Source organism: Erinaceus europaeus, chromosome 11 (genome assembly GCF_950295315.1).
Source record: "Erinaceus europaeus chromosome 11, mEriEur2.1, whole genome shotgun sequence".
Lineage (NCBI taxonomy): Eukaryota > Metazoa > Chordata > Mammalia > Eulipotyphla > Erinaceidae > Erinaceus > Erinaceus europaeus.
Genome location: NC_080172.1, coordinates 61,136,530 through 61,280,708, shown reverse-complemented (window position 1 = coordinate 61,280,708; position 144,179 = coordinate 61,136,530). Strand labels below are relative to the sequence as shown.

The 144,179-nt window shown below is 40.1% G+C and overlaps 2 protein-coding genes across 3 annotated transcripts; one reads left to right on the top strand and one right to left on the bottom strand.

The window, feature by feature from the left end:
- Positions 1-19,629: 19,629 nt before the first annotated feature.
- On the top strand, positions 19,630-24,338 carry TSHB (thyroid stimulating hormone subunit beta). Its single transcript, XM_007535579.2, has 3 exons — positions 19,630-19,663; positions 23,022-23,184; positions 24,003-24,338. Exons 2-3 carry the CDS (start codon positions 23,023-23,025, stop codon positions 24,255-24,257), a joined length of 417 nt encoding a protein of 138 aa, XP_007535641.1. The 5' UTR covers positions 19,630-19,663; position 23,022; the 3' UTR covers positions 24,258-24,338.
- A 9,863-nt stretch (positions 24,339-34,201) lies between these two features.
- TSPAN2 (tetraspanin 2) lies at positions 34,202-99,239 on the bottom strand. 2 transcript variants are annotated; one of them, XM_007535577.3, is made up of 8 exons: positions 99,097-99,239; positions 82,385-82,487; positions 53,226-53,323; positions 51,244-51,318; positions 47,726-47,824; positions 45,363-45,434; positions 44,650-44,733; positions 34,202-34,837 (listed from the first exon to the last, which is right to left on the bottom strand). In XM_007535577.3, exons 1-8 carry the CDS (start codon positions 99,163-99,165, stop codon positions 34,772-34,774), a joined length of 666 nt encoding a protein of 221 aa, XP_007535639.1. In that variant the 5' UTR covers positions 99,166-99,239; the 3' UTR covers positions 34,202-34,771. The 2 variants fall into 2 exon arrangements, with proteins under 2 accessions (XP_007535639.1, XP_060057815.1); XM_060201832.1 differs by lacking the exon at positions 99,097-99,239 and adding an exon at positions 83,213-83,373.
- Positions 99,240-144,179: the final 44,940 nt, after the last annotated feature.

The following is a 144,179-nucleotide window of genomic DNA, read 5'->3' as shown; positions in this document are numbered from 1 at the left end:
ACAAGACAGGGATAAGGGCACAGACTTTTAGTGGCAGGAAAGGTGTGAAATTTTAGCCCTATCACTATTTAGTCCTATCATTATTAATATGATATGTGGGGGAGATAGACTTAATATCTCAAGTTCCCTTACTGCCTAGACCATAGCCCTAAGTACAAATATTTGCTTTTGTCTAAACATTTAATATTTTAATTCTGCAAGATGATCAAATTCTGATAATAGGATTAAATTGTTCAAGGAGCTCTAAAAATGTATCTGCAAATATATCTCTGTAAACATCTAAATGAACTACAGCTTTAGGTCTGAGAGATCAAAACCACTTGGCCCTGAAAATATCTAAAATACGAAGGAGGTTCAGATACCACTAAAAGTGTTCAAAGCATAGTGAAGTCAAGTATCTTAATATAGATACTAACCATTGGATTATCATAGAAAACAACCTCCCCAACTAACCTGGTTATAATAATAATTAATTATTGATAGTCTAAGTTCTTTCTAAGACTATAAGAAACACCTTTCATTCTCTTTAACATCCTCATTTCTCCTACTCCTAGTACCTCTAGGACTATGCCCATACATCTTGATATTTCTTCTCTGTTATTCCTTACTGCCATACCACCTTTTCCACCTTCAACTAAATCACTGCTGGTGCTGCCACCCCACATTATGCTTCTGTTGAATTCCTACTGTGCACTGTAACCAGAAATACTGAGCATGAGAAGTCAACCTCGCAACTCTTCAAATTTGGTGAGACCTTTCCTAACACGTGGGACTATCAACATCCACGTAAAATGGCACTTCAATTAACTAAGTAAAGACACCAGATTAGGCTAGGGTTTAGGGAACTGGGTACAGGTGTACACATATCCATAAGCAAGGGGAAATTATATAACTCAAAGTCAAAGTGCTCAATAGTGGTTGAAGTGCCTAAAGAAGGCATCATAAATTCTGTAATTGATTGAATTTAGACCACATTAGCTGGGCATCCTAGCAGAAATGCCCAAAGAAGACTGATCTCAAAAACTTAATTCTGGCTGGGTTCAACAAATGATACTCAAATGTCTAAACAACTGAATGAAAATTTAATATCATCAGATAAAGAGAGGACTACAAGAGACTGGCCCACTTAGTAATGGCCTATTTGGTCAATATCACCCCACCTCATAATCTGGAGCCTTAGTTAGGGAACACTTGGATTCCCACACAGATATGTTTGGTCTAGACCTCTAAGAGATCCCTCTCTTCACTGCCCCTGGTCATTTCCATAAGGAACAGCATCATGTAGGCTCTCCCAGGGCCTTGTCTTCACAATAAAACAGCAAAAGTAGGGATAGCCCCAGTCTCTGAAGGGAGGCTGGGGTATCCTGCCATGCCACTTGAGAAAGGCTGGTCCTGAAGTAAGTGCAACCTGCAATGTTCCCATCTGTGACCATGACTGCAAGCTCAGACTAATAGGGACTTAGAGGTTACACAGGCTCTGTTGCAAAATATGAATATGAATATGAATATAAATAGGTCCTGGGTCAGGTGGATGGAGTTAAATAGTTAATTTTAGCCACAGAATTTTTTCCCCCAAGAATGGGAGCTACTCCCTGCCCTTATCCAACTTTCTATCCCTTTTCTCTACACTGACACCATTCTCTCAGATAATATTTTTATCCAACTTCTGCCACGGACCACCACAGCGGATGAGCAGCAGGAGAATCAGGGGTCTCGGAAGGTGACCTCCCTGGTGGGTCAGGAGTTGGCGCGAGGGAGGACAGATAGACACCACACTCTATTGGAGGGTGAATCTGGACTCATTTTAATAGTGAAACTGCATTAGCTTTATATACTTTTTATATACTTTTTATATATACTTTTTATACTTTTTCAGGTTACATTCAGGTTACATAAACATCTAGCTCATAAGGAAGTAGCAATAAGCATCATAGTCTTGTGACTTTGGCTGGGTACATGTCACTCCCCCTTTTTACTGTAAAGAATGGTACAATACTTAGTATCGCCCTGTTCTCAGGGGAGGTCATACATAGAATTGTTTTTGACTTTTGCTGAGGGCTCTTTCTATCATTAATCTTCTATGGGGGGCATACGAATCTTTGCCTAGTCGTGGGCCACTGCTCATCTACATATGTTAAAGTTTAACTATTAATCTTTCTTTGTTTTGATACGTCAACTTGCACCTGGGAGGCCTCAATCTCTGCATTCTTTCTTTGAGGGGCAGGTCATAAATTGACTTCTTTTGTCCATCTATGCTGACCCACCTTCCCCACTTTCATAATGTAACTGTCAAATATGCCCCTGTGTAAGGGAGAGGGGGTGCTTCTGACTCTCCATTCCCACCAGGCACTGCCAAAGCACTATTACTTAATTGTGACAGTATAATTATTTGTAACAATAATGGGGGGAGAATGCGTCGTCCCATTTCTCGTCCTTCCTGCCCAGCTTTCTTGAAGTCTGAATGCAGTTCCAGAGGAGATGACCCTGTCATCTCCTGGCGTTCTTGATGGGGCACTGCAAACTTCAAGTTAGATATCAAACTCAAGCAAAACTATTACAGTTGTGTTCCCCCAGGAACATGCCTAAAATGGATTTTTTAGCTTTCTTCTACCCTAAAGCCCCTAGTCTTACCTGCTCTAATTCTATTTTTTGGTTCCTGTTCATTAATCATTTTGTCTTAGTTTATGTCCTGTCACCTTCCAAACACACATGCTACCATGACTCTATCCTGAATTCTCTGGGTAGACGACCTCACCAATGTGTCTTGGACCCTCACACCTCCAGAGCTCTGGTACACTAGGAAAGGATAGAAACAGGGTGGGGGTACGGATTGATCTGTCAATGCCCATGTTCAGAGGAGAATCAATTATAGAAGCCAGAACTCCTACCTTCTGCTCCCTATAAACAACCTTGATCCATACTCCCAATGGGGGAGAGGTGATAGGATGAAGATAAGAGGGCTTTGAACTCTAGTTCCATCAGCACTAAGAGAGAGAAGGAAAAGGAGAGGGACATATTGAGGTAGCTATGTTGTCATGAGTGGCTTGGAGGGGAAGAAAGGATTGAATCAGAAAAAAAGGAGTAATTATGAGTAAATGTGGACAGATAGTTGTAGAGATGATGGCTGGCCCATGTCTACAACCTTAGGGAAATTGTGATGCATTGCAGTGTGGAGACTGAAGATTCGGAACTCTGGTGGTGAGAATGATGTAGATTTAAACCCTTGTTGACAAGTAATTTTGTAAAATAAAGATAACAAAAAATCTAGTTGGTCTAACATAAGTGTAGCTGTCTCTGGCCTGTTTTAGTTTCTTTCTGCACAGATATCTCATTCTATCTCTTCACTTTTGCCTGTTAATGTCACTGAGCCTTGCATGAGTCTTTTTTTTTTCCTTTTCAAAGTCATTTAGCTTTTAGTTGGAAGATTTAAGCCATTTACAGTTATTGGTATTTACATTTACAATTATTAGTATGTGAAGACTTACTATAACCATTTTCTCATCAGACTTTCTGGCTTATTTGTAGTTTCTTCTTCATGTCTGATTTTGTTTCTGTGAATTGATAATTTTTTGTGGTGATATTCTTTAGTTCTGTTTTCTATCAGTATTGTATCTACTATAGGTTTTTCTTGTGACTGCTATCAACTTTATATAAAACATCTTATAGATACCTATTTTAAGCTACTAGTAACTTCATTTTTAAAAAAAATTTATTTATAAAAAGGAAACATTGACTAAACCATAGGATAAGAGGGGTACAACTTCACATAATTCCCACCACCAGAACTCTGCATCCCATGCCCTCCTCTGATATTTTCTTTTTTTTTTTATTAAAGAAAGGAAACATTAACAAAACCATAGGATAAGAGGGGTACAGTTCCACACAATTCCCACCACCCAATCTCCATATCCCATCCCCTCCCCTGATAGCTTTCCCATTCTCTATCCCTCTGGGAGTATGGACCCAGGGTCATTGTGGGTTGCAGAAGGTGGAAGGTCTGGCTTCTGTAATTGCTTCCCCGCTGAACGTGGGCATTGACTGGCCCATCCATACTCCCAGTCTGCCTCTCTCTTTCCCTAGTAGGGTGGGTCTCTGGGGAAGTGGAGCTCCAGTACACATTGGTGGGGTCGTCTGTCCAGGGATGTCTGGTTGGTATCGTGCTGGCATCTGGAACCTGGTGGCTGAAAAGAGAGTTAACATAGAAAGCCAAACAAATTGTTGAACGACCATGGACCTAAAGACTGGAATAGTGCAGATGACGTTTTGGGAGGTATTCCCTGCAGGCTCTTGTGTACTTCAGCTTTCAGGTATATATATTTTCCCTAGCTTATGGGCATGTGTGAACATATACTCTATCTCAGGGGACCTGGACTATATCTAAGTTTGGGGACTTTATTGGGGAGTGGAACACCTGGAATGGAATTAGAGAATAGTATAAAAGGAAAGGTCTCACCTGAGTTATGAAGCTGAAAGGTTGTCATTCCACACCTGAAGTCTCTGGTCACAGTCTGAAGTGAAGCATGCTGGGGTGGCACTCATTGCATTGATTGGGTTGCGATCTTCAGATGCAATATTATTTTATTTGGATTGAGAGAAGTGTGCAGGAAAGTGGGCCCCACCCTAAGGTTCCAGGACTGGGGTAAATATAGGCTCTATAGTGAAAATGTGAGGTTTCTGCTGTCTTAGGGTTCAAGAAGACAATGGATAGTTATTGTTATCATCACATTATTTGGTGATTGGGTTAACTTTGAAAAGTCCCTTTGTTAGGGTTTTGGGTATAATACCCAGAATCTTGTATATAGCTGTGCTACCAGTTGCTTCTGTTCTCCCTGGTCTAGGTTTTTGAGAGAGTCAACATATCAAAGACAGCCTATGTATTAAAAAGAGTCTGTGTTTTAAGAAGTTCTAGACATATGATCAGTTTTCCCCCTCCCTTATTAAATAGTGGTTTATATGTATACAATTTAATAGGAGTGTACATAAACACCATTCCCACCACCAAAAGACTGTGTCCCATCCAAACCACCCACCACTGCCCCCTCACCCCCCACCACGCTGGGAAGCCCTATGGCCACCCTCCCCTTCACCATAGGGTTTTTACTTTGGTGCCCTGCTCTAGATTTAATCAGATCCTGCTTTTAGTTTCCCTTTCTGTTCTTCTTTCTCAACTTCTGTTGATGAGTGGTGACATCCCATACTCATCTTTATCTTTCTGGCTTAGCTGACTTAACATAATTCCTTCTAGCTCTGTCCAAGATGGGTCAGAGAAGGTGGGCTCATTGTTCTTAATAGCTGCATAGTATTCCATTGTGTATATGTACCACAGCTTTCTCAGCCACTCATCTGTTGTTGGACACCTGGGTTCCTTCCAGGTTTTAGCTATTATGAATTGTGCTGCTATGAACATAGATGTACACATATCTTTTTGGTGGGGCATTATGAAATCCTTGGGGTATATCCTCATGAGAAGAATTATTGGGTCATATGGAAGGTCCATGTCTAGTCTTGTGAGAGTTCTCCAGACTGCTCTGCAGAGAGGCTGGACCAATTTACATTCCCACCAGCAGTGCAGAAGTGTTCCTCTGTCCCCACAGCCTCTTCAATATTTGTTGCTGCTGTCCTTTTGATGTATGCCATTCTCACAGGAGTGAGGTGATATCTCAAAGTTGTCTTTATTTGCATTTCTCTAACAATCAGCGACCTGGAGCAGTTTTTCATATGTTTGTTAGCCTTTTGGATCTCCTCTGAAGTGAATGTTTTGTTCATATCCTCTGCCCATTTTTGGATGGGGTCATTTGATTTTTTGTTGCTAAGTTTGCTGAGTTCTTTGTATATTTTGGTGATTAGTCTCTTGTCTGATGTATGACATGTGAAGATCTCCCATTCGGTGAGGGGTTTCTTTGTTTGTGTTAGTTTCTTTGGCTGTGTAGAAGCTTTTCTATTTAATGTAGTCCCATTGTTTGTTTCTGCTTTAGTCTTCCTTGCAATTGGATTTGTTTCATCAAAGATGCCCTTGAGGTTTAGGTTGGAAAGTGTTCCACCAATATTTTCCTCTAAGTATTTGATAGTTTCCTGTCTGACATCCAGGTCCTTGATCCATTTGGAGTTGATTTTTATTTCTGGTGAGATAAGTTGGTTCAATTTCATTCTTATGCATGTTACAACCCAGTTTTCCCAGCACCATTTATTGAAGAGAGCCTCCTTCTTCCATTTAATACTTTGGGCCCCCTTATCAAAGATTAGATGTCCATAGGTATAGAGGACAACTTCATTTTTATAGCACTTGCTACACATTTACTTTTCTCTTTCATTTAATGTTGTTGTTGCCCCAGTTTTCTTATGTTTATATTGTGTATCTATCACAAAGTATTGTAGTAGCATTTACTTTCAAGTTCTTCTTTTGAAAAACTCACTTTTTTCATATTCTCTAGTCTAGTACTATGTTTGGATTTAAAAATCATTTCTACTTATGTTGAATTTTTCATTTTATTTGTACATCATTTCTATGTCATAGAGTTATTTATGTTATTTTGAATCTCTAAACTTTCTTAAAATAATTACTTTGATTTTTCTCAGATAACTTTGGAATTTCCACCTCCTTAGGATCAGTAACTAAAAAATATTGTGTTCCTTTGATGGTGTTATATTTATATCTTTTAATTCTTATTATCCTTCCTTTTCTGAGTCAATTCAGTTAATTGATCTTTTTCTTTATTATGAAGTATATTCTCATGTTTCTTGGTATGTCAAGTAATTTTTTATTGAATGTGATATATTGTGGGTTATACCTGACTAGTGCAATAATTGTATTCCTGTAAATATTTCTATAATAATTCTTTGGCTCATTTACATCACTTGAGAGCAGTTGATATTTCTGAGTCTTCCTTTTAAAACTTATTAGGCCAGATCAGAGTAGAAATTTTTATAGAATTAAAATTTCCCCTACAAATGAGGCTAAAACAGTCTAAGGATATTACTTGATACCCCATAAATTAGAAGAGGTACCATAACTTCCGGGTAAGACAAGTACTATGTCTAATACTGTGTAAGTTCTAGGATTTTTAAGTATTTTAAAGTGTTTTTCCATATTCTCACCTAATTTTCTGATATGCATTAATCACCACTTTCAGTTGAATATTCAAAAATATTTTCTGCATATCTCCAGAATTTCTACATTGAGCCACATTCTCCTCTCCAATAATTTTCCCTGTGAATTCTAGATGACTTGGGCTTCATAGATTCCTGTGTCCATCTCTTTAATTTGGGGAATTTATGGTCTTTACCTTGGCATCCACTTCTTATACCATAGTCCAGAAACCTTGTTTATGCAGTAGGTTTTAATTTCTCTTTTTGTTTCCTATCTCCCTAAGATTACTTTTCTTAAGAAACAACAACAACAACAACAACAAACTAGTATAGCCATAGGCCCTTTGAAATATAACAAAAATAAGGGAATCGGGCAGTAGTGCAGTGGGTTAAGCACATGTGGCGCAAAGCGCAAGGACCCGTGTAAGGATCCCAGTTTGAGCCCCGGCCCCCCACTTGTAGGGGAATCGCTTCACAGGCGGTGAAGCAGGTCTGCAGGTGTCTATCTTTCTCTCCCCCTCTCTATCTTCCCCTCCTCTCTCCATTTCTCTCTGTCCTATCTAACAACGATGACATCGACAACAATAACTACAACAACAATGAAAAAACAACAAGGGCAACAAAAAGGGAAAATAAATAAATATTAAAAAAAAAAAAGCACAGACTATAAAAAAAAAGAAATATAACAAAAATATTTCTACTAGGTATCTACAAAATGGAGGACCCCACAACTCTTCATCTGCACTATTCCAGCCCTTAGGTCCATGACTGGTCAACAATTTGTTTGGATTTGTATGTTAACTCTCTTTTCAACCACCCGGTTCCAGATGCTAGCATGATACTGACCAAACACCCTGGACAGACAACCCCACCACGGTGTCCTGGAGCTCTACTTCCCCACTAGAGAAAGAGAGAGACAGGCTGGGAGTATGGATCGACCTTTCAATGCCCATGTTCAGTTGGGAAACAATTACAGAAGTTAGACCTTCAACTTTCTGCATCCCACAATGATCTTGGGTCAATACTTTCAGAGGTTTAAAGAAGAAGGCTATCAGGGGAGGAGATGGGATACGGAGTTCTGGTGTTGGGAATTGTGTGGAGTTGTACCCCTTTTATCCTATGGTTTTGTCAATGTTTCCTTTTTATAAATAAATAAAAAGTTACATAAAATAAAAAAAACTTTTCTTTGTTGCCTAATGTGTAATTTGCATAGAACCATTGTTTGTCCTGCTTATAGTTCTTTTAGGTAGAACAGTAAATTTGAGCTGAAAATAAAAGTTCAATCTGACTGAATTATTTTGCTTAAAGACATATTTCTTAGGAGACAGAAAAAGAGAGGAAAGAGAGAAGACCAGATATCTGTTACAATGTGGTGCCATGGATTGAACCTGTAATTCCTGGGACCATGGGGATGTAAGTTGGTGCTATAACAGGCTGAGATAGCTCCCTGACCCTTACCTGAATTTTTATAACAGCATGAAATTATGTACCTGAAACTTCCAGGGAAAAGAAAATGTTACCCAATGTATAACATTATTTCTAGTAGTAGGTCAAGTGTAAATAAGTTACTTAGTATGTATAGGTCCATTTTTAGTGTTATATACATAAATTTGCTAGAAACTAAGTTTTATAATACATTTAAGAAGAACTAATTCTATTAGAAACAGATATCAAAGATTCCAACAGTTGCTGTACTACAATATTTATATACTGGTTGGAATCACATAAAGCTGCCTATGCTTGGTATCCTCATTTCTACATTCCCTCTCTTACTGAATGGTAGCTCACATACTCAAGATGTGTGGGAGGATGGAGGATGATTGAAATGATTATTCTTCACATATATGTATATATATTGATATCACAGTTTTTTAAATCTGCTAATCCTCACTTATTTTACCATGAACATTTAGAATTAATACTCATTAAAAATATTAGATGAGAGACTTCTGGAGGCAGGGCTACAGAGCAGCAGTAGCTGTGTTTCTCACCTTTCCTGGGTCAACTAGGAATACCAAAGGAGATCGCCTGGGAATGCAACAAGATAGGACTAGAACAACCTCTAGAACCCACCAAATCACCAGCAAGTGCAAACACATATGGCTTGTGGACAGGGAGGAGCCTAAGGAGAGACTGAGCAGCTGATAACAGTATTGCAGTTTATCGGTTGATATATCACCTCCAGTCTGTTTTACCAACAAAAAGACTTCTGAATGAAGGAGAGGACTCCCCTAAGACTCATCAAATGCAACCGTGAGTCTCCATTGCTACTGCCCTCAGAGGCTGGAGTAGCAGAGGGGAGGCCCTATGCTGACATCTAGTACAGAGAACTGACCAGGAAACTTAGGACAATATCTACACCTCAGTGGCCTAGCAGTGGAGCTGTATAGTGGGAGCCTTTCCACATTGTTCTCCTGCTGAGAACCTACAGACTATAAATGTTACTTGTTTAGAAAATCACAGGGCTTAGCAGTGCTGCCCGGCTTGGCAGAGAAGCTGAATTGAGCCTGGAGCTTTGGATCCTTGGGGTGTGAGAGTCTCTTTACATGACCGCTGTACTATCTCTCCCCCATCATGCTTTATCTCTTGGTCAGGAGTGATTAAGCTAAGAAGCCTACTTATAGTTTAAAAGCCCTGAGACTCCCATAGCTTACAGGGATGAAAAAAAACAAAAGAGGCTTTTAAGCCATTGAGTTCCAGCTCAGGGATTAAAATATTATTGAAACAACCATCAATTTCCACAACTGTGAACCCTTTAATTACCTTACTTAGACACAAGTCAATCCAGGCAAGAGTGATTAGTAATTTGAAAAGTACTGAGAAAGGGACCTCATAACACACTATATAGAATGGTTAAGCCAACCAGAAGAAATATTGGAGAAATAATCCAGGACAAGAGTCCAGCTAAAAGCCCCCGAAAGGTTGAAACACAAAATAGTGAGGACAACATTCAAATGCTTGTTAAGAAAATAGTCACAGAAGTTAGTAAAGAATTTGAAAGAATTATAATCAGAAATGCAGAAACAACAAATGAGACTCTGGAAGAAAACACTGATTATTTCAGGGTTATTAGAGAGCTGAAAGCTGAAATAGCTGAGCTAAGAACACAACTAGATGAACAAGCTAAAACAGTGTCAGAACAGGGTAACAAAATATATGAACTCCAGAAAACAGTAGAGGGGAAGAGAGAATAGACTAAATGAGACTGAAGACAGAATTAACAAGATTGAGGATGAATTAGAGACAACTAAAAAAGATCTGAGATCTCAAAAAGAGATTAAGAGATACTGAAAACAACAGAGACCTATGGGATGACTTCAAAAGAAATAATATATGCATTATTGGATTACCAGAGGAAGAAAGAGAGGGAAGGGAAGAAAGCATTCTTCAGGAAATAATAGCTGAGAACTTCTCTAATATAGGCAAAAGAAAAGACATAAAGGTTCAAGAAGCCCAGAGGGTCCCAAACAGAATTAACCCAGACTTAAAGACACCAAGACACATCATATTTAGCATGGAAAGGAATAAGGATAAAGAAATGATTCTGAAGGCTGCAAGAGAAAAACAAAGAGTCTCTTATAGAGGAAAAAGCGTAAGATTTGCAGCTGATTTCTCCACACAAATACTACAGGCCAGAAGAGAATGGCAAGATATCTATCGAGTGCTCAATGAGAAAGGATTTCAACCAAGACTACGGTATCCTGCTACACTGTCATTCAGACTAGATGGGGGCATAAAAGCCTTCTCAGGGGAGTCAGGTGGTAGCTCAGTGGGTTAAGCACACATGGTGCAAAACACAAGAACCAGCATAAGGATCCCGGTTTGAACCCCCAGCTCCCCACCTCCAGGGGAGTCACTTTACAGTTGGCGAAGCAGGTCTATAGGTGTCTATCTTTCTCTCCCCTCTGTCTTCCCCTCCTCTCTCCATTTCTCTCTGTCCTATCCAACAGTGACATCAATAACAACAACAAAAACTACATCAATAAAACAACAAGGATAACAAAAGGGAAAATAAATAAATATATATAAGAAAAAATAAAAAAATCCTTCTCAGACAAGCAGCTATTGAAGGAATCAACTACCACCAAGTTTCCCTGAAAGAAGTCCTGAAAGTTCTCTTATAAACAGTCAGACCACCATAAATATGCCATATATCAGAACACTCTAAAAATCTATATTAATGCATTAAAATATCTTCAATCTATGATATCAGTAATTGTCAATAGCCTTAATTCACCTATTAAAAGGCACAGTGTAGGAAGATGGATCAGAAAACACAACCCAACAATATTCTGTCTATAGGAATCCCACTTAACTCAACAAGACAAACTCAGACTCAAAGTGAAAGGATGGTGAAATATCATATAAGCCAATGGCCCACAAGAAAGAGAAGGAACAGCTATTCTCATATCTGGCACGATAGACTTTAAAATCAATAAAATTAAAAAAGATAGGGATGGACTTTACTTAATGCTGAGATGATCAGTCAATCAAGAAGACTTAACAATTATTAACATCTATGCACTCAATGAGAAGCCATCTAAATATATCAAACATCTATTGGAAGAGCTACAGCAATATATTAACAGCAGCACAGTAACAGAATGGGACTTCAGCATTCCACTCTCTCAACTTGACAGATAATCCAGGCAGAAAATCAATAACAAAATGAAGGAGCTAAAAGAGGAGGTAGATAAACTAGAACTATTGGACATTTTCAGAGTCATTCACCTCAAGAAACTGGAATACACATTCTACTCAAGTCCACATGGGTCATTCTCAAGGATAGACCCTATGTTAGACCACAAAGACAGCATCAGAAAATTGAAGAGTATTGAAATCATCCCAAGCCTCTTCTTAGACCACAGTGGAATTAAACTAACACTTAACAATCAACAAAAGATTAGTAATAATCCCAAAATGTGGGAGCTCAGCAGTACACTACTTAACAACCTCTGGGTCAAATTAGAAATAAAGGAAGAAATCAAAATGTTTCTAGAGTTCAATGAAAATGAAGACACAAGCTATCAAAATATATGGGACACAGTTAAGGCAGTACTGAGAGGGAAGTTCATAGCCATACAAGCACACATTAGGAAATAAGAAAAAGCACAGATAAACAGCCTCATTGCACATATTAAACCTAGAAGAAGAAGAACAAGGGAACCCTAAAGCAACCAGAAGGACAGAAATCACTAAAGTTAGGGCAGAAATATATAACATTGAAAATAAGAAAACCATACAAAAGATCAACGAAAGTAAATGTTGGTTCTTTGAAAGAGTGAACAAAATCGATAAACCTTTAGCCAGACTCACAAACAAAATAGAGGGAAGACTCAAATAAATTGAATTGTAAATGAAAGAAGTGATATAACAACAGACACTTCAGAAATGGACATATCATGCGAGGTTTCTATGAACAACTGTATGCCACCAAGTTAGAGAACCTGGAAGAAATGGACAATTTCCTAGATACAAATTTCCAAAATTAAATAAAGAGAAACTAGATAATATGAACAGACCCATAACAGCTAATGAAATTGAAACAGTTATCAAAAACCTTCCCAAGAATAACAGTCCTGGACCAGATGGTTTTACAAATGAATTCTACAAAACCTTCAAAGAAGAACTAATACCTCTACTTTTAAAAGTTTTCCAGAAGATTGAAGACACAGGAATACTTCTCTCCACCTTCTATAAAGCCAACATCACTTTGATACCAAAAGCATACAGGGATACAAGCAAAAAAGAAAACTATAGACCAGTATTTCTGATGTACATAGATGGTAAAATATTGAACAAATTCTAGCCAACTGGATATAGTAGTATATTAAAAAGATTCTTCATCATGACCAAGTGGGGTTTATCCCAGGCATGCAAGGTTGGTTTAATATATGTAAATCAGTCAACATGATCCACCACATCAATAAAAGCAAGACCAAAAACCACATGGTCATATCAATAGATGCAGAGAAAGCCTTTGAAAAAATCCAACATCCCTTTATGATCAAAACACTACAAAAAATGGGAATAGACAGAAAATTCCTCAAGATAGTGGAATCTATATATAGGAAACCTACAGCCAACATCATACTCAATGGTGAAAAACTGGAAGCATTTCCTCTCAGATCAGGTTCTAGATAGGGCTGCCCACTATCACCATTACTATTCAACATAGTGTTGGAAGTTCTTGCCATAGCAATCAGGCAGAAGCAAGGAATTAAAGGGATACAGACTGGAAGAGAAGAAGTCAAACTGTCCCTATTTGCAGATGACATGATAGTATACATAGAAAAACCTAAGGAATCCAGTAAGAAGCTTTTGGAAATCATCAGGCAATACAGTAAAGTGTCAGGCTACAAAATTAACATTCAAAAGTCAGTGTCATTCCTCTATGCAAACACTAAGCTAGAAGACATTGAAATCCAGAAATCAATTCCTTTTACTATAGTAACTAAAACAATAAAATATCTAGGAGTAAACCTAACCAAAGAAGTGAAAGGCTTGTATACTGAAAATTATGAGTCACTAATCAAGGAAATTGAAAACGACACAAAGAAGTGGAAAGATATCCATGTTCATGGGTTGGTAGAATTAACATCACCAAAATGAATATACTACCCAGAGCCATCTACAAATTTAATGCTATCCCCATCAAGATCCCAAGCACATGTTTTTGGAGAATAGAACAAATGCTACAAATGTTTATCTGGAACCAGAAAAGACCTAGAATTGCCAAAACAATCTTGAGAAAAAAGAACAGAATTGGAGGCATCACACTTCCAGATATCAAACTGTATTATAGGGCCATTGTCATCAAAACTGCTTGGTACTGGAACATGAATAGACACATTGAGCAGTGGAATAGAATTCAGAGCCCAGAAGTGAGCCCCCACACCTATGGACATCTAATCTTTGACAAAGGGGCCCAGACTATTAAATGGGGAAAGCAGAGACTCTTCAACAAATGGTGTTGGAAACAATGGGTTGAAACATGCAGAAGAATGAAACTGAACCACTGTATTTCACCAAATACAAAAGTAAATTCCAAGTGGATCAAGGACTTGGATGTTAGACCACAAACTACAGATACTTAGAGGAAAATATTGGCAGAACTCTTTTCTGCATAAATTTCAAAGACATCTTCAATGAAATGAATCCAATTACAAAGAAGAATAAGACAAGCATAAACCTATGGGACTACATCAAATTTAAAAGCTTCTTCACAGCAAAAGAAATCACTACCCAAACCAAGAGACCACTCACAGAATGGGAGAAGATCTTTACATGCCATACATCAGACAAGAGTTTAATAACCTAAGTATATAAAGAGCTTGACAAAAATCAAGAACAAGAAAACAAATGACCACATCCAAAAATAGGGAGAGGACATAAACAGAATATTCACCACAGAAGAGACCCAAAAGGCCAAGAAACACATGAAAAAATGTTCCATGCCTTTGTCAGATAAATGCAAAAAAAGACAACAGTGAGATACCACTTCACTCCTGTGAGAATGTCATACATCAGAAAAGGTAACAGAAACAAAGGCTGGAGAGATTGTGGGGTCAAAGGAACCCTCCTTCACTGTTGGTGGGAATGTCAGTTGGTCCTACCTCTGTGGAGAACAGTCTGGAGATCACTTAGAAGTCTAGAAGTGGACCTATCTTATGATCCTGCAATTCCTCTCATGGGGATAATTCCTAAGGATCCTAACACACACATCCAAAAGGAGTTATGTGTACCTATGTTCTTAGCAGCACAATTTGTAATAGCCAAAACCTGGAAGCAACTCAGATGTACAACAATGGATGAGTGGCTGAGCAAGTTTTTGGTATATATACATGATGGAATACTACTCAGCAATTTTCAGCCCATATTGGATGGAGCTTGAAGAAACCATGTTAAGTGAAATAAGTCAGAAACAGAAGGATTAATATGAGATGACCTCATTCACAGGCAGAAGTTGATAAAGAAGATCAGAAGAGAAAACACAAGCAGAACCTGAACTGGAGTTGGTGTATTGCACCAAAGTAAAAGACTCTATTGTATTTACTGTCAAATGTAAAACATTAATCCCCCCCAAAATAAAAAAATTAGACAAGTAAAGGCTAATGGGGCTATATGATACATATGTCCTAGAATAATATTTATGATTTATTGAGCACTTGAATGTACCAGATATTTTCTCTATCTCTCAAAAGTACTGTTGCCTCTATCTCTCCAAAATAATAAACATTTTGTCTCTATCTCTCCAAAATAATAAACATATTGTCTCTATCTCTCAAAACTACTAAACAGCAACAAGGCTTTGGAGATTTATAGAAAGGTCTTCAGAAAGGGTATTCTCTCAGCAAAGTCATGAAAGCTGAGTGAGAAGTAGAAGAGATGAGGCATGAAATGGGGAAATAGGCAGATGTTCTAGATAGAGGGAATGGCTTCTGAAAAGACTTGAAATCAAGAGAGAAAATAATTAATTTGAATTCATTTCAGATTGACCGAAGAACTTGGAAAGTGGAGATAAGGTGAGAGAGGATGAGAGATAAATTTAGGGAAATAAAGCCAATTATGAGGGACTTTGAAAATAACACTTTAGAGCTCAAACTTAAGGCAATGGGAAATTCTCCTTAAATATTTGGCTTTTTAACTTTAGTTACAGTGAGGATAATTGTTTGGACATGGTAAACTTGATTTACAGCAAGAGTTGGAGCTGACCCCCATACCTATGTACATCTAAGTTTTGATATAGTGGCTCAAAATATTAAATGGAAGAAGGAGCCTCTATTTAATAAATGGTGCTGGGAAAACTGGGTTGAAACATGCAGAAGAATGAAACTGAACCACTTTATCTCACTAGAAACGTAAGTCAACTCCAAATGGATCAAAGACCTGGATGTTAGCCAAAAACTATCAAACACTTAAAGGAAAACAGTGGTGGAACCCTTTCCCATCTAAACCTCAGGGACATGTTTGATGATACAAATCCAATTGGAGGGAAGACTAAAACAAAAACAAAAAAAAAAACAACAAATGTGACTATATCAAATTGAAAATCTCCTGCACAGCAAAAGAAACCATCACCCAAACAAAGAGACCCCCTCACAGAATGGGAGAAGATCTTCACATGTCATATATCAGACAAGAGACTAAGAACCAAAATATATAAAGAGCTAAGCAAACTTAGCAACAAAAAAGCAAATGACCCCATCCAAAAATGGGCAGAAGATATGAACATAATATTTACTACAGAAGAGATCCAAAAGGTTAACAAACACATAAAAAATTGCTCCAAGTCATTGATTGTCAGAGAAAGGCAAATAAAGACAACACTGAGATACCAGTTCACCCATGTGAGAATGGCATTCATCAAAAAGAACAGTAGCAACAAATGCTGGAGAGGTTGTGGGGACAAAGGAACCCGTCTGCATTGTGGTGGGTTGCTGGTCCAGCCTCTGTGGAGAGCAGTATGGAGAACTCTCACAAGACTAGACATGGACCTTCCATATGACCCAGTAAGTCCTCTCCTAGGGATATACCCCAAGGATTCTATAACACCCTACCAAAAAGATTTGTGTACACCTCTGTTCATAGCATCACAATTCATAATAGCTAAAATCTGGAAGTAAACCAGGTGCCCAACAACAGGTGAATGGTTGAGAAAGCTGTGGTATATATACACAGTGGAATACTATGCAGCTATTAAGACAATGAACCCACCTTCTCTGACCCATCTTGGATGGAGCTAGAAGGAATTATGTTAAGTGAGATAAGTCAGAAAGACGAAGATGAGTATGGGATGATCCCACATATAAACAAAAGTTGAGAAAGAAGAACAGAAAGGGAAACTATAAGCAGGATCTGAATGAGTTTGGAGTAGGGCACCAAAGTAAAAATCTCTGGGTTAAGGGTGAGGGTGGATGTTCAGCCTCACTGGGTGGGGGTTGGGGGGGAAGATGGGACTGGATGGGACACAGTCTTTTGGTGGTGTGAATGGTGTTTATGCACACTTGTGCATAAATACCATTTATGCATTAACTTGTAGTCATATAAATCATTATTTAATTAATATGACAGTGGAAAAATTGATTGAATGTCTCAAACTTTTTAATGCATAGATCATAGGTTAAGTTCTTGAAATGCTGACTCTCCCAAGCTTAGACCAGGAGAACAGAAGCAACTGGTGGAGTTAATTTATAAGATACATACATATATATATATATATATACATATATATATATATACATATATATATATATATATAATCAAAGGACATAAATTATGGTTAGGTCATGTATGATACAGCAAATCCTAACAATGGGTTTTTCAAAGAAAACCCAATTGCCAAAGAATATGATTATAGCTATAACTGTCTCTTGCCTTCTTAAACCCTAAGACAGCAGGAACTTCCTGCTCTCTCTAAAAAGCCCATATTTCCCCCAGTCCTGGAACCTGTAGGGTGGGGCTCACTTTCCTGCATGCTTGTCTCAATTTATAACAACAATGCTGCATCTGCTGATCTCAACCTATTCAATCCAACGAGTACCACCTCAGCATGCTCACTTCGGAATGTGTCCAGAGGCCTCAGGTGTGGAATGTCAAACTTTCAGCATCAAAACCTTTCTTTTCTCATAGGACTCCTTAATTCTATTTCAGGTGGTTCACTTCCTAACAAAGCCTCAAGACCTAGATATAGACCAGGTCCAATGTGATAGAACATAGGCTCACATGTATCCATAAATTAGGGAAAAATATATATACCTGAAAGCAAAAGTGCACAATAGTTTGCAGTGAGCCAATAAATGAAAGAAGCAAGTAGAAAGACTTAAAAAGACACCATAAAGTACCTAATGAAATAGTTTCTACTTAGACATAAATACCCTCCTCACCTATTTCCTGTTACACTTCTCTCAGTCACTCCAAAGCTAACCTTATCAAAGTAAGGACTACAAAAGCTGAATAAGGGCAAGAGACTGGCATACTTTAATAATGACTCTTTAGTCACTATCAGGCCAATCCATCGGCTGGGGCCCTAGTTGGGAGTCCTGAGATTCCCACACATCCTAGACCTCTAATAGATCCCTCTCTCCATTGTCACTGGTCATCTCCATCAGGAACAACACATGGACCCCTTTGTGGGCCCCCATACGACCATGCACTTAATGTGGATCAACAATGGTAGAGAATATCCCATACTCTGAAGGGAGGCTGGATAACATGTTAAGTGCACATAGTGCAAAGCACAAGAACTGGTGCAAGTATCCAGGTTTGAGCCTCCAGCTCCCCACCTGCAGGGGGGGCGGTCACTTCACAAGCGGTGAAGCAGGTCTGCAGGTGTCTTTCTCTCCCGCTCTGTCTTCCCCTCTTCTCTCAATTTCTCTCTCTCTTATTCAACAACAATAACAAATGTGGAAAAAATGTCTGTCAGGAGCAGTGGATTCATACTGAAGTCGCTGAGCCCCAGCAATAACCTTGGAAGGGAAGGGAAATCGGAGCTATATATATGCCGGTTCCAAAAGTTGCCTAATTTTTGAATTAAGTCATTTATGGATTCAACAAATATGACTGACTGCTATGCTGTGACCACTTGGTAGCTAAGTATTTATTTGACAAATAAATGTTGAACTACTAGAAATTTGATATGATTTATCTAACATATTATATGCCAGACACTTGTGAATACTGTATATAAACACTAGTATCTTCAAATTGATGATGAAGTAAAGAGAACCCAAGCATGACAATGGCATGCAGCTAGTAAATGCAGATTCAGGATTTGGTTTCAGATCTGTTTGACCTGTCAGATTTAGTCACTTACATAAGTGACAAATTAAAAGAATTATTTTATTTATTCCATTAGAAACAGAGAGATAGAGGGGAGAAAGAGGTCAGAACAGCACTCTGGTATACTTGGTGTCAGAGATTTAACATGGGACCTTCCTTATGTTTTCAAGTCCAAATCTCTCCCACTGTGCCACGTCTTGGGCATTGTTTCACATATGTAAATTTTGTTAACTTTTTAAACCAAAAGGAAAAATATTTTGAATTAGTTGATTTTTTAAAATCACTAACTCATATGCCAATTGCCTTGGATTTCTAGAATAAATGATCTTTGATTTGTAGATGAGTGATACTTTTGTATATCTCTAAATGAGAATTTGGGTAATATTTGGGGCACTTGTAAACCAAGTAATTTTCATTTCTAAGATTTATCTAGATGATGTTAATGGACTGCTTTAAAATTTGTTTTCTCCCTCTGTAACATACCTGCTAATATTAATAAGTATTTATAAGGGCTATATTTAAAAGGTTAATTTTATTTTGAAATATGAGAAGGGAAAGTGTATGCTGCAATAATACCAGGGTTTCCAAAGGAAGATGTGAAATTGTTTGTCTAAACACATTTTATTTGGGGTTCAGTATGAATTTTCAATAGATTTTTTTCCAGATAAGAAATCAGTGATTCAAATATAATTATATAAACAAGAAGATCATAGAAGCATTATCTTGAAAGGTATAAAATGAACCAAAAGCATTTAGGCTGAATCATTACAGCAGCAGCTCACCAATGCAAAGTAAGGTAAGTGTCTACAATGAAGGATTCGTGAAACTTTCTTATTTAAAGTTTTTCCTTTTCTCCAGCTTAGTGTTTATTAAAATGGTAAGTGCTGAGTGTTTTGATAGACTCAAAAAAATCTTTACTTTTGGTAACTTACTGAGTATGATTTTTATGTTTTCTTATGGGTTTCAGATCATGGTTATCTGCGAGTTAGTCTACAGGATTTCAATTAATGGAGGCTTTATACAGGCAACTCAGGGATGCTGTTGGGATATAATTGATAGACTTGAGATAATTTTGTTATTTTTTCAAAAGTGAAAAAAGTGCTTAGTGAACTATAATTTATTTAGTAGAACTAGAAAACAAATTTATGTTCAAAGATAACAACACTATTCCATTGATATTGGGTTGTTAGAAAAGCCATGATGCATTTTTGCATAGAAAACCATAAGAAAAATATGTTATGACTTTTTCAACAATTACAATATGTGTATTTTTCTTACAATAAAAAATTTATAACATTTTTAAAGACGTATTTCTTTTTTTGTTAATTTTTATTATCTTTATTGGATAGAGAAAGTCAGAAATCAAGAGAGAAGGGATATATATATATATATATATATATATATATATATATATATATAGAGAGAGAGAGAGAGAGAGAGAGAGAGACAGATACCTGCAACCCTGCTTTACCACTTGCAAAGCTTTCCCCCTGCAGATGGGGACTGAGGGCTCAAACCCATGTCCTTGCGCATTGTAATGTGTGTGCTTAACCAGGTGCACCACCACCCAGCCCCCAGACTAAAACATTTTTAAACCTTTGAGGATGACAGAGGACCTAGTGAGGCAACCACATATTGTTATGTGGAAAACTGAGAAATGTTATGCATGTAAAAACTATTGTATTTAATGTTGAATGTAAAACATTAACCCCCAATAAAGAAAAAAAAAAAAAACCCTGAGATATCCAATTTATATCCAAAAGCCTGAAACTTGACTACTCTTTCTGAGATCCAAAACTAAAATAATTATGCCATAAAAGTATTCAGCTCATTATGATGTCCTATTGATGCTGATGGAAACATCTAGTTAGCCAGGGTCTATTGAGATACCGTCTCCTTCTGCCTTAGGTAGAGTGGACCCTCCTTTGTCTCCCCTGCAGCCCAAACGTATTTCCTGACTAATCCAAGATGAAATTGCCATATTTGATGATACTACTTTCATTGTGTCAACCTATACTTTTTTTTACCTCTGTAATCTTTTATATTATAAATTCTATACATCTCCTGAATAAAATATATTTTAAATTTCTTTCCAACTCTACTAGTCTTTCTTATTTTTGTTACTGTATGGAAGTAATTTGACTTACAAGATTATTGTCACAGGGGTACTTTGCATGTCTCCCCCGTCTTAGATTCAGTTCTTTAATTAATTAATTAGTTAATTAATTTTTATTGTTGTATTATTGTTATTGATGTCATTGTTAGGACAGAGAGAAATGGAGAGAGGAAGGGAAGACAAAGAGGGGGAGAGAAAGATAGACACCTGCAGACCTGTTTCACTGCCTGTGAAGCAACTCCCCTGCAGCTGGGGAGTCGGAGGCTTGAACTGGGATCCTTGCGCCATGACCTAGTCCCAGAGACAGAAATTGAGAACGGAGTGGGAGATAGAGATGAAGAGATAGAGATAGAGATAGATAGATAGATAGATAGAGAGACCTGCTTCACCACTCATAAAGCTTTTCCTCTGCAAGTGGGAACCAGAGGCTTGAATCTGGGTCCCTATGTACTCTAATGTGTGTGCTTAACCAGGTGCACTACTGTCTGGCACCTTAAAATTAAATTTTTTTAAAAAGAAATTCTTGGATTTCTGAGTTAACACTTTAACATTAGTGATGATTTTAGTTGACCTCTTTATGAACTCACTTCATTTCATCTTTCTTTTTTAAAATCTTTATTTATTGGATAGAGACAGCCAGAAATCAAGAGGGAAGAAGGGGGTGATAGAGAGACAGAGAGACACCTGCAGCACTGCTTTACCACTTGCAAAGCTTGCCCCCTGCAGGTGGGGACCAGAGGCTTGAACCCAGGTCCTTGCACATTGTAATACATGAGTTCAACCAGGTGCGCCACCACCTGGCCCCTACATTTCATCTTTCTTTTTTTAAATTTAATTAATTTATTAATTTGCCCTTTTGTTGCCCTTGTTGTTTTATTTTTGTAGTTATTGTTGTTGTTGCTATTGATGTCGTTATTAGATAGGACAGAGAGAAATCGAAAGAGGAGGGGAAGACAGAGACGGGGAGAGAAAGATAGACACCTGCAGACCTGCTTCACTACCTGTGAAGCGACTCCACTGCAGGTGGGGAGCCGGGGGCTCGAACTGGGATGCTTAGGCTGATCCTTGCTTTTCGCACCATGTGCACTTAACACTTTGTACTACTGCCTGACTCCCAGCATTTCATCTTTCTTAATAGTGCATAGATTTATATACAAGATTATTTACTTTGAGATAATTCTGAATTTTAAAAGATTTTATTTATTCATTAATGAGAAAGGAGGAGAGAGAAAGAACCAGACATCACTCTGGTACATGTGCTGCCGGGGACTGAACTCAGGACCTCATGTTCGACAGTCTAAGCTCTATCACTGTGCCACCTCCCAGAGATAATTCTGAATTTTGATCATGAATTTTCTTTGTTCCAATACCTTTTCTGATTACACCAATTTGTTGATCTTTTAAATTTTTAGAAAAAAATTTTAGGAAATTATAATTCTGGGAAAACCACTACTGAAGTCTTACTGTTATTTTTATAATCATACGGGAAGTATTTGGATTGTTTCCATTGAATACATGGTTTTACTCTTCATTTACAAATATGTCTCTCTCACGGTTTCTTCTGTTATGTTTTTTAAAAAGTTATTTATTTGTGTGAGAGAGAAGAGAACCAGAGCATCACTCTGGTATATGCGGTGTCAGTGACTGAACTATGGGCCTTATGCTGGCAAGTCTAGTCATCTAGCCCCTATACAATCTCTCAAGCTGCTGTTGTGATGTTCTAAGATTGTCATTCCATTGCCCAGTAAAATAACTACGTGGCACTAGTAAATGGGAACTTTACTATGTGAGATCTTACTTTATGAGGATATGTAGCTCATAGCCATATGAAATGTATATGTAAGGGTTTTGAGAGTGTTAACTGTGTAAAAACACCTATAGATCTTCTAGGACAAAGTAGACATTCAGCAAAAGGCAGCTGTTAGTTATTGTTGGACACACTGTATGTATTTCTTTTAACAGTTCGTTTAATTTTGAAACATTCTGAATTTCCTAAAGGATGCATGTAATAGATTCATTAATTTTATCTTTGATTTAGCATGAATGCTATATTCCTGATACCCCTACTTTTTGGCCTTCTATGTGGGCAAGCAATGTCGTTTTGTATTCCAACTGAGTACCTGATGCATATTGAAAGGAAAGAGTGTACTTATTGCCTAACCATCAACACTACCATCTGTGCCGGATATTGTATGACACGGGTATGTAGTTCATCTCACTTCTTTTAGCCTTGAATTAGAGAAACCTGGATTCAGTTCATTTCTATTCAGAAAGGAAATGAGATAAGCCACAACCTCATTTTGCAAATCTAATGGTGACTGACTCCTCAGAGATGGAGTGTACAGTTTACAATGTCACATGGATTTACTTAGCACAATGCCCACAGATAATTTTATAACAGCTTATATATGACATTCTAAAATTTATTTAAACTTTATCTTGTTTCTGTGATCAAAGAGTAAGAGGGAATTGATAGTACTTTTGTTCCTGTGGGAATCAGTGTATTAGTAGTATTGAGGAATTAAGTTGAGGAATTTTCCCTCTCCTATCTGTGAGAAATAAAAGTGGGGGGGGGGCTGCCTGTGTGCAGTGGGTTAAGCGCACATGGTATGGAGCACAAGGACAAGCTCAAGGCTCCTGGCTTGAGCCCCCAGCTTCCCACCTACAGGGGGGTCACTTCAAGGATGGTGAAGCAGGTCTGCAGGTGTCTATCTTTCTCCCTCTCTGACTTCTCCTCTTCTCTTGATTTCTCTGTCTCTTCTCTTGACTTCTCTCTGTCCTATCCAACAACAACAACAGCAATGGCAACAATAACAATAAGGGCAACAAAATGGGAAAAATGGCCTCCAGGAGCAGTGGATTCATAGTCCAGCCACCGTGACCCAGCCAGAACCCTGGAGGCAAAATAAATAAATAAATAAATAAATGAAATAAAAGTGAATTATTTTCATCTGTTTCCATTCTATACATTTCCTAAAGTCTATCACATTATGCCTCTTTTTTTCTATCTTTTCCTCAGGATATCAATGGCAAGCTGTTTCTTCCCAAATATGCCCTGTCCCAGGACGTGTGTACATATAGAGACTTCATATATAAGACTGTAGAAATACCAGGATGCCCACACCATGTTACTCCTTATTTCTCCTACCCTGTAGCTGTAAGCTGTAAGTGTGGCAAATGTAATACTGACTATAGTGACTGTATACATGAGACCATCAAGACAAACTACTGTACCAAACCTCAGAAGCCTTATGTAGTAGACTTTTCTATCTAATTACAAAGGTGATGTGACTTGCAATTTGGCTAAATGTATCTACCTAGGATAACATTAATAAAAATATCAATGTATTTCACAACACCTTGTATACATTTTGAGTGCTTTCATTTCTATTCATAGTTATCTGCGCATTAGAGAACTAAGGAGCTTTAGAAGCAAAGGTGAGTGAAAGTCTTCTGCGCTCATATGAAGGACAGTTTTCATATAAAAGGGCAGGGTTCTGGTACAGTAAGGAACAAGAAAATGAAATACTAATGACAGCCTTGACAACATGACAATGAAGTTTGTCTTGACAGGGAAAATGAATGTACAAATTTCACAAATCTATAAAGAAAGGACAATGTGATTAGAAAGTCATCAGTAACTGAAGGAACATATAGTACCAGGGTATGGTAGATCTAGCATTCAATGCCAGAAGTAGGAGTAGAGTGGCAGTGGAGAGTAAGGAACATATGAAATCTGCAATGTAGTACTTTAGGTTAGTCATTTAAGTACACAGGTAAAAATGTCACCTAAGCTCAGTAAATAGTATATGATGCTCTTTAATTACTGTGGTAGTCCAACTGACCTATGAAAATTATACTCCACAAGCCTGGAAAAGAGGCCACGATCATTTTACATGTAGAAATCTAAATCCTTTATAAGTCCTTCAAGTAACAGGAGATACTTTCCAGCATTTATACCAAAAGCAATGTGTTCTGTTTTGGCTTTTGATTTCATGAAAAACTTGCACAATTATGAAAGGTTATAGGTGTGGGGGAGAGACCTAAGGGATATAATCAATAGGACCATTGAAATTTTAATCTAAGTCATTACTGAGATTGGAACACGATTTCTGGTAATTATGTATGGTTAACTGCTACTTGTTTTTCTTAGTTTTCTCATGTATTACATTATAAAAGTTTGGTTTCAATAGATGCATGCAGTGAGAGAGACCTACTCTCCTGCTTTCTTGATTTCAAAAAAGATGCTTTATCATATATTTGTCCATTCCTCTCAATACACTGTAAACATTAGGGGCGAAAATCAACTGTAGCAGTCAACTACCATTGCTGTAGTCCTCAACCACTGATTGTATTCAGCTGGGAAACTTTTAGGTGCATGTATCATGGCAATGTCTTAGGGCATATTGAGGTGCTAAAGACAGATTAGTACCAGGTCTATCCTCTGTTAATTGGGAGGGATACATTGTGTACATTTACAAAACAAAGCCAAGAATACACTCTACTTTCCCCTTAATATCTAAAGTTGATATCGACATTGTATTCAAATACTCACATGGGACTTTAGGTTCTCATTTCACTTGATAACATAGATACTTGGCAAATAATAGTGTTCCTTCTAGAAATTGTATATCAAATGTATGTTTTTGATTGAGCAAAAAAATTTCTAATAACCAAATGTAACTGGCATTAATTATGACTATCATGGATTCTGGGAAATATTCTTCAAGGAATTAAACTATGGAAAGACTAAGAGGCTCAGAAAGGTCCATTACAAACAGTGCAACTCAGAAGACATTATTTAGGGGAGCCAGGCGGTAGCGCTGCGGGTTAAGTGCACGTGGTGCAAAGCACAAGGACTGGCATAAGTATCCTGGTTCGAGCCCCGGCTCCCCACCTGCAGGGGAATCCCTTCACAGGTGGTGAAGTAGGTCTGCAGGTGTCTTTTTCTCCCCATCTCTGTCTTCCCCTCCTCTCTCCATTTCTCTCTATCCTATCCAGCAACGACGACATCAATAACAATAATAACTACAATAAAACAACAAGGGTGACAAAAGGGAATAAATAAATAAATATTTTAAAAAAAGAAGACATTACTTAAATGGGCTTCTTCAGCTTGCAAGGCAGAGGCTAAGCCAAGTTTATATACCTGGAGGACTTGTAAAATCATGGGTCACAGAACTTTAGGGCAGGAGCACCAGGGATAGCACGTTTCCTCCATTTGGAGGCAACTCACTAGAGATAGAAACACATATAAATTGTGTTAAACCATTCATTTTTTTATTGGAGTGAATAATGGTTTACAGTAGATATAGTTATTGGTACATGTGTAAAATTTCTTAGTTTTCTGTAAACATTTTCACCCCCAGCCTTCATAATCATGCGCTAGAATCTGAAAGCCCCCCCCCCCCCCACCGCCCTGAGTCCGCCAACAGTTCTTTACCAAAGAACCCAGTCCAAACTTTACACCAAACCCAGTCCAAGTTCTACTTTGTATTTCCCTTCCTGTTTTTTGTTTGTTTGTTTGTCTCCAGGGTTACTGCTGGGGCTCAGTAAATGCACTAAGAATCTACTGCTCCTGGTGGCCACCCTTTTATTGGATAGGACAGAGAGAAATTGAGAGGAGGTGGAGATAGAAAGGGACCAAAAGAGATACCTGCGGACCTGCTTCACTACTTGTGAAGCGATACTCCCTGCAGGTGGAGAGTCAGGAGTTCGAACCCATATCCTTGTGCTGGTCCTTGCACTTTGTACTATGTGCACTTACCTCTCTCTTCCTGTTCTGATATCTCAATTTCTGTCTGTGAGTGAGATCATCCCATATTCGTCCTTTTTTTCCTGGCTTATCTCACCATGATTTCTTCAAGTTCCGTTCAACATGAGGCAAAGGAGATGAATTTCTCATTCTTAATAGCTGAGTAGTATTACATTATATATATATATATATATATATATATATATATATATATATATATATATATATACATACCACAACTTTCTCAGCCACTCACCTGTTGTTGAACATCTAGGCTACTTTGAAGTGTTATTCCAGGTGTATTACAAATTGTGTTGCTGTGAAAACAGCTATGCACACATCTTTTTGGACAGGTGTGTTTTGAGTCCTTGGGATATATCCCTAAGAGAGGAATTGCCAGGTCATAAGGTAGGTCCATTGCTAGCCTTCTGAGACTTCTTTAGACTGCTCTCCACAGGGCTATTCTTACCAACAATGTATGAGGGTTCTCTTAGCACACACACACACACACCCAACAAACTCTCCAGAATTTGTTGTTGCTATCTTTTCTGATGTAAGACATTCTCACAGGAGTGTTTATTTGTTGTGTTTATTTGCATTTCTCTGACAATCAATGACTTGGAACATTTTTTAATATGTCTGTTGGCCTTTTGGTTATCTGCTTTGGTGAATATTCTGTTCATATCCTCTCCCCACATTTGAATGGGGTAATTTGATTTTTTGTTGTTGTTGTTGTTGTGGAATTTGGTGAGCTTTTTGTACATTTTGGTTATTAGTCTTTTGTCTGATGTATGGCATGTAAAGATCTCTCATTCTATAAGGAGTCTGTTTGGGTGGTAGTTTTTATTTTTTTCTTTCTGGCTTTTAAATTTGATGTAGCCCCATTGGCTTATTTTTGTTTTTGTCTTCCTTGCAATTGAACTTGTATCAGTGAACATGCCTATGAAACTTAGATGGAAAAGAGTTCTGCCAATATTTTCCTCTAATTTCTGGTTTAACACCCAAGTCCTTAATCTATTTGGAGCTTACTTTTGTGTGTGGTAAATTATAGTGGTTCAGTTTCATTCTTCTGCACATTACTTCTGGGCTCTCAATTCTATTCCACTGGCCAGTGTGTCTATTTTTGCTCCAGTGCTGGGTAATTTTAATTACAATGTTCCTATAATACATTAGGGTGCTTTTTTCTTTTTTTAGTAGAGCACTGCTCAGCTCTGTCAGTTCTGGGGGTGGGGCTTGAACTTGGGACTTTGGAGTCTTAGGCATGAGAGTCTGTTTCCATAACTGTTATGCTATCTCCCCCACCCATAGTAGACTATTCTTAGAGGTGGAATTGTTCAAGACAAAAATTGTTTGGAGAGAGCTTAGGGGGTTGGTATGACCAAGAATTTAACTGAATTCAGAAAACTGGGCATATGTAAATGCTATTTTGGAGGGTTTTGGTATTCCTTAGATTTAAAAGAATAAGATTAGCATTATAAATGAAGTGATAAAGAATTATCACATGTGCAGTAAGAGAAATGTGGAAACTCTGGAACATCTTCCAAAGTAGTCTTTTAATTCATTCTAAAGCTCAAGGGAATCAATTCTTAGCAGAAGTGTGAGATGCAGTATTTTTTTTTTTCTTATTCTTCTTATTGTCTTTCATTTAACTCTGAAATACAAAATATTCTTTCTTAACTAAATTTGGAATCAGTGCAAAAGCAACCTCACCTTTTCTAATGACCAAACACTTTAGAAGTGCAGATACTTATATTGCCAGATAAAAGCATGAAACTTGCTAAAAATAAGAAATTCAAGTAATAAAACCCCTTTATATTTTATTTTTATTCTTTATGTATTTTATTGAGTTAGAATATAAGAAATCAATAAAATTACATTAAAATTCATAAATATTACCCAAATTTTCTTTCCTCTTCAGTTATGTTCATAAAACTGCCATTTATATTGAAAATCTTTCTTTTAATTTATTTTTTTTTTGTCGTCACCAAGGCTTTGCCACACTGGTCTTTTTTTTTCCAGATTGAGATAGAGATGGAGAGAGAGAGAGAAACCACAGCACTGAAACTTTCTTTAGTTCTGTAGTACTTTTGTGTGGTGTACTAAGCATAAACATTTCTCTTTTTTCTCTTTCTCCCTCTCATATAAGAAATTGCTCCTTCTACCCTTTTTGTTGATAACACAATAGGGGATCTCAACATACCACTGACATCAATGGATAGGTGATCTGGAAAGACAATTAACAAGGAAATAATCACTTAAATAATTGATCAGGTGGATTATATATATATATATATATATATATATTTCATTCCCAAAGAAAATATACATTTTTCTCAAGTTCATAGAGAACATTCTCAAGGATAAATCATTTATTGGGACATAAGACAAGTCTTACTAAATATGTGCAGATCAAAATTTTATCCAGGATCTTTTCTGACCACAATGACATGGAATTTAAGCCACAAAGAGAAAACTAGAAGACAACTAAAGATGTGGCAACTAAATAATATACTTCTGAACAGTTCTTGGATAAATTAAATCAAATAAGAAATTCAAAATCATCTGGAGATCAACAAAAATGACAATTTAGCAGATATCATAGGTAATATAGCTAAGTGGTACTAAGAGGGAAACTCATAGCAATTCAGGCACAAAGAATAGAAATTTCAGGTGAACCGTTGAACCTTCCTCCTAAAGGAACTAGGAAAAGACAAACAAAGAGCAATCCAAATGTCCAACAACAGATGAGTGGTTAAGGAAGTTGTGTATTCATTTGTTAGAAATGTTGATAGTCTCTCTTTTGTTACAACTCGGATGGAACTTGGAGGAATCATAAGTGAAATAAGCCAGAAAGGAAAAGATCACTGAATAGTCTCACCTACAGGTGGGATTTAAGAAACAAATGGAAAACACAGGTTAAAATTTTCAGACATATGATCTGATTGCAGCAGTCTAAGAATTCTAAAAGGGGAAAGTGGAAGGGGCTGAAAAGAAGATTGGAAACCCAGTTTCCTATGGTGAAGGAAGAGGACACTTTGGTGGAAGGTATGACATACTGACACTAAGAAGAGATATGAAATTAAATACCTGTGACAATATCTTAAAAATCAACATGAAGTGAACTATTAAAACAAACCTCCCTGTGTCAGCAGAAGGAAATACAAATTATATAAGAAATAAATGAGATACAAAAAAGATGGTAGAAAATATCAGGAAACCAAGAGTTGACTTTTGGAAAGAAGAAGCAAAAGTGCAAATCCAAGAGGTGATGCAGACTCAAAACTTTTAAGAAATAGGAAAAAAAATTATGCATACAACGAATAAAAATTTTACTTGAGGTAATAAAACAAAATAAATACAAGCATGAAGTCCTGAGTTCAATCTCTTGCATGACACAAGAGCCAGAGTAATGCTGTTTCTCTCATAGTAATACATTTTTAAAAATCAGAATAAACAAAGCTGATCAACTTTCAGAATCATGAAGGGGAAAAAAGATGAAAACTCTAGTTAATGGGCTCACAAATTAAAGAGGTGAAATTACAAAGAATACGTGAGGAATATAAAAGCACATAAGAGGGGTAGGGAGATACCTCAATGTGTTAAGAGCACAGGGTTTGTATGTCTGAGACCTCAGAGGTTTGGGTTCAATCTGTTTTTTTTTTTTTTTTAACCAGAGCACCAATCAGCTCTGGCTTATGGTAGTGTATGTAATTGAACCTGGGACTTCAGAGCCTCATGCATGAGAATCTCTTTGCATAGCCATTATGATATCTACCCTGGCTACCCTCCCTTGGTCTCTTTCTCTTTGGAGGTGTCTCTTGCTCACACAATTGAATAAAAATGTATAAAATAAGAATCCTATGAATATCTTTATGTAAACAAACTAGAAAACCTAGAAGAAATAGAAAAAAATTAGAATCATAAATCCTCCAAGATTGAAAATAACAGATTTGCTTCCTAAGAACAAAAGTCAAACTCCACTAGTGAATTCTACTAAACTTTCAAAGATACAATACCAAGAATTACAAGTCACAAAGAAAAGTAATCAAACAGTATGATACTAGAATAAAAGACACAGAGATCAATAGAGAGCCCAGTTTCAGTCTAGCTGCCACAGTACTGAAAGAAGCTTCAGTGTCTTCTGAGTCTGTCTTTGTCTTTCTAGCTTAAAAATGTCAGCCTGAAGTGGTGAAGCCCCAGTGATAACATAACAAACAGACAAAACCAAAAACAACAACAAACAACAAAAACTTAGCTATAGTGCATATGGTCCTTTAAGCTCTTATGTAGTGACCCAAACTAGTATTAAAACAGAGTAACCTGCAGCTAGGAAAAGATAATTGCACATCATACAAGGGGCTGTTAATTCAAGACAGATAACTAACTCATAAAATTCATAATAAAGCAAAGTAAAACAAAAACAAACCAAATTATTGCTATAATATTAATTATTGCAGCTTCTATGGAAGCAATAAGGACTTAAAGAATGAAAAGTAGAAATGCCATATGTTCCAAGAATACCACTGTTAGATGAACTTTTAGCCATTTATCTATGAATACATTAATTTGAAAAGATTTTTTCACTATTCTATTATTCACAATAACACAAACATGGAGTCAAAACTAATGCCTGGATTTAAGATGACTGGACAAAGCTGTTATGGTACATATATACTTATGGAACTATTCCATTATTTTTAAAAAATAGAGTTGTGCTTTTATGACATATGAATGAAGCTTGAGACAATTATATTAGATGAAATAAGAAGTGAAATACAAATACTGAATGGTTTCACTAATATGTGGAATATAAAGAACCAAAGCAAACAAATTAGGAAAATACAACAAAGATAACTTTTAGAGTCTGAAAAATATAGTTGTTGTCAGAGTGAATGGGGGAGGGATAGGAGGAAAATAGAGAGGTGGTCATTTTGATAGTGCAGTGACATGAGAGAAATTCGGTGAGGAGTATGCTGACCTATAGAGGTGTGAAGCTGTACTCTCAGAGTTTTATACTATTGTAAGCCAATGATAAATCAATAAAAATGTTTTCTAAGGCAGTCCGGCAATAGTGCAGTGGGTTAAGCGCAGGTGGCGCAAAGTGCAAGGACCGGCATAAAGATCTGGGTTCAAGCCCCCAGATCCCCACCTGCAGGGGAGTCGCTTCACAGGTGGTGAAGCAGGTCTGCAGGTGTCTTATCTTTCTCTCCCCCCTCTCTGTTTTCCCCTCCTCTCTCTATTTCTCTCTGTCCTATCCAACAACAACAACATTAATAACAACAACAATAATAACCACAACAGTAAATAATAACAATAAAAAACAAGGGCAACAAAAAGCAATAAGTAAATAAATATTAAAATTTTTTAAAAAAATGTTCTCTAAATCCATCTACCAGTAAAAACGTAACCATATTGTCTGGGTATATTAGTGGTTGAATGTCTAGTTAAGTTTTGTGAAGGTATGCATAAAGCTATAAAAGGATTTTAAGATAAATCAAACAAACAATTCTAATTCATAGAAATTTAATTTCATATAACTTAAAATATTCACAACTAAAAAAGGTTTAATTCAGTGCCTTGGCACCAGATGCTTAGGGCAATCTATAGGTTTGATTTCAAATCAGTTCAGGTAAATAGACAAAAGCAAAAATGTATATATATATATGTGTGTGTTTATGTGCACACACATACATTTACATATATATACACACAGACCACAGACATATATTCAAGATATATATTTATATATTCAATATTATGGAATAAAGATATATAGGAACTCATATATATATATATATATATATATATATATAAATCTACCTTCACTTGAAGGTAAAATTCTCTAATTTTACTCAATATATGTATTTTGGAAAAATTACTCCCAATGGGAGCATACTAATTGTACATGGAATAAAATCTCTGTTATTCAGGCTGTGGGTATGAATTAACCTGTCAACACCCATGTTTACAGAAGCTAGACCTTCCACCTTCTGTACCCCATAATGATCCTGGATCCATGCTCCAAGAGGAATAAAGAATAGGAAAGCTTTCAATGGAGGGGGTAGAATGTAGAACTCTGGTGGTGGGAATTGTGTGGAATTATACCCTTCTTATCCAATGGACTTGTCAATCATTATTAAATCAATAAAAAAAAATCTCTGTTCTTCAAATTTTAACTAATCTAGACTTCTGTGTGGGTACGAATTCAGATACAGACTAAAACTGTTGAATCAGACATGATTCTGAGTTTGCAGGGATCAGAATACACACTTGGGCTCATTTCTTTAGCAGACAGATAAACTAAGGCCACTGAAAGACAGAGACTGTCCTTTATAAAGTTGTATTTCTCAGGTACTGGAGTAAATATTTCAGGAAGTGACTTTTTAAAAATAATCTTTCCTCTGGCTGTTGGCATTACTAAATTTTTAGCTTGCTTCCAATCTTACTGTTTTTCTAAAAAACTTCTTCCAAAATTAGTAGGACAGAAGGAGAAATGTCAATTTCTCTAAGAGTGAGACTACTTCAGATGACTAAGTCTTGTCAATGTTTCCTGGGAAAGTGTACTTTCTTCCAGTGCACAAAGTTCTCAGATATGGACAAGTTCACTTAAGGGTTTCCCAAATCTCCTATACTTTTACTTTTGTGTGGTCTTTGAAAATGTGACTAAACAACCTTCACTGTTTACTAAATAAACTGAATTGTTATAAACTACTGACAAATATGACAATTTAGATCCTAAATTTGGGTTTATTTACCTAAGTGAAGCATCAAAACCTTAAAGGAGCAGAATAATTTTGTTTTTATAGGGGATTTGCACCGAAAGAGCATATTTCTGTTGTGTGTGAATTTTTGTTTTCTTAGCTTGACTCTGTTTTGTGTGCACAACCAGAACACACTTTTCTTTATTTTTGTTTGGCCAAGGATGCACATGAGATGGTATTTGAATTCTGAAAGATTTTGTATTACTTATATTTAAGGTAAAAATATAACTTTTAATGTATGAATATGAAGTCTCTAGATGTACAGAGAGAAAAACACAAGAGAGAAAAAAGAAAGTATGTAAACTCAAGTTTTGAGGTATTTCAAAGACAAAGCATCCAGAATTCTTCCCCATAGTGTACCACTGCCAGATAACATACTTTAGTCTTTCTGTCCTTACATTTGGAAAAACATGAATAATTTGAGATAAAAAGCCCTTTTGAGGATGGGAGGATTGCAGTATTTCAAAGTGGAGTTAGAAAAGGAAGCATAGTAAAGCAACACTTAAGTGTTTTATGTAAGAACAGAGATATTACTTTAAAAAGTTGTTAAAAGATTTTTTTGTTGTTCTAAAAAAAAAAAACCCTTCACTTTTGTAGGATATATGATTGTCTCTTTCCAGAGGGAGTTTTTTTTGTTTTTAAGTGCTAGGAAAGTATGACTTATTCAAAGTAGATTTTCCATGCTATATTTAGTTTTATAGATGTGTTCTAAAACTGTAGTTTATTGTATTATGGGGAAATGACGTATACTAAAAAGCCCCACGAAACCTTTACACTACACTCATACACATTTTTAAAGCTGCCTTATGACCTCTCAATTCCTATAGCTTATTGCTTCTGTGAATACAGAAATCCCTAATTCTCTGTATCCAGCTTTCTATGGCTAGAGCCTGAGAAATTGACCTGCTATTTTTTTATAGCCAAAATTTTCAAGTTTATAAAAACTTAAAAAAAATTCTTCTGCTGAGAGTTAAATAGGCTACTCCACTCACATAACAATTACTAGTAATTCCCAGCAAACAGGCTTCACTATACTGTATAGTGCATATACCAGAAATAAGTAGTTCACACATCAATATGTTCTCAGTCACCAAACACAGGCATTCACTCACAGAGCAACCAGTAACAAGCAAAACATACATGTGCAAATGTACAGTTAACAGCAAGTTATTTCAGATATGAATGTCCTTTGAATATTAAGGATGAGCTAGGAAACAGCTCTAATGACATTGTATGAAAGCTCTAGCCTGCAGTTTTCAGGTAGAAGTAGCTTCATATCAGATCTCGTGAATTTCGTATTGCACAGCAAAGTACCATGCTGAATATCATGCCAAAGACCTGAAATAGAAGGAACCACATGTTAATGACTTGCAAATGCTTAAATTTGCTTTTAAAAAAGGTAAGCAAGTTTCTTCAGTGTCTAAACAAGTTAGCAAATAATTGTAACCAATAATTGTTGATTAGAATAGCATATTATATATTAGTTATAGTCACTAGTTAAGAACTTCAAAATGTATTTGCTTAAAATATTGCTTTAAATATATACTTATTTTATTATTCTTAAAAAATTTAAGACTGTTTTAAGAAAAGGGTTCTGCTAGTTTATTCAACAGTTCTTTTTTTAAAAATTTAAAAAAATATTTATTTGTTTATTCCCTTTTGTTGTCCTTGTTGTTTTATTGTTGTAGTTATTACTGATATTGTTGTTGTTGGATAGGACAGATAGAAATGGGGAGAGAAGGGGAAGACAGAGAGGGGGAGAGAAAGATAGACACCTGCAGACCTGCTTCATCAACAAAACATTCACCACAGAGGAGATCCAAAAGGCTAACAAACATATGAAAAACTGCTCTAGGTCACTGATTGTCAGAGAAATGCAAATTAAGACAACACTAAGATACCACCTCACTCCTGTAAGAATGGCATACATCAAAAAGGACAGCAGCAACAAATGCTGGAGAGGATGTGGGGACAGAGGAACTCTTTTACATTGCTGGTGGGAATGTAAATTGGTACAGCCTCTGTGGAGAGCAGTCTGGAAAACTCTCAGAAGGCTAGACATGGACCTTCCATATGACCCAATAATTCCTCTCCTGGGGTTATACCCCAAGGACTCCATAACACCCAACCAAAAAGAGGTGTGTACTCCTATGTTCATAGCAGCACAATTCATAATAGCTAAAACCTGGAAGCAACCCAGGTGCCCAACAACAGATGAATGGCTGAGAAAGCTGTGGTATATATACACAATGGAATACTATGCAGCTATCAAGAACAATGAACTCACCTTCTCTGACCCAGCTTGGACAGAGCTAGAAGGAATTATGTTAAGTGGACTAAGTCAGAAAGTTAAAGATGAGTATGGGATGATCCCACTCATCAACAGAAGCTGACTTAGAAGATCTGAAAGGGAAACTAAAAGCAGGACCTGATCAAATTGTAAGTAGGGCACCAAAGTAAAAACCCAGTGGTGAGGGGTTGACATGTAGCTTCCTGGGCCAGTGGGGGGTGGGAATGGGCGGGAGGGATGGGTCACGGTCCTTTGGTGATGGGAATGGTGTTTATGTACACTCCTAGCAAAATGTAGACATATAAATCAGTAGTTAATTAATATGAGAGGGGGAAATCAATTGTATGTCTCAAAGGTTCTCAAAAGACAAACTGAATCTTTTTAATAGATAGGCTACGTGTTTGATATGCGGACTCTCTCAAAAGCCTAGACCAAGTAGATTAGAAGCTTCCAATAGCACAGCTATATACAAGATACTGGGTACTGTACAGCAAACCATAACAAAGGGACTTTTCAAAGTTAACCCAATTAACAAATAATGTGATGATAATATTAACTATTGATTGTCTTTTTGAACCCTAAGACAGCAGGAACCTCACATCTTCACTATAGAGCCCCTACTTCCCCCAGTCCTGGCACCCTTGGATAGGGCTCACTTTCCCGTATGCTTCTCCCAATCCATACCAAATAATATTGCATCCGCCGATCACAACCTAACCAAAGCAACGATTGCCATCTCAACATGCTTCACCTCAGTGTGTATCCAGAGACTTCACGTGTGGAATGACAACCCTTCAGCTTCATTACTCGGGTGAGACCTTTCCTTTTATAGTACACTCTAATTTCATCTCAGGTAGTTCACTTTCTAACAAAGTCCCATAACCTAGACATACACCAGTTTCTGTGAGAGAGAGCGTATGTGCACACGTATCCATAAACTACTGCAAAATATATACCTGAAAGCAGGATTACACTAGAGTTTGCAGTGAGTACCTCCCTAACACTTCCTCTCCACTATTCCAATCTTGGGATCCATGATTGCTCAACAAATTGTTTGGCTTTGTATGTTAACTCTCTTTTCAATCACCAGGTTCCAGATGCCACCAGGATGCTGGTTAGGCTTCCCTGGATTGAAGACCCCACCAATGTGTCCTGGAGCTCAGCTTCCCCAGAGACACACCTTACTAGGGAAAGAGAGAGGCAGACTGGGAGTATGGACCGACCAGTCAACGCCCATGTTCAGCGGGGAAGCAATTACAGAAGCCAGACCCTCTACCTTCTGCAACCCTCAACGACCCTGGGTCCATGCTCCCAGAGGGCTAGAGAATGGGAAGGCTATCATGGGAGAGGGTGGGTTATGGGGATTGGGTGGTGGGAATTGTGTGGAGTTGTACCCCTCCTACCTTATGCTTTTGTTCACTAATCCTTTCTTAAATTAAAAATTTAAATTAAAAAAAAATTTAAAAAAATATTTATTTGTTTATTCCCTTTTGTTGTCCTTGTTGTTTTATTGTTGTAGTTATTACTGATATTGTTGTTGTTGGATAGGACAGATAGAAATGGGGAGAGAAGGGGAAGACAGAGAGGGGGAGAGAAAGATAGACACCTGCAGACCTGCTTCATCACCTGTGAGCAATTCTCCTGTAGGTGGGGAGCTGGGGGCTCGAACCAGGATCCTTACTCTGGTCCTTGTGCTTAACCTGCAGCGCTACTGTCCTACTCCCAGTTCTTTTTTTTAAAATAAATTTATTTATTTTGCATAAAGACAGAAATTAAGAGAGGAATTTCAGAGAGTAAGAGGGGGAGAGAGAGAGAGAGAAGGAGAGATAAATAGATAGGTACCTGAAGCACTGTTTCATAGCTCATGAAGTAGGTAGGGACTGTAGGTAGGGACTGGGGACTTGAACACAGGTCCATGGGCCCTGTACGCTGTGAGCTCTACTTGGTGTGCCACCACCAGGATGAACTGAACAGTTTTAATAATTATAAAAGACTGATATATTGGTTTAAAGGTTTACATTTTAGGCTAACCTCAGACATATTTTTTTTTACAGATTAAGTTTGAAAATTGTGTTCACAGTCATTAGTTGTTTAATATGCTTAGACTCTGTTTTCAGAAAAACTTTGAATTGTTGCAACACCAATCACATTAAAGAGTAAAGGGTCTCTGCATTTCAGGGCTGCTTTTATATTCAAGTAAAATTTGACCATTTAATTCAAACACAAACTAGAGCACAAACTGAGGTGTAATACTGACATCTTCTACCTCTTGGGCACTTCTTTGAGAAACCAAATACTTGGCCACTTAAATGACTAGAAGTACGTCAAAAGAACCTTCTTGTTTTCAGTTATCCCCATCGAATTTCTGCAGAGGGTGTGGAATGTTAATGTGAGTGCAATGTTCATAGACCATAGTCAGCATGTGTTTAAAGAAATCAATGTCATCACACTCGATTCTCTCTTCAATCCATTTTTAACCAAACCAGGATCTGTAAGTGCTAACTTAAGAAAAAACCAAAAAAACATGAATTATCAGCTATTCTGTAAGGGAAAGGATAGATTTAAGTAAGCAAATACCCAGGAGCAGGGCTCCAAACTCGAAGCTGACAGACCTCACTCAGGACCAGTGTGTGATACAGGGGGCACCTAGTGGACATTTTGGTTAACTGATTGCACCATGCATCTCACCATGGGGGGGTGTTTTGCAGAAAACTGAGAAATTCACACATGCACCAACAACTGTATATATTGTAAACTATAATCCCCCCAAATTAAAAAAAAACCAAACTCTGGTGTACTAAATCATGAGTACCAAGAGAGAACATTAATCTTTTGCCTTTACCATGGCTTAATACTGGTGCAACTCTAACATATAGACCAGTGAAATAGAATTGAGAGCCCCCAAACAAGGTCCTACAACTACATACATCTGATTTGTTTTGAAATTTAAAAATATTTTATCTATTTTATTTTCTATATTTTTATTTGAGGGATTAATGGTTTATAGTAATAAATTATAGAAATGATCCCTGAAAGTATAGTCTTATGGTTTGCAGTAAATACAGTTGTTGGTATGTGTAAAATTTCTCAGTTTTCTGCAAAACACTCACCTCCAGCCTAGGTCTTCCTCTACCATTGTGTAACAGGACCTGACTGTTCACATACTCCCACCCCCCTACTCCACCCCCAAGTCCTTCACTGTAGTGCAATACACCAAACCCAATTTAAGTTCTGCATTATGTTTCCACTTTCTGTTCTTATTTCTTAACTTCTGTCAATGAGTCATATCATCCCATATTCATCTTTCCCTTTCTGGCTTATCTCACTTAACATCATCCTTCAAGCTCTATCCAAAATGAGTTGAAGAAGGTGAACTCATTATTTTCCCCCTTCTTTTCTGTAGGAGAAATATAATACTAACCAGTGGGGGCCAGACATCTAATTTTTGACAAGGGGGCTCAAAACAACAAATGGAGAAAGGACAGTCTAGTCAACAAATAAATGTTATTAAAAAATGGGTTGAAATGTGCAGAAGAATGAAAATGGGTCACCACATTTCACACCATGTACAAAAGTAAGCTCCATATTGATCAAATATTTGGATATTAAACCAGAAACCGTCAGATACTTGAGGAAAACATTCATAGAACTCTTTATCATGTAAGCTTTAAGAATATTTTTGGCAACTTTGATCCAATTGCAAGGGAAATGAAAAGAAAAACAAAACAGTAGGACTACAGCAAACTGGAAAGTTTCTGCACTTCCACCACTACCAAACAGAGAAACTCCCTGTTGAGTAGGAGAAAATCCTTATATGCCAAACATCAGACAAAGGGCTAATAACCAAAATAGATAAAGAGCTCACCAAAGTCAACAATAAAAAAATAATAACCCCGTTGAAAAATGGCAAGGGTGGTTGTGGGAGGACATGGGCAGAGTCTTATCTAAGTAAGACATCCAAAGGGCCAACACACACATGAAAAAATGCTCTAATTTACTGATGATCAGGGAAATGCAAAGGTTTTTTTGGAAATGCAAATTGAAAACAATAATGAGATACCACTATAAAACCAGTGTGAATGTTATATATTAGAAAACATGGAAACACCAGCTATTGGAGAGGCTGTGGGGGGAAGTGAACTCTCCTCCATTGCTGGTAGAAATGTTCATTGGTCCAATCCTATAGAAACAATCTGGAGATTCATCAGAATGCTAGAAATGGACCTGCCCTATGGTCTGACAATTTCACTCCTGCATATCTATATAAAGGAAATAAAGACACCTATCTCAAGCACTCTGGGGCGGGAGGGAATGGGATGGGATAGAAGGACATGAAGTCCTGGTATATGATGGGAGAAAGGACTTAGGTTGGGGAAGCAAGTGTCTTCAAATACCATCATGGCCATCATGGAGAAATGAGAGGTTATACCTATGTGCTTCCCCCGCCCCGACCCTGAAAACAAAACAGAACAGAACAGAACAAAACAAAACAAAACAAAACAAAAACAAAACCCAAAATACAGAAGCAAGCAAACTGTTTCTAAGACTTGTGAGAACTATGGTGGCTATCTTTGGGAGGTGAGAGGGCAGGGATACAGAATTCTGGTGGTGAGTGTGCTGTGGAACTATACATTGTAATCTTACAATTTTGTAACATACTATTAATAACAAATAAAGAAATAAAAAATAAAGTAAATGCTCATTATAGGAGACCATGGAATATTGCCACCAAAAGGAATATAACTAAGATATGCCTACTAGCTATCTACAAAACGGAGACCCCCTAACTCTTCATCGGCACTTCAGCCTTTAGGTTCACAATTAGTCAACAACTTATTTGGCTTTATGTGTTAACTCTCTTTTCAGCCACCAGGTTCCAGCTACCATGATGCCAACCAGACTTCCTTGGACAGACAACCCCACCAATGTGTCCTGGAGCTCCAATCCCCCAGAATCCCACCCCACTAGGGAAAGAGAGAGGCAGGCTGGGAGTATGGATCGACCTGTCAACGTCCATGTTCAGCGGGGAAGCAATTACAGGAGCCAGACCTTCCACCTTCTGCATCCCACAATGACCTTGGGTCCATGCTCCCAGAGGGTTAAAGTATAGGAAAGCTATCAGGGGAGGGGATGGGATACGGAGATCTGGTGGTGGGAATTGTGTGGAGTTGTATCCCTCTTATCCTATGGTTTTGTCAGTGTTTCATTTTTATATATAAAAAAAAAATTCAAAAGAAAAAAGGAATGGATTAGACCATTTAGACTATTGCCTTGCAGAGATTCTGCATTATTTTGAGTGAAAATGTTGATAATGCCTATTTTTGTAAAGTACTGGCAACTTTGAGTACTGCCAGAATTTCTAGTAAAGCATAAAAAGATTGGTGCTTGCATGTGTATGGTGAGAACAGGAGGGGAGGGAAAGACTCAAGCAGAAACAGAAACATTGCCAGTGGGCACCTGTTGGAGAATGGGCCCACTGCTCTGGAAATTCAGGCCATTGTTTCTATGAGATCTGAGTGGGTTGACCTCCAACTCTCTCTTCAGGTCCAGAGAAGGGCTGGTTCCCCTGGTCTCTGGAAGTTATGACGGCTGGACCCCTGGACATGTGTGCCTTTCTACAGATGCCACCTCCCCCCCTTTCCTTCTTTGATTAAAAGCCCTGGATTACTGTGTTAACTTTAAAACCCCAGCAAACATTGCACAACTTTTCCTCTCTCCTGCTGCCCTAAAGTGCCTGAAATTTACCTCCGGAAAAATGTACATTGTAAAGCTTGTGATCAAACAGTCTATTGGTAAATGTAACTAGGCATTGTGTTGCTCTATGTTTGGGTTAATGGATACCCCAAACCTTCCCCCTGAGTTATGGCCTATGTCTACCTGCTTTTTCTTTCAATAAACAAATTCTCCTCCAAGGCTTTTCCCAGAGCTGACTGTCCTGTTTCTCTGTGCACTTTGCCCTCGACAAGCTGAGCTATACCAGGACCCCTGGGGGCCACTTTTGACCTCTGTCTCTCAAAGGCCTGGACCCAGAGCAAGCCAGCAGGCACCATATTTGCAACTGCTTTAATTCTACACAGAGGATTTAAAGAGCCCATGAGGAACCTCTTTGGAACCAAGTGGCTTTAAAAAGGAGCTAATGACTGCTGTTTAGAGCTGTAGAAGCCACAGGCTCTTGAGCAAACCTCAGGGAACCATTTGGAGGAACCAGGGAACTTTGAACATTGTACTTTTGTGGTAATAGGTAAGTTAAGCCAACTCTAAGGTGTCCCAGCTGCCACAGAGACCTTGTTTAATGGGGTCAGACTGCCCTACAGTCAACAAAGTTAGTTTGATCTCACAACACAGTTCTCACTCTCAGGAAACAGTCTGGGAGAGGGCTACTTAAAGAACACTAGGTGTCATGATACTAGAAATATGTCACTTCTTCAAAACACTAGAGATTCTTTAAACACATTCATAAATTCATGATGAACTTAAAAAACAGATTTAAAATTATATCATGCCCATATTTTATCAAAACGCAGTGCAAGTCTCCCTCTAAATAGTGCTGAAATTTTCAAGCACTTTTCATCACACTGAGAGTCAGTTTGAAGGGCTATTTTCCTAGTAAAAGTCAGAATAGAATAAAGTTGAAGTGGAAATATCATTCAAAAGTTCTTGAGTGTGTTAACCAAGGTATGAAAATATATGGTTCATTGTTATGTGGTGACAAAAGAGTTTCTGACACACACATTGTCTTGGTAGGGATGTAGACCAAGCTCTTTATCTCAAACAATGATTTAGGGCAGTGAAAAGATGCTCTTTTAACAGCTTTCTCTCACTGTCAGAGAAGAGGAAAGAGAAGAAGTGCTGTGCAGTGGAGCCAGGGAGATATCCCACTGATAGGGATTTTGCTTGGAAAGACAGAAGTCCTTTGGCTCAAAACCTATAGGGGAAGCAGAAAGCTTTCAACACTGCAAATGTTTTAGACATATGTACAAATTATGTAGTGATATTTAAAAAGCCAATTTCATAACCATAGTGTGTGTGTTTTCAAACCATACCTTTATGTCTCCCCAAATATATTGCTGAAATTTTGTGCACTTTCTATATCTGTCGCATTGAGAGTAAATTTGAAGGAATAATTTCCCATTAAAAGAGTCAAATTGAAGTGGCAATATCATTTAAAAGGTTTTGAGTGGGGGCTGAGCGGTAGCACAGCAGGTCAAGCGCACATGGTTTGAGTCCCCCAGCTACTCCCCACCTTCAGGGGGTCACTTTACAAGAGGTGAAGCAAGTCTGAAGGTGTCTATTTTTCTCTCCTCTCTATCTTCCCCTCTGCTTTTGATTTCTCTCTGTCCCATCCTGCAACAACAGCAATAACAAAAACGAAAATAAAAACAATAAGGGCAACACAATGGAAAAAATGGCCTCCAGGAGCAGTGGGTTCATAGTGCAGGCAGGGAACCCAAGAGATACCTTGGAGGCAAAAAAAAAAAAGTTTTGAGTGTGCTGATCAAGGACTGGAAACATTGTTCAGTGTATTGTGAGTGTCAAGAGTTGCTAAACACTGTCTTCTAGGGAAATAGGCCAAGCTCTTTAGCTCAAACAGTGATTAAGAGCAGTGAAGTGAGCACCAGCTTCACGAAAGCTTTCTCTCATCTGTCAGGAAAAGCAAGAGAAGAAGTGCTGTCCAGAGGAGCCAGGGTAATAGCCCATTGGTAGAGATTTTGCTTGGCAATCTGGAAGTTTTCAGGTTCAAAACCCACATGGAAGGCAGGAAGCTTTTAACACTGCAAATGTTTTAGACACATGTATAAATTATATAATGAACGTATACAAGCCACTTCACAACCATAATGTACCTATTTTCAAACCAAATCCATTTATGTTTCCCCAAACTTATTGTTAAGCTTTAAGCACTTTCTAGAGTCTGCTGCATTGAGAGTGAATTTGAAGGACTCTTTTCTCTGTGAATGTCTAGATAAAATCAAGTTAATTTGAAATATTATTCAAAAGTTCTTGAGTGTACTGACCAAGGTATGAAAACATATCGGTGGGGGGTTGGGTGGTAGTGCAGTGGGTTAAGAGCACGTGGCGCAAAGTACAAGGACTGGCGTAAGGATCCCAGTTCGAGCCCCCGACTCCCCACCTGCAGGGGGTCACTTCAAAAGTGGTGAAGCAGGTCTTTAGCTGTCTATCTTTCTCTACCTCACTCTGTCTTCCCCTCCTCAATTCCTCTCTGTCCTATCCAACAACAATGACATCAATAACAATAATAATAACCACAACAATGATTAAACAACAAGGGCAACAAAAGGGGAAAAAAATAGCCTCCAAGAGGAGTGGATTTGTAGTGCAGGAATGGAGCCCCAGCAATAACCCTGGAGGCAAAAAAAAAAAAAAAGAAAACATATTGGTTAGTGTGTTATTGAATCCCTATTCTCTCCAGTGATGAGGTTCGAGTCTGCACCAAGTGCACTTAACCTGCTGTGCTACTGCCTGGCCTGAGGTTCAAGTCTGGATCCAGGACTGTCAATTCAGGGAGCAGAGGAATAGAGGAGGGTTGCTTCAAGTTTGGGTCATAACAAATTGTGCTGCTGTCATATCTGTCAGTGGAAAGAGACTGGTGACATCAAAATGGAACTTATTGCAAATATCAACTCAAAGATGTAACTCAGTTAACATTTGAATCATGTTTTAGAGAGATAAATATTGACTTGTCTAATTATTTTTATTCTTAATTGTCCCAGCAACAAAAGTCTGTATTTAATAAGATAGGCTTCTTAAATTACTGTCATTAACATTTGAAGAGAAATAACTTGTAGTGATTTAAGGTTTCTTAGGGAAAATGAAAAGATAAGTTTAGGAACTTTCTTACTGTGAAACCTGCAATTCCAACACCGACAATTCCCATAAGCTGGAGTTTGACACTGATAACAGTTTCAATTTCATCAATGCAATTCTATTCAGGAAAAAGAAAAGAGGTAGATAAAACAACTGATGAGTTGTATGAATCATAACCCTATCTAGTCTTTTCTATCACTACAGGCCATTCTAAGAGAAAACACACACACACACACACACACACACCATAAGGCTGGAAAAATAGATAACTTGGATAGTGTATTGCTCTGTCATGTGTACAGCCAAGATTTGAGCCTGGCCCCTACCATAGTGAAGGAAGCTTCAGTACTCTGTCCCTCTCCCCACTGGCTCCCTGCCTCTATTTCTATCTGAAAAAAAGCCAGCTTGGAGAAGTGAAATCCTAGAGATAGCCAAAAAACAAGCAAACCACAACACAACACAACAAAACAAAAGAATGCTACAGCCAATTTCATAGGTTAAACAACAGCATGAAACATCTTTTTATTATTATTATTTCTTTATTGGGGGATTAGGTTTTATAGTTGACAGTGAATATAATAGTTTGTACATACATAACAATACAACCAGCAGTAGGTCCTCTGCCATCTTGTTCCAGGACCTGAACTCTCCCCTTCAAACACCCCAGAGTCTTTTACTTTGGTGCAATACACCAAATGAACCATCTTATAAAACAGGCAGGACAGGAACTCTGTCAGAGGGGCTTACCTTATATTTTAGAAGCTCCTTTGGGCAAGTTGGTTGGACCAGTTCAGAACTTTCTTTCCCACAACACTGAAACTAGAGAGAAAAACTTTAGGACTTAGGACAAAGAAGCAACAGCTACAAGTGTGGACACTTACTAAGGACTGGGATTCTGAGGCAGCAAAGCAAAGCAAACCACTCTCTTTTGGAAAGAAAGTGAAGAATGGCATCATGGTGCTAGCAAAACAAGAAAATGTCTTCTTTAAGTTTTTTAGGGGGTAGTAGTAAGGCAGCCCAAACAAAGCCAGAAGTTAATTGACATTGTCTGTACAGACTGTTGCTTTTTAAAAAACAGGATCTGGGACTTTGGATAGTTCCTTTCAGACTCAGAACAATTTATCTTGCAGAATAACTAAACTTTTCCTTTTTTTTTTTTTTTAATAGAGGCAAGGAGGGAAGGAGGTGGAAAAGAGAGAAAGAAAGAGGGGTGAGGAGAGAGAGAGAGAGAGGGAGGAGAGACGGAGAGAGAGAGGGAGGAGAGAGGGAGAGAGGGGGAGAGAGGGAGAGACAGAGGGAGAGAGAGATAGAAGAGATAGAGAGGGAGAGAGAGGAAGAGAGAGAGAGAAGAGATAGAGAGGGAGAGAGAGGAAGAGGGAGACAGAGGGGGGAGGGAGAGGGAGAGGAAGAGGGAGAGAGAGAGAGAGAGACACTGATGCTTCCTTCAATGTGATGGGGGTCATTCACATGCCAAAGCAGCACACTATCCAAGTGAGCTATTTCACCAGCCCTATCTAAACTTTTATGAACTTCAGGATAGGCTCATTAACAGGGACAGTCTAGGACAGGAAGAAGTGGGCACATACAAATTTCCAGGGGTTAGGGTTCAGGACCGGCCCAGGACTGGCCTGTTTCAAAGACAAAGAAACCTGTGTGTTCCTTGATGCCTTCAGGGCAGCTGGGACTGAGCAGGATAAATGGTGGGCACTTTCTTGGACATTCCTGTGACAGATAGAACTGGGTTACCTGCAAACACTTGGACCAGGAGCTTGTGGATAACTGTCCACGCTATACTGGGTAAGAAGTGAGGATGACTCTGACCTAGCCTAGCTCCTTCTCAAACTTGCTGTGATTAACTGCATATGGCTCTGTGTGGCTCACAGTACATGCTTACTGGGCATTCCAGGAGAAAGAACACACACTTGTTGGGCTCACATGCCTTCATGTCATAAATGAGGGAGCTGAGAGGCAAGAGCCTCAAGAACACAAAGTTTTTCAATGGCAGAGCTGCAGCTGGGAAGGAGTTTTTCTGACTTAAAGGTTAGGGGTGCTTTCGTCACACCACAAAGCCAGTCTCTGAGAAAACCGGATATTTATGTGGGCTACTTTCTTGGGGTATTTTTTCATGTGTTCCTTTGTCTCTTTGAAGGAAACGTTCTGATTTCTTTGGCGAATTCCTGAGTGATAGGCCTCTTCTCTGGTAGGTTTTGTGCATGGATCCTAAGAGGACTGAATTATGATGTCACTGCTTAGCTTCACTAGATTTGTTCTTATTTCCAGTCCATGTGGTTAGAGAGAATGCAGCTCATGCATAATCATTAAAAGATGTGATTTTAAGGAGGAAGCAAAGTTACTTACTGGGCTGGAGGAGACAGCTCAATGTGTTAGAGCATAGGGTTTGCCTTCTCTCAGGTTCAACCCCTGATATTACCATAAGCCATATCTGAACAGAGCTCTCATTTCTCTCTTCCCTCCCCTAAATGAAAGGAGTTCTTTTTTTTTTTTTTTTTTTCCAGAGCACTGCTCAGCTTTGGCTTATGGTGATGTCAGAATTTGTACCTAGGACTCTGGAACCTCTAGCATGAGAATTCTTTACATAGCCATTATGCTATCAACCCCCAGCCCACTTTCCTCTAAATAAAATAAGCCAGAGGAGATGGGCTGGATGATTTCACTGACTGGTGGGACTTAAGAATCAAAGCAAGGAAATATATTAGGAAAGATATTAATGAGCAGTGAAAAGAAACTATTTCATCAGGTCTAAGGACTCAAAAGGTGGCAGGCAAGTAGGGGTTAAGAGGGGTTTGGAAGAGGTTAACAACTTGATAATGGATGTGGTGTGTTGACACCTATTATAGTGAGATGTGAAAATGTAGGTGTCAACACACCACATTCACCACCAAGTTGTTATCTTCCATCAAAGAACAATGGGATCTTCACTCCCCTTTTAGATCCCTCTGGACTCCTCCCCTTTGAGTCTTTGGATCTGCTGAAATAGACTATAGCTTACTAGAAATTGTACCCCAGTAATAACAGTCTCGTAAGTCAGCATTTCCTCAACAAATCAATAAAAATATGAACAAATAACTCTTTTGAAAAAAATAACTTACTGTGGAGTGGAATGTAATGAGTGTTCCATTTCCCTTTCCTCTGTCTTTAAGGTAATCGTTATAAGCCTCTTCATACATGGTCTGAACATGTCGGATAGCCTGAAAAAAATGTCGGGACAACCAAGGAGACAATCAGCGGGAAGTTCTAAATGTTCTTTTTACATCAAGGACAAATCCCTCTTCCTTACTATCTGAAAGACCACTAGTTTGTCCTACCGAAACACTAATTTTTTTTTGAAACACTAATTTGAAGGGACATATACACCCCTGTGTTCATAGCTGCATTATTCACAATAACCAAAGAGAGGAAGCAGCTTAAATGCCCATCAACAGATGGCTGACTAAAGAAGTTATGGGATATTCCACGGAATACTACTCTGCAATAAAAAAAGATGATATCGTGTCCTTTGGGACAAAATGGATGGCACTAGAAGTGATTATATATATTTTTAAATAAGTAAAGAGATGAAAGAGAACTAGAAGGTGGTTTTTACACATAGGTGGAATCTAGAGAACTGATACACATGAACTTGGAAAAATAAACAGAAGTAAGAAAATTGTTTCTAAGATGTGTGAGAGGTATGGTAGTTATCTTTGGGATGTGGAAGGGTGGGGATACAGAACTCTGGTGGTGGGTGTGCTGTGGAACTATCCATTGTAATCTTACAGTCTTGTAACCTCCCATTAATCACAAATAAAAAAATGAGAAAATCTAGTTTGTTCAGATGCTTCTCTATATTTTAATATAATTTTGCATTCTTGAGAACATATTATAGATTCTGGAGTTGTTAAGATACTGTTGAAGACTATTATGCTAGACTAATCAAGCGTGATTTCATGAGCATGAAAGATTTCATAGAGTCGAGCTTTTCAAACCCACAGGGCCATTGATATGAACTGGGCCTCAAGAAGGTGATTCTCAGGTAGCTAATTGGCATTCTGACATACCATGAGTTTAAAACACTTGAGTTTTTTCCTGATATAGTTTAAAATGTATCCATCAACAGAAAAGACTATTTCTACATTTAAATATCACATAAAACAGAATGTTTTTCTTATAGAATGACACAGGATTCCAAATCCACAGAGATCTCAAAAAGTCCTAAGATTCAATTCCTTTAAGGTTCATGCAGTCATGTACCTGGTTGAATGTGTATGTCACAATGTGCAAGGGCCTGGGTTCCAGTCCTCAGTCCCCACTTGCAAGATGGAAGCTTCACAAGTAGTGAAACAATGCTGTAAATGACTTCTTTCCCTCTTTGTTTCTCCCTCCCCTCTCAATTTCTCTCTGTTCTATCAAAATAAATAAATAAATATTTAAAATATTTAAAAAATACTCAATTCCTCTAACCTTTGAATGTAATCAGTTACCATAGAAAACCTCCAAAGAGGAAGTCAGGCAGTAGCACAGTGGGTTAAGCACACGTGACGCAAAGCGCAAGGACAGGCATAAGGATCCCGGTTCTAGGCCCCAGTTCCCCACCTGCAGGGGAGTCGTTTCACAGGCAGTGAAGCAAGTCTGCAGGTGTCTATCTTTCTCTCCCCTTCTCTGTCTTCCCTCCTCTCTCCATTTCTCTCTGTCCTATCCAACAATGATGACATCAACAACAATAATAACTACAACAACAATGGAAACCACAAGGGCAACAAAAAGGAAATAAATAAATAAATAAAAAAGAAAGTCTTAAAAAAAAAAGAAAATCTCCAAAGAGGCTATATTTATTTATTCTATTTTTTTTTACTAAATTTTGAAATCTAAAATTCATTCACAAACACACCACTGACAGCACAGGGATTTATGTAAAATACATTAAAATTAAGATTTCATTATTCTCACTTTTCTAGTTTTTTTCTTCACAGTGTATTTTGACCTTCTAAAAAGGCTCCTTACTCTGTGCCTGACCTGTCTATTCTGGACACCTATAGTTGGAGCATGAATTTAAGAAACTGACATCACCAGCACATAGCCAGATGACAGTCTAACAGGAATGAAAATACCCTTTTCATGGGGCTAGGTGGTGGTTTACCTGGTTAAATGCACATATTACCAAGCTCAAGGATGTGGGTTTCAGCCACCACTCCCCATCTGCAGAGGGTCTGCTTCACAAGTGGTGAAGCATATATGCAGGTGTCTATTTTTCTCTCCCTTCCTATATCCCTGTCCTTTTAATATATCTCTGTCCTAATTAAAACTAACAGAAAAAAAAGGAAAAAAAAAAGGAAAAAATGGCCACCGTGAACAGTGGACTCATACTGCCAGCACTGAACCCCAGCAATAACACTGGTAGCAGTAAAAAAATAAATAAAAAAAGAATAGCCTCTTCCTCCTGTCTGTAGTCTAACATGAACCCCATTTCAAACATAAGACACCTAAACTAGAGGTCACTTTCCTTTTAAATTATAAAACCTTTATAAATGTAATGACAGCTATGAACAATCTTTACAGAAAAAATGCACTCACATATACACATGCTCAGTTCCATATAGTTCAGGGTTAAAAAGTTATGCATGGAAGGTCGGGCGGTGGCGCAGTGGGTTAAGCGCATGTGGCGCAAAGCGCAGGGACTGGCGTAGCGGGGGCTCCCCACCTGCAGGGAAGTCCCTTCACAGGTGGTGAGGCAGGTCTGCAGGTGTCTATCTTTCTCTCCCCCTTTCTGTCTTCCCCTCCTCTCTCCATTTCTCTCTGTCCTATCCAACAAAGCATGGGGCTAACAAAGTAGATCACTTGGGTAGTGCATATGCGAAACCCAAGTTCATGTCCAGTCCTCACTGCTCTGAAGCAAATGCCAGTGCTGCGATTTCTTTCCTTTTTTTCTCTTTTTAACTGAAAACATCAACCTGGAGCAGTGAAACCCCAGCGATGACAATGACAACTAGTACAACAGTTTGACATGAATGATAATCATGAAGGTTGTCTTTGATTCTGTAATATCACTGTAGGTAGCAATATTCTTACATTCATTGTTATAATGAAAAAAAATTAAATACTTACTTATTCCCTTTTGTTGCCCTTGTTGTTTTATTGTTGTAGTTACTGTTGTTGTTGTTAATGATGTCATTGCTGTTGGATAAGACAGAGAGAAATGGAGAGAGGAGGGGAGGACAGAGAGGGAAAGAGAAAGACACCTGCAGACCTGCTTCACAGCCTGTGAAGCGAACCCCCTGCAGGTGGGGAACCGGGGGCTTGAACCAGGATTCATACACAAGTCCTTGCGCTTTGCACCATGTGTGCTTAACCCACTATGCTACCACCAACTCCCAATGAAAAAAATTTTAAACTTTATTTTATTTGATAGAACATTGAGAGAGAAGGGAGAGAGAGAGAGAGAGAGAGAGAGACCTACCGACAGCATTGCTTCACCACTTGTGAAGCTTTATCTATGTAGGTAGGGACCAGGGGGGCTTAAACCTCAATCCTTATACATGATAATACATGTATTCAACCAGGTGCACCACCACCAGGCCCTATAAAGAAAATATTTTGTGATCATAAAACACTACAAGTTACTTTTACTTACTACATCTTTGCCTATAAAAGCAAATACTCCAGTAGTTACTTCAGCAGCAAATATCACTAGTAGGCAGGTGAAAAACTGTAGAGAGAAAACACTTGGTTAATTCATCAATTTATTTAGTCTTTTTAAATTCTAATTCCATTTTACAATCTTATTATTTATTTATTTTCTTTTTTACCAGAGCACTGCTCAGAGGGGAATTGAACCTGGGATCCTCAGGCATGAGAGTCTCTTTGCATAACCACTGAGACTATCTACCCCCTGCCCCTGAATTTAGTTCCATTTGAAAATATTAGGCAAGGTTATTAGTGTGAGTTAATGTAGCTGAATACATTTGCCCCTCAGTCCCCATTGTAGTCTGATCATTTATTTATTCATTAAGACATTGTTTATTGAGCATTTACTCCGCACCCAATATTGTCCTTTGTGCTGTATGGTGAACACAACAAGGCTGCAATCTCTCTACTATCAAGGGTCTCCTACTACAAAAGGAAGATAATGATAAATAAGTAAAGGGGTATGGAGGTATAAAATAAGGCCAGGAGATGGAAGGTGAACTGTGTAGGATCTGGGATTGTAGATGGACTGACCTGAGACAGTGGTCTGGAAAGACTTCTCTGAGGGGGTGGGATTGGAGGTGAGAAGGGGTATCCTGGACAGATTTTTATCACAATTTCTTGGGTCTGCTGGGGTCAAACTAAGTTCACTGATGAATGAAAGGGGTGGGGCAGGGGAAGGTGCTTCTCAGAAACTGGGGGAAAGAAAGAGGAAATGAATTAGAAATTTTATACAGAGGAAGAAGACCTAGCTAAGAGATCAGATATGGCAGGGCAGAATATGGCGGAATAGCTTGTTTGGATGGTGCACTATTCATTTGTGCAACAAAGTGAAAGCCCAGCCCCCACTGTATCACAGGAAACTGGTGCTGTGGTTCTTCTCTCTGCCCTTTTCTCCCTTCCTTCCTTCCTTCCTTTCTTTCTTCCTTCTTTCTTTCCTTCCTTCCTTCCTTCCTTCCTTCCTTCTTTTTTTTTGCCTACAGGATTACTGCTCAGCCTCAGTGCCTAAACTACAAATCCACTGCTCCTGTAGGCCATCTTTTTTCTGTTGTTGTTACTGTTGTTGGGTAGGGCAGAGAGAAATTGAGAGAGGAAGGGAAGACAGAGAGGAGGAGGAAAAAATAGACACCTACAGACCTGCTTCATCGCTTGTGAAGTGATCCTTTGTAGGTGGGAAGGCAGCCAGGGCCTCAAACTGGGACCCTTCACTGGTCCTTGTGCTTTGTACTATGTGAGCTTAACCTGGTGCGCTACCGACTGGCCCCCGCCGCTATCTTTCTATATCACCAGTAGCAACAACAACACCCCCATCCTACCCACCCAAACAGAGATTGCAGTGTATAGTGAGACTGCCTTGTAAAATTGTCACTTCTGATTTTTCATGAAGTAAATATTTTTTCCATCTTCTTTCTTGCTTTTTTTTTCTTATCACTCTGGCAGTGGATGCAACAGTAGTTAACTAAACTTATTTCAGCTTCTTTTCTTTTCTTTTCTTTTTTTTTTTCTTTTCTTTTCTTTCTTTTAAACAGAGGGTGCTTGTTAAAATAAGCCACAAGAGGGAGTTTTGGTTACTGATTGCAATCAATATCACTTTTCTTGTAGATAATAGCATTTCCCTTTCAGCCACATCACTCAGTGAGATGTGTTATTTTTTTAAAAAAAGCAAACATTAAAATGCCCCCTTGCAGTTCATAAGCACTCTTCCTCCCCAGGCATCTTCACACAAATGACCTCCCTTGCTTTACTCTTTCCACAGGACACAGGGCAATGACAATATTATTCTTATCATGGATAAACAAGACACCCAGACTCAGAGGAAGGAGTGAACACCAAGAACTCCATAGTTCCTGAGTGCTGGCACTAGAGGCTGCCTAGTGATTCCATTCACACATACCAGTCCTTGGACTCTGAACCCTGAGCCCCACTTACCGATCCCAGCACACACTGTGACTCTCGTGTGGCTCCACAGCATCCGAAGAAACCCACAGCCATCATTAGGGCACCTGCTCCAACCAGCACATACAGTCCTGTGGTAAGAGGCAAAGAAGATGGGAATGCTGGGTGCTGCTCTCTCCCCGAGTGCTGGGCAGCTGTGGCTCTAGGCTTGCCAGGACAGAGTAGTCAGTGGGGAGGTATAATGGGCAGCCCTTACTGCAGGTTTGAGAGCTGCAAGCATTAGCTTCCCTGCCTGAATCCTAAGAGCCAAAGGCCCCTGCTGACCCCAGAGAACAAAGTTGGAGCTCACAGGAGTGCACAGATGTCTATCACTCCACCAGCAAGGCCTGGAGATGAGTTAATCTGCCTTCTCCCACCATCCACCTGCCCAGGCATCCTGTGTGTTCACCTATCAGATGTTTACCATCCCTGGAAAGTGAGTATCTCTATCATTTGCACAAAAGGAGCCAGAAGCAGAGCCAGGACATGAATCCGGGTCTTCCTGAGATCCCTCTGGCCTTCTAGGGCACTTTGGAGTGAGGATGTCTTCCTCCTGCAAGAGGGTGTCAGGACAGTATGTGGAAGGGAGAGGGGCTGGCAGTGTGCCCATTCATAGGTGGGAAAGTAAGGTGCCATGGGGGCCTCTGGGTTAAGGAGAAGGGTGGAGAACACAGCAGTAAGACAATGAGCTTTTGTGTGAATTACAAATGTTAGAGGACCACTGCATATATTCAATACATTCAGCACATGTGAGGTTGTTTGAGTATTATAAAAAAAAGTAGTTAATGAGCAGCTGGGAAGTTGCCCAGTTGTAGAGCATGGGATTTGTTAGCATGAGGTCCTGGGTTCGATCACTGATACCATATATGCTAGAGTGATGCTCTGCTCTTTCTCTAACTGCTCTCCCTTGTGAAAATAGTTAATGAGGAGAGATATGATAATGTACACCAAATAATATTGTTATCAAGATATTGCTTACCAGCTATTCTCTGCCCTAATCCATCTTTCTAGTTCTATTTTCAACTCTGACTACATCTACACATAGTATTTTTGGTCCACCTCCATGTTAACTATCAAGCTCAGGCAAAAAGTACTAAAGATGTGGGTCCCTAGGAACATACCTGAAATAGACTTCCTAGCTTCTTACCACCCTAAAATCCCTATTCTCACCTGCTCTATTCCAACTTTCTGGATCTTATTTATTAAACATTTTGTCCTGCTTCATCACTTACTGCCTTTTGGGCACTAAGTTGTAGATACTACTATGAAATGGAAAAGAATTAATGTTAGCAAAATGAATATTCTCCCCAGAGCCATATACAAATTTAACACCATACCCATCAAAATTCCACCAAGCTTCTTTAAGAGAATATAACAAAAACTACAATAATTTATCTGGAACCAGAAAACACCCAAAAATTTCCAAAACAATCTTGAGGAAAAAAACAAAAAACAGAAATGGAGGCATCACACTCCTAGATCTCAAACTATATTATAAGGCCATCATCATCAAAACAGCCTGGTACTGGAACAAAATAGGCACACAGACCAGTGGAACAGAATTGAAAGCCCAGAACTAAACCCCCACACATATGGAATCTAATTTTTGATAAAGGGGCCCAAAATATTTAATGGAGGAAGCGGGCTCTCTTCAATAAATGGCGCTGGGAAAACTGGGTTGAAACATGCAGAAGAATGAAACGGAACCACTTTATGTCACCAGAAACAAAAGTCAACTCCAACTGGATCAAATGACCAGAAACAGTCAAATACTTAGAGGAAAACATTGGTGGAACACTTTCCCACCTAAATCTCATGCACCAGGTTGAGAGCACATATTACTTTGTACAGTAATACCCCTGCTCCCCACCTGCAGAGGGGAACAGGGTTGCAGGCATCTCTTTTCTTTCCCTCTCAGTCTTCCCTCCCCTCTCAATTTATCTCTGTTCTGTCAAATGAAAATAATAAAACCTAGTGCATGAGTGAGAGCTGGGTTAAGCAGCAAGAGAATAGGCTGTAGTGGAAGTATGGCAAGTCAGCCTATTATAAGAAATTCTAGGAAAAATCCCTAAAATGGGAAAGACTATGTCTCTTCCAACTAGGCTACTTTATGATAAGAAACGTCTTGCTCCCAACTCTTGGATACTTTCATCATTATTCATATAAAAGACATTTTCAGTGGCACATTTTCTGGCACCGTGATCTCCTAGTCAAGATCCCAAGATGCCTGCCTCCATGGGTGACCAACACTATATCGTTTCTTCTCCAAAACAGAAGATTCCGGGTGCATCTGGTGACAAGTCTAGCAGATGGGAGACTTGTCTCAAGTGGCCTCCCCCAGGGCTCTGTTCTGGCTCCTACGCTATTTAATATTTACATCAATGACCTTCCAGAAACTTCTTTAAGGAAGTTCATCTACGCCGATGACATCTGCTGTGCAACTCAGGCATCCAAGTTCGACATCCTCGAGGAAACACTCACGAAAGACATGTCTCTGATATCTGATTACTGTAAAAAATGGCGACTAATCCCTAGCACTGCAAAAATGGTATCATCTGTTTTCCATCTACACCATGCCTCGGCCTCGCGTGAGCTTAATGTGCAGCTTGGTGATACGAGAATCCAGCACGAAGCCCAGCCAGTCTATCTTGGCGTTATTCTCGATCACACTCTGTCATTTCACGAACATCTCATAAAAACTGCAGCAAAGGTAGGCGCGAGGAATAACATCATTGCAAGACTGGCCAGCTCCTCATGGGGCGCGAGCGCTTCTACACTACGATCATCATCTCTGGCATTATGCTATTCCACTGCAGAATACTGCGCCCCAGTATGGTTCCGTAGCCCCCATGTCCACTTGGTCGATTCCAAATTATATTCCTCCATGAGGATAATTTCTGGAACCATCCGTTCCACCCCGGTTCCATGGCTGCCAGTTCTTAGCAACATCACCCCGCCAGATATTCGTCGGGATGCGGCATCATCTAAGTTCATTTCCCACGTTTACGCTCGACCGGACCTGCCAATGTACGCGGATATCTTGGCCCACCCTGTCCAACGCTTGACGTCTCGTCACCCAATCTGGTCCCCTACGCCTACACTGAACTTCTCTGTTCCAGACTCTTGGAAACAGAGTTGGCAGTCAGCTGAGGTAAAGAACAAACACCTCATCACAGACCCCTGCAAGCATCAACCCGGCTTTGACCTAGCACGTTATGATTGGGCCCTCCTCAATCGCTATTGAACAGGCCATGGCCGGTGCGCCGCTATGTTCCATCGCTGGGGAGCCAGGGACGACCCGAACTGCCCCTGCGGCTACAGACAGACTATGACCCACATAGTCAATGACTGCCACCTCTCCAGATTCAAAGGAGGTCTCGAAACTTTACATCAGGCTCAACCTGACACTGTTGACTGGCTACGGAAGAAGGGCAAACGCTAGAAGAAGTGGCATTTTGCTATATAACTGGGTCTTGGTTCCTGTCTGTAAAGAATAGTAGATATGTAGACAAACATGTATAGCAGACTAAATATATTTTTCGGGGGGTTGGACAGTGGCCCACCCATAGTGCACACATGCTACAACGACAGGGACCCAAGTTCAACAAGCCCCTGGTTCCCACTTGTGGGGGAAAGCTTCATGATGGTGAAGCAGTACTGCAGATGTCTCCCCCTTTCTTAATTTCTTTGTCTCTATCCAAAATTAACAAGATTATTTTAAAATTAATAAATTTTATTAATGATAAAGGAGGAAAAAAACCAGAGCATCACATTGGCACATATGATGCCAGGGTTTGAACTTGGGACCTCATGCTTAGCCAGGTAGTCAGCAGTTTATTCACAGTACCACCTGGGAAAAGGTTGGGGGGTATATCATCAAATTGAAAAGCTTCTGCACAGCCAGAGAAACCATCCTACAAAGAGACCCCTCACAGAATGACAAGAGACTAATAACTAAACTCAGCAAACTCAGCACCAAAAAAGCAAATGACTCCATCCAAAAATGGGCAGAGGATATGAACAGAACATTTACTACAGAAGAGATCCAAAAGGCTAACAAACACATGAAAAATTGCTCCAGGTCACTGATTGTCAGACAAATGCAAATAAAGACAACACTGAGATACCACCTCATCCCTGAGAGAATGGCATACATCAAAAATGGCAGCAGCAACAAATGTTGGAGATACTACTATGATTCCATCCTGACTTCTTTGGACAGGCGACCATACCAATATGTCCTGGAACCTCACCTCTCCAGAGCTCTACCTCACTAGGGAAAGATAGAAACAGGCTGGGGGTATGGACTGACCTGCCAAGCTCACGTCCAGCAGAGAAGTAACTACAGAAACCAGAATTCCTAACTCTGCACCCCACAAAGAATTTTGGTCCATACTCTCAGAAGGGGACAAATGTTAGGGGAAGATGACAAGAGGACTCTGAAACCCATTTCCATCAGGATTCTGAGAAGAGGAAAAAATGGAAAGACAGCTGGGAGTAGTAATAGATGTAGGTGTGACTTAAAAAGGAAGAGAACATAGGGACATAGAACAAAGGGAAAAAATACATATAGATAAATAGACAGTTACAGAAATAATAGTCAGCTATATCTGTGACCTTGGGAGAACCACTGCAGTTTCCAATGGAGGGACTGGGGACACAGAATTCTGGTGGTGGGAACATTGTCGAATGTCGTACCCCTGCTATTTTGTAATACTGTAAATCACTAATAAAAAAAGATGTTTCTTACCAATGAAAAACTGGATAAAGAAACTATGGAATACTGCTCTGCAGTTTAAGAGTATGAAATTGTGTCCTCTGGGACAAAATGTATAGATAAAATTGGAGGTGACTTAGGAAATAAGGAAGTGAAAGACAACTAGTGAATGGTTATACTTATATGTAGAATACAGAGAACTGAAACATATTGTTACAGAGCGAGAATTAACCACCATCCACTGCAAGGAAGCAAAGATGTTTATTAACGAATTCAAATCCGGGCCGAGATGGTGGCTAGCAGCAGTCCACCAAGCTCGATCCCGAACAAGGCTCAAACCACACAATTTATAGGATTTCTGAATACATTCAGGGAGGGGGAACACATCACCTTATCAACCTACATCCAATAACAGGCCATAGAGAACACAAAAACCCAATCATTTCAAACTTAGCAAAAGCATGATCCATTCAAAGCAAAGCGCGGGCTGGTTTCAAACATAGCAAAGTCACACAACCAATAGAATCTAGCCAGGTAGGGTCACCACATCCCCCTGCCATCAGCTTCCCCTTCCTAGAAAATAATTTCCTAGTGCAAAGGCCCTGATAAGCTTTGCCTGTTTGCAGGGTCTTGGTAAACAACCGGTGGCTTACTGATTCTTGGTAAACAACCGGTGGCTTACTGATTAAGTCCTGTTCTTCAAAGGGGAAAGGGCAAGGAATTTTCCATCTCACACCACAAACAACTTATACTAAAAGCACTTAACAAATAACTGCATGAAAGAGAACTTTTAAAACTACTCCTAACATTCCTTAAAACTACTGCTTCTAACACATATGAGCTTGTAAATAAATAAATAGGAATAGCCAAACTGTCTTCAAGACTTTAGAGACAAACTTGTGAGAACTATGGAGGTTGTGGGGGCACAGACTGTGGTGGTGGGTATAGTGTAGGGCTATATCACTGTAATTTTACAATCTTGTAAACTGTTATTAACTCACTACTAAATCTATATTTTAAAAAGATAATATTGGCTTTTTTTTTTTTTGAGTCAAGCCTGCCCTCTCACTGGAGCATGTATGCCTTTTTTCCTTTCCCTAAGTAAAAATATTTCTACTCCATGCAATCAGGCTTTTTCTTATGTCTTAAACTCTGCCTGGTATGTGCCCTTTCCCTAAATAAATCTGTACTTTTTGCTAAGATGATGAAGGAGAAGGAGGAGAAGCAAATATAATAATATTAGCTATCTTTATTAAGTCTTAATTAAGTCTTAATTTTCTAATCATATCCACATATCCATATGTGTGTGTGTGTGTGTGTGTGTGTGTGCAGACAGAGAGAAATGCAGAGATAGAAGTGCCAGTACAAGAAGAGAGAGACAGAGCGAGAGAGACAGAGAGCTTTCTTCATTGTGATGGGGGCTAGGCATGAAGCTGGCTTATGCACATGGTAAAGCAGTGTACTATCCTGTAGGCAGTTGTTCTAAGCACTTACCTCACATTTAATAATGTAATCTTTATGAGGCAAGCACCACTATTATTTCTACTTTTTAAACAGAAAAAGTGGGTGTCCACTAGGTTAAAGCTAGGTGATTGCCTGCGATCATACAGCTGGGATCAAATCCCCAGCTGACTCTAAAGCAGCCCCCAGCAACCTCTCACTCTCTGAGCAGCCTTGACTGTGGTGGTGAGTTCATGAACACTTACGTCAAACCACAGAACAGTTGTTATCACTGAGAAAGAAAAGGGCAGAAATGCTCTTGTTCTGAGAGAAGCAAAGGCAAGCCTTTTCTTATTTTCTTTCTGATCCTGAGATAAGCCAGAAGACAATATGGGTCCTGGATACTAGATTTGCTTAGAATAATGCTAATTGCCTCAACTTTATCTTTTTCATTTGTGTGTGTGTTGTTCCTATGAGTCACCTGGAAACCATACCCATTCACAGGAGGGTGGGTAGCTGGCAGCCAGTCCTGTGGGGAAACCCTGGGTCTGGCCTGCAGGGTGGCTTGGGGCCCCTCTGGGGTGCTGACAGTGGTTTGTGGGCAGATGTGTCTGTTCCCTGACCCATCTGGAGCAGCAGGCCAAGCTGCTGGCTTCCTGCACCACCCAGACCTTTCTCAGGGCCTTGGGGAAACCCTGCTGTCCCTCCTCCCCAGAAGCGGTATTTATTTACTTCCTGTTGGAGCAGTCTAGCTTCTGCCTCCCTTTTCCTTTTCTTTCAAAGAATAATTTCCGGGGGGTGGGAGGAGATACAGGTCATAATGATTATATTAAAAATAATACTATTGTTGGTTCTGATGCCCCCAAACACCTTAATTGTTTTTAAACATGTCTTTAGTTTTCACAGCTCTCTCATTTCCACTGTCTCATTGGCTCCTCAAAGCAACTCCTATAATATTTTACTTCTGTTCTACAATTGGGGGTTCAGGAAACTGAAAAGAGAGGTCTGAGCCCCATTCCCACTCCCACTCTTGTTGAGTCGCCCCTGAAACAGGCTGGAGAACTGCAGCAGGAACACCTTATTCAGAGCCCTACAGAGTGTCTCATGGAGAAGTGCCTTATTAAAATGAGGGCTTGCTGAAAATACTCACTGCTTCCTACTTCTCCTGGACACTGTATACAGACTTTCTTTGGGGTCCCAGCTGAGGGATGGTCTGCCTGGGTCTAGACCTGGGCCTAATATTCCTGTCACATGGGGGTGTCACTGGCTTGCTCTTTCCTATTGTGTGCCTTTGTGGATTCACATAGCAGTGTTTCTCTGTTAAGTTCACAAAGAGACCTTATTCACTCAACCTGCACTATGCCTAGCACAAGGCAGAATCTCCATTTGCTGGATAAGTAGATAAAAAGGGAACAAATAACAGATCTGAAGCTTTGGATGGGCCTGGCTATGCTTAGAAACCCATGCTGGGAACTTATCAAACATTCACCAAGTATCTGCAGGGCTGAGCACCGTGAGAATGGGCTCTTAAGAGACTGGCATACACCACAGAGGGTGAGCCTTAGAAGGCTGGGTTGGGGCAGCAGAAATATCATAATGGTTATGCAAAAGGCTTTTATGCCTGAGGTTCTGAGGTCCCAGGTTCAGTCCCCTGCATCAACATAAGCCAGAGTTAAGCAGTACTCTGATTAGAAACAAACAAATAATTACAAGGAAAAAGAAAAGCTAAAATTTGGCTGGGGTGCAGTGGGATGCACAGAAGCCCAGGAACCCAGGAAGACAGAGCTGTTACCTACAGTCAACAGGCTCACTAGCCCCTTAGGCAACAATCCTTGCTCTTCTGAAACAATGTGTTCCCCATGAAAGTTTGCTTATCTGTACAATATTCCATCTTTGATTGCTAAGATCCCAGTTTTGTAGCAACACGTCCTGAAGTTGCCTCTGCAGTCCCAGATCTACTGTATAAGTTGTCTTTATATGTTCTGACTGTGTGACTGAGCCCAGGGACACAGGAACATTGCCCATGGGAGGAAGAAAGAAAATCAGAAGTACTACATGTGGTCAAATTCTGTGGCCCTGCTGAATGGCTATGATACTCTGAACACTAGAAGACCACCCATGGCTTCCAAGAATACCATGCCTTTTTCTGCTTGGACCTTCAAAAAACAGTGGAAGGAATAAATTAGTTGACAGTCACATTTTAATTCCAAGGTGGTTTCCACAGAGCCCTCTCCTGTTGGATAGTATGCCAGCTCCCCCTGGCTTCTGCTTAATCATATGCCTATATAGGGATAGATTTAATCCCATTCAAAGCTTTGGTCTATTTACATAAATCACTTTTACATTTACATAAAGCACTCCAGGGCATTGGTGGTTCAGTGATAGAGGATTCTCGCCTGCTCTACCCCCTCCTTGTCACACTCTGATTTTCACCAGTCACTTTTCTTTCCACCCTCTCTATGTCACATCCTGTTTCCACCCTACATGGCAAGTATATATAAAGACAGCATTGTGAGTTTTACAGTACTTTAGTTTAGCTTAGCTCGGCTTAGATTGTGCTGCGTCCTGCATGAATAAAGAGATACTGCCTACAGCTCAACCATGAGTCCCTGGTCGTCTGTTACCCGCCCGTGAAGCCAGCCCGGCGAAAACAACCTAACCCATAGAAAACAACACTCTCCCTTCTATAGCTGCCTATGTGGTGAATATCTGACCTATATCTCAAATCCCCTATGCTTCTTGAGTCCTGTTTCCCTTGACTTGAAAAAGAGAAAACACTTTGAAATTGGATTTTTACTATGAGCCTCTGGGCCTTGTGATGGCTCAGATATGCCACCTCCAATTGCTTGATAATTCTACCACTTCTTTTTTTTTTTTTTTAAGATTTTATTTATTTATGAGAAAGATAGGAGTAGAGAGAGAACCAGACATCACTCTCGCACATGTGCTGCCGGGGATCGAACTCGGGACCTCATGCTTGAGAGTCCAAAGCTTTATCACTGTGCCACCTCCCGGACCACAATTCTACCACTTCTTTCTTTAGTTCCAGAGCCTTCTTTTAAAGCTAGAAGCACTGCTGTGGACACAGAAAGGAGATAGCAACCACTTAAAAGTCCTCATGCATGCGTCAATTCATTAGAAAATGGTTCCTCCTAGATGGGTCCTGAAATTGGGCAGCTTGGAATGTTCCTACTCATGACCACAGAATGTGAGCTCAGATCTACAGGGATGCAGAGGTCACATAGGCTCCTAAGCTAATTATGGGCCCCAGATCACATCAAATCGGTGGAGTTTATAGTCAACAATATTTATGCACCTTTCCCATATTTGGGAGCTACTCTCTTCCCTGATCCAGCTTTTTGGTCCTTTTCCAGCCATGACATCATTTCCCCAGACAATCACTTGCATCCACCTGCATATCAGATGACAGGCTCAGGAAAAAAACAAACAAAAACTAGTATAGTCATAGGCCCTTTGGAATATAGGCCTACTAGCTATCTACAAAACGGAGGAACTGCCCCCCCCCCCAACTCTTCATCTGCAGTATTCCAGACTTTAGATTCATGATTAGTCAACAACTTGTTTGGCTTTATATGATAACTCTCTTTTCACCTACCAGGTTCCAGATGCTACCATGATGCCAACCAGACTTCCCTGGACGGACAACCCTACCAATGTGTCCTGGAGCCCTGCTTTCCCAGAGCCCTACAACACTAGGGAAAGAGAGAGGCAGGCTGGGAGTATGGATCAACCTGTCAATGCCCATGTTCAGTGGGAAAGCAATTATAGAAGCCGGACCTTCCACCTTCTGCACCCCATAATGACCCTGGGTCCATACTCACAGAGGGATAAAGAATAGGAAAGCTATCAGGGGAGGGGAGGAGATACAGTGTAGGAATTGTGTGAAGCTGTACCCCTCTTAGCCTATGGTTTTGTCAATTTTTCCTTTTTAGAAATAATTTTTTTTTTTTTTTTTAGAAAAGATGGTTCCTCCTTAAGGTGAGCTGACACCTATCTTTGGGAAATGTTGAAATGTTCCCCTGTAATCAACATTTCCCCAATAAAGTGATAATAAAGCAGAACAAAAAAGTAACCTAGCCAAAAAATAGAAACAGCTCTTCCTTTTAGAGACTAGAGAGAGGCATGATTATCAATTTTAGTGACTTTTGGGAAGCCAATAGTTTTACATTGTCAGTCAATGACCATTTTTCACCTAAAAACCCAGCTTGTCCTGAACATACAGTTATGTGCATATCTGAAATATTGGAAAGGACTTAGTTTCTTGTGGAAAGTAAGAACCTGGGTTCTCTGGAAATACAACAGTTATCAGTTATTGAGTCCATGCTAAGCACTTAGCCTGCATTAGTCATAGCTCTGTTCACCATGGAGAGCAGAAGCACCAGGTCTGGTGCCTCTTTGCTGTATGTCATCAAGGGAACTGGACACCTGAGCAGCCCCAGTGCTCACAACTGTTCTCTCATTCTGACAGCATGGCCCCTGAACACTTCCTTCTCTTCCCTTCTCAATTTTTCCTGTGTAATAGTGCCTTCTCACAGGCTGATTCTTCTCACACTCTCAGGATTGTAGTAACAGATTGTACATGTAGGTCTCATTACACAAGGTAGTATACTCAGCATGTTCTTATATTCAGTCACCTCACAGTTACACCAGTACTCTGGGGAAGACAGAGAAACCCCAGTGAATAAGGGGAACACTTTTAACTGACCCCAAGCTTGTAACTCTTGTCTATTTACTTATTTGTGTGTTTTATTTATTTTTCATTCTTTATTGAGGGTGTTAATGGTTTACAGTAAATATAGTTATTGGTACAGTGTAAAAATTCTCAGTTTTCTGCAAAACACTCACTCCCAGCCTGGAGTCCTCATCCAACATCATGCATTAGGACCTATTTCCCCCCCCCCCATTCTTTTGCTTTGGTGCAATACACCAAACCCAGTTCAAGTTCTGCTTTTTTTTTTTTTTGCCCACTTTCTGTTCTTATTTCTCAACTTCTGTCCATGAGTGAGATCATCCCATATTCATCCTTCTCTTTCTGTATTATATCACTTAACATGATTCCTTCAAATTCCATCTAAGATGAGGTGAATTCATATAATAGCTGAGTAGTAGTATTCCATTAAATATATATATATATGTATATATATATATATATATATATGTATATATATCACTATTCAATAAAGTGTTGGAAGTTCTTGCCATAGCAATCAGGCAAGAACAAGGAAATAAAGGGATACAGATTGGAAAAGAAGTTAAACTGTCACTATTTGCAGATGACATGATAGTATATATAGAAAAACCTAAAGAATCCAGCAGAAAGCTCCTGGAAATTATCAGGCAATATAGTAAGGTGTCAGGCTACAAAATTAACATACAAACATCAATAGCATTCTATTAAGCCAATACTAAGTCAGAAGAAGAAATCCAGAAATCAGTCCCATTCACTATAGCAGCAAAAGCAATAAAATAATAATAAACCTAGCAAAAGAAGTGAAAGATTTGTATACTGAAAATTAAGTCACTATTCAAGGAAACAGAAAAAGATACAAAGAAGTGGAAAGATATTCCATGTTCATGAACTGGAAGAAACAACATCATCAAAATCTCTGTTCTACCCAGAGCCATATACAAACTTAATGCAATTCTCATTAATTTAAAAAAAAAGAATAGAACAAAAGCTACAAACATTAATTTGGAACTAGAATTGCCAAAACAATCTTGAGAAAAAAGAACAGAACTAGAGGCATCACAATTCCAGATCTCAAACTATATATAGGGCCATTGTAATAAAAACTTCCCGGCACTGGAACAAGACAATGGAATAAACTTGAGAGCCCAGAAGTAAGGTCCCATAGCTATGGACATCTAATTTAAAAAAAAATTTTACATTTATTTATTTATTTATTCTCTTTTGTTGTCCTTGTTTTATTGTTGTAGTTATTATTGATGTCGTTGTTGGATAGGACAGAGAGAAATGGAGAGAGGAGGGGAAGACAGAGAGGGGGAGAGAAAGACAGACACCTGCAGACCTGCTTCACCGCCTGTGAAGCGACTCCCCTGCAGGTGGGGAGCCGGGGGCTTGAACTGGGATCCTTATGGCTGGTCCTTGCACTTTGCGCCAAGTGCGCTTAACCTGCTGCGCTACCACCTGACTCCCCTAATTTTTGACAAAGGGGCCCAATTGATTAGATGGAGAAAGGAGAGCCTCTTTGAAAATTGGTGTTGGAAAAGTTGGGTTGAAATGTACAGAAGAGGGAGTCGGGCTGTAGCGCAGTGGGTTAAGCGCAGGTGGCGCAAAGCACAAGGACCGGCATAAGGATCCCGGTTCGAACCCCGGCTCCCCACCTGCAGGGGAGTAGCTTCACAGGCGGTGAAGCAGGGTGCAGGTGTCTATCTTTCTCTCCTCCTCTCTGTCTTCCCCTCCTCTCTCCATTTCTCTCTGTCCTATCCAACAACGCAACAACGACAACAACAATAATAACTACAACAATAAAACAACAAGGGCAACAAAAGGGAATAAATAAATAAAATAAATATTAAAAAAAAGAAATGTACAGAAGAATGAAACTGAACTACCATATTTCACCACAAACAAAAGTAAACTGTAATCGGATCAAGGACTTGGGTGTTAGGTCAGAAACTATCAAATAATTAGAGGAAAATATTGGCAGAACTCTTTTCTATCTAAATTTTATAGGCATCTTCACTTACAAGTAAGATAAAAACAAAAATAAACCAATGGGACTACATCAACTGAAAAGCTTCTGCACAGCAAAATAAACTACCACCGAAACAAAGAAACTCCTTACAGAATGGGAGATCTTTACATGCCATATATTAGACAAAAAGATAATAACCAAAATATATAAAGAGTTCGCCAAACTCAGCAGCAGCAGCAGCAACAACAAAAACAACATAACACCAAAAAGATGTGTGTACTCCTATGTTCATAGCAGCACAATTCATAATAGCTAAAACCCGGAAGCAACCCAGGTGCCCAACAACAGGTGAGTGGCTGAGAAAGCTGTGGTATATATACACAGTGGAATACTATGCAGCTACTAAGAACAATTAACTCAACTTCTCTGACCCATCTTGGTCAGAGCTAGAAGGAATTATGTTAAGTGAGCAAAGTCAGAAACATAAAGGTGAGTATGGGATGATCCTATTCATCAACAGAAGTTGAGAAAGAAGATCAGAAAGGGAAACTAAAAGCAGGATCTGACTAAATTGAAAGTAGGGCACCAATGTAAAAACCCTGTGGTGAGCGGGAGGGTGGACATGCGGCTTCCTGGGCTGGCAGGGGGTGGGGGTAGAGGTGGGTGGGTGGGATGGGACACAATCTTTTCGTGATGGGAATGGTGTTTATGTACACACCTATTAAATTGTAGTCATATAAATCACTGTTTAATTAATATGAGAGGGGAAAATTGATTGTATGTCTAACAAAGGGACTTTTCAAAGTTAACCCAATTACCAAATAATGTGATGATAACAGTAAATATCCATTGTCTTCTTGAACCCTAAGACAGCAGGAACCTCACATTTCCATTATAGAGCCTAAACTTCCCCCAGTCCTGGGACCCTAGGGAAGGGCCCACTTTCCCATATGCTTCTCCTAATTCTTATCAAATAATATTGCATCCGCTGATTGCAACCTAATCAATGCAACGAGTGCCATCCCAGCATGCTTCACTTCAGACTGTGTCCAGAGACTTCAGGTGTGGAACGACAACCCTTCAGCTTCATCACTCAGGTGAGACCTTTCCTTTCATAGTATTCTCTAATTCCATCCCAGGTGGTTCACTTCCTAACAAAGTCCTAAAACCTAGATATAGACCAGGTTCTGTGAGAGAGAGCATATGTTCACATGTATCCACAAACTAGTGCAAAATATATACCTGAAAGCAGTAGTACACTAGAGTTTGCAGTGAGCACCCCCCAACACTTCATCTCCACTATTCCAATCTTTGGGTCCATGATTCTTCAACAATTTGTTTGGTTTTGTATGCTAACTCTTTTTTTAGCCACCAGGTTCCAGATGCCATCAGGATGCCAGCCAGGCTTCCCTGGACTGAAGACCCCACCAATGCATCCTGGAGCTCCGCTTCCCCAGAGACTCACCCTACTAGAGAGAGAAAGAGAGAGGCAGACTGAGAGTATGGATCAACCAGTCAATGCCCATGTTCAACAGGGAAGCAATTACAGAAGCCAGACCTTCTACCTTCTGCAACCCACAATGACCCTGGGTCCATGCTCCCAGAGGGATAGAGAATGGGAAAGCTATTGGGGAGGGGATGGGATATGGAGAATGGGTGGCGGAAACTGTGTGGAGTTGTACCCCCCCCATCGTACAATTTTGTTAATGTCTCTTTTCTTAAACAAAACAAAACAAAAACAACAACAACAAAATGACCCCATCCAAAGTGTGGAGAGTATATGAACAGAATCTCTTCCTTGGTGACAAGGAAGAGATCCAGAAGGCCAACAGTTCTATGAAAAAATGCTCCATCATTGATGGTCAGAGAAATGAAAATAAAGACAACAATGAGATATCACTTCACTCCAGTGAGAATGTCATACATCAGAAAAGATAGTAAGAACAAATGTTTGAGAGGTTGAACAAGGGGAGGAGAGGTAAGGGACCCTTTTGCACTGCTGGTAGGACTATAAACTGGTCCAATCCCTGTGGAGAATGCTCACAAGATTAGAAATGGACCTACCCTATGACCCAGCAATTCCTCTCCTAGGGATATATCCTAAGGACTTACACACCCATCAAAAAATATATTTGTACATGCAAGACATAGCAGCACAATTTGTAATCCCCGAAACCTGGAAGCAACCTAGTCCAAGTAAACTATCACCTCTTGAAGCCACACCCACATACCTCTGTGACATTTTCAGCAGGAGCTCAGAAGAATGGTGACTCCTCCAGCTCAGCTAAAAAAAAAATATCTGTTAATTTTGCAGTTTAAATTATTCCATGAGGGCCCTTAGTCTACTCTTTTGAGGCCTACAATAGATAAGTTTCTGGGTTTTTCTGTGATTGTCTAAGACTAGCAGCTAGACATCCAGGCCTGCCAACCAAGATGCAGGTAAACCCCATTAAGCCTTAATGACAATTATTGTTGACTCTAATTTCTTGTAAAAATACTTTGGGGTTGGGCTGGGCACTGACACACCTGGTAAAGCACATATATTATAGTGTCCAAAGAACTGAGTTCAAACTCCTAGTCCCCAACTACAGGGGGGAAGCTTCACTTGAGCTGAAACAGTGCTATGGGTTTCTCTCTACCTCTCTATTTTCTCCTTCTCCCTCGACTTCTCTCTCTGTCACTATTCAATCAATCAATCAATCAATAAATAAATAAAATTGTTTTGGAGAAATTGTCTCAACAATGAATACATCTCTAGGGTGCAGTTACAATGTTTAGGCACAACTGAAAATCAAGAAGTCAAAAAATATTACCATAATGAATCAGATTTTTGAAAGAGGCAAGCCAACCTCTCAACGTTCAACACTGGAATGAGTCCTGTGCACATAACATCCAGCCAAAGCTCTAGCCAGGCTCCAGGACTCTTAGTTCAAGAGGAAGGGATGGTGGCAGCCTGCTGTTTGTGTGGGCAACCCCTTCATGGAGAAACCTGTTCATGTCCAGTGTTTACAGACATGACTTCATGTGCTTGAGCCCTCACTGTCCACTGGCCTTCTGAGTACTGGGGGTATTGATTTCCACCACACTCCTAGAAAGAACGGGCCTGCCCTGCAGGTCTGTTTCTCTGAAAGTCAGTCCTAGACTTGAGATGGGTTGTAACAGGAAGATAGGGAGATGGGTTGGTGGAATTTGAAAGGGGTTTCTCCCACAAGTTTATTAGAAGACTAAAGTGGGGAGCTGGCAAAGTAGCTTGTTTGGATAGTGAAACTGCTTGGTTACGCATTGGACCTAGTTTCTAGCCTGGTCCCCACAACATGGGAGGGAGCTTTTGTGCCGTGGTATCTCTCTGTCTGAAAACAACAACAACAATAAGAGACAAAGTACAGAGGGTGTAGGAAACCAGGATACCTAAGTCTTTCTTGCTGCAGTTACACACTTCTCAAGCCTTTCTTTCTCTCCTCTTAGCAGCCAGAGTAAACACACCCTGACTTGGCTGCCAGGTCTAGGTCTGGAATCATAGATCCTGAAGACTGAACAGTGGTGGCAGGCTGTCAGAGCACCCTAGCTCTAAGTCTTCATTTCATTATGAGGGTGAGAGGGTGGCATGTGGTTCTCTCCATACTGCTCCCTGCCCATGTAAAGTATAGAAAGGGTTCCTCTTTCAGTCATGGAAGGAGAAGAACCAAGGATCCCAGAGGAGGAAGCTTTCCCCCAACTATGGACAGATTTCCTCTACAAAGTGTGGCAGTCAGCTGCCCAGAAGCAGGGGACTAGATCACATGTCTCTTGAGATTCCTCTCAATGGGGACATTCTATGCCTGGAAGCTGTATTTCTTTAAGAGTCACTTGAATGTGTCAAGCCTGTTTGCCAACACTCTTCACCGATAAGAGTTTAAAGGGTCCATTGCTCTAGAACCTATTCTGAAAAGAAAATACACAGATCAGTGAACAAGGGACACATGACATGAAGTGAGATTTTTCAAATGCTGGGTCTGCTTCCTTTTAAGTTTTAGTTTTGACCAGACCAGTGCTCATCTCTGGCTAGTGGTGTTGCCAGGGATCAAACCTAGACCCTCTTGTAGGCAAGTTCTGTATACTACTGCTGTGCCATCTCCCCAACTTTCCAAAATTGGACCTGATTCTTTGGTAAAGTCCCATCACATGACACTATTTTCTGTGCTGGTTCAAAAATGGTCTCCCAGGGTATTTTTCTCCTCTCTCTCTCTCTCTCTTTCTCTCTCTCTCTCTGTTGCTATAGAACAGGTATCTTTCCTATCTGGCTATTTAGCTATTGAGAAAAGAATTATTAGTTTCTGTGAATGTGTATATTGATTTTGATCCATACTTCAGTAGGGGAGAAGTGATAGGGGGAAGATGACCAGAGGGCTCTGAACTCCAACTCCATCAGGACCTGGAGAGAGAAACAGAGAGGAACATTTGGATATAGTAATAGGTTTATGTGTGATTTAGAAGGAAAAGAAGATGGGACCTTAAAAAATGGGCAACTACATATAAATATAGACATATAGTTATAGAGGTAATAGTTAACCCATACCTGCAACCTTAGGAAAAATTCTATAGCTTTAATGGAGAGATTGGGGATTCAGAACTCTGGTGGTGGAATGGTATGGAGTTATACCCCTTCATATTGTAATTTTATAAATCAATGTTAAATCACTAATAAAAATGTGTATTGTTCTTTCTAATTTATTGCTAGAACTACTTGTTTTCTAACTTCACAAAGACTTTCTTCTATTTGTCACTGTCTAGAAAGGCAGCACATAGAAATAAGAGAGCACAGCCTTGGTTTTGGGCTGAATGCACCACAGAGAGCTGCCAACCTGCCCACCCCACTCACCTCTTTCACTGCTTCTTAATTTCCTTGTTCTGCCTAGGGCTATGAAAACGTTCTTTTTTTTAAATTTATTTTTTATTTAAGAAAGGATAAATTAACAAAACCATAGGATAGGAGGGGTACAACTCCACACAACTCCCACCACCCAATCACCATATCCCATCCCCTTCCCTGATAGCTTTCCCATTCTCTATCCCTCTGGGAGAATGGACCCAGGGTCATTGTGGGTTGCAGAAGGTAGAAGGTCTGGCTTTTGTAATTGCTTCCCCACTGAGCATTGACATTGACTGGTCGATCCATACTCCCAGTCTGCCTCTCTCTTTCACTAGTAGGGTGGGGTCTTCAGTCCAGGGAAGCCTGGCCGGCATCCTGATGGCATCTGGAACCTGGTGGCTTAAAAGAGAGTTAACATACAAAGCCAAACAAATTTTTGAAGAATCATGGACCCAAAGGTTGGAATAGTGGAGATGAAGTGTTGGGGGGGTACTCACTGCAAACTCTAGTGAACTTCTGCTTTCAGGTATATATTTTGCGCTAGTTTATGGATACATGTGAATATATGCTCTCTCTCACAGAACCTGGTCTATATCTAGGTTTTGGGACTTTGTTAGAAAGTGAACCACTTGGGATGGAATTAGAGAATACTATGAAAGGAAAGGTCTCACCCGAGTAATGAATCTGAACGGTTGTCATTCCACACGTGAATTCTCTGGACACAGTCTGAGCTGAAGCATGTTGAGGTGGCAATCGTTGTGTTGATTAGGTTGCGATCGGCAGATGTAATATTACTTGATATGGATTGGGAGAGGCATGCAGGAAAGTGGACCCTATCCTAAGGTTCCAGGACTGGGGGAAATATAGGCTCTATAGTGGAGATGTGAGGTTCCTGCTGTCTTAGGGTTCAAAAAGACAATGGATAATTATTGTTATCATCACATTATTTGGTAATTGGGTTAACTTTGAAAAGTCCTTTTATTAGGGTTTGCTGTATAGTACCCAGTATCTTGTATATAGCTGTGCCACTGGTTGTTTCTGATCTACTTGTTCTAGGCTTTTGAGAGAGTCCGCATATCAAATATACATCCTATATATTAAAAAGACTCGGTCTGTGTTTTAAAAACTTCGAGACATACAGTTAATTTCCCCCTCTCATATTAATTAACTAGTGATTTTTATGACTACACTTTACTAGGAGTGTACATAAACACCATTCTCACCACCAAAAGACTGTGTCCCATCCCACCCACCCACTCCACACCCCCTACTGGCCCAGGAAGCCACATGTCTAACCCTCACCACAGGGTTTTTACTTTGGTGCCCTACTTACAATTTGGTCAGGTCCTGCTTTTAGTTTCCCTTTCAGATCTTCTTCCTCAACTTCTGTTGATGAGTGGGATCATCCCATACTCATCTTTATCTTTCTGACTTAGCTCACTTAACATAATTCCTTCTAGCTCTGTCCAAGATGGGTCAGAGAAGGTGGGTTTATTGTTCTTGATCGCTGTATACTATTCCATTGTGTATATATACCACAACTTTCTCAGCCACTCATCTGTTGTTGGGCACCTGGGTTGCTTCAAGGTTTTAGCTATTATGAATTGTGCTGCTATGAACATAGGAGTACACACCTCTTTTTGGTTGGGGCTTATGGAGTCCTTGGGGTATAACCCCAGGAGAGGAATTACTGGATCATATAGAAGGTCCATGTCTAGTCTTGTGAGAGTTCTCCAGACAGCTCTCCACAGAGGCTGGAAAAATTTACATTCCCACCAGCAATGCAAAAGGTTTCCTCTGTCCCCACAGCCTTTGTTGCTGCTGACCTTTTTGATGTATGACATTCTCTCAGTGGTGAGGTTGTATCTCAGTGTTGTCTTTATTTGAACTTCTCTAACAATCAGCCACCTGGAGCAATTTTTCATGCGTTTGTTAGCCTTTTGGATGTTCTGTTCATATCCTCTGCCCATTTTTGGATGGGGTAATTTGCTTTTTTGGTGCTAAATTTGCTGAACTCTTTATATATTTTGGTGATTAGTTTCTTGTCTGATGTATGGCATGTGAAGATCTTCTCCCATTCTGTGAGGGGTCTCTTTGTTTGTTTAATAGTTTCAGCGCAGAAGCTGTTCAATTTGATGTAGTCCCACTGGTTTGTATTTGCTTTAGTCGTCCTTGCAATTGGGTTTATTTCATCAAAGATGTCCTTGAGGTGTAGGTGGGAAAGTGTTTTACCAATGTTTTCCTCTAAGTATTTGATTCTTTCTGGTCTAACATCCAGGTCTTTGATCTATTTGGAGTTGATTTTTGTTTCTGGTGAGATAAAGTGGCTCAATTTCATTCTTCTGCATGTTACAACCCAGTTTTCCCAGCATCATTTATTGAAGATAGCCTCCTTCTTCCATTTAATACTCTGGGCCCCCTTATTAAAGATTAGATGTCCATTGGTGTGGGGATTTATTTCTGGGCTTTCAATTCTCTTTTACTGGTCTGTGTGCCTATTTTTGTTCCAGTACCATGCTGTTTGGATGATGATGGCTTTATAATATAGTTTGACATCTGGGAGTGTTATGCTGCCATTTCTGTTTCTTTTCCTCAAGATGGTTTTGGCAATTCTAGGTGTTTTCGGGTTCCAGATAAATGAATGTAGTTTTTGTTCTATTCTCTTAAAGAAGCTTGGTGGAACTTTGATGGGTAAAGCAATAAATTTGTATATGGCTTTGGGGAGAATATTCATTTTTATGATATTTATTCTTCCAATCCATGAATATGGGAAGTCTTTCCATTTCTTGGTATCAGTTTCTATTTCCTTGAGTAGTGACTCATAGTTTTCAGTATACAAGTCTTTCACTTCTTTGGTCAAATTATTCCTAGGTATTTTATTGATTGTGCTGAAACAGTAAATGGGAGTGATTTCTGGAAGTCTTCTTCTTCAGATTTAGTGTTTGCATAAAGAAATGCCACTGATTTTTGTACATTGATTTTGTAGCCTGACACCTTGCTATATTGCCTAAGAACTTCCAGTAGTTTTCTGCTGGATTCTTTAGGTTTTTCTATGTATACTACCATATCATCTGTAAATAGTGAGAGCTTGACTTCTTCCCTTCCAATCTGTATTCCTTTGATTTCTTCCTCTTGCCTGATTGCTATGGCAAGAACTTCCAATACTATGTTGAAGAGTAATGGTGATAGTTGACAGCCCTGTCTGGTCCCCAATCTGAGGGGGAATACTTTCAGCTTCTGTCCATTGAGTATGATGTTGGCTGTAGGTTTGCTATATATAGATTCCACTACCTTGAGGAATTTCCCATCTATTCCCATTTTTTTTGTAGAGTTTTATGCATGAATAGGTGTTGGATTTTGTCAAAGGCTTTCTGTGCATCTATTGAGATAATCATGTGCATTTTGGCTTTGCTTTTATTGATGTGGTGAATGACATTGATTGACTTATGGATGTTGAGCCAGCCTTGCATTCCTGGGATGAATCCCACTTGGTCGTGATGAACAATTTTTTTGATGTGCTGCTGTATCCGGTTGGCCAAGATCTTTTTTAATATTTTGGCATCTATGTTCATCAGAGATATTGGTCTGTTTTCCTTTTTTGTTGTGTCCCTATCTGCTTTTGGTATCAGGGTGATGTTGGCTTCATAGGAGGTGGAAGGGTATATTCCTGTTTCTTCAATCTTATGGAAAAGATTAAGAAGTATGGTTTTGTAGAATTCGTTTGTGAAGCCATATGGTCCAGGACTTTTGTTGTTGGGGGGATTCTTAATAATGGTTTCAATTTCTTTGTCTGTGATTGGTGCATTTAGGTTTTGTAGTTCTTCTTGGTTGAGTTTTGGAAGGGCATATATTTCTAGGAATTGTTTCATTTTTCCAGATTCTCTAGCTTGGTGGCGTATAGTTCTTCATAGAAGTTTCACATGATTTTCTGGATTTCTGTGGTGTCAGTTGTGATATCTCCTCCATAATTTACAATTCTATTAATTTGAGTCTTCTCTCTTTTTTGTTTGGTGAGTCTGGCTAGGGGTTTGTCAATTTTGTTGAATCTTTCAAAGAACCTATATTTGGCTTCATTGATCTTTTGTATGATTCTCTTATTTTCGATGTTGTTTATTTCTGCTCTAATTTTAGTGATTCTGTCCTTCTGGTTGCTTTAGGGTTCCTTTGTTCCTCTTCCTCTAAGTCCCTGAGGTGTGCAGTAAGGTCAGTCATTTGAGCTTTTTCTTGTTGTTTAATATGTGATTATATGGCTATAAGTTTCCCTCTCAGTACTGCTTTAGCTGTGTCCCAAATATTTTGATAGGTTGTGTCTTCATTTTCATTTGTTTCCAGGAACATTTGAATTTCCTGCTTGAGTGACTCTCTGACCCAGTGGTTCTTTGGAGTATGTTGTTTAGTTTCCAAATTCTGTGATTTTTAATAATTTTCCGTTTGATTTTAAATGTTAGTTTTACTCCATTGTGGCCTGAGAAGATACTTAGGATGATTTCAATGTTCTTGCATTTATTGGTGCTGTCTTTGTGGCGTAACATGTGGTCTATCCTTGAGTATGTGTTATGTGGATTCGAAAAGAATGTGTATTCCAGTTAATTGGGGTGAAGGACTCTGAAAATGTCCAAGAGGTCTAGTCTGTCCATCTCTTCATTTAATTCTCTTATATCTTTGTTGATTCTCTGCTTTGTTGATCTAAGTGTGAGAGTGGGGTGTTAAAGTCTCCCACTATTATTGTGTTAGTATTGATGTATTTTTGAAGTTCTTTCAGTAGGTGCTTGATGTATTTAGATGGCCCCTCATTGGGTGCATAGATGTTAATAATTGTTAAGTCTTCTTGGCTGATTGATCCTCTAATCATTATGTAATGTCCTTGCCTATCTTTTATTACTTTATTTAATTTAAAATCTATTGTGTCTGAGATGAGAATTGCTGTTCCTGCCCTTTTTTGTGGTCCATTAGCCTGTATGATAGTTTTCCATCCTTTCACTTTAAGTCTGTGTTTATTTTGTTGTGTCAGATGGGATTCTTGCAAGCAGCATATGGTTGGGTTATGTTTTATGATCCATCCCCCCACTCTGTGCCTTTTGATGGGTGAGTTTAAGCCATTGACATTTATTGATATTATGGATTTAATGTATTGTAGTGCCATTGTTCAACAAATTTTTATTTGCTCTGATATATTGCAAGTATTATAGTGATGTTCTTGTTTATAAGAGGTCTTTTAGAACCTTTTTCAGGGCTGGTTTGGTGATGGTTGCCTCCTTTAACTCTTGTTTGTCTAAGAAGGTTTTGATCCCTGTATCTAGTTTGAATGAAAGTCTAGCAGGATATATTATCCTTTGTTGAAACCCTTTTTCATTCTGGGCTCTCGCATATGTCTCTGTTGTTGTTTTCAGTGTCTCTCAATCTCTTTTTGAGTTTTTTCACCTCTTTGTTCGTTTTCTCTAACTCATCCTCTGTCTGACTAATTTTGTTTTCTGCATCTGTTAGTCTGCTTTCCCTTCTTCAGCTTTTTTCTTCATTACAGCTATTTCAGCTTTCAGTTCTCTAATTGCCTCAAGATAATCAGTATTTTCCTTGGGGGTCTCAACTGTTGTTTCCCTAATACTGCCTTTCCTTTCCTCCAATGTTGTTTTCATTTCTGTGATTAATAAGTTTATTATTGCTTGCATACTTTTCTTATTTATGGTTACTTCTGACTGATTTGTAGTTTCTTCTGGGCTCTTGTCTTCATTCATTGGAGTAGCAGTTTTGTTTGTTTTTGATCTACCCATTTTTTTAAATTTATGTGTTTCTTATTTTTATATTCAGGGTAAAAAATGTGTTCCAGATTGCCTCCAGCTTCCTGAGCAGAGGCAGCTGATTGTTAATAAAGTAAAACAAACAAACAAACAATACCCTCAGGAATGGACAAGAATAGACAAGAATAGCAAGAATAATCAGTTATGCAAATATCTTATCCACTGTATATTCTAGGAGTTGCTAGAGGAGAAAAGGGAAGTAGAGCAAAGATACACACAGAGAGAGTCCACTCTGAGTTAGATTTCTTCCCCAAAATAATTCCCAAATGTGTATCAGTGTATCAAATGTGTATCAGAAAGCCGAAGGAGGAAGGAAGAAAGGGTGACAAGAATGAGAAAAAGAAGAAAAAAAAAAGAGAGAGAGAGAAAAAAGAGAAGAAAAAGAACATTAATAAAAGAGCAGTGAAAGGAAAGAGTTTTTATTTATTTATTTATTTATTTATTATTATTATTTAATTAGCTAGGCAACAGGGAGAGTGGGTAGGGGAGGTAGGAAGAGTGAAACAAGTTACTTTAGCAGTGGATAAGACATCCAGTCCCCTAGCAATGGAAAATACACTAAGAGTTCATTCTGGTCAACCTGAAGGAGAGGGGGAAAGGGATACATGTTTATCTAGTATTGATAATAAAATAGAACAGAGTAAAAAACCTGTTCTGTCTTCAGCTTGGATGATTCCAGATTGCCTCCGGTCCCCTGAGCAGAGACAGCTGATTATTGAGAAAAAAAACCAAAAAAAACTCTGGGGATCATTCCCTGTCTGAGTAAGGCTCTGCTTGGTGGAATATTTGTAGCTGGAATTGGCCACTTAGAAAGAAGAAAGGCCAATGGTTTCAGAAAGGAATAGAGTTGGAGTTGGAATGACACCCCCTGGTAGGACAGGAATCTTGGTAAAGAAAGAAGCTCAGCAGGGGAGCCTGGTAGGAGCAGATCTCTGGCTCCCAGGGACTGGTTGGGGGAGGAGGGGGTCAGGGGTGTGCTTCAAGAATAATAATTAAAAATATTTTTTCTTTTCTTTTTACTCTATTTTCCAACCCAAACTGAGTTACAGTCACTTCCTTGGTGTCACTGCTAGAACCCCTTATTGACTGTCTTGCTAAAGGCAAAAAATCCTACCGTTTTCAGTAGATGTTGTTGGAGCTCAAGCCACTAGCAGCTTCTCAGTCCGCCATCTTCCGGAATTCCCCCTATGAAAACGTTCTTAACAGCTCCCCAGAATTGACTTTGAGATAAGAAATTACTGAGGAAGAAATAAGAGTAGACAAAAACCCTCTTCGTGAATAAGCTAAGATTCAGACTCTGCCATATGGACTGGTTCAGTCATGAGCCAGTCACAAGCAGTTGACTACACTGGCTAGTTTGGGAGTGGAATCTGGATCCATGATTGCCTGAGACTGTGCTCAGGACTTTGGATGTGTCTACTGGAATCAAAGAAGTATATGCTTCTGCTGCCAGGGTTATTGGGAGTTGGGTCTGCAGTTGCCAGCAGCCATTTTATCACAGCCAGAGAAAACCTAAGAATGGAGCCAGAGGAAGGCCGACCTAAGAGACAGCTCCAGAATGAATTCTGATGACATCACATGCATTCCTAAGACCAGGACTAACCATGGACTTAATGTTTATGTGAATCAAAAAATCTCTGATTTGTTCAAGACAGTCTGAAATGGGTTTCTATGCTTTTCAATTAAGAGTCTTGACAGGGGTAGGGAGATAGCAACCAATGGCAATGCAACAAACTGTCATGCTTGAAGCACCAGAGGTTCTAGGTTCAATCCCCAGCACTACCATAAGGCAAAGCTAAGCAGTGTTGAGGTTAAAGAGAAAAAAAAAAGTCAGGGGCCAGCTGATGGCTCACATAGTACTAAGTACAAGGACCTTCTCAAGGATCTGGGTTCAAGCCCCTGGTTCCTTATCTGCAAGGGGTACATTACATAAGTGGTAAAGCAGGTCTGCATGTATTTTTCTGTCTGTCTCTCTTTCACACATTTCTCTCTCAATTTATCTCTGTCCCATCCAATAAAATGGAAGAAAACGGCCACCAGAAGCAGTGGACTTGTAGTGCTACACACAGATAGGACATTTCTTGTATCTGTCACAGTTCCTATTATTTGGTGTAGGTTTTATAAAAAAGAGAGAGAATCAGGAATGTTTGCATGGAGCTAGTTCCCACCCTCCTCAACACAGGAATCTCCTGAGTTGATACCTATCCAATTTTGATTTTGGCTACATTAGTGGTTAAATATTGACAGAAACAACAGTCTATTCTCATCTGCTCAGTTTTTTGATTCATTAATCACTAAAAAGAGTTCTCATGTTGAATCCAAAACTGCACCCATGAAACTGCTATAGTGCTTTGTTTTTGGACCAGCAGCTAGAGGCTTCCATGCCCAACTCCACATGTCTGCCCTTCTAACTGTTCAGGACCTCTTACTTCTGTAACTCAGGTTTGGGCCTGAAATTCAGGAATTACTACCAGTGCTAGGCTTCTGCTGATATATTTTCTTTTTTTCCATTTTGATTTCTTCTGTCTTTAAGTTTAATAAAGCTTTTTATCTTTCTGTTCCCTTCTTTACAATTCTCACTGTAACCACCATGGATTACATCCTAACTACTATATCACTATTTCAGCATGTTTTTATTTTATTTTATTTTTATTTTTTTATTTTTACCATGGGACTCCCCCCTCACTCCACTGCTGCCAGAATCATCTCTGTACAATGCAGCGCAGATCAGGTCCGTCTCCTAAACCTAAACTAGCTTCTCAATGCTTACGAAGTTAACCAACACTGGCATTCACAATCCTCTATACTTGTTACCCTTCCCAATACTTCAAACCTTTCTTCTTCCCCTACCTGAGTCTATTATTACTGGGCAGTAAGAGTCTTCTGCCCATCCTGGGTTTGCTAATCACACTCTTCTGCCTGAAGTCTGAAGTACTCATTCTTCCTCTTCTTCACTGGCTATAGCTGACTTAACTCAGCTCCTTCTTGCTTTACCCCTGCTTAAAATGACCCTGATGGACTCCTTGCAAAGATCAATCACATGGCATTTGCTTAAACACTTGTTTACATTATAGTTTAAATTGTCAAGTTTAAGAGTGCTTTCAAATCTACTTGAGGGTATAGACAATATTCTTATGCTTTTTTGGTGTGTAACTCCAGACTATCTTCACAGGGAATAATTATGAAATAAATAGCTCCTGGGACATCTGCCAAATGAGGTTAGAGAAGCTTCTCTCTCACTGTCCTGTCTCTGTGCACCCCCTAGGATGGGCCCACTTGTTTCTAGAGAGGGTGAAGAACTGGGATAGGCTGAATTTGGTCTTGGGGCACTTGGGTATCTGCTCTGGGAGGCAGAATATTTCTGAGGGAGTTTTCAGAACCAGAAAATATTCTGAAAGGGAGAATATTATGAATGTGCCTTTTTTATACTGATTTTTAAAAAAATCAGCATGCCTTTATTTATTTATTGTGAGAGAAAGAAGAAAGAAAGAATGAGAGCATTGCTCAACTCCGGCATAAGGTGGTACCAGGCACTAAACCTGCAGCTTCTGAAGCCTTAGGCATGTGAGCTATGGAAAAAGCATTTTATGATAGGCTTCTCTCTTTCTTCCTTGTAACAAAGCTCTAATTTTGTACAAGTGTCAGAGGTCATTTGGTGGAGCCTAGGCCTCTCCCCAGGCTCAGGGTGACTCCCCATTATTGTATATTGTATAAGTCTGTAAGATTTGATGGAGAGCCAATCACAGCAAATCTCTTTTTGGTTGTGATTCACTTATGAATAAACACACAATGCCATTCTGGCCAATTAACTGTAAGGAGACATGTGTCAGGCCACTCCTGACAAAGGTTTTATTCATTCTTAAAAAGAGCTATATGCTATGGGACTTCTTTTTTCCCTCTTTTGGAGGGCCTTTCTGAGCAGCTGGCCACAATGACTGGTTTGGATTTGGGTTCTGGACCCAAGATTGCTAATGAGAGCTAAGACTCAGGACTTTGAATATGTCTCTTGCCAGGGTTATCAGGAGATTGCATGTAGCTTCCAGTAGTCATTTTATCACACCCATAGAAAATGTGCCCACAAATGCAGCCAGGGTAGAACAGAGCTAAAAGATGGATCCAGAAGACATCAACTTGTGTTCCCGAGGTGAGTACTAATCCTAGACTTGCAATGAGGTGAATTAAGAAATTACTGATTGAAGACATGATGCTTAGAGCCACACTAGCTATTTTATAATCTCAAGGGGAAGCACTGGAAGGCATTTGGGGTGATGGGAGTAGAAAGACTGAAAGAACCTGGGTCCCTGATGGTAGTGCTGACCTCAAACTAATTTTGGAGATTCCTTATCTCCAGCATTTTTTCTTTTTTCTTATCACATTTCATCAATGTTGAGATCTATATACTGCTGAAATTAGGGTGCATCCTTTACGGTAGACCACAATTAAACAGGCCACATTACTTCTTAGTGGAACTTAAAATAATTAGGTATATTGTATAAGTCTGTAAGATTTGATGAAGGGTAGAAAGTTACACATCTTTTAGTAGGTTTTCTGTTACTATTCTCCAAATGTGTTCTTCCTGACATGACTGCTCCCCCCGCCCACCATGAGAAGGTGATGTAGGAAGGACATTAGGAAGAGGTAACCTACCTGTGAGCAACTGTCCCCCACTCCCCATATTAGGCTGTCACTGGGGCTCAGTGTATGTACAATTCCACTATTCCTGGTGGTAACTTTCTCCCCTTTTATTTCTGTTTTTGATAGAGAATGAGAGATAGGAATAAAGAGGAGTGGAAGAGAGAGAGAGAGAGAGAGAGAGAGAGAGAGAGAGAGAGAGGGAGAGAGAGAGAGAGAGAGAGAGAGAGAGAGAGACCTGTAGCACTGCTCCACTGCTTGTGAAGATTCCCCTGTAGGTGGGGTTGGGGGCTTGAACTGAACAGCCCAGTCTCTGGCTTTGAGTGGGTTCTGAACTCTAGATCCTTTGGAGCAAACGAGATGCAGAGCTCTGCTTCTCCCCAACTACAGAGCTCACAAAGGCAGCTGATATGACATGTGACTGGCACACACCTTGCACCAGCCTGTCAGATGGGACAAGTACCATAGCTATGGGATTAACTCTAGTGCCCAGTTGTGTTCAGCTAAAGAATGAGAAAAGGCAGCAGACAGGACCACACATAGGAGGGAGGGAGGGAAGAAGGGAGAGAGAGTGAAGAGAGAGAGAGAGAGAGAGAGAGAGAGAGAGAGAGAGAACCTGAACCCAGGGGAGAGGTTCAGCTCCTGAAAACATTATCTTAGCACAAGAGGCTACATACACAGTCCTTCACTACTCATCCTTCTCCTACAGGGGGCAAAAGGAAAATTTCTAATTCTTTGGTGGACATGAATTGCAATTACATTCTGGGTTTCTTCTCTTAGGGTAATTGAACAAAGTTTGATAGGCTAGGCTTCCCACATGGGTCCTCCTTGATTTTGGAGAGCAGAAGGATAAATAGTGGGCCCTTCTATTAGACCAGCCTGATGCCCCCACCCTCAAGTTGGAAAAGTCTATGAAGGCTCAGCTTTTGTCTTCTCTCTCTGCCTCAGTCCCTTCCCTCCTGCAGAAGTCTAGGTCAAGTTCAGTACTAAACTCCCAGGCAGCCCTACATACTGCTGACAGGGAAGGAAGTGTCACTCACCCACATAGAAATACTCGGGACTTTTGTCCTCTAATGAGAAATCCTTGAAGGTGCCTCCAAAACGAAACCATAGTCCAAAAGCAATGACTGCAGAGCCTGCCAGCTGAAAAGCAAAGAATATCAAGTTCAGGAGGGAAGGGGAAAGGTGCTGGAACTCAGGAGTAGGCTGAGTACTAGACAGGGACACCCTTTTAGAAATCACTTTGGATTTCACAGGGAGGTGACATGATATACCTCCTGCCTCACTGCTCTCCTCCCCCCTGTACCCCCCCTCCAAGCCACTCACCTGATATTAGAACTGGTGACTCCTGTTCCATATCTAGATTATTCCCCACTCTGCCAGGCTGTCCTGCAGTTCTGTGTGTGCCTATGGGGCACACACAGCCCAGCCATAGAGGAATCTCAAGAAGAATGTGCCAATAACATTCCTCCTGGAGGGAATCTGACCCTGGCCTTAATGTTTGTCTCTGGCCACTTTGGCCCTTCTCACCAAGTCTACAGTGAGAAGGGAATGAGTTTCAGCCAGTGGGTCATCCAAAGCAAGCTGAACTTAGGGGCCAAGGAAAGAGCATAGTGCCTGTGCAATAGACTTTGATGCGCAAGGTAAGTGCTTCCATGTTCAGTCCCTGGCACAGTCATAAACCAGAGTTGAGCAGCAGTGCTTTGTCCTCTTTCATACACATCAAAATAAAATCAATAAAAAGCAAGTTGTGAACTCCAAGACCTGGGAAAGAATCATTTTTCTAAATTGGAAGCAAACACACTGACCTTAAAAGCCACCCACACCCCCTAAGTCTGCCGGGATCAGTTAGGAGGCTGTTTACTCACTTCTAGAATCTTTTCTCCATAGCCCTCCATGGTCACTGAACGGCTTGGAGATGGTTTTATAGGCAAAGGAAGGGAGAGTGGGTTTTTTTTTTTCCTTCAGCTGCTATTTTGAGTTTCCGTGGAAAGAAAGAAAGGAAAAAATAATGTTCTGAAAAAGCATGGTCTGTGTGCTGTGTGGCTCTCGAAGTGGCCGAGTGGCTGGCAGCCGCTGGAGTCCTTGCCGCTTCCCTTCCACTTGGAGGGTGTCTGTGTCTCCACACTGAGGCTGGACTGTCACTGTGCCCAGCTCTCCTCTCCACAAACACCCGGCTCCAGTTTCACTGCATCAATCACTCCACAGATACTCCCTGGGTACCTCCTGGACTCCAGGCACCATTGGGGAAGTAAAAGAGGTATAAAAATAGTTTCTTGGTTCTGCCAAGCATTCCAGGGAGGGCTGTACTCCTCAGCTCCTGGAACCTCTCATAAGATGAGCCATTTAGGGGGTACCTCCACCCCAGGAGGAGCAGGCTCCAATGCTGACAACAGAAAGGCAGAAGTAGAGGCTCATTAAGAACTGTTATAAAAGTCAGGATCAGCCCAGAGCTCTTTCTACACAGGAGCTTCTATCTGTGGGGTCATGTGTGCCACCTTTGGGGCAACCTGGCACAAATCAGAGGTGGGCTTTATTCTTCCCTACCTTCTAGCCCCTCTAAAGGCCAATTTCCTCTGTGACTTCTCCAGAAAGCCAGCATGACTTCAGCTAGGGGCAGAGTTCTACCAGCTGGACTCTCTAATATGGAATAACTAAAAATTTCTAGTACTTAGAGGAAAGCGCTAATTGGATAATGTGAGGGACAGCTAAAGGAATGGGGCTTGACCAGCTTTAAAAGATTTCTGCATTAAAAAAAAAAGGTAGCGTGGCATGGAAAAATACTTTCCAGTCACTTGAAATTTTAGTGAACTTTATCTTCATATGTGGAATACATATGACTTTTTTTTTCCTTTTCATATTTTCTAATCTTTCTGCACTCAATATGTTTACTGTCATATACTAAAAAATAGATTATTTTGTAAGTGTTCCAAGATAGTTTATCTGTTCAGTACAGAAAAAGTGGAGAGGTTTCCTGGGCTGCACTTCAATTTGGGAGGAAGCCAGCTTGGAGTTCACAGCTGTTATTGGTGCAGGAAGGAGAGCAATGCCCTTGAAAGCATCCTGTCCTAGGAGATTCACAAGGCTGCCTGTAACCCAGGTACCCAGAAAAGCCTCCTAGGCAACCCTGCCCAGCCGCCTCCACAGCAACTTGATGGAAAGACAGTTTCCAATGACAAAGTAAAATCTATTGACAGAGGCGACAGGCCAAGGCCCACAGTCACCCAGCAGACTGTGGAGGAGGTGACTCGTCCCAGGGACACCCTACCACATGGCCACATTTTTGGCATCTCTGAACACAAACTCTAATTTATAGCTGTCTGGGATCATCCTTCCAGATGGAATACATTTGTTCAGTCCTGGCACAGATGTGTCCGACGCATAATGGAAAATGAAAAGAGAGGTTGCCATATAAAGCCAAAGCTTTATGCTCATCCAACCCCCACACCTCCAACTAGCCGCAAACCACATGGGGTTTCTCCTGGGTCAAGGAAAGTATGGCTTAACTGAATGGCATCACTGTGTGGAGGGAATCCTCACAGCTGCTTGCTGTGTCAGGGACTCTGGGTGAGGCCTGAGGGTGATGGTGCCGAGAGCCATCGTCAATTTGTAAAGTGTCATGGACAAAGAGTGTGCAGCTCTTATGTATTTTTAAATTCCCCATTCAAGCTCTTGATTTGTTCTGTGTTCACTGGTCTTTGATCTACCACACACTAAACTGTTTGAAAAAAATTACACCAATGACAGTTTAGTCAGGAATAAAGTGAGAATGAGAAGTATCACTAAGATTATTGCTCTGGTTATCACACATGTGGGGACATGTGTCTTACTGAATGGCCCAAAGGAAACCACTAGGCTCCTCAAATCCCCAAATTTAACTCAAATAGACCCAAGCTTCCCCATGTGCCCATTCTCTCTATTCCTTTTATTTTCCAAAGGCCCAGAAACCAGTCCATTAGAATATGTTGGCTATCATTTTCCTTTGTGTCATCATTTCTTTTCTGGGTTGTTGTTTAGGTACTAAAGAGAATGTGGTGGAACAGAATTTGATGGGGGTGGGGGTGGACCAAAGTGTGTCAATTATTTAAATGGGGGAGAGGAAATAAAGAAATAAAAGGTAGCAGTGAGAGAAACTGGAAAAAAGATAGCAGTGAGTAGGCCAGGAGTTGGCATAGTAGTGATGCCCTGGACTCATAAGCATGAGTCTGGAGTTCAATCCCTGGTACCACATTTGCCAGCATGCTGTTCTGACCTCTCTTTCCTTCCCTCCTTCCTTCCCTCCCTCCCTCCTCAATCTACCTATCTCTTGTGAAATAAATAAAATAAATCATTAAAAAAAAGATAGCAGTGAGAGAAAGGGAGTGATATAGAAATCCATGTTACAAATATGCTTTTCATAGGCAGGCTACTTCAGTAGCTAATCACATGCCAGAGAATTCACAGGACACAAATGGGCAGACTGTAAGTGTGTACCTTTAGAGAAGACATGAGAGGGCCAAAGACCTGATTTGAAGACACAGAAGATGAACAAAGTTTCCTTTTAGTAGTAACTGTCAGGAAGAGATCACTTAGCAAGAAGCTGAACTTGTTAATGGATTTCCATGATATTTACTATATTTATTTCCACTATTTATTTGCCCTAAGATTGGTGGCAAAATGTTCTAACTTAAGAGGATATTTTTTGCTTAAAAAATATTTCACAAATGCCTAGTTGAGTGCACGTTACAATGCACAAGGACCCAGGTTTAATCTCCCAGTGACCACCTGCAGCTGGAAAGTCTTGAGATTGATTAAGCAGTGCTGCAGGTTTCTTTTTTTTCTTTCTGTTCCTCTCTATCTTGATTTCTCCCTGTCTTTATATGATAAAGATAAATAAAAAATTTCCATAACCAAAAACGTTCTCAGAAATGTATTAAACTGTAGGATGAATCACACTGAGATTAAAAACAAAACAAAAAGATCTTGCTGTATTGATCCTTTCGACATTATATAGTATCCATCTTTGTCTCTGATTACCTGTTTTTGGCTAAAAGTCTTTTTTTTTTAAACCAGAGCACTGTTCAGCTCTGGCTTATGGTGGTGCGGGGGATTGAACCTGGGACTTTGGAGCTTCAGGCATGAGAGTTGAACGTCTATTTTATGATATGAGAATATCAGTTCCTGCCCTTTTCTCCAAATATCTGGCTTGGAACACTTTCCTTTATGGGAAATTTGATGGTGAGTTCAGTGAGCTGTATACACATATACATACACATGTGTGCATAATGATAGTACTGAAATCTTACAGATGGTGCAAACCAATAAAATATAATATGGCAAAAAAAAAAAGAAGCAAAGATACTGCCCTGACCTGGGTCCTCCTGTTTGTCCAGCCCATGATTCCCAGAAGGAACTGATCAACCTTGATCACTGGGAGCAAATGTTATTCTGCTATCTGGTGATTAGGCTCAACACAAAGATCCCTTTTTAGTCTGACAGCATCTCTTGGGGAAATTCTTAGTCAGCACCTGTGTCTCCACCCAGCTGGGCGACACAATTAATTGTCCTTAGATGCTCTAGCCACATAGTTTCAGTTCCTTCTTCCATCTGGGGGACCTCTGGTATTGTTATTTCCTAGTTTAAAAAGCTCTCTTCCCCTCCCCCTCTACTTAGCTCACACCCACTCAGAGTTCTCAGCTCTGATGTTACTTCTTCTGGGAAGCCCATCCTGTCTTAGTATGTACCTTCATTTATGTCTCCTACAGTCCTTTATATGTAGGTATTTCTGTATTTTTGTTGTTCTTAAGGCATAATAACAGGGACAGATTGTTCTGTGTCAAACAACAATTGTGCTTTTGCTTGTGGAGTGGGCTCCCAATAAGTTGAATGAATGAATGAATGAATGACATTCAAAACATTGTCTTTAGGCTATGGACTGAATTATGTTCTTGCCCTCTTTTTGAATTCTTGTGTTAATGCTCTAGCCCCTGAAAGAATGGTATCTGGCGATATGCACCTCCAGGCTAAGGTGAGGTCATGAGGATGGGGCCCTTGTGATGGGGCTAGTGTCATTATAAGAAGGGACAGGAGTCAGCTCTCACAGACATCTCTCAGAGTCCCCCCCATCCCTTCTCTCTGTTATAGGAGGACATAATAAGAAGGCAGGGGTTATCTACAAACCAACAACTAAGTCTTTACCAGAAACCAAACTGGATGACACCTTAATCTTGGGACTTTTAGCTTCCAGAACTATGAGAAGTAAATTTGTGTTGTTTAATCCACTCAATCTTCTGTACTTTATATGGAAACTTGACCTGACTAAAATAAACTGACAGGAACAACTATAACAAGCTCCTTCACAAGCCTCTAAGGGGATAGTTTGCAAAGTGGTATTTTCATAATTCATCAGTACCTGGGAAACATTGTGCAGACCTCAGAGGTGCTGTGTGAACACACTGTTAAATCTACTCAACAAAATACTTTTTTTTAGAAACACAAAATAAAACTAGAACATATAGTATCACTTCTGTGCTTTCCTCTGTCAGTGAGGATGTCTGCTATATGGCATACACAGAAACAAAGAATAAATTATACACCCACCTTGTACAGTGAAGACCATATGAACACTTCATGTAATGACAGACATAAACACACACACACACACACACACACACACACACACACACACACACCACAGTACAGTGATAAAAGAACAAATAAAATCAAGACCTTGTTCTTGCTTCTCCAGGGTGACAACTACATGTACATACAATCCAACTTATTTGCAGTTCACTCTTTTGGGAAAAAAAGTGGCACAGTTTCAATGCTAGTTTTCATTGAAAGCTTTTAAAATAACCTTTATCTTGATGAATTTTCATGCCAGATACAGTCATGTTATGTACAGTCATGATTCTGGATCTGATTGAAGACCACATTATGATACTAGAAAGGCAACGGAGTCTCATCCTTCTAGCAGGCAAAAGTCAGGTACATATTTATCCTTGGAGATAATGCCAATTTCTTTTTTTCTTTCTGTATTGAGGGGATTAATGGTTTACAGTTAACAGAAAAATATAGTAGCTTGTACATGTGTAACATTTCTGTCTTCCACATAACAATTCAATCTCCTCTAGGTCCTCCTCTGTCATTATGTTCCAGGACACGAACTTCCCCCACCCCCTACCCCAGAATGTTTTACTTTGGTGCAATAAACCAAACCCAGTCAGAGTACAATGCTAATTTCCTTAGTGAGGAAAGCCATCTTACAAGATTTTCATCCTTTCATGCAGTGAAAGTAGGCAATGATCCTGAGAAAAAATGGCCACCAGGAGCAGTGGCTTTGTACAGAAGGCATGGACCCCACAATAATCCTGGTAGAAAAAAAATACATAAAACAAGCAAATCAAAGATTTTTGTCAAAAGAAAAAAATGCCATATGACATCTATATGAACCCACCCACTTCTGAGGAGCCTTGTTGCCCCACTAGCTGGGAGGCCATACCCTGCATCTGTGAGAAAACTGCTGTTGTTTTGGAAATCCACCAATGACACCTTTGTGCTTCTCATTTCCCCTATTATTTTCCTCATGATGGTTTCCTGAGGATAAGCTATGCTAAGAAGGTCCTGAAAGACTTTCTTTAGCTAAGGGTATATTTTAAAAGTCAATCAATGCTTTATTCTCTGCACAGGAGGTAGGGTCCTGCAATTTAAACCTAGAAAATATCGAGTGTTCCATTCATCTCTGGAAAGGACACTGGGCTATGTATTTGTGCCAAACACACCTTCTTTTGTTTGTTCAGGTTGTTATTGGTGGACCAGCTGATGCTGCTGGCAGACAGTATAAAAAATAAGTGCTGGTGGGGGTGTACCCAGCTCAAGGAGAGGAGAAACTGATCTGGGATGAAAAGCTTGCTGTGAATGATCAAGTGGCTATTTTGAATACAGTTCATGGGAAATGCATTGTATTAGGTTGTTGGAAAATTCATGATGTATCTTTTCTATGCTTTCCTATGCAAAAACATGTCATGACTTTTCTGGCCCAGTATTTATTCAGGGGTTGTACATGATACCTTTCTCTAAAATACAGGGTCAGGAAGAGAAGAATGATGAGCAAGAATCAGGGGAGAGATGAAAGCTATGTAGCTTTTTGATTTTTTTTTTTTTTAAAGTAAAATTCATCACAGACTATTAGCTATGTTTCCAGTGGGGAGATGACTTTGTCTAGTCTTCACTAGATATAACTAAAATCTTATCCACCACGTCACTAAAATGAACTAAACGTAAAGTTCGCCTTTTCCTCATTGCGAAATAGGAGGTCATTATGGTCCTTGCTAGGCTTGAGACGCTGCCCCCTTGTACTCAGGAGCAGCCTGCTGGCTCTTTGGTCCAGGCTCACTTCATTGATAAACTCCTAACCTTGCAGACATCTATCTGTATCCAGTGCCACAGGTGCAAAAACAGGACATGAAACAATACTTTCCAGCCTAGTATTTTTCAAGGTAGTTAGAGAGGATTAGCTCTGAACAATCAACAGGATTCTTAAATGTCAATCAATATTCATAATCTTCTTTCAGTTCTTGCTACTACAAAGGGACAATGGGAGGTGGGGGAAAGTGTTTCAGGTAGAACTTGAGTTACAAGCCAAAACAAGCGGTTTAATAAGCAGATCTGATGGAACTCAAAAGAAAGCATAAAAGTTGAGTGTGACATTCTTAGGGAGCTGCTTCTACACAGTAGCTTTATTAGAAACCATTTTGACACCAGAACAGCAGGTAGCACTGGGCTAATCACAGGGACTAAACAGACTCTAGCATCTGCAGGAAGGTCAAAGGGCTTCCTGGGTGAGCGGCAGCAGTGTCTAAGCTGTCCAGCCCTGCCCTGTTGTAGGGTTTTTCCCTAGCTCATAAGCTTACACTGTCCCCAACACCATTACAATGGGGTAAAACAAGGTATGACACATAATTCTATATCACTGTCAATTGCTCTTCTAGAAAAATATTAGCTATTCTGAGTACACAGGCTGAATAATGATGCCCCCATGATAATAACAAAGCATCCACAGGTTTAGTGTGGTGTATAGGAGTTGCAGTGGATTAAAAAAAAAAGGCATTCTGGGTTTGAATCAGTATCTGCCATTCACTGGTCTATGATCCTGGGTAAGACAGTAACCACTCTAACCCTCGGCTTTCTCTTCAGCAAAGTGGAGGTAATTACAGTGCCTCCCTAAGAGATGAAATGTGTTCACATTACACACTCAGATAGTGAATGCCAGCACTTAGTGTTGTTATGGTGGCAGAGTTGCTAATGTAACAATTAGATTGGAAACGTAATCCTACTCAAGATAAAAAACACCACTCCTATGGTCCCAGTAAGTAAGTCCTCTGCTGCCGCCTCCTACTAATTTTTGTTTTAGTTCTACATTCTCCATGGCAGCTGGAATTCCCTTGAGTTTTCTGAACCTTCTATATTAGATGTATCAGTCTCCCTTTCCAGAAACTAAACTGCCTTTCTCTCTTTTTAGTCCTAGTTTGTGTAAGTCCATATAAGAGCAAAAAATAGAAAAGATGATTTATGAAAGAATAACTATATTTAGGCAAGAGCTATTCAACAGAACGTTCTCCAGAGATGTAAATGTTCTCATTTAAAATTCTTCAATACTGTAGCCACCGGCCACACATACTTTTTAATTTTTTGCTTTATTTTATTATCATTATTTTTATTGTATTTGATAAGACAGAGAGAAATTGAGAGGGGAGGGAGAGGCAGAGTGTAAGAAAGAGGGACACCTGCAAAATTGCTTCACCACTCATGAAGCTTCGCCCCTGTGGATGAGGGCTTGAACCTGGTTCCTTGCACATGGTAACAAGCTGTGCTCAGCCAAGTGCACCACCTCACTCATGTTTTTTGAGCATGTTGGTAGGTGACTAGTACAAGTTAGGAACTGCATAATAATATCTCATAGCACTTAAAATGTTTTTTAATCCCTGTTAATTTACATTTCAATCGGCACTAGTTTTTTCATTTTTTTTTCTCTTATGAATTCAGGCCTAGAATTCTTATGCAGGTCATAGCTGTTATTCCTGTTAGTATGCAGACTTGGCATGGTTAAAAGCAGACTCTGACCACACACAGAAACCCAGCTTTGCCATCGGCTAGCTCAGAGACCCTGGGCAGTTCTCTTAAATACTCTTTACTTCACGTGCAATCTAGGTGTGACAAGGAATGCTATTTCAGAGGGACACTGAGGATTCAATGTATGTACAACATGTGCTGTCAAAACACTTTGTAGCAACTCATATTTCATGGTATTCTCTTCCTATTGAAATTAATACTTAAAACTATCTTTCAGTCTATACCTTTTCTCAGTTCTCATCTTGCTTGTCTTCTGTCCTAGACTTATCAGTATTGTCCTCAACTCCTCGTTTGCTGTGAGGCACAGTGGTTAGTACACCTCTACACCTGCATTTCTGGAATGCACCAAGAGTAAACCCAACACTGGATATAACCTTCTCAGTGACAGACATCACGTCTTCCAATCCAGAAGCATTTCCAATACCTTATATTCCACACACCCTAACTAGTTAATACTGTGAAAAGAAGATTTTAAAGTCAGAAGACTTGGGTGTAACTTTGATTCGTTCCTTCTCAACTCTATGTTCTTGGATAGACTGTACTGTACTACCTGCTGTGCCTGACTTAGCTTCTACATCTGTAAAATGGGGACAATGACCTTATTTTACAAGGATGTTGTGATCTGTGATCAAATGGGATAATACATGTAAAAGCATCTTGTGAACTAGGGCATCTTATGTATGTTAATTAGCATTGCTATTTTTGTTTTCAGTTAAATCCAAAGTAGATGAAAGAGGCAGGTCAAGGTAACATGTATCCATCTAATCCCAGTCCATCTGATACAGCCCACATTTTACCAGAGTCCTTCTCAATTCCTTCTTGGTTCTGTGATGTACTTTGTTGCTGTGATCAATATAGCACCACCTGCTCTAGAAGAATAGGCCTGATGTGATATTAACTGCCAATATTAAAGTGTGTGAGGATAGAGTTTATGGTCTCTTCTGTCACACATGGATGGAAACCCAAAGAAACTGCATGGGGGATGTTCTAGTATAACACAGTGAAACTCAAAGGACAATGCGTGGTAACTGATAATTCTAGAAATCATCAAGTATTAATGTTGAAAGAACATAGTCTTAAAACAATCATGGTGTGACCAGGGAAACAACTTAGATAACTGAGCACTGGACTTGCATGCTTGAGACCCTGGGTTCAATTCAGGCTACAGGAAAGGCCAAAGCAGTGCTTGGTAATAAAATAAATGAAAAACAAAACAAAATAAAACAGCAGTGGTAAAGTGGTAACGGATTAAAAGAACTGCCATAGAGAGTCACATGAACTGGCCAAGGGAATGGGCATTCCCTGCCCAGAAACAGGAATATATATGTGTGTATACACACACACACACACACACACACACATACACACACACACACACACACACACACACACACACACACACACACACACACACATATTTGATCTCTTTGAATCACATCTTAAATAGTGGTTCTCAAAGTCTGTTTTTTTAGGCCATTGGCAGCAACACTTGGTGTGGGCTTATTAGAAATGCAGACCAACAGAATCAGAATATATGTTTGAATAAAATCCTAGGTTATTTGCATGTGTGTTAGAGCTTGAGAGGTGCTGATCATCAAAGGCTGCCCCACTGCCACTCAAGGCATCCACTTGGCAGCTCAGCAGCAGGGTCAGTGACACCACCCTGTAATCCAGAGACATGTCAGGGACTGCTGAATGTCTTCTAGGCTCCTATGCTGAGGGATGGAAAAAAGAGGGTAATAACATAGTCCCTGCCCTCAAGGAGCAAAGAAACAAAAGGGAATGAACTACCAACAAAGACAAAAGGAGCTCTATATTAAGGCAAAACTGCCTTAAGATCAAGGTGTGCATTTTAATCATTTTTGGAGATCTAGCACTTGATAGGGAACTGGGCACAGTGTTGGTGGTCAGCACATATCTGTTGAGAGGTTGGTTGTAGAAAAGAGAATTCTCAGGGCTGGGAGGTGGTACATTTGGTTGAATGTACACATCACAGTGCATAAGGATCTAGGTTCAAGCCCCCAGTCCCTACCTGCAGGGGGCACACTTGAAGTGGTGAAGCAGGGCTGCAGGTGGCTCTTTCCCTACTTCGCCCTTTCCTCTCAGTTTCTCTCTATATACAAAATAAACAAACAAACAAAATTTTAAAGGACTCTCCTGTTGTCTTCTATCCAGATATGAGAACAAGACTTGCTGCTTTGCTTAGCTGGTTGGCCCTAGGACACCTGTTTTCTATTTCACCTTTCTGATTGGTTCTGGATTTTACTTTCCAATTTGGTTAAATACCACTTCTACTAATAGCTACATTATGCTTTTGAGTAGTTACTATGTAATTGTAACCATACTTACCACTTTACATACATTCATTTTGTCTGCACAAAGACCATAAACTAGTGTTGGTACTTGGTTATGCCCATTTTACAGATATGAAAACAAGAGGCTCAGAGGGGTTAAGTAGCTAATTAACTAAGTTCCTTTGGTTAGTAAATAGTACAGCCATGAATTCTGGGATTGGAATAGCCACACTGCCTATGCCTGCCCAAGGTCTACCGTGCTACTGGCAATTGCCTCTCCAGACTAGCCTCCATCATAGATTCCTTGCCCTTCCCAGCAAAGTGAGACCCCCCCCCCCCAGTAGGAGAGGCTGGTCAGTGTTGCTCCCTTCCCACCTTGACAGAAATCAGAAATGAAAACTCAAAGCTGAGAAAAGAGCTAAACTGGGAGAGCAAGGGAGTATGCCTGAGGCTTCTGGTTTGATCCCTGGGGCCGCTTGTATGCAGTGAGTGGTGCTCTGAACTCTCTCATGTGTAACTCTTTCTACCTCATATGAAATAAATAAACAAATACAAGTTACATCATATATATACACACACATATATAAATAAAAGAAATGAAGACTATCTTATAAGAAGGTTGAAGAAATTTCTATCTACACTAGTTTTCTGGTTCACTCCCACCCCACCCCACCCTAATACTTTAGTAGTAATTTTGAGTTATTTCAAATAAGTTTGGGAAAGAGGGCATGGCAACCTCTAATAAGCTTTGATAGTTCTCCCTTGATGTCAAGACAGTATTCTTTCTCAAAGCACCTGTTGATGTCAGAAAGTGAAAGCCCAGAGTTGCATTAAAAGTGGTGAGAAGGGAAGGAGAGCCACTGCAAGTGAGCCATATATGGCATCTGGTTTTCAACAATGAGCAGCCCTACTTCCTGTAGGTTCGAAAGACCCAGCAGCTCCAAACAGCACAATGATAGGAAAACGCTGAGCACACAACAATAACCCAAGGAATAAACAGCGCCCAGCTTTTTTCTTTAGACCAACACATGTGGCTGGGTGGACTGCAGTGTTTTATTTATATTGCTATGCAACAGGGGAAAAAATAAAGGTGATTTCAGTGAAAGGCATGCGAATTTGCCATATCTGATTTGCCATGTCTGAATTTAGATATGACAGATATTGGGAGGGGTTTCACCTTAGCCTTCAATGAGGATAACAGAAATTAATTTCATGGGGTTCACAGAGAGGCTCTTTATATTTGAAGACTGAATGGTGAATACAGTCAGTGGCCCTGAGACTGGAGTGCTGAGCTGGCTCTGGTAGTATGTATCTGAATGTTTATAAAGTCAAGAGCACAGCCTAGAGAAACCCAAACCAAGCTGCCAGAAAGTGGTTTCAGATAGATTTGTTAAACTGGAGATTACAAAACACACCCACCCCTGCCTTAGGGCCTGCCTTCTGTGAGTTCCTGACTGGAAAGGAAGTGCTATCACCCAAGGGGACCAGTTACCTCAAAAGAGCAGGCACTCAGGCCTCTAAGGGGATGTGTAATTGTTAAACTGGTAGGCACAGTCAAAGCCCAAACTTTCAGGAAAACTGTTCCCCATCCACTGCCTCTTCCTCAACTTTCCCACAAATTTGCCAACCAAGGAGAAAACGAACTTCAGACACTAGGTGGGGTTTTGCTGGAATCAGGTCCCCTCTTGTTACAGTGGAGACAGAGATCTAGATAATTTATCCCCACCACTTCCCCTTAAATCCTTAGAAATTTGTTTCTGCTAGTCCCTTTCCTAGTGACTAAGCAAAGTATAAATATAAGAGGGCTGTCTAAATCAGCTATAGACACAGGAGGGCTATCTAAATCAGCTGCTGCTCCGGTTTTCATGCAAGGAACTGGGAGAGAATAAGGTTCTGTATCCCTCTCCTGGTCTCACCCACTCAGAGTCTCATCTTTGCAAACAAAGACAAATCAATAGGTAATGAGCAGGAAGCCAGAGACTCAATTCAGATACAACTGGAAATTGATTAAACTGCAGATTCATTTTCTTCTATGGCTATACCAGGTAAGGGAGAAGCAGCCATGAAAAAAGCCAGTATTCTAAATTCTAATGGCAGGACACCCACAGGTACAATTTAGAAGATAATGTACTGTTACACTAAAATGAAGACAAGCTGCAAGTCACTCTTGGCAAACCTAACCACTTTTTCTCCACTTTAAGGGGCTGAGGGAAATACAGCCAAGACTATCTGAATGTTTCCTATGTGCCTGGCAACTAATAATAAAGCTCAGAATAATATTGGTGAGCACTGAATATGTGTCTTGTTCATAGAAAGGTGTACTCAGATTTTTTTTCTTTTTCTTTTTGTCTCCAGGGTTATTGCTGGGACTTGGTGCCTGCACTACAAATCCACTGCTACTGGAGGCTATTTTTTCTCCTTTTGTTGCCTTTGTTGTTTATCGTTGTTATTGTTACTATTATTGTTGTTGTTGTCTATGTTGCTGGATAGGACAGAGAGAAATGGAGAGAGGAGGGGAAGGCAGAGAGGGGGAGAGAAAGATAGACACCTGCAGACCTGCTTCACTGCTTGTGAAGCGAACCCCCTGTAGGTGGAGAGCTGGGGGCTCGAACCGGTCCTTGCGCTTTGCGCCATGTGCACTTAACCCTCAGTGCTACCGCCCAGCCCCCTTAGATATTTGACATATTTCCTTTCAGTCTTCAACAACTGTTAGCCCAAATGCAGAAATGAGGAAACAGAGTTCCAGAATAACTTGCTCAAGTTCATTCTGCTTGGCATCTCTGCACTGAACTTTGGTCCCTTCTTCTGATGGAATCATACCTACCCTGTTCTGTCCCTGTCTGGTGGGCAGTGTGTCACCCTATACCCTTGTGCAACTCTACTCTACCATTCTATGAGTCTCAGCTCACACAGTTGCTTCTTCATGAGCCCTGCCCAAACTGCCTACTACTGCTGTGATCCTTTCTCTGGGCTCCTTATTTATATATTCCCCATATCTAAGCCTGGGAGGCTAAAACATAGAACTCAAACATCGCTTTGTTTCTAGTTCCCTTTTTTACTGTTTGTGGTCAAAAGTGTGAAGTTTGTCACTTCATTATAGTCTGTGTTATATGTTTGTTGTTGTTCCAAATGCATTGGTCTCATTTTTTCCACTAGAGTAGCAATTTAGGGGACAGTGTTTTATATTCATAATTTGTACATGTTATAGTTATAAATGCATACATTATCTTTATGATACTCTGTTGATGATTGTTTAACAGCAGCTTTCAGAAGTGAGAGTACCTGGAGGACTTGTTAATAGGTTGTCGGGTCCTCCCCTAGTTTCTCAGCCAGCAGGTTCGTGATAAATTGAGAATGTGCATCTCTGACCATTCCCAGGATATGCTGCTATTGCTGCTGCTAGTGGTGGTGGTCCAGAAACCATACTTCTAGAACTACTGTTTACTAAATGTGCAACATACAGGCTGAATTCAAATCCCACTTCTGACACTGACAACAAGCTGTGTGAACTTGGGCAAGTTGATCTATTAGGTTTTTTTCCCCCCATGATTATCCTTGGGTTCAGTGCCGTCACCGCAAATCTACTGCTCCTGGAGGACATCCCTCCCCCCCACTGCCCATTTTATTAGATAGGAGAGAAATCGACAGTGTAGAGGGAGAGAGAAAGATAGACACCACTTGCGAAGAGTTCCTGCTGCAGGTGGAGAGTGGGGACTGGAATCCAGATCCTTGTACATAGTACTATGTGCGCTTAACTGGGTACATCACCTCCCAGCCACCAAGTTGACCTGTTTGAGTCTCTGTTTGTTCCTTTGTAAAAATGGGGGCAAAAATAGCTTGACATCAGGACTGGCACAAGAATGAACTGTAATAATGAGTCGATGTGCTTAGCAGTGTTCCTGACACACTGATAACTTTTGATCAGCGCTGCCTGTTTTTCCCTGGAGGCTGGCCAGCACAGTATCTAGCACTGTACAAGCACTGAACGCAGCCTAGGAATTCCTTATCAGTCTAATACAAAACATACTTTTGGATTTGTAAGTAAAGACAGCGAAGAATATCAGTGAGGCATGATATCTATAATTAACAGTTTTTGAAATTAAGCCAATGTATGAAAAAGCAAGATATAAGTAGACTGAGTGTAAAACGTCCACATATATTTTTCAAAATCCAGGGCCTGTCCATGGGGCATATCCATCATCCTTCCTCTCCAGTGGAAGGATGTGGAAGATAGTAACTTGGCCTCTAAGTATAGATGCTCAACTCAGCCAGGCATCTGGGATAATGGGTTGGTAGACACAAGCAGAACCCTGTCACTCAATAATTAATTAATTAATTGCAGTTATTGGAAGACAAACTCACCAGAGCAGGCAGGAAACTACTACCCACTTCCATCCTAGTTGTTTTTAAACATACAGGCCCTTGTGCTCCCATACTGCTCTGAAGACCTAAGAGCCCACAGCAAGATTTACATTTCTTCCTGCAGAGTTCCTCAGAGCATTTATTCTGGCTGGCATTCTTTTGAGAAAGCCCAATGGGGAATATGCAAACAAGGCAATACTCAGACCTTGTCCTCACAGTCCTCCAGGTATCCAGATAAGGGGTCCTGGAGTCGAGGGATGGTTTAGCCCTAACCTCATCCCAATAACACGGGAGACAAGGCTCATGGCCCAATTTCCCTGTGAACCACTAATCCCAGGAATGTGGTCAGCTCCATGAAACCCTGCAAAGTTGAATGAGCTCATCTCCGGGAGCATTAGTATTTAGCAGAGGCTGCAGGGTTGTGGGCGTGATGCTGCCCCCTGGAAGCCTCTCCCACCCCTCACTCCCCTTCACAGAAGAGCGCCTCTACCTCCTCTCAGCCACCTCTATCCTCCTCCAAACCCAGAAAAGGGATGATTCCCTTCTACAGAACATTCTCACTCCTCCCCACCTCCTCCCCCCCCAGTTTCTAAGCAGAATCCTCACTGTTAGATGGGGGTTACCACCCCTGGTATTCCTGGAAAGGCAGAGCATGAAGGGGGTGTGTGCACTGGAGACTAGGAGCCGGGGGCTGAGCCCTCAGCAGGTGAGAAGAGCTGGGAGATGAAATCCTAGGCAGAGGTTCCTCAAAAGGAACAGCAGCGCGGTGCCTTATTCCCCCTTGCTCAGTCTCTCTCCCTTTCCATACTCGCCCCTTCCATCTTTCCCCTATGGTTTTGTCTGTCTTTTCTTCATCTCCGCCTTTCGAATCATCCAGCTTTCCCGAGCAGGCTGGGACGCCGCTACGGTCAGCTCCCCGGGGACCCCGGCCCTGCGCCCCCGCCCGGCCCTCAGCCCTGCCGGGTTCTCTCGGCACCCGGTCTCACCCAGAAGAGCAGGTTGAAGCCGAGCAGCAGGTACTTGATGCACCGCAGGCCCCCGCGGAAGCGCCCCATGCTGCTGCCAAGCGGCGGGATACCGAATCCCCAGGCCGGCGCTCGAGCACCGGGAGCGGCGGGAGCCGGCGGGAGGGGGCGGGACCTGATGGGGGCGGGGTCTGGGGAGGGGAGGGGAGAGGCGGGGCTGGGCGAGACAGGGCCCTAGGGACCCAGAGCCAGATTATCTGGGGGAGTGGGGCCGTTGTCTGGGATGGTGCGGAGGGTGGTGGGGGCAAGTTCCCTGTACCCCGGCCCCAGGAGCCAGAGACCACCTCCTCCCTCCCTTCGCAGGGGAATGCTCCCCGCAGCCACTCAGCTCCCACTGGAGCGTCCCCCCTGGGAAGCGAAAGCCCATTTAATCAGCGACCAGTGCAGACTTCTTTGAGGCCTGAAGTGATTCTTGAGCGGTTAGGGTGGCTATGAGAATTTAGCAAGGTATCCTCGGGTGGAAGACACTACTAGGACCCTTGGCCTCCCCGAGCGAAGCTAGCAGGACTCATTGCGAGACACTGATCTCGTGTCCAGGATTCCAGGCGCCAGCCCTGCAAGTGCACAGGCAGCAGAGGCCAGTTCTGGGGGGAGTCTCCCGCACTGCTGCAAGGACTCTTACCTTAATAGGCAAGAAATGCACTGGGTGAGTCTGTCCTGGCTGCCTAGTGCCTAGTCAGTGGCTGCCCCACAGGCTATTGGGCCTGACCAGTGCAGGGTGAGGCAGACTGAGGGGGGGTCCTGCAGGATTCTACTAGTGTCACGGCTGGGAAAAAACAGAATCCAGATCTTCAGGGACTGTGAAGTGGAAGCCTAAGAAGGGGGGCAGGTTTTGTTTGGCTTTGTTTTATTAAGATCAGCTGCTGGCAGGGAAACCAGGCTCCCACTCTAGTTGACTAAGTGTCTACAGTATGTAGTGCCAGGCAGTATGGAGGTGACAAGGAAGTGTAAATTCGGGGGAGCCTCCACATAAATTCAGCAAAACTTTTAAGTGCTTATTTTAGGCCAGGCATAGTAGCAAACCCTAGGGATTCAACCGTGAGGAGGTGGTCTGTCCTGGAAGCATCTTTTCTGCTGGTAGTGACAGAGGTGTAAGCAAATCGTCAGCAAGGGGAAGAGGCTGGACAGGCCTACATTGGGTAGGGAGAGCTTTGCTGAGAATAGGCCTAATATGAGCTTGGGAGTCTGGGCAGAGAGGAACAGCAATAGAGACCAATAGGATAGCACATGCAAAAGCACTGGGCAGAAGAGAACATGAACACCCTGGGGAACAGTGAGAATTCTGGCTAGCTCAGGTGGAGCAGGGAAGGCAAGTCAGAAAGAGGCCAGAACACAGGTTTCAGCCAGTTGACAAAGGTACAAAACTATCCTTGACCTTAACTCCCTTATGTACCAGATGGAGATAAACGCACCTGTCTCATGGAGTTGTGAAGATATGAATGAATTGATCTTTATAAAATGTCCAGGGCAGGGTGCTGGGCAGTGGCACACCTGACTGAGTGCACATGTTACAGTGTGAAAGGACACAGGTTCAGGTCCTGGTCCCCACCTTCAGGGGGAAAACTTTGCAAGTACTGAAGCAGTGCTGTAAGTCTCTCTCTCTCTTTCTCCTTTCCCTCTTAACTTCTGGCTTTCTTCATCCAATAAATAAATAAAGATAATAAAATATTTTAAAAATGTCCAGGGCAGTGCTGGGCACAAAGTAAACCCTCTATAAGGTTAGCTGTTAGCTGCTATTGTATTGCACTCAATCACTCTAACAGTCAGTTTTATCATTTTTTTAACACTTTTTTTTTTTTTTTACCAGTTTTACCATCTTTCCTTACTTCTGCCTTTGGATGTTTGCTTTATCTATGAAAATGAAAACACAAATACAAAAGTAAATTCCAAGTGGATCAAGAACTTGGATGTTAGACCAGAAACTATCAGATACTTAGAGGAAAATATTGGCAGAACTCTTTTCTGCATAAATTTAAAGACATCTTCAATGAAACAAATCCAATTACAAAGAAGACTAAGACAAGTATAAATCTATGGGACTACATCAAATTAAAAAGCTTCTGTACAGCAAAAGAAACCACTACCCAAACCAAGACACCTCTCACAGAATGGGAGAAAATATTTACATGCCATACATCAGATAAGAGTTTAATAACCAACATATATAAAGAGCTTGCCTAACTCAACAACAAGACAACAAATAACCCCATCCAAAAATGGGGGGAGGACTTGTACAGAATATTCACCACAGAAGAGATCCAAAAGGCCGAGAAACACATGAAAAATGCTCCAAGTCTCTGATTGTCAGAGAAATGCAAATAAAGACAACAATGAGATACCACTTCACTCCTGTAAGAATGTCATACATCAGAAAAGGTAACAGCAGCAAATGCTGGAGAGGGTATGGGGTCAAAGGAACCCTCCTACACTGCTGATGGGAATGTCAATTGGTCCAACCTCTGTGGAGAACAGTCTGGAGAACTCTCAGAAGGCTAGAAATGGACCTACCCTATGACCCTACAATTCCTCTCCTGGGGATATATCCTAAGGAACCCAACACATCCATCCAAAAAGATCTGTGTACACATATCTTCATGGCAGCTCAATTTGTAATAGCCAAAACCTGGAAGCAACCCAGGTGTCCAACAACAGATGAGTGGCTGAGCAAGTTGTGGTCTATATACACAATGGAATACTACTCAGCTGTAAAAAGTGGTGACTTCACCGTTTTCAGCCAATCTTGGATGGACCTTGAAAAATTCATGTTATGTTAAATAAGTCAGAAACAGAAGGATGAATATGGGATGATCTCACTCTCAGGCAGAAGTTGAAAAACAAGATCAGAAACGAAAACACAGGTAGAACCTGAAATGTAATTGGCATATCACACCAAAGTAAAAGACTCTGGGGTGGGTGGGTGGGGAAAATACAGGTCCACGAAGAATGATAAATGACATAGTGGGGGTTGTATTGTTAAATGGGAAACTGGTGAATGTTATGCATGAACAAACTATTGTATTTACTGTTGAATGTAAAACATTAATTCCCCAATAAAGAAATAAATTTAAAAAAAAGAAAATGAAAACACAGAAAAAAAAATGGGAGTGATGACTGGTTGGTTACAAGCATAAACCCTAAACAGTGAAATAGAGACAGAGGTGGAAGTTATTAGGCATGCAAATCTTTAAACACTTATTGCTCCATGTCTTCCATCTCTGTTCTATTGATAACATAAAGAAAAAGAACTAAATTAAACACTACTATCTAGATTGACTGAAAAGAGGCTTGGGGGCCCAGTGCTCCATAGGGGAGAGATTGGATAGGTTGGTAGAGATTGAGGTATGCTGGTACCTATCAAGAGAAGAAGTAATATACCTGGGACAACAGTCGTGTAAATCAACATTTCCCCAATAAATTGTCTGTTTGAACAAAGCCAATATCTAACAGTATACAGTCAACATTCAATAAATTACAAATTGAATTAATAGGAATGATGCTATACTAAAAGGTCTTACTAATATACTTTCTTTTTAAAAGTTTATTTATCTATTTGGGAGGAGGAAAAAAGAAGAGAAGAACCAGAGCATCACTCTGGCACATATGATGCTGGAAATTGAACTAGGACCTCAGGCTTGGGAGTTCAATGATTTATCCTCTGTGCTACCTCCAGGGTCACCTGACATTATACTTTAAATGTACTGTTAAATTTCATGTCAGTAAGACAACGTTCACATAGAGATTATAATTCATATACTCACTGGGAACAGGACCCCTACTGTAACATAGAAAGCTATTGTGCTTTCATTCTACAATTTTAGCACACGTATGGTTACCTGCCTTTTATAAGAGATTTAGAATTTGGGTATAAGATCTCTCAGTGCACCCTTTTTATGAAGTTGTGTCTTATGGGAGCTGAGCTGACCCTTGACAGGACTAGGGCATCCTAATAAATAACACATTTTCAAGAACATATTGTTATATGAAAGCAGCAGGCTACTTTATGGGCTACAATAGAAAAGTTAGCTTTTAAACTAGTTGTTTTGCAAGCCGTAGCAAAGATATAACAGAGAATAAGTTAGATAATGGCCAAGCTGAGCCTACATGGAGGATGATTTGAAGTCGACTTGAGACTAATAAGAGACTGTTATAGGACTGGAGAGATACCCCGCCACCACCCTCCCCACACACAGGTGGGACATATGGCATGTCATGTGCTAGGTTCAGGTTCAAATCCCCATACACAGGGGGAGGTGCTAGAGCATTGGGGAAAGTTTCAGTGCTATGGAGTCTCTTCTCTGTCTCTTTATCTGAATGAAAAAGTGATCTCTGGATTTCTTCTTCTTCTAACTTAGTGTTTGCATGGAGGAATGCAGGATCATGTTGATTGATTTATGTATATTAAACTAACCTTGCATCCCTGGGATAAAACCCACTTGGTCATGATGAACAATGTTTTTAATATATTGCTGTACCTGATTGGCTAGATATTGGTCAACATTTTGCATCTATGTTCATCAGAGAAACTGGTCTGTAGTTTTCTTTTTTTGTTGTATACCTGTCTGCTTTTGATATCAGGGTGATGTTGGCTTCATAGAAGCTGGAAGGGAGTGTTCCAGTATCTTCAGTCTTTTGGAAGAGTTTTTTTTTTTTTTAATTTTATTTATAAAAAGGAAACACTGGGAAGTCAGTGGTCGTGCAGTGGGTTAAGTGCAGGTGGCGCAAAGCGAAAGGACCAGCCTAAGATCCCGGTTCGAGCCCAGGGCTCCCTACATGCAGGGGAATCTCTTCACAGGCGGTGAAGCAGGTCTGCAGGTGTTTATCTTTCTCTCCACCTCTCTGTCTTCCCCTCCTCTCTCCATTTCTCTCTGTCCTACCCAATAACGACAACATCAATAACAACAACAGTAATAACTACAATAAAACAACCAGGGCAACAACAGGGAATAAATATTATAAAAAAAAGGAAACACTGACAAATACCATAGGATAAGAGGGGTACAACTCCACACAATTCCCACCACCAGAACTCCATATCCCATTCCCTCCCCTGACAGCTTTCCTATTTTTTTTTATTTAAGAAAGGAGACATTAACAAAACCATAGAATAAGAGGGGTACAATTCTGCACAATTCCCATAACCTGAACTTCACATCCCACCCCCTACCCTGATAGCCTTCCCATTCTCTATCTCTCTGGAAGTATGGATCCAGGGTCATTGTGGGTTGCAGAGGGTGGAAGGTCTGGCTTCTATAATTGCTTCCCCGCTGAACATTGGCTTTGACTGGTCGATCCATACTCCCAGTCTGCCTCTCTCTTTCCCTAGTAGGGTGGGGCTCTGAGGAAGTGGAGGTCCAGTACACATTGATGGGGTCATCTGTCCAGGGAAGTCTGGTCAGCATCTCGCTGGCATCCAGAACCTGGTGACTGAAAAGACAGTTAACATACAAAAGCCAAACAAATTGTTGAACAATCATGGACCTAAAGTCTGTAATAGTGCAGATGAAGTGTTGGGGGTATTCCCTGCATGTTCTTGTGTACTTCTGCTATCAGGTATATATTTTTCCCCTAGTGATGGGCACGGGTGAACCTGTGCTTTATCTCAGGGGACCTGGACTATAACTAGGTTTGGGGACTTTATTGGGGAGTGGAACACTTGGAATGGAATTAGAGAATATTATGGAAGGAAAGGTCTCACCCGAGTAACGAAGCTGAAGGGTTGTCATTCCACACCTGAAGTCTCTGGTCACAGTCTGAAGTGAAGCATGCTGGGGTGGCACTCGCTGTGTTGATTAGGTTGTGATCCGCCGATACAATATTATTTGATTTGAATTGAGGGCAGCATGCAGAAAAGTGGGCCCCACCCTAAGGTTCCAGGACTGGCGGAAATATAGGCTCTATAGTGGAAATGTGAGGTTACTGCTGTATTAGGGTTCAAGAACACAATAGATAGTTATTGTTATCACATTATTTGGTGATAGGGTTAACTTTGGAAAGTCCCTTTGATAGGGTTTGGGGTACAGTACCCAACACCTTGAATATAGCTGTGCTATCAGTTGGTTCTGTTCTCCCTGGTCTAGGCTTTTGGGAGAGAACATATCAAAGACAGCCTATGTATTAAAAAGACAGTCTGTGTTTTAAGAAGTTCTAGACATATCATCAGTTTATTGCCTCTCATATTAATTAGTGGTTTATATAATGTTTACACTTTAATAGGATAGTACATAAACACCACTCCCACCACCAAAAGACTGTGTCCAATCCCCACCACCAACCCCCGCCCCCCTACCCTCCGCCATGCTGGGAAGCCCAGTGGCCACCCTCCCCTTCACCACAGTGTTTTTACATTGGTGCCCTGCTCTCGATTTAATCAGATCCTGCTTTTAGTTTCCCTTTCTGTTCTTCTTTCTCAACTTCTGTTGATGAGTGGGGACATCCCATACTCATCTTTATCTTTCTGACTTAGCTCACTTAACATAATTCTTTCTAGCTCTGTCCAAGATAGGTCAGAGAAGGTGGGCTCATTGTTCTTAATAGCTGCATAGTATTCCATTGTGTATATGTACCACAGCTTTCTCAGCCACTCATCTGTTGTTGGGCACCTGGGTTGCTTCCAGGTTTTAGCTATTATGAATTGTGCTGCTATGAACATAGATGTATACACATATTTTTGGTTGGGCATTATGGTATCCTTGGGGTTACCAGGAGAGGAGAGGAATTACTGGGTCATATGGGAGGTCCATGACCTGGGTCCATGACCCAGGAGAGGAATTACTGGGTCATATGGGAGGTCCATGTCTAGCCTTGTGAGAGTTCTCCAGACTGCTGTCCAGAGAGGCTGGACAAATTTACATTTCTACCAGCAGTGTAGAAGGGTTCCTCTGTCTCCACAGCCTCTCCAACATTTGTTGCTGCTGTTCTTTTTGATGTATGCCATTCTTACAGGACTGAGGTGGTATCATAATGTTGTCTTTATTTGCATCTCTCTGACAATCAGCGATCTGGAATAGTTTTTCATATGTTTGTTAGCCTTTTTGATCTCCTCTGAAGTGAATGTCTTGTTCATATCCACTGCCCATTTTTGGATGGGGTCATTTGCTCTTTTGGTGCTAAGCTTGCTGAGTTCTCTGTATATTTTGGTGATTAGTCTCTTGTCTGATGTTTGGCATGTGAAGATCTTCTCCCATTCTGTGAGGGGTTTCTTTGTTTGCGTGATAGTATCTTTGGCTGTGCAGAAGCTTTTCAATTTGATGTAGTCCCATTGGTTTGTTTCTGCTTTAGTCTTCCTTGCAATTGGGTTTGTTTCATCAAAGATGTCCTTGAGGTGTAGGTGGGAAACTGTTTTACCAATGTTTTCCTCTAAATATTTGATAGTTTCTGGTCTGACATCCAGGTCTTTGATCCATTTGGAGTTGATTTTTGTTTCTGGTGAGATAAAGTGGTTCAATATCATTCTTTTGCATGTTATAACACAGTTTTCCCAGCACCATTTATTGAAGAGAGCCTCCTTCTTCCATTTAATCCTTTGGGCCCCTTATCAGAGATTAGATGTCCATAGGTGTGGGGATTTATTTCTGGGCTTTCAATTCTGTTTCATTGGTCTGTGTGCCTATTTTTGTTCCAGTTCCAGGCTTTTTTGATGATGGCTTTATAATATAGTTTAAGGTCTGGGAGTGTGATGCCTCCATTTCTGTTTCTTTTCCTCAAGATGGTTTTGGCAATTCTAGGTGTTTTCTGGTTCCAGATAAATGAATGTAGTTTTTGTTCTATTTTCTTAAAGAAGCTTGCTGGAACTTTGATGGGTATTGCATTAAATTTGTATATGGCTCTGGGGAGAATGTTCATTTTTATGATATTTATTCTGCCAATCCATGAGCATGGGATGTCTTTCCATTTCTTGGTATCAGTTTCTATTTCCTTGAAGAGTGACTCACAGTTTTCAGTATACAAGTTTTTCACATCTTTGGTCAGCTTTACTCCTAGGTATTTTATTGATTTTGTTGCAACAGTGAATGGGAGTGATTTCTGGATGTCTTCTTCAGATTTAGTGTTTGCATAAAGAAATGCCACTGATTTTCATACACTGATTTTGTAGCCTGATACCTTGCTATATTGCCTAAAAACTTCCAGTAGTTTTCTGCTGCATTATTTAGGTTTTTCTATGTATACTATCATATCATCTGTAAATAGTGAGAGCTTGACTTCTTCCCTTCCAATCTGTATTCCTTTCATTTCTTTCTCTTGCCTGATTGCTATGGCAAGAACTTCCAATACTATGTTGAAGAGTAATGGTGATAGTGGGCAGCCCTGTCTAGTATCTGATCTGAGGGGAAATGCTTTCAACTTCTGTCCATTGAGTATGATGTTGGCTGTAGGTTTGCTATACATGGATTCCACTATCTTTAGGACTTTCCCATCTATTCCCATTTTTTGTAGGGTTTTGAGCATGAATGGGTGTTGGATTTTGTCAAAGGCTTTCTCTGCATCTATTGAGATAATCATATGGTTTTTGGCTTTGCTTTTATTGATGTGGTGAATGATATTGATTGACTTACAGATATTGAATCAGCATTGCATTCCTGGGATGAATCCCACTTGGTCATGATGAACAATCTTTTTGATGTGCTGTTATATCTGGTTGGCCAAGATCTTGTTTAATATTTTGGCATCTATGTTTATCAGCGATATTGGTCTTTAGTTTCCCTTTTTTGTTCTGTCCCTATCAGCTTTTGGTATCAGGGTGATGTTGGCTTCATAGTAGGTAGAAGGGAGTATTCCTGTTTCTTCAATCTTATGGAAAAGCTTAAGAAGTATGGGGACTAACTGTTTCCTGAAAGTTTTGTAGAAATCGTTTGTGAATCCATCTGGTCCAGGACTTTTGTTGTTGGGGAGAGTCTTTTTTTTAAATTTTTATTTAAGAAAGGATTAATTAACAAAACCATAGGGTAGGAGGGGTACAATTCCACACAATTCCCACCACCCAATCTTCATTTCCCACCCCCTCCCCTGATAGCTTTCCCATTCTCTATCCTTCTGGGAGCAGGGTCATTGTGGGTTGCAGAAGGTAGAAGGTCTGGTTTCGGTAATTGCTTCCCTGCTGAACATGGGCGTTGACTGGTCGGTCCATACTCTCAGTCTGCCTCTCTCTTTCCCTAGTTGGTGGGTCTCTGGGTAAGCGGAGCTCCAGGACACCTTGGTGGGGTCTTCAGTCTAGGGAAGCCTGGCCGGCATACTTATGATATCTGGAACCTAGTGACTGAAAAGAGAGTTAACATATGAAGCCAACAAATTGTTGAGCAATCATGGACCCAAAGCTTGGAATAGTGGAGAGGAAATGTTAGGGGGGTACTCACTGCAAACTCTAGTGCACTTCTGCTTTCTGGCATATATTTTGCAGTAGTTTACGGATACATGTGAACATATGCTCTCTCTCACAGAAACTGGTGTATATCTAGGTCTTGGGACTTTGTTAGAAAGTGAACCACCTAGATGAAATTAGAGTACACTATGAAAGGAAAGGTTTCACCCGAGTAATGAAGTTGAGGGGTTGTCATTCCACACGTGAAGTCTCTGGACACAGTCTGAGGTGAAGCATGTTGAGGTGGCAATTGTTGTGTTGGTTAGGTTGTGATCGGCAGATGCAATATTATTTGATATTGATTGGGAGAGGCATACGGGAAAGTGGGCCATATCCAAGGGTTCGAGGACTGAGGGAAGTAGAGGCTCTATAGTGGAGATGTGAGGTTCCTGTTGTCTTAGGGTTCAAAAAGACAATTGATAGTTAATGTTATCATCACATTATTTGGTAATTGGGTTAACTTTGAAAAGTCCTTTTGTTAGGGTTTGCTGTACAGTACCCAGTGTCTTATATATATCTGTGCTATTGATTGCTTCTGATCTACTTGGTCTAGGATTTTGAGAGAGTCTGCATATCAATTACACAGCCTATATATTAAAAAGATTCAGTTTGTGTTTTGAAAAACTTCGAGACATACAATTAATTTTCTCCCTCTCGTATTAATTTACTAGTGACTTATATGACTACATTTTACTAGGAGAGTACATAAACACCATTCCCACCACCAAAAGACTGTGACCCATCCCTCCCACCCACTCCCACCCCCCACTGTCCCAGGAAGCTACATGTCTTCTCCTCACCACAGGGTTTTTACTTTGGTGCCCTACTTACAATTTGGTCAGGTCCTGATTTTAGTGTCCCTTTCAGATCTTCTTACTCAACTTCTGTTGGTGAGTGGGATCATCCCATATTCATCTTTTTCTTTCTGACTTAGCTCACTTAACATAATTCCTTCTAGCTCTGTCCAAGATGGGTCAGAGAAGGTGGGTTCATTGTTCTGGATAGCTGCATAGTATTCCATTGTGTATATATACCACAGCTTCTCAGCCACTCATCTGTTGTTGGGCACCTGGCTTGCTTCCAGGTTTTAGCTATTATGAATTGTGCTACTATGATCATAGGAATACACACCTCTTTTTGGTTGGGGGTTATGGAGTCCTTGGGGTATAACCCAAAGAGAGAAATTACTGGATCATATGGAAGGTCCATGTCTAGCCTTCTGAGAGTTTTCCAGACTGCTCTCCACAGAGGCTGTACCAATTTACATTCCCACCAGCAATGTAAAAGGGATCCTCTGTCCCCACAACCTTTCCAGCATTTGTTGCTGCTGTCCTTTTTGATGTATGCCATTCTTACAGGAGTGAGGTGGTATCTTAGTGTTGTCTTAATTTGCATTTCTCTGACAATCAGTGACCTAGAGCAGTTTTTCATATGTTTGTTAGCCTTTTGGATCTCCTCTGAGGTGAATGTTTTGTTCATATCCTCTGCCCATTTTTGGATGGGGTCTTTTGCTTTTTTGGTGCTAAGTTTGCTGAGCTCTTTATATATTTTGGTGATTAGTTTCTTCTCTGATGTATGGCATGTGAAGATCTTCTCCCATTCTGTGAGGGGTCTCTTTGTTTGTTTAATAGTTTCTTTGGATGTGCAGAAGCTTTTCAATTTGATGTAGTCCCATTGGTTTGTTTCTGCTTTAATCTTCCAGTCTTCCTTGCAATTGGGTTTGATTCATCAAAGATGTCCTTGAGGTGTATGTGGAAAGTGTTTTACCAATGTTTTCTTCTAAGTATTTGATTGTTTCTGGTCTCACATCTAGGTCTTTGATCCATTTGGAGTTGATTTTTGTTTCTGGTGAGATAAAGTAGTTCAATTTCATTCTTCTGCATGTTACAACCCAGTTTTCCCAGCAACATTTATTAAAGAGAGCCTCCTTTTTCCATTTAATCATTTGGGCCCCCTTATCAAAGATTAGATGTCCATAGGTGTGGGGATTTATTTATGGGCTTTCAATTCTGTTCCACTGCTCTGTGTGCCTATTTTTGTTGCAGTACCATGCTGTTTTGATGATGATGGCTTATAATATAGTTTAAGGTCTGGGAGTGTGATACCTCCATTTCTGTTTCTTTTCCTCAAGATGGTTTTGGCTATTCTAGGTGTTTAAAGGTTCCAGATAAATCATTGTAGTGTTTGTTCTATTCTCTTAAATAAGTTTGGTGGAGCTTTGATGGGTATTGCATTAAATTTGTGTATGGCTCTGGGGAGAATACTCATTTTTATGATATTTATTCTTCCAATCCATGAGCATGGGATATCTTTCCATTTCTTGGTATCAGTTTCTATTTCCTTGAGTAGCGACTCATAGTTTTCAGCATACAAGTCTTTCACTTCTTTGGTCCACTTTATTCCTAGGTATTTGATTGATTTCGCTCAAACAGTAAAGGGGAGTGATTTCTGGATGTCTTCTACTTCAGATTTAGTGTTTGCATAAAGAAATGCCACTGATTTTTGTACATTGATTTTGTAGCCTGATACCTTACTATATTGCCTAAAAACTTCCAGTAGTTTTCTGCTGGACTCTTTAGGTTTTTCTATGTATACTATCATATCATCTGTAAATAGTGAGAGCTTGACTTCTTCCCTTCCAATCTGTATTCCTTTGATTTCTTTCTCTTGCCTGATTGCTACGGCAAGAACTTCCAATACTATGTTGAAGAGTAACAGTGACAGTGGACAGCCCTGTCCATTCCCTGATCTGAGGGGGAATGCTTTCAGCTTCTGTCCATTGAGTATGATGTTGGCTGTAGGTTTGCTATATATAGACTCCACTATCTTGAGGAATTTCCCATCTATTCCCATTTTTTTTTGTAGAGTTTTGAGCATGAATGGGTGTTGAATTTTGTCAAAAGCTTTCTCTGAATCTATTGAGATAATCATAAGGTTTTTGGCTTTGTTTTTATTGATGTGGTGAATGACATTGATTGACTTATGGATGTTGAACCAGCCTTGCATTCCTGGGATGAATCCCACTTGGTCGTGATGAACAATCTTTTTGATATGTTGCTGTATCCGGTTGGCCAAGATCTTGTTTAATATTTTGGCATCTATGTTCATCAGAGATATTGGTCTGTAGTTTTCCTTTTTTGTTGTGTCCCTATCAGCTTTTGGTATCAGGATGATTTTGGCTTCATATAGGGTTAAAGGGAGTATTCCTGTTTCTTCAATCTTATGGGAAAGCTTAAGAAGTATGGGTACTAACTGTTTCCTGAAAGTTTTGTAAAATTCGTTTGTGAAGCCATCTGGTCCAGGACTTTTGTTGTTGGGGAGATTCTTAACAACGGTTTCAATTTCTTTGTCTGTGATTGGTGCATTTAGATTTTGTAGTTCTTCTTGGTTCAGTTTTTGAAGGGCGTATGCTTCTAGGAATTGTTCCATTTCTTCCAGATTCTCTAGCTTTGTTGCGTATAGTTCTTTATAGAAGTTTCACAGGATTCTCTGGATTTCTGTGGTGTCAGTTGTGAAATCTCCTCCATCGTTTACAATTCTATTAATTTGAGTCTTCTCTCTTTTTTGTTTGGTGAGTCTGGCTAGGGGTTTGTCTATTTTGTTTTATTTTAAAGAAACAACATTTGGCTTCATTGATCTTTTGTATAGTGCTTTTATTTTTGATGTCGTTTATTTCTGCTCTAACTTTAGTGATTTCTGTCCTTCTGGTTGCTTTAGGGTTCCTTTGTTCTCTTCCTCTAAGTCTTTGAGGTGTGCAGTAAGGTCGTTCATTTGAGCTTCTTCTTGGTGTTTAATATGTGATTGTATGGCTCTAAGTTTCCCTCTCAGTACTGCTTTAGCTGTGTCCCAAATATTTTGATAGGTTGTGTCTTCATTTTCATTTTTTTCCAGGAACATTTGAATTTCCTGCTTGAGTGACTCTCTGACCCAGTGGTTCTTAAGCAGTATGTTGTTTAGTGTCCATATTCTGTGACTTTTAATAATATTCTGTTTGTTGTTAAATGTTAGTTTTATTCCACTGTGGTCTGAGAAGATATTTGGGATGATTTCAATGCTCTTGAATTTATTGATGCTGTCTTTGTGGCCTAACATGTGGTCTATCCTTGAGTATGTGTTATGTGGATTTGAAATGAAGGTGTATTCCAGTTTTTTGGGGTGAAGGACTCTGAAAATGTCCAAGAGGTCTAGTCTGTCAATCTCTTCATTCAATTCTCTTGTATTGTTATTGGTTCTCTGCTTTGCTGATCTGTCTAAGTGTGAGAGTGGGATGTTAAAGTCTCCCACTATTATTGTATTACTATTGATGTATTTTTGAAATTCATTCAGTAGGTTTAACTTTCTGGGCCTCTTGAATCTTGATGTCCTTTCTGTTATTCAGGTCTGGGAAATTTTCTTCTATTATTTCCTCTAGAATGTTTGCTTCCCCTTCCTCTCTTTCTTCCTCTGGCAGGCCAATTATACGAATGTTACCTCTTTTGAGATCATCCCATATGTCTCTGTTGTTGTTTTTAGTGTCTCTCAATCTCTTTTTAAGCTCTTCACCTCCTTCTTAGTTTTCTCTAACTCATCCTCTGTCTGACTAATTCTGTTTTCTGCTTCTGTTACTCTGCTTTCCCTTGCCTCAGCTTCTTTCTTTATTACAGCTATTTCAGCTTTCAGTTCTCTAATTGCCTCAAGATAATTAGTATTTTCCTTGGGGTCTCAACTGTTGTTTCCCTAATACTGCCATTCCTTTCCTCCAATGTTGTTTTCATTTCTGTGATTAATAAGTTTATTATTGCTTGCATACTTTTCTTATCTATGGTTACTTCTGACTGATTTGTAGTTTCTTCTGAGCTTTTGTCTTCATTCATTGGAGTAGCAGTTTTGTTTGTTTTTGATCTACCCATTTTTTTGATTTATGTGTTTCTTTTTTTATGCTCTGTTGTTCCTCAGTTGTTGTGTCTTGAGTACAAGCAACACTGTACTAAATTCCTTTATGACAATTGCACTCACCAACCTCAGGAATTACAGTATCAACTGAAGCAAGTATTGAAGCAGTTTAATCGTTACCAGTTAGCCAAACAATTTCTCCAGTCCGTAAAAAAATAGTAACCAAATCCCAGTAAATAAGAAAGAGAAAAGAAAGAAGAGATAGCACGAATAGACAGTTATGCAAATCTACTATCCAATGCATATTCTAGGGGTAACAAGAGGGGAAAGGGAACTAGAGTAGAGATACACACATAGAGAGTCCACCCTGAGTCAGATTTCTTCCCCAAAATAATTCACAAATTCAGAAAGGCAAAGAAGAAGGAAGGAAGGAAGGAGTGTATGACAAGATAAAAAAAAAATAAAAAGAAAGAAGAGACAAGAGAGAGAAAAGGGAAAAGATAAGAAAAAGAGTTGGAATTAAAGAGCAGTCAAAGGAAACCTTTTTTATTACTTATTTTAAATTTAATTTAATTTAATTTAATTTAATTTTTTTGATTAGCTATGAGGGGAAGGGGGAGAGTCTGTAGAGGAGGTAGGATTAAGGTGACAAGTTCCTCCCACAATAGATAAGATGCCCACTACCCTAGCACTGAAATATATGCTAAGAATTAATTCTGATCAACCTAAAGGGGATGAAGATATATGCCTTTATATAATATTAATAGTAAAATAGAGCAGGGTAAAAAAAAATAAAATCCCTGTCCCAGATTACCTCAAACCTTGTGATCAGAGGCAGCTGATTGTTAAGAATGAGAAAACAAAAAACCCTCAGGACTAGACAAGGATAGCTGAAATAGACAGTTATGCAAATCTACTATCCACTGTATATTCTAGGGGTGGCTAAAGGAGGAAGGGAATTCGAGCAGAGACACTTGCAGTGAGAGTCCACACTGAGTCAGAATTCTTTCCCAAAATAATTCCCAAATGTGTATCAGTGAATTCAAAAAAGCACACTGTTTGGTGGTGTGGGGGCTGGGAGTTGTGGCTTTGGAAGCTGTAGGATTAAGGAAGAAAGGATGACAAGAATGAGAAAAAGAAAAAAAAAGAGAGAGAGAGAGAAAAGAAAAAGATAAGAAAAAGAACAGTCATAAAAGCAGTGAAAGGAAAGGTTTATTTATTTATTTATTTTTAATTATTTAATTAGCTATGTGGGGTGAGGTGGTGGTGGTTGGCTACTTAGAAAGAAAAAAGGCCAGAGGTTTCAGAAGGGTATAGATTTAGAATGAATGATACTCCCTGGTGGGACAGGAATTTGGTAAAGAAAGAAGCTCCTAGCAGGGGAGCCTGCTAGAAGCTGCTCCCCAGGGACTGGTTATGGGGGGGGGCAAGGAGGAGGAGGTATGTTTAAAAATTAAAAGGAAAAAAAAATTTTTCCCCTTTTTTCCTACTCTAATTCTTAACCCAAATTAAGTTATAGTCACCTCCTTGGTGTCAACTCTAGGACCCCTCATTGACTGGCCTACTAAAGGCAGAAAATCCTACCGTTTCCAGGAGATGTGGTCAGACCTCAAGCTGCTAGCAGCTTCTCAGTCTGCCATCTTCTGGGAACCCCTCGATCTACCCATTTTTAATGTGTTTTAATTTTTATGTTCTGTTGTTCCTCAGTTGCTTTGTTTTATATACAAGCTACACTATACTAAATACCTTTATGACAAATGGAATCTCCCTCAGAAATTACAATAGTAACTAAAGCAATGACTGAAGCAGTTTAACTAATACCAGTTAATCCCACAATGTCTCCAGTTCAAGAAAAATAGCAACCAAATCTGAATGAAAAAGAAAGAGAAAGGAAAAAAGGGATAGCAGGAATAGACAATTATGCAAATCTACTGTCTACTATAGATTCTAGGGGTAGCAAGAGGGGAAGGGGCAGAAAAGCAGAGACACACACAAAGAGAGTCTGCTCTGAGTCAGACTTCTTCCCTGAAATAGTTCACAAATAAGTATCAGTGAATTCAGAAGACAGAGGGAGGAGGAAGGGAGAAAGGAAGACAGGGGAAAAAATAGAGAAAGGAAAAAAGAAGGAAAAAAAGCAGTGAAAGGAGAGTTGTGTATATATATTTAACTGGCTTGGAGGTGGGAGAAGGGAGATAGTGTATAGAGGAGGAATGAAAAGTGAGACAAGTTTCTCTCACAGTGGGTGATAATTCTTGTCATCTAGCAATGGAAAGTATACTAACGGTTAATTTTGTTCACCTGAGGGGGGGAAGGGATATGTGTGTATATATAATAGTATTTGTAAAACAGAACAGAGTAAAAAGCCCAAGCAGTGGGTCTACAGCTTGGATAGCTCCCTGTTAGCCTATAAACATTTAGTCTAGACAACTGATTGAGAAAGAAAACACAATACAAAACAAATGTGAAAAAAAGAAAAAAAAAAAAAAAAAACCTTTCAAGCAGTATTTCCCAGGCTGGGTGAGGCTTGCTTGATTAGTTAATTGTCAGGTGAATGGGTCTAAGTCCCTTACTCAGAGGAACAACAGAAATAGCCTAGAAATTTGGAAGCAGGGTTTAATGGCACCCTGGTGGGCCAGGAATCTTTGTAAAGAAAGGAGCTCCACGGGGAGCCTGCTAGCAGCAGCTTCCTACCCCTGGGGTCTGGTTATGGGGAGAGGGGGGCTGAGAGAAATAACCAAGAAATTTCCTTTCTTTTTGCTCTAATTTTTAACCCAAATTGAATTATAATCACCTCCCTAGTCTACCTTTAGGATGCCTCCTTGCTTGTCCCGCTGAAGGCCAGGATTTCAAGGCTTTCTAGCAGTTGATGTCAGAGCCCAGGGGTGCTGCTACATTCCAGTAGTCATCTTGGCTCTGCCTCCCAGCTTTCCTATTCTTTATCCCTCTGGGAGTATGGCCCCAGGGTCATTATGGGGTGTAGAAAGTGGAAGGTCTGACTTCTGTAATTACTTTCTCACTGAATGTGGATGTTGACAGGTCGATCCATACTCTTAGCTTGTGTCTCTCTTTTCCAGGGCTCTGGGGAAGCAGAGCTCCAGGACATATTGGTGGGGTCATCTGCGTCTGGTTGGCATCATGTTAGCATCTGGAACCTGGTGGCTAAAAAGAGAGTTAACATATAAAGCCAAACAAGTTGTTGAATAATCACGAACCTTAAGGCTGGAATAGTTCAGATGAAGAGTTGGGGGTCCACATTTTGTAGAAAGTCAGTAGGCCTATTTTAGTTATATTCCAAAGGGCCCATGATTATACTAGTTTTTTTTTTTTTTCCTGAGCCTGAAATCTGATATGCAGGTGGATCCAAGTTATTGTCTGGGAAGATGATGTCATGGCTGGAAAAAGGACCAGAAAACTGGATCATGGAAGAGAGTAGCTCCCTAATATGGGAAAGGTGTATAAATATTTGTTGACTGTAAAACCCATTGATTTGATCTGATCTGGGGCCCATATTCAGCTTAGGAGTCTATGTGACCTCTAAATTCCTGTAGATCTGAGTTCACATTCTGTGGTCATAAGTAGGAACATTCCAAGCTGCCCCAATTTCAGGACCCATCTTCTTCAGGTGGAACATAGAGTATGTTGTCCAGCCTCCCTTTGGAGGATGGAACATTCTCTACCATTATTGATCTACATTGAGGGCAAGGTCCTATGGGTGCCCACAAAGGAGTCCATTGTGTTGTTCCTGATAGAGATGACAAGTAACAATTGAGAGAGGGGTTTATTCAAGGTCTAGGCCCATCATGTCTGTTTGGGAATCTTAGGTCTCCCTGACTAGGGCCCCAGATGATGGGGGTGGCCTGATAACAGCTAAAGAGTCATCGTTAAAGTCATTACTTTGATAAGGTTAGCTTTGTAGTGACTGAGGAAAGTGTAATAGGAACTAGGTGAGGAGGGTATCTAAGTCTAAGTAGACAGTATTTCATTAGGAACTTTATGGTGTATTTTTAAGTCTCTCTATTTGCTTTCTGTATATATTAACTCACTGCAGGCTATTGTGCACTTTTGCTTTCAGATATATATTTTGCCCTGATTTATGGATACATGTGAACATATGCACTATCTCATGGTACCTGGTCTATATCTTGGTTTTGAGACTTTGTTAGGAAGTGAACCACCTGAAATGGAATTAGAGAATTCTATCAAAGGAAAGGTCTCACCTGAGTACTGATGCTGAAGGGTTGATATTTCATGCTTGACGTCTCTGGACACAGTCTGAAGTGAAGCATGCTGAGGTGGTACTTGTTCTTTTGAATAGGCTGGGATCAGTAGATACAATATCATTTGGTATGAATTGAGAAAAGCATGCAGGAAAGTGATCCCCACCCCAGAGGTTCCAGGATTGGGGGAAATATGGGCTCTATAGAAGAAGGGAGGTTCCTGCTGTCTTAGGGTTTAAGAAGGCAAGAAATAGTTATTGTTATAATCACATTATTTGGCAATTGGGTTAACTTTGAAAAAAATCTTTGTTAGGATTTGCTGTATAAGAGATATCAACTCTTCCTTGAAGGCTTTGTAGAATTTAAAACCATCCTATTCAGGGCTTTTATTCTTGGGAAGGGTTCTGATAACTATTTCAATTTCATTGGCTGTGATTGGCCTGTTAATATTTTCTAGTTCCTCTTGGTGGCATATAGTTGTTCCTAAAAGCTTCACATGATAAGTTGGATTTCTGTGATGTCTGTTGTGATATCTCCTCTTTCATTTACAATCGTATTTATTTGAGTCTTCTCTTTTTTTGTTTTGTGAGAAGAAATCCAGAAATCAATCCTCCTTTTACTATAGCAACAAAAACAATAAAATGTCTGGGAATAAACCTAGCAAAGAAGTGTAAAACTTATATACTGAAAATTATGAGTCACTACTCAAGGAAATAGAAAAAGACACAAAGAAGTGGAAAGATATCCCAAGTTCATGTATTGGAAGAATTAACATCACCAAAATGAATATACTACTCAGAGCCATATACAAATTTAATACTATCCCCATCAAGATTCCACTAATCTTTTTTTTTTTTAGGTGAATAGAACCAAAGATATAAATGTTTATCTGGAACCAGAAAAGACCTAGAATTGCCAAAACTATCTTGAGAAGAAAAAATATAACTGGAGGCATCACACTCCCAGATTTCAAATTGTATTATAGGGCCATTGTCATCAAAACTGCTTGGTACTGGAACATGAATAGACACACTGACCAGTGGAATAGAATTGAAATCCCAGAAGTAAGCCCCCATACCTGTGGACATCTAATCTTTGACAAAGGTGCCCAGACTACTAAATGGAGAAAGCAGAGTGTCTTCAACTAATGGTATTGGGAAAATTGGGTTCAAACATGCAGAAGAATGATACTGAACCACTATATTTCTCCAAACACAAAAGTAAATTCCAAATGGATCAAGGACTTGAATATTAGACCTGAAACTATGAGATACTTAGAGGGAAATATTGGCAGAACTCTTTTCTGTATAAATTGTGATGGCATCTTCAATGATATATGAATCCAATTACAACGAAGAATAAACAAAAAATAAACAATGGGACTACATCAAATTAAAAAGCTTCTGTACAGCAAAAGAAACCACCACCCCAACAAAGAGACCTCTTTACAGAATGGGAGATCTTTACATACCATACATCAGACAAGAAGCTAAAACCCAAAATATATAAAGAGTTCATAAAATTCAGCAGCAACAACAACATCAAAATAACCCCCATCTAAAAATGGGGACAGGATGTGGACCCAATATTCACCATAGAAGAGATCCAAAAGGCCAACACATATGAAAAAATGCTCCAAGTCATTGATTGTGAGAGAAGTGCAAATAAAGACAGCAATGAGATAGCACTTCACTCTTGTGAGGATGTCATACATCAGAAAAGATAGCAGCAATAGATGCTGGAGAGGTTATGGGGATAAAGGAATCCTCCTGAGCTGCTAGAGGAAATGTAAATTGCTCCAACCCCTGTGGAGAACAGTGTGGAAAACTCTCAGAAGGCTAAAAGTGGACCTACCCTATGATCCGGCAATTCCTCTCCTGGGGATATAACCTAAGGAATCAAACATAACTATCCAAAAATATCTGTGCATACCTATGTTCATAGCAGCACAATTTGTAATAGCCAAAGCTTGGAAGCAACTCAGGTGTGCAAAACCAGATGAGTGGCTGAGCAAGTTGTGGTATATATATATACAATGGAATGCTACTCAATTATTAAAAATGGCGATTTCACCTTTTTCACCCCATCTTTGATGGAGCTTGAAGGAATCATGTTAAGTGAGATAAGTCAGAAAGAGAAGGGTGAATATCAGATGATCTCACTCATAGGCAGAAGTTGAAAAACAAGATCAGAAGAGAAAACACTAAGCAGAACTTGGACTGGATTTGGTATATTCCACCAAAGTAAAAGACTGGTGGGTGGGTAGGGGGAAAATTCAGGTCCTGGAACATGATTGGAAGAAGAGGACCTAGTGGGGGCTGTATTGTTATGTGGAAAACTGGGAAATGTTATGCACGTACAAACTATTGCATTTTACTGTCAATTATAAACCACTAATCCCCCAATAAAGAAATTAAAAAGAAGAAGAAGAAAAACAAAAGAGAGAAAATGATCCAAGAAGTCACATATGCATGAAATCCTGGCTCTAGGAAAAAAGAAGGCCTATGACAGCAGACTAGGCAAGAAATGAGAACCTGATGTAAAATCATGACCGTAAGTACAGGCAGAAAGCTCAGACTTCAGAGATATTCAAAAACTTGAAAGTTCAAAACTAATTGAAAATGAAGAATAGAAGGGATTGAATAGAAAGAATAATTCCTGGAATCCTTTCTTGGGTCACTAGGCAGATCATAGAATCACTAAGTTAATTAGGGTATATTGTAGGTGGGATAGATTTAGGAAGGATGTTTTATATATTGTAGATGTGCTTACCCCTCACTCATTCCTGGATCCAGTCTAGAAGACATGAAAGTGAACATTTGCTTCCTAGTTTCCTCTGATTCATGGGATTTATACAGAAGTCTTCTGGGAGGCTTTAGAACATCTAAGTTGCCTTGATAAAAGATTTAATTATTGCTGGCTTCCCTCCACCTCTTTCTATCTTTCTTCCTTCCTATCTCTCTCTTTCTTTCTTTCTTTCTTTCTTTCTTTCTTTCTTTCTTTCTTTCTTTCTTTCTTTTTCTCCCTCCCTCCCTTCCTTCTTCTCTCCCTCCCTCTCCCCTTTTTTCCCTCTTCCTCCCTCCCTTCCTTCCTTCCTAACTTTCTTTCTTTCTTTCTCTCTTTCTTTCTTTCTTTCTTTCTTTCTTTCTTTCTTTCTTTCTTTCTTTCTTTCTTTCTTTCACTAAGACATGGTGCCTGGAGCTTTAGAACATCTTGTGACTATTAGGAAGGAAAAGCCGAGAGGATTGCAGACCTGTCAGCCAGGAAGTTGTTGAACTGCTGCTCCAATGCCAACCAATACGTCTCCACATTTCTTCTTGGGTAAGACTAATAGTCTTCATTTTTTTGTAACTCACATTTTATTACATATATACATACCTTTATATTTTGTTGATAATATTTCTAATGACAAAAGAAAACAATAAATTTATATTTGGTCCTGTTGAGTTTTAAATCTGATGGGAAAACCTAATGGATTAGTTCAAGTGACAGATTAAAGTATGTTTGGGATCTACCAGAAAATAGTGATTGTGGAAACCAATGGTTTACAAACTTTGCCCACACATCTCTAAAAGAACTATAAAAAATATGTTCTTGTTTGTACATGTCCCCCAATACTTTATTATCAATAATTTCCTTACTTCCTTTCTTCCTGCCTTCCTTTCTCTCTTTCTTTCCTTTTACTTTTTTCCTCCAGGGTTATCACTGGGGCTTGGTGTTGGCATGCTCCTGGATGCCATTTTACTGGATAGGACAGAGAAAAATTGAGAGGAGAGGGGAGACAGAGAGGGAGAGAGAAAGACAGACACCTACAGACTTGCTTTGCTACTAGTAAAGTGCCCCTCCTGCAGGTGGGGAGCAAGGGGATCAAACCCGGATCACTGAGCAGGTCCTTGTGCTCAGTACTATGTGCAGTTAACCAGGTATGTCACCACCTGCCCCCCTGAATAGTGTCAGATATATTTGAAAGCTTGTTTTGAGGTTCTAGCAGGGGAGCGCAGCTACTCTTATACCCTCCACCAAAGATCAGTCCATCTCTATTCAGGGAAGGCTGTCCTCTTCAGCTGAGCACGCAGCTTTGGGAGGAGCTGTGAGGGAGGAAGGGGACACTCGCCTAGCCAGCCAGATCAACTGAATCAACCCTGGCAATCAATAGGGTAACAGATGTTGCAGCCAGATCGCCCTCACATCCTCAAATGTATTTAAAATAACTCAATAGTGAACATTAAATATAGACTACCAAGACACTATATATATTTTTTAAGTTGGAGACAGAGAGGGAGAGAAAGAAAACCCACAGTACCTCAGTGCAATGGGGGCCAGGCTCAAACCTTGCTTGCATGTGTGACAAAGCAGCTCACTAGCAAGTGAACTATTTCACCAGCACTGCTTAAGGTTTTTTTTTTTTTTTTGATTAAAAATTATTAGTGCCTTAATATTGATTTATAAAGTTATAAGATAACAGGAGTATAATCCTCCACTAATCCCATCACCAGAATTCTGTATCTTCATTCTCTCCATTGGAAGCTTACTGCCTAGGTTCTATCATAACATTTTATATCTGCCCATTTGATATTATATCTTACTTTATACATTTCCAAGGAAAGTTTAGACAGTAGTATGTTTTATATCAAGCTCATTCAGCATGTACCACCTTAACTTGAGCTCAAATACTTGCTTATGGTTTGTCTTTGTTTTTTGAAGTGAAATTTACTTCAGTGAGATGTGCACATTTTAAGTATATTACTGATGATTTTAGACAAATTCTGCTGCCTTTATAACCTCAAACTGTATTACAGTATAGAACATGACTGTTATAAAGTTTTTGTCTACCATTCACTACTTCTAGAGACAATCACTGCTCTGATCTTTTTCAGTACAGATCAATTTCTTTATGCTATAAGGTCACATACATGAAATTGGACAGTATTTTGAATACTGACATATTAAAGCTGACGTATAAAATTCTTTATTGTAAGCCTGCATCTTTTTCAGGGCTATCATTTGTGATGTATTTAAGATATTGGCATTTTAATACTTATACAGTAAAGAAAATTGTTGCATCACCCATCTTGCATCCCACGAAAACTCAATACCGGTGTAATTTTCTGTCTACCATCAGTATTTGAAAAATGTGAACAAGTTCCTTTAACAGAGTAAGATTTACATATTTCCTTTTTCTCCTTGAGTTTGTGTTCTATTCCAATTTCTCCTAGCAATATAATATATTTTTAAAAATTCCTTTATTGGGGAATTAATGTTTTACATTTGATAGTAAATATAATAGTTTGTACATGCATCACATTTCCCAGTTTTCCATATAACAATACAACCCCCACTAGGTCCTCAGTCACCTTTTTGGACCTGTATTCTCCCCACCCACCCACCCCACCTAGAGTCTTTTACTTTCTTGCAATATGCCAATTCCAGTTGAGGTTCTACTTGTGTTTTCTCTTCTGATCTTCTTTTCCAGCTTCTGCCTGAGAGTGAGATCATCCAATATTCATCATTCTGTTTCTGACTTATTTCACTTAACATGATTTTTTCAAGGTCTATCCAAGATTGGCTGAAAATGGTGAAATCACCATTTTTTAATAGCTAAGTAGCATTCCATTGTGCATATATATACCAAAACTTGCTCAGCCACTCATCTGTTGTTGGACACCTGGGTTGATTCCAGGTTTTGGTTATTACAAACTGTACTGCTAAGAACATAGGTATACACAGATCTTTTTGGATGGGTGTGTTGGGTTCCTTAGGATATATCCCCAGGAAAGGAATTGCAGGATCATAGGGTAGGTCCATTTTTAGCCTTCTGAGAGGTCTTCAGACTGCTCTCCACAGAGGTTGGACCCATTGACATTCCCACTAAAGTGCAGGAGGGTTCCCGTTGACCCCACAACCTCTCCAGCATTTGTTGCTGCTACCTTTTCTGATGTATGACATACTCACAGGAGTGAAGTGGTATCTCATTGTTGTCTTTATTTGCATTTCTCTGACAGTCAAGGACTTGAAACATTTTTTCATGTGTTTCTCGGCTCCTTGGATCTCTTTGTGCTGAATATTCTGTCCATGTCCTCTCCCCATTTTTGGATGTGGTCATTTGTTTTCTTATTGTTGAGATTGGAATTTCTTTATATACTTTGGTTATTAGCCTCTTGTCTGATGTATGGCATGTAAAGATCTCCCATTCTGTGAGGGTTTTTTTGGTTTGGGTAGTGGTTTGTTTTGCTGTGCAAACGTTTTTTAATTTGATGTAGTCCCATAGGTTTATGCTTGTCCTAGTCTTCTTTGTAACTAGATTCATTTCATTGAAGATGTCTTTAAAATTTATGTGGAAAAGAGTTCTGCCAATATTTCGCTCTAAGTATCTGATAGTTTCTGGTCTAATATCCCAGTCCTTGATCCACTTGGAATTTACTTTTGTATTTGGTGAAATACAGTGGTTCAGTTTCATTCTTCTGCATGTTTCAACCCATTTTTTCCAACACCACTACTCTGCTTTCCCCATTTAGTAGTCTGGGCACCTTTGTCAAAGATTAGATGTCCGTAGGTATGGGGGCTTACTTCTGGGCTCTCAATTCTATTCCACAGGTCAGTGTGTCTATTCATGTTCCAGTACCAAGCAATTTTGATGACAATTGCCCTACCCTATAATACAATTTAATATCTGGGAGTGTGATGCCTCCAGTGATGTTCTTTCTTCTCAAGATAGTTTTGGCAATTCTATGTCTTTTCTGGTTCCAGATAAACATTTGTAGCATTTGTTCTATTCTAAAAAATGTGGTTGGGATCTTGATGGGGATAGCATTAAATTTGTAGATGGCTCTGGGTAGTATATTCATTTTGATTATGTTAATTCTTCCAACCCATGAACATCGAATATCCTTCCACTTCTTTGTGTCTTGAAATTGAAATTGAAATTTCCTTGAGTAGTGACTCATAATTTTCAGTATACAAGTCTTTAACTTCTTTGGCTAAGTTTATTCCTAGATATTTTATTGTTTTTGTTGCTATAGTAAAAGGAATTGATTTTTTGGATTTCATCTTCTTCTAACTTAGTGTTTGCATAGAGGAATGTCACTAACTTTTGAATGTTAATTTTATAGCCTGACACCTTACTGTATTGCCTGATGATTTCCAAAAGCTTCTTGCTGGATTCCTTAGGTTTTTCTATGTATACTATCATGTCATCTGCAAATAGGGAGAGTTTGACTTCTTCTCTTCTCATCTGTATGCCTTTAAATCCTTGTTCCTGCCTGATTGTTATGGCAAGAAATTCCAACACTATGTTGAATAGTAATGGTGATAGTGGGCAGCCCTGTCTAGTACCTGATGTGAGGGGAAATGCTTCCAGTTTTTCACCATTGAGTATGATGTTGGCTGTAGATTTGCTATATATAGACACCACTCTCTTCAGGAATTTTCCATCTATTCCCATTTTTGTGGTGTTTTGATCATAAAGGGATGTTGGATTTTGTCAAAGGCTTTCTCTGCATCTGTTGATATGACCATGTGGTTTTTGGTCTTGCTTTTGTTGATGTGGTAGATCACGTTGACTGATTTACATATATTAAACCAACCTTGCATGCCTGGGATAAACTCCACTTGGTCATGATGAACAATCTTTTTAATATACTGCTGTATCTGGTTGGCTAGAATTTTGTTCAGTGTTTTAGCATCTATGTTCATCAGACATATTGGTCTATAGTTTTTTTTTTTTTATTGTGTCCCTGTCTGCTTTTGGTAACAAAGTGATGTTGGCTTCATAGAAGCTGGCAGGGAGTATTTCAGTGTCTTCAATCTTCTGGAAGACTTTTAAATGTAGAGGTACTAGTTCTTCTTTGAAGGTTTTGTAGAATTCATTTGTAAAACCATCTGGTCCAGGACTTTTATGTTTGGGAAGATTTTTAATAACTATTTCAATTTCATTAGGTGTGATGGGCCTATTCATGTTATCTAGTCCCTCTTTACTTAATTTAGGAAGTTTTTTATGTATCTAGGGAATTGTCCATTTCTCCCAGGTTCTCTAGCTTGGTGGCATAGAGTTGTTCATAGAAGTCTTTCATGATATGCTGAATTTCTGTGGTGTCGGTTGTAATATCTCCTCTTTCATTCATGATCTTATTTATTTGGGTCTTCTCTCTTTTTTGTTTTGTGAGTCTGGCTAAAGGTTTGTTGATTTTGTTCACTCTTTCAAAGAACCGACATTTACTTTCGTTGATCTTTTATATGGTTTTCTTATTTTCAGTGTTATTTATTTCTGTCCTAACTTTAGTGACTTCTGTCCTTCTGGTTGTTTTAGGGTTCCTTTGTTCTTTTACTTCTAGGTCTTTAAGATGTGCAATCAGGCTATTTGTGCTTTTTCTTGTTTCCTAATGTGTGCTTTTATGGCTATGAACTTCCCTCTCAGTACTACCTTAGCTGTGTCCCAAATATTTTGATAGCATGTGTCTTCATTTTTATTGAACTCTCCAAACATTTTCATTTCTTCCTTTATTTCCTCTTTGACCCAGTAGTTGTTAAGTAGTGTACTGTTGTGCTTCCACATTTTGGGACTGTTACTAATTTTTGTTGATTGTTAAGTGTTAGTTTAATTCCATTATGGTCTGAGAAGATGCTTGGGGTGATTTCAATGCTCTTGAATTTGCTGATGCTGTCTTGGTGGCCTAACATATGGTCTATCCTTGAGAATGACCCATGTGGACTTGAGTAAAATGTGTATTCCAGTTTCTTGGAATCAGTGATTCTGAAAATGTCCAATAGTTCTAGTTTATCTATCTCCTCATTTATCTCCCTCATGTCTTTATTGATTTTCTGTCTGGATGATCTGTCAAGTTGAGAGAGTGGGGTGTTGAAGTCCCCTACTATGACTGTGTTGCTGTTACTATATTGCAGTAGCTCTTTCAGTAGATGTTTGATGTAGGATGATGTTAGATGGCTTATCATTGGGTGTATAGATGTTAATAATTGTTAAGTCCTTTTGATCGACTGATCCTCTGAGCATTAAGTAGTGTCCATCCCTATCTTTTAAAATTTTATTTATTTTAAAATCTGTCGTGCCAGATATGAGAATAGCTGTTCCTCCTCTTTTTTGTGGGCCATTGGCTTGTATGATAGTTTTCTATCCTTTCACTTTGAGTCATTGTTTGTATTATTGAGTTAGGTGGGTTTTCTGTAGACAGCATATTGTTGTGTTGTGTTTTCTAATCCATCTTCCTACTCTGTGCCTTTTAATAGGTGAATTCAGGACATTGACATTTATTGATATCAAAGTTTGAAGATATTTTAATGCCATTCTTGTAGATTTTTAGAGTGTTCTGGTCTATGGCATATTTGTGGTTGTCTAACTGTTTATAGGAGACCTCTCAGAACTTCTATCAAGGCAGGCTTGGTGATAGTTGATTCTTTCAACTGTTGCTTGTTTGAGAAGTTTTTTATGCCTCTATCTAGTCTGAATGACAGTCTACGAGGATATAGTAGTCTTGGTTGAAAACCTTTCTTATAGAGCACTCGTAGATATCTTACCATTCTCTTCTGGCCTGTAATGCGTGTGTAGAGAAATCTGCTGCTAATCTTATGATTTTTCCTCTGTAGATGCTTTGTTTTTCTCCTGCAGCTTTCAGGATCCTTTCTTTATCCTTATTCCTTTCCATTTTAAATATGATGTGTCTTGGTGTCTTTAAGTCTGGGTTAATTCTGTTTGGGACCCTCTGGGCTTCTTGAACCTTTATGTCTTTTATGTTGTCTAGACTATAGAAGTTCTCATCTATTATTTCCTGAAGAATGCTTTCTTCCCTTCCCTCTCTTTCTTCTTCTGGCAAGCCAATAATGCATATATTATTTCTTTTGAAGTCATCCCATAGGTCTCTATTGTTGTTTTCAGTATCTCTTAATCTCTTTTAGAGATCTCTTACTTCTTTTTTAGTTGTGTCTAATTCATCCTGATCTTGCTAATTCTATCTTCAGCCTCATTTATTCTATTCTCTCTTCCCTCTGCTGTTTTTTGGAGTTCATCTCTTTTGTGACCCTGATACTGATAATGTTTTAGCTTGTTCAGCTAGTTTTGTTCTTAGCTCAGCTATTTCAGCTTTCAGCTCTCTAATAACCCTGAAATAATCAGTGTTTTCTTCCAGAGTCTCATTTGTTATTTCTGCATTTCTGATTACAATTCTTTCAAATTCTTTACTAACTTCTGTGACTATTTTCTTAACAAGCATTTGGACGTTGACCTCACTATTTTGTGTTTCAACCTTTTGGGGGCTTTTATCTGGACTCTTGTCCTGGATTATTTCTCCAATATTTCTTCTGGTTGGCTTAACCATTCTATATAGTATGTTATGAGGTCCCTCTCTCAGTACTTTTCAAATTACTGATCACTCTTGCCTGGATTGACTTGTGTCTAAGTAAGGTAATTAAAGGGTCACAGTTGTGGACATTGACAGTTGTTTCAATAGTATTTTAATCCCTGAGTTGGAGCTCAGTAGCTTAAAAGCCTCTTTTGTTCTTTTTTTCCCTGCAGGCTATGGGACCCTGAGGGCTTTTAAACTATAAGTAGTCTTCCTAGCTTAATCACTGACTCCTGACCAAGAGTTAAAGCAGGTTGGGCAGAGAAAATCCAGTGGTTATGCAAAGAGACTCTCACAGCCCCACTGCTAGGCCACTGAGGTATAGATCTTCTCCTGAGTTTCCTCCTTAGTTCTCTGCCCCTAGTGTCAGCACAGGGCCTCCCCCCTGCTGCTCCAGCTTCTGAGGGCAGCAGCAATGGAGACTCAGAGTTGTACTTGGTGAGTCTCAGGGGAGTCCTATCCTCCCTTCAGCTGTCCCCTTTCTGGTGACACAGTCCGAAGGTGGTGTCTCAACTGGCAAACTGCGAGACTGTTACTAGTCACCCAATCTCTCCCTAGGCTCCTCTCTGTCCACAAGCCACACGTGTTTGCACTCACTGGTGACCTGGTGGGTTCCTGAAGTCATTCCAGTCCCATCCCATTGTAGTCCCAGGTGGTCTCCCTTGCCACTCCTAGTTGACCTGGGAGAGGAGAGGACAGAAACACAGCTGCTGCTGCTCCACAGCCCCACCTCTGGAAGTCTCCCCATGCAATATAATCTTAAAGTAATGCATGTTTCATGCTTGAAAGAGTCTTATTTAATGTCCTTTTTACTTGTCTGAACAAACATTATTATGTTTATTAAAATTAAATTTCTCCCTTGAGACAACTCAGTGTTAATTAATCTCCTCTAGATGGAGTTAGCCCTGAAATTATTTTTAGTACACAGTTGATTAAAGTAGTGACTATGTTTTTAAATAAGCAACAACCAAACATAAAAATAAAGTATTACTGGCATTGGTGCTCTTAATGAGATTGGTGCATTGCGGTTATTTTCTCTTATAGCTCATGCATTTATCCATGAATGAATATTAGTTATTATTAGAAAAGCAAGGGCTCAGCATAAATTCCCTCAGTAATTTTCATTGCTTTGGTGTTAATGCTGAGATCATTTGTTTTGATGAATAACTAAACAAGGTTAGAATTGGTTGTTACAGGAATGCCAGTCAATTCTTTAGACCTTGTTTGTATTGTATCCTCCATATCCACATACTAGTGGATCAACAACTATCTCTAAGTGTCTATCAACCAATAATTCCATGTGGTTCTCTTAAATTTTTATTGAAAGCAGGCATGGAATGTTTCTTTTTAAATTTTATTTTTATTAATGAATTAATAATGGTCTACAGGAATATAAGATAATGGGTATAGTTCCAAAACATATCTACCACTTCAGTTCTGTCCCCACCACTCTTTTTTTTTAATTTTTTAAATTTTTTTAAATATTTATTTATTCCCTTTTGTTGCCCTTGTTGTTTTATTGTTGTAGTTATTATTGTTGTTGTCATTGTTGGATAGGATAGAGAGAAATGGAGAGAGGAGGGGAAGACAGAGAGGAGGAGAGAAAGATAGACACCTGCAGACCTGCTTCACCGCCTGTGAAGCTACTCCCCTGCAGGTGGGGAGCCAGGGCTCGAACCGGGATCCTTATGCCGGTCTTTGTGCTTTGCGCCACCTGCGCTTAACCCGCTGCGCTACAGCCCGACTCCCCTGTGCCCACCACTCTTTTTTTTTTTTATTTGAAAGGTAACTTTTTTTTTTTTTTTTTTTTTACATATTTATTTTATTTATTTATTCCCTTTTGTTGCCCTAGTTGTTTTATTGTTGTAGTTATTATTGTTGTTGTCGTTGGATAGGACAGAGAGAAATGGAGAGAGGAGGGGAAGACAGAGAGGAGGAGAGAAAGCTAGACACCTGCAGACCTGCTTCACCGCTTGTGAAGCGACTCCCCTGCAGGTGGGGAGCCGGGGTTGGAACCGGAATCCTTATGCCGGTCCTTGTGCTTTGCGCCACCTGCGCTTAACCCGCTGTGCTACAGCCCGACTCCCTGTGCCCACCACTCTTATCTCTCTCCATTGTCATGAAGTTTTACTGACAGTTTTGCTACTTTTTTTTTTGTAAGTTCATGTATTTCAATTCTGGATTGCCACCCCTCCTCCCCTAGCTCTTCCCCACTAGGAAAAGAGACAGGCTGAGAGTATGGATCAACCTGCCAATGTCCATATTCAGTGGGGAAGCAATTACAGAAGCCAGACCTTCCACCTTCAGCACCCCATAATGACCCTGGGTCCATAGTCCCAGAGGGATAAAGAATAGGAAAGCTATCAGGGGAGGGGATGGGATACAGAGTTCTGGTGGTGGGAACTGTACCCCTCTTATCCTATGGTTTTGTCAGTGTTTCCATTTTATAAATAAAAATTAAAAAATATTAGTGTTTTAATAATGGTCTATAAGGTCATAAGATCACAGGGGTATAATCCCACACTTTATACTGCACATATGAGTGAAAACATCCTGCAGTTGTTTTTCAAAGAAATGCAAATCATTTGGTAACAGATATAATTTATAGAAATAAGAATGTTTGAAAACAAAGAACTACAAAACTTCTTGACTTCACTTTTCTCTGCCCTCCCTATCCACCCCCCCCCAATCCATGGGTTCAGAATAAGTTTCAGGCAACACCATAAGTCAGAGCTAAAAAGTGCTCTGGTAAAATAAGAAAAAGCAAAAAGTAAAGAAGAGAAAAGAAGAAAAAAGAAAACAGAGCCAGAGTATGAGCTCAAGTTCTCTTGCAAGATACCACTGAGCTGTCTCATGGGCCCAATTTTTTACTTTACTTTGTAATTAAGTAAGAGAGGGGGAAGTGAGAGAGAAGGAAGTGATAGTAGAGATACCACAGCACAGCCCCACAATCCATGGAGCTTCCTTGATGCTTTTAACATGGAATCTTTCAAATTTACCCATTTTATGGTAATTTGTTTTCTCAATATCTATAACAGTTTTCACGTTACTTGCCCAGAGATTTCTACACTGTAGGGAAATGTACTATAATCAGATTTAGGGTGAGTAAGAGGTAATTTAGGAAGTAAGACACCTTGATTATAATCACAATCTCAGCATAATGATTTTAGGTACTAATTTGTATGGAAACCGAAGATCTGCAAACTGATTCTTTTGAAGCTTTCCATGTTACAATCTAGAGCTCATAATCTTTAGATTTGAACTGTCTATGACTTAATTTTGTTGCATGTGGAATTTTGTATCGATTAATTTTAGTTCCATTTTTCCCTCTCTTTTTTCCTTTCTTCCCACTCATCTGCTTCCTCCTCCTCATCCCTTCTCTTCCTCTTCTGCTTCTCTTCCTCCTCCACCTTCTCTTCCTCCTTCTTCTCTCTCTCTTACTATACTATGCTCATTTTCCTTGGAAAACTGTGGAAATTATATGAGTTGTCAGTTGAGGTTTTATTCCTCTAGAGAGGATTTACTTTATCTTCTGCAAATCATCTGAAGACACTATCACAGTTTTAATTCAGACAACAATCACATTTAATGGCTAGCTTGTGGTTTACATATTCCTAAGGGGAAGGTTCTCCCACCCAATTCTGAGATCAAAACCTATATATTTTTTGCTGTCCTTTCTCATATGATAAATTTATTTTTTGTCTACTTTTATCATCAGGGTGTGGCCCTTGGCTTGGGAAGTGGGATAAGGTTGGGTTGGGGTGGGATATCCTAGTAGTTTCCATGTGCTATAAACTTTTATTTATTTATTTATTTTATTTTTAAATATTTATTTATTTACAGACCAGGAAGAGGGAGAGAGAGAGAGAGAGAGAGAGAAGAGAAGAGAAGAGAAAGGAAGAGAAGAGAAGAGGAGAGGAGAGGAGAGGAGAGGAGAGGAGAAGAGAGAGGAGAGAGGAGAGAGGAGAGAGAGCAAAGAAGAACCAAAGCATCCCTAGTATGTTTGATGTCAGGTATCAAACTCAGGACCTCATGTTTTTAAGTTTAGTGCTGTAGTTACTGTGCCACCCCAAACCTTTATTTTTTTAAAATTATTTTTATTAGAGAATTAATTATTTATAAGATAGCTGTTGGCACATGGGTGCAGTTTCTTTTCTCCCTGAGAACACAAAAGGTCCTTTCTTCCCAGTTTTTTTCCAAAGTTTATTTTTTATTAGTGATTTAATACAGATTTGCAAAATTACAAGTGGTATAACTCCATACCATTCCCACCACCAGAGTTCTGAATCCCAAGTCTCTCTATTGTAAGCTATTGAAGTTCTCTCAAGGTTGGCTATTACTTTTACAACTATCTGTCTATATTTGCCCATTTTTAAATTGATTTAATAATTATTGACGAGTCCGTTGGATAAGAAGGGTACAATTCCACATAGTTCCCACCACCAGCGTTCCACATCCCATCCCCTCTATTGGAAGCTTTCCTATTTATCCCTCTGGGAGTATGGATTCAGGGTCATCATGGGGCGCAGAAGGTGGAAGGTCTGGCTTCTGTAATTGCTTCTCTGCTGAACATGGGTGTTGGGCAGGTTGATCCATACTCCCAGTCTGTTTCTATCTTTCCCTAGTGGGGCAGGGCTAAGGAGAGGTGGGGTTCCAGGACATATTGGTGAGGTGGTCTGCCCAGGGAAGTCAGGTTGGCATCATAGTAGCATCTGCAAGTTAGGTGCTGATTACCCCCTTTTTCTTTAAGGTCCTATCTTCTCCCCCTTTCCACATCACACATGCACCCATTTGTACACCCAAATGTCCCTCCCTTTTTCCTCCTCTCTCTTATGTTCCTGATGGAGTTGGAGTTCAAGCCCTCTATCTATTTCTCCCTTATCATTTCTCCCCCAATGGGAGTATGACCAAAATTATTTTTGAGGTGCAGGAGGTGGGATTCTGGCTTCTGTAATTGCTCTTTTGATGGACAGGGGCATTGACAGGTCACTTCATACCTCCCAGCCTGTTTCTGTCTTTCCCTAGTGGGGTAGGGCTTTGAAGGTAGGTGAGGTTCCAAGACACATTGGTGAGGTCATTTGCCCAGGGAAGTCAGGATGGAATCATGATAGCAACTACAACTTGGTGGCTGAAAGGCAGCAAGATATAAAGTGAAACAGAATGATTAATGAACAGGAACCAAAAAGTAGGGGTAGAACAGATGAGAACAGGGATCTTAGATTGGAAAGAAGTTAGAAAATTCATTTTAGGCATACTACTAGGGCCTCATGACTATTGTAGTTTTTTGCTTGAGTTTGATGCTCAACATGAAGTTGAACAAAAATATTTTCTGAGAATATGGTGTCAGAGAAGAGAAAAGGGCCAGAAACATGGATTAGGGCGGAGAGTAGCTCCTATTTGTAAAACAAAAAAATCTGTGAATAAAATTAACTGTTTACCCATCCATCTGACACAGGGCCCATATATATATATATATATATATATATATTTATATTTAGTACAGGGGCCTGTGTAACCTCTGAGTCTCTACTGGTCTGAGTTCACAGTTCGTGGCCACAGTTGGGAACACTGTAAGCTGCACTCATTTCAGGATCAGTCTTATTTTTTTCTTTTTAATTGTTGTTGTTATTGATGTCATTGTTGTTGGATAGGACAGAGAGAAATGGAGAGAGGAAGGGAAGACAGAGAGGGGGAGAGAAAGATAGAGACCTGCAGACCTACTTTACTGTCTGTGAAGCAACTCCCCTGCAGGTGGGGAGCCAGGGGCATTGAGTGGCAGGCAGGATGACTTAGCTTCCCTTTGGAGACTGGGGAAGTGCCTACTATGGCTACTTATGATGAGGGCAAGGTCCTGGGGAAAGCCCACAAGAGGGTTATGGTGATGTTCCAGTTGCCTTCCCAGGGTTCTTCTGTTTATTTCATTTTTTAATTATTATTATTTTTTTTTACCAGAGCACTGCTCAGCTCTGGCTTATGGTGGTGCAGGGGATTGAATTTGGGACTTTGGAGCCTCAGGCACAAGTGTCTCTTTGCATAACCATTATGTTATCTCCACCTGCCCTGTTCATTTCATGTGTGTGTGTGTTCATTTCATTTGGACCTTTGAAAATTCTCTTTCTTTTATACTATAGATCTGTAACTTTAAAAACATGCTTATGTATTTTATCAGGTTTTTATTTCAGTGGTGAAGGCCATTCAGATTATCAAACCTGCCCTATTGCTGGAAAAAGAAGCCTTCTGACTGGTTTTGATAAGCAGAACACGAGCAGTTCTCTGACCGCTGGGTTTATAGCATATTAATCCTGTTGCTATGGAGCTGTTGGTGGAAAATAGTCTGTGGGCTCAGGGTTTCTAAACCAACCATTTCTTGGATGCCCAGAGGAGGAAGGAAGGCGAGGGCCCTGGTTTGCTGATTACTAACCATCTCCATGGTCACAGGTTGCTGGCTCTCCTCTTACAGTGTCTGCCCAGCAGCGTTCAGGCAGCAAGAGCTTCCTTTCGTCATATTTCAACTTCTGGTGTTTGTTGATGAAAGGAAGTACTAGGCTACCTGCCTTTGCGGACTTGTATGTAGCAAGAGAATGAACTGTGAAACAGGAGAGGAGAAAACTCAAATCTGCTTGTTTCTTTAGGATCCCATGGGAACAAACTACTCACTTTGGTTTTCACTTTTAAAGGGGGCTCAGGGAATGAGAGGAACATAACCATGTAGATCTGACTTTTAAGCCTGAATATTTATAGTCTCTCTTAGGTTATCTCCATTTGACTAATTTGAATTAGGAAATATTTAAAAGTCACAAAATAATAATCTGGCATAATTTTATTTTATTATTTTCCTTTTATATTAGTGATTTAATAGGGTTTTTACAAATCATAAGATTTCAGGGGCATAACTTTACAACCAAACATAGTAAATGTAAGTCACTGCATTCTCCACTAAAGTTATGTGATCTGGTATAATTTCAATGTGACTCACTTCTTTTTTTCCATTGCTGGGGCTTTACCACTGAAGGCTGACTTTTTTTTTCTTTAGTTAGAGAGAGAGAAAGAGAGAGAGAGAGAGATACCACAACACTGAAGTTTTGCTCTTAATGCTGTGGAGACTAGGTTTTCAACCTGGGTCATATGCATAGCAAATCAAGTACCTCCTAGGTTAGCGATCTTACCAGCCCTCTCGCTTCTTAGTTAAACAGAAGCCCCCCCCACCCCCACCCCATGGAGAACAAAACCATAGGTTCTAAATAACCTATACATTTTTTAAAAGGTTTTATTTGTATGAGAAAGATAGGAGGAAAGAGAAAGAACCAGACATCATTCTGGCACATGTGCTGCCGGGGATCGAACTCAGGACCTCATGCTTGAGAGTCCAAAGCTTTACCACTGCACCACCTCCCAGATCACTAATTTTTTTTTTTTTTTTAAAGAAGCAAGATGACATTAATCTCCTTTAGGAAACAGAACCACTAGAATGCATCTGAGTATTTATTATAAAGAATCATATATGAATTATAAATAATTGTGGAGGTTGAGAAGTCCTAAGGCCTACAGCCCAAATGCTGGAGACTGTGGAAAGCCAGTGGTGCAGTTCCATTCTGAGAGTTGGTAAGTTAAATACCTAAGGAGAGTTGAATTTGCAGTTGGAGCCTGAAGACAAGAAAAGAGCAGTGTCTGGGTTGGAGGCAGGCAAGTAGCAGGGGCTTCTTCTTCTCCTCTCTTTTTGTTCTAGGGAGGACAACCTCCTCTATTCAGTTTACCAATCCAAAGCTTAATCTCATCCACAGACACACGAATTACACAGGGTAACATATAGCCAATCTCTAGGTACTTCGTGGCCCAGTCAAGCTGACACACAAGGTTTACCAGCTATGTCTATGCAGGACTTGTGGAAGGATTGAAAAATATCTGCCTCTGTCTGCCAACAGCATCCCTTAGCACCTTGATTTTATAAGAGAAGACTAAGTGTACACTGACAGCTGTGGGGGGGCAGTTTTAAGCCTCTTCATAAAACAGGAGGGAAGGATATTTCCTCTAATTTCAAGTCAGGTGAGAGAGAGAGACATCAAGGAAATTCTTGGGGCTAGCGCAGTTCTGCACTCTTAGAGCATGTGTATTACAATGCACAAAGAATTACGTTCAAGCCCCTGGTCCCCACCTGAAGACGGAAAGCTTCATGAATGGTGAAATGTAATGTGGGTGTCTTTCTCTCCCTTCTTCCTTCTCTTTCTTACCATCCTTCTTGGTTTCTTTCTGTTCCTATCCAACAAACAAATTATATATATGAAAATTCTTGGAGGACATGACATATGTCTCTGGAGTTTGGGGCACAGAGAAATCGGCCCATGACTCATGCCTGGCAGCAGAATGTAGACTGGTGGTGGTGGTGATGATGATTATGACAGGGAGAGAGACAGAGAGAGAGAGAGAGAGAGAGATCCAGATTTCTTCTTACAGGCTGCTTGAAACTCATAAAAGTTCATTTTGGGTATGTATACTAAAATGTTCTTACTCATGCTTTCATATTGAATCCTACTCAGTCATATTTCTTGATTCGCAATCAGCTTCTAATGATTTTTTAATTTACCAACAACAATTTATTGTCATTTTCAGCTGTGGAGAATTTTTTAGGCTTGCCATGTCTAGGTAAGGTGTGTGGCATTCCCTGCATCCTCAGTTATAACTGGATCTCACCAAGCCTGGTGTTTTGTTGTTGGTTCTTGCTCACACTCTCTTGAGGTACTGGTTCCTTTCCTGAGGTTTGAATGCAGCTCTCTAATCCCTGGTGCTGTTTGGAGCCTGCTCTGGCTGTAGTCTTGGACTCTGCTGTGACATGTCCAGTTCCCACACAAAGGACAGTCATTTTTATTTTCCATTCCTCCAACCTTTATAATCACCAAGCCCCATGATTCTATCTGATTCCCACTCCTTTCTTTTCTTTTCCTTTCCTTTTTTACTATCTTTTCTTAAAAGATTTATTAGATGAGAGAGAGAGAGAGAGAGACAGAGACAGAGGAAAGAGAGATTCTCATATAAGGCAGAGGGGAGGAGGGAGATAAAGACAAGCCAGAGTATCATTCCAGTATGAGGCACATGAAGAACTAGGGACCTCAAGCATGGAAGTGTCAGGGTTTGAATTTGGAACCTCAAACAGAGCTCTATCACAGCACCACCTCCTGGGTAGTTATATATGATGACCATTTTAAAACCTATCAGGCAGTTAGGCAGATGGCTCCATAGTAGAGTACAGACTTGTAAGCATGATTGTTGGTGTCACATACACTAGAAGGATGCTTTGGACTCTTGCTAACACAGGATTGCATTTTAAAAAATGTTTAACAGGGATCGGCAAGTTAGATCACATAGACACTGTGCCTTCTTTGTCAACCATGTGATCCAGGTTTCATTCCAGCCCTCACCACACTGGAAGAAGCTTTAGTGCTGTGGTGTCTTTCCCCCTCTGTCTCTGTTTGTTTGTTTGTTTCTTTCTCTTTTCCTATCTGAAAAAGTCAATCTAGAGTATGAAGCCTTGGTAATAAAAATAAGCAAAGTTAGGTGCCTGTACTAATATACATAGAAAATATTTAAGCAGTAACTACTATGCTGCTTATAGTGAGGTAAAGTAAAGGAAAAAAGTGATTTGGTCAATATCTAGGAATTAATAATCTAGTTGATCCAGACATTGACAAAAATCAAAATAGCTTAGAGCAAAGCAAAGGACTTGTCCAGCCTATGTCCAACTCTGGTGCAATTTGTGCTTTGGTCCTTATGCAATGCCTGCTTTTCCTGAAGCAATGTGCATTTCTTAAGATTCTACAGCCTCAATTTAAAAGGTGCTTCCTGTGAGAAATCATTTACTATGTTAGATCATTTGGAGCAACAGTCACTGGTGCCAGCAGGAACCCCTTATTGTGATTTCTGTGGGTCAATCTTCAGGAGAAGGAGCTCTGACTGTAGCCCACTGTCTGACACAGCACCTGCCTATTGTCACATGTGCCAGAGTGATTCTCTGCTTCTCTCTCTCTCCCCCTCTCATGAATCTTTTAAAACAAGAAAGTTGAAAGTTACAGGGGCTGGATGGTGGCACACCTGGTTGAGTACATACATTGCAGTGCTTAAGGACCCTGGTCCCCTTATTCAAGAGGGAAGCTTTATGAATGGTGAAGCAATGCTGCAGGTGTCTCTCTTCCTTCCCTCTCAATTTCTCAGTCTTTATTAAAAAATAAATAAGATTATGTAAAAAAGAAAATTATAGCAGAATATCACTACAATTGTTGCAATAACTAGAATAAAACTGGAGAAATTGTAAAAATCAATATTTGGAGACAATGGAGAGAGGGTAGAAGCCATGAGTGGAAGACAATGAAACTAGAAGTGAGACTTTTCCAGCTCAGCTGATTCCTACTCAGGTCTTTCCTGAGCCATATGCCTATTCCTAGCATGGGAGTGGCCTTGACCTGAAGGATCAGGGGTTGTAGTTGTATGGGGTACAGGAGCTGGCATGATAGGAAAAACTAGAAAAGCCCCAAAGGGAAAGGGAAAGCTAGCTCCCCCCACCAACACACATACAGAACTTTTTTTTTTCTTTTTCTAGTGTGAGACTCAGCATTCCAGCTTTAACACTTAGTAAGTCTGGATTTTAACTGCTTGTAGCACTGATCAATTTTTCTACTGTTGTTGAATTTTCAGTCCTGGGACCGATGGAGTCCAACATTTGCCCACTTTTCTCCTTTGGCACCTGTATTTCTCTGCACTGTTTTGCCTTAGACAAGTATTTTATCACAGACATTGGTGCCCTCTGCTGTCAAAAAGCAGCTTTGCAAGGGCTTAATGCCTGCCCCTTAGCATTTTCTGTCCTGGTCTTCAAGAATCAGGGATGAAAGCTTGCCTGATGATCAGTTCCAAGGGCTGAGATTTTGTCTGATTGGTCTTCTCTCCCACTGCATATTAACTTCCCAGACTGGTATGTGTCTGCTGGTGTCAGCTGTCATCTGAAAAAAAAAAAGAGACAGTGGACTGACTTCGTAGAAGAGTGTGTGTGTGTGTGTGTGTGTGTGTGTGTGTGTGTGTGTGTGTGTCAGTGTGTAAACTGTTTACGTCTGCCTGGTATACAGTTAATACTTGGTAAATAGTAATAATGACAGTAGTAACAATAATGATGATGATGGTAACAGTGGGGTTTGTGATTAGTGGCTCCCCCAGATTCTCCAGAACACTCCTCAAAGCTGATAGCACTGGTACCCCTTTTGATGGTTGTGATAGCATCCCTGAATTCAGATGTTTTGGGACCTTCTGCTGTTCACAGACCTCCTCCCAGCAGGACTCTGAGCCTGCTGCTCAAAGCTGAGGAAGAGGAAGGCCAGCCTTGGTGCCAGGCATAACTCTGACTGCTTCCTCATGTCTGTGAACTGGTTGGTTTGGCCAGCTCTTAGGCTTCTTACCTGTAGGTGCCTTCTGAGTCTATGGCTTTAGCTTTGGATGCACTAATTTCTTTCTTTCTTTTTTAAAATTTTATTTATGAAAAATAAACATTGGCAAAACATAGGATAAGAGGGGCACAACTCCACACAATTCCCACCACCAGAACTCTGTATCCCATCCCCTCTCCTGATAGCATTTCTTGTTTCTCAGCCAGCCCTCACCAAGTTACTACAGCCCTTAGCAGCAGTGTTCTCACAGAAGTTTCTTTCCTAGTGACAGGGAAGTCTCTCTTTTCTTCCTTCCTTCTTCCCCCCCCCCCTTATTCCTTCCTTCTTTTCTTTTTCACTAGATCACTACTCAGCTCTGGCTTTCGATTGTGTCAGGGATTGAACATGGGACACGGGAGCTTGGAGTCTTAGAGATGAAAGTCTGTGTTTAAACCACTCTGCTATCTCCCCAGCTGTACTCTTCATTAAAAAATATTTATTTATTAAGAAGAAGAGGAAGAAGAAGAAAAGAAGACGAAGACGAAGATGAAGAAGAAGAAGAAGAAGAAGAAGAAGAAGAAGAAGAAGAAGAAGAAGAAAGAGAGAGAGAGAGGGAGAGAAAAAAATTAGAGAGAAAATTAGACATTACTTTGGTACATGTGCCGACAGAGATTGAACCTGAGACTTCATGCTTAAGGGTTCAACTCTTTATAATGAGTTGAGTGCCACCTCTTTGACTACCAATCCATTTTGAAAACACACATGGTCCCTTGGACTTTCCTTTGCTTCCCTTCCCAATTGCCACTGGACTCCCCCTTGAGCCTCCTATATTTCCCTCCACCTCTCGTATTCTCAATTCTTGCTTGAGTGGGTACAACTGGCTGCCATGGCCCTGGGCCTCTTCCCCTGTGTCCAAACTGCCCACCCCATGGAGTACATCTGGAAGTTAGCCATGGTGATGTGTCAATGTGTAAGATACTATGGATGGCATGAGCATGAGGAGGGGTGCCAGTAACCCAAGGCTCCAGACTCCCTCTTGGAAAAAGCACCTGTGAGGACTGGAAAATGCCTGCTCACATGGGTCATGTGTAAGCATCCCTGCCTGGTGCACTCAATTGGTTCTGACTGATGGACTTAGTCTAACCACTTGCCCTACTGGACAGCTCCATCTGTTCATGTGCCACTGGAATGGCAGGCCTGAGGCTCCTGAGCCTCCTAAGCCTCCTTTCATTTGTAATTCTATTTATTTGAGTCTTTTCCCTGCCCTCGTCTTTTCTTTTAGTGATTCTGGCTAAGGGTTTGTCAATTTTGTTTAATTTTTTGAAGAACCAACATTTGGCTTCACTGACCTTTTGTATGGTTCCCTTATTTTTGATGTTATTAATTTCTGCCTAATTTTAGTTATTTCAGTGCTTTAGGGTTCCTTTGCTCCTCTTCTTCTAAGTCTTTAAGGCATGTAGTCAGGCTGTTTATTTGAGTTTTTCTTGTTTCCTAATGTCTGATTGCATGGCTATGTACTGCATTACCTGTGTCCCAGTTATTTTGATAGGTCATGCCTTCATTTTCATTTGATTCTAGGAAGATTTGAATTTCTTTCTTGAGTTCATCTTTGACCCAGTGGTTGTTAAGCAGTGTGTTGTTGAGTTTCCATATTTTGGGACTTTTACTAATTTTCTGTTTGTTGTTATATGTTAACTTAATTCCACTGTGGTTTGAGAAGATGCTTGAGATGATTTCAATGCCCTTGAATTTGTTGACACTGTCTTTATGGCCTAACATATGGTCTATCCTTGAGAATATTCTGTGTGGATTTGAAAAGTATATGTATTTTGATTTCTTGTTGTATAGAACTCTGAAACTGTCCTGAAGAAAATGTCTAGTCTATCCATCTCTTCAGTTAATTATCTTGTTTCTTTATTCTCTGCCTAGATGATCTGTCTAAACATGAGAGTGGGGCATTGAAGTTTCCTATTACTGTGTTACTATTAAAGTATTTTTGTAGCTCTTTTGGTAAGTGTTTGATGTATTTAGATGTGTGGGAGGAACTTTTGACACTCTTCTGGGACAGAGGGTCAGTCTGTACTGTGCTTTCTCTCCTGGTGAAATTTATTTATTTAATATTTTATTTATTAATTAATGAGAGGGATGGAAGGAGATAGAGACAGATAGATAGATAGATAGATAGATAGATAGATAGATAGATAGATAGAACCAGACATCACTCTGGTACATTTGTTGCCAGGGGTTGGATTCAGGACCTCATGCTTGGGAGTCCAAGGTTTTATCCACTGCACCATCTCCTAGACCATCCTCCTGGTGATCTTCCCATATCCTGGTCTGTGTTTCATTTCAGGAAGGAGAGGGATCAGGGAAGTCCATTGTTACAGATAAGAGGGAATGATTTGACTAGATTCTGCTTATTTCTGTTTAGTTTTCTGTGAAGTGAGGGCCTCATGCATGTGTGATTTGGCTGCTTAGTCCCACTTTTTGTTCAGAGGAGAGATGGCATTAAGTCTTTCCCCTGGTACCATGGTATCTGGGTTCAAATTGAGGCCTCATGAAAGGCAAATTTACACCCTAACTGAATTATGTATCTGGCCTCAGGTTCCTTTCCCCATACCCACCCCACATTTATTATTATTACATTTATTTATTTTCCCTTTTGTCGCCCTCGTTGTCTTTCATTGTTATTGTAGTTATTATTATTGATTTTGTTGTTGTCAGAACAGAGAGAAATGACGAGAAGAGGGGAAGACAGAGAGGGGGAAAGAAAGATGACACATGCAGACCTGCATCACCGCCCATGAAGTGATTCCCCTGCAGGTGGGGAACTGGGGCCTCGAACTGGGATCCCTCTGCCCATCTTTGAGCTTTGCGCCACATGTGTCCAATCCACAGTGCTAGCTCCCAACTCCCCTCCACCCTACTTTAAAAAAATATTTTATTGGAAGATGGCAGACTGAGAAGCTGCTAGTGGCTTGAGCTCTGACCACATCGACTGGAAATGGTAGGATTTTCTGCCTTTAGTAAGCCAATCAATAAGGGGTCCTAGTGGTGACACCAAGGAGGTGACTATAACTTAATTTGGGTTAAAAAATAGAGTCGAAAGAAAGGGAAAAATTTTTTTTCTTTTAAATTATTATTCCCAAAGTGCACTTCCTCCCCCTCCCCCTCCATAACCAGTCCCTGGGGACCAGCTCCTAGCAGGCTCCCCTGCTGAGCTTCTTTCTTTACCAAGATTCCTGTCCCACCAGGGAGTATCATTCATTCTAAGTCTATTCCCTTCTGAAACCTCTGGCCTTTTTTCTTTCTAAGTAGCCAACCAGCTGCCTCTGCTCAGGCAGCTCCCCTCCCCCCCCCACATAGCTAATTAAATAATAAAAAATAAATAAATAAAAAACTCTTTCCTTTCACCGCTCTTTTATTACTGTTCTTTTTCTTATCTTTTTCTTTTCTCTCTCTCTCTCTTTTTTTTTTCTTTTTCTCATTCTTGTCATCCTTTCTTCCTTAATCCTACAGCTTTATGAATTCACTGATACACGTTTGGGAATTATTTTGGGGAAGAAATCTGACTCAGAGTGGACTCTCTCTGCAAGTATCTCTGCTCAACTTCCCTTCCTCTTTTAGCTACCCCTAGAATATACAGTGGATAATAGATTTGCATAACTGTCTATTCCTGCTATCCTTGTCTAGTCCTGAGGATTTTTTTTTTCCTTTCTTAACAATCAGCTGCCTCTGCTCAGGAGGCTTGAGGCAATCTGGGACAGAGTTTTTTACCCTGCTCTGTTTTATTATTAATATTATATAAAGGCATATATCTCCCCCCCCCTTAGGTTGATCAGAATTAACTCTTAGGGTATCTTTCATTGCTAGGGTAGTGGGCATCTTATCTATTGTGAGAGGAACTTGTCTCGTTACTCCTACCTCCTCTACAGACTCTCCCCTTCTTCCTACTCCTAGCTAATTAAAATAAAATAAAATGAAAAATAAAGTAATCAATTAAAACAAAAACTTTCCTTTCAAGGTCCTGCAGGGGCGGACCTTGAAAGGTCCTTGCGGCCCAGCCCCTCCCCACGCTCCCAGCACCCTCAGCTTGCCAGACCCTCCTCCACCACGTGTCCGCGTGCTGCCTCCCAGCAAGCAGAGGCGGGACTGGACGATGGCGCCCTGACAGCGGGGCTTAGCGCTGTGTGTCTGCACCACGTAGATGGAACCCACAGCCATCCCTGTCAATCTGGTCCTGAAAGAAGAAAAAGAGGAAGAAGAGATTCAGAGCCAGGAGCTGGAGGATGGTCCTACAGAGATGCAGAAAGTCCGGATCTGCTCAGAGGGTGGATGGGTGCCAGCCCTATTTGATGAGGTGGCCATATATTTTTCCGATGAAGAGTGGGAAGTTTTGACAGAGCAACAAAAGGCCCTGTACCGGGAAGTCATGAGGATGAATTATGAGACTGTTCTGTCCCTGGAGTTCCCATTCCCTAAGCCAGATGTGATCACTCGGCTGGAAAGAGAGAAATCTCAAAACTCTAATGAACGGCAGCTCCAAGGACACACCATTGCAGAAAATGAAGATTTGGAAATGAAGGCTCCAGATTGGGCAGGCCCAGTGAACACTTCCTCCCAGCTTTCTCAGCCTCAGCACCTGGATAGTTTTGGCCTCTGTCTACCTCAGGACATCACAGAGCTGCCTGAGTTGGGTGAAGGATACCCCTTTTACATGGGATTCCCAGGGTATGATCTTTCTGCGGAAGACCTGGAAGCGAAGTTCCAGTTCAGCCGGGGCATGCGGTGCAGTTATGATGCTGGGTTCAAGCTGATGGTGGTGGAATATGCTGAAAGTACCAACAAC

Coding starts and splice junctions, on each gene's coding strand:
- TSPAN2 (XM_007535577.3), bottom strand. CDS start 99,165: ATGGGGCGCTTCCGCGGGGGCCTGCGGTGCATCAAGTACCTGCTGCTC. Junction 45,435..47,725: donor TCATTACATTCCACTCCACA/GTAAGTTATTTT, acceptor TTTTCTCTCTAG/TTTCAGTGTTGTGGGAAAGA. Junction 34,838..44,649: donor TTGGAATTGCAGGTTTCACA/GTAAGAAAGTTC, acceptor CTTCTATTTCAG/GTCTTTGGCATGATATTCAG.
- TSHB (XM_007535579.2), top strand. CDS start 23,023: ATGAATGCTATATTCCTGATACCCCTACTTTTTGGCCTTCTATGTGGG. Junction 23,185..24,002: donor CCGGATATTGTATGACACGG/GTATGTAGTTCA, acceptor TCTTTTCCTCAG/GATATCAATGGCAAGCTGTT.